Genomic DNA, 144,179 nt, shown 5'->3' with positions numbered 1-144,179 from the left:
ACGATTCTGCGAATCAGGCCATTTGCGACTGGACAAATGCTTTGTACATCTGGCTCTTAATTGCGAGTGTCACCTATGCGACCACCCAAGGGTAATGGGATTTTTCACCAAGGGGTTCTGAGTAACATTAAATAGACAACAAGAGTGAATCTTGAGTTGTTTATGATGCCACTCAGAACACTGAAGTGAAAAACATATCCATTATTAACTTTTCAAACATCTATCATTTAATTTTATTGATGACCCTCAAAATCATCTGCCCTGCTTTCAACTACTAGGCAGAGGTGAAGAGTTATTTGGGAGCCATACATAATGTGGCCTCTCCTCCCTGTCCCAAATGTAACAAACTAAAAATGCTGGTCTCCTGGCACCCACCCCACCCTCTATGCCTCCTGACCTCCCTTTCTGATGCTGTTCTCTTTGCTCTTCGTTGGAGCAGAGAGACACCGCTGCACTGACAGGCTGAAAGAGCCCTGCCAGCACACCCTTAAATTCCTTTATGACATATGGTGCCTGACTTTCAATAGGATGTCTGTAAATCGACCATTATAGCCTTTTTCTGACAGTTTTCATGCAGTAAGGTAATGCACGGAGTCATGTAAGTTTGTTTTTTTACCTCGTTTAGAAGTTTGCCCCCTAAAAACATGGTATAAAGTATGAAGATGGTCTTTGCGCCCTGTTTTACTGTGTGATATGCCCCTTACCAAACTGTTTTCCAGCACAATTTTCTCCAGGCACGATGTAGAGTTAATATGTGTGTGCCACAAATGGGACAGGCACATTTAGCAAAAAATTCATCGTTTTAAATCGGCTGCAAACACCCTTTGCACTGTAGTGTATTCAGTATGTTATTGGCCCTAGGATCATAAATCAAATGGACCCCTTGGCAGCTATTTGAATTTTGAAACACAGCAATAATCAGGGTTCGGTGGGCCCTTGCTTCTGGTTATCGGTGCCACTGCACCTAGTGCACTAATGGAAGCTCTGCCCCTGCCTTTGCACTCAATCTTAAAAGCATCGAGGGTGCCAGAGAGTCCGGCCGCAATTTGTCCGCCACACCGTGAGGCTTTGCCGGCCTGCGGTTTTATCCCGCATTTATCCACCGTTTTAGGAGGCATCGGGTCTGGCACAAAGGCACCTACGAGTCCCCAAACCTGCTGCATTCGTTATATTCAATTTTTAAGGGGTAAAAAGAAGCATGAGGCTGGCATTTCACTGCAGCTGATTGCAGCCTGCTCCATGTGCGGCACCTCACGCAGTGCATGCAGTGTGGCCCTGAGGCTGGTGAGTGTGGCGGTGACCCCATACCAGAGCGTTGGCTTTGCTGGAGCAGAGCCCCTGTATCGCTGTGGAAAGTGGTGAGAGGTGGCTGCTGCCTGCCGAAGGTGGATTTCAACGGATGGCTCACCTGAGCCCCCATAGGTAGGTTGACCAACTGCCATGGGTGCAAATTCAGGACGGTAAGTGTAAAAATTCAGGACAAAGGGTCAAAATAAAGGACAAAACTTCAGGACAAAACTTCGGGACAAAAGGTAAGTTTTACAGACACATCAGAGGAAGTTGTGCGATAGCAAAAAAATAAGTAAATAGACAACAACTTAAGTACAAGTCAAAATAGGTTTATAATAGGTTGAGACAATCGTGCACTTCACGTTTTTTTGGTATGTGCGCAGCTTTGAGCAACTGTGCAGGTCTTTTTGTGGTATTTCATATGATAATAATCTATTTATATGGTTACTGCACTGGGTTGTCCAGTCTGATATTTTGTTTACCACTCATGGTCCTGAGCGGGCATGTTTGGTGAGAGAAGTGGTCAGGAAGATCTGCTCAGATAGACTTTGTTACTAGCATCTCATATCTGAGTGCCATTGTGAGAAAGCTGCACACATAGGTGAACTAAAGGGAGGATTGTTGTGATGAACCCACTATAGGGAACGCATTATGGGTGTTTCAGCAAGTGGAACTTAAAATATGGAATCTGATTTCGATTATGGGAGCTTCACAGAGTTGCACTAGCTGACGGAAGTCACAAAGGTGCTATTCCCTGCAGCTTTCTTAAAGAAGGCACTGTTGATACACTGTTTGGCGTCTTGCTTATTGCTACAAACACAATATACATCTCAAGCACAGCTCATGGCACTATGAGGCTCTCTTTAATACCATACACCTAAAACAAAACATGCAAACATTTACAATTACTAGTGTAACATTCAAGTAGCAGTTGGGTGTCCCTCAAAATGTCATATGCATGATGTATAAATCTCACACATAAGCACACAGCAAATACAGAATAGTAACACATAGTCAAGGGAGTAGCCAGAAAGTTTAATAACCTCCCACTCTGAACTAAAGTTCTTATGGCCCCAAGAAAGCAAAGTAAGTCATCACAACCCTCCCCAGAAGATCTCTCTTATCCAAGGATCTATCCATTCATACTTCCATCAAACCCCGGATATCCACCATTTCAATTTACATTCTGTCATCTATTAATTATTTCATCCATCATTCAGTCTTTCACCATTCATTCTGTCCTTCCATCTGTATGTCCATCCATGTCCATACCTTTTCAACCACTTGCAAGCTATTCATCCTCTATCCTCCCATCCATCATTTCACTCATCCATCCCTCCATCCACCCTTTCACTCATCCATCCATCATCCATCCACTCTTTCACCCAATCCATCCTTTCACTCATCCATCCACTCTTCCACCCATCCATCCATTCACTCATCCATGCAACCATTTACCCTTTCACCGATCCAGCCATCCTTTCACTTACTCATCCATCCACCCAGTCACTCATCCGTCTACCCATTCAACCTTTCACTCATCCATCCGTCCATCCATCCATCCATCCATCCATCCATCCATCCATCCATCCATCCATCCATCCATCCATCCATCCATCCATCCATCCATCCATCCTTTCTTCCAGCTCTCCACCCTCCCTTTCACTCATGTATGCATTCTTTCACTCATCCATCTTTACATTCTTCTTTTCACTCATCCATGCACATAGGCAATCTGAAAACTTGGAAGTCTTGAGTCATGCCTGATGCACAGTGCCAGGACAGAGTTGACTGTGACATGGTGTTGTTTCCGGGGCTTTAAGTGGGATGAAAAAACTGGGGGTCTATCCAAGGGGCGTGTCTGATGTAATTAAGGGCATGGCTTAAAACACCGAACTTAAAAATATGTGCTGAGCATATTGTGCCGCGCGACTGGTATTTTGCTCTTTTTATCATTGCATCCAGTAACATAAGACCTACAACAAGCCATGACTATTGGTTTTGTCAATGGATTTTAGTTGCATAACTAAATAAATAACCAGCAACTATGGCCTCATTGTATATAATATTAAAAATGCTTCAGCTCTGAAATGATGAGACTGTGTAAGAACTATAACATCTTCTTTTTAACTTCTTTCACAATCTTCTTTTCATGCACTGGCACCTAGCAGCATGGGCGTTTTTGTACATCTGTTTTCTACATTTCTTCCATCTAACCCTAACAGGAAGCCCTGCCCTAGACTGCGTCAGGAGGAGGCCACCACATGCTGCAACAGCTCAAACTGGCCCATTATCATTCTGTATGTGACAATCAGCCAGAATACAGAATGACAATGAGCGGGGTGGGGCTGCTCTTGTTCTCCAAAGATGAGTGTGAGGCGGCCCCATCAGGGAGCTAAGGCCTCTTGCAGGGGGACAGCTCAGTTCCCTGCAAGGCCCAAAATGAATGACAAAAGGCATCCATAAAAGGAATCCTCACAGACAACGGACGTAAGGTCCAAATTACGGACGGTCTGTGAGATTTATGGATGGTTGGTCACCCTACGTGTAGGCCTTGTAAGAAGGAAGCTCGGGGGGCCCATGAGGTGAGCCAAGGAGGGACGACTGCAGTGGTGCTGGAAGCGGGGGTGGGAAATACCTGTACCCGCATTAGCTGTTTGTGGCGCACCCACCACCTGAACTATGAGCCACCTCTGTGGACAATACCACCTCCTACTCAGCAAGATAAGTGTGACAGGCAACCTAATGGCAGGCAGACCACCCAGCTGCATTGATCTCCTAATCCGTTGGCTGGGCTCTGGGGTCGCTAGCGTCCTGAAATGACCCTTGCGTTTTTGCAGAGATCTGGAGATTGGCAGGGTAAGCTTGGGCCCGGGCATTGCTTTTGGAGGTGACTTTTACATGGCCCCCGCGAGAGCCACGACACCCGACGACGCTTCCTTCCTCCACAGACTCAACACCGGCCGATCATCAAACTGAGTCCAGGCCACCCCGAAACTCCCCCACGGACCCTTCTCCTGCTGAAACTGCAGCTTCACCAGCCACCAAACACCTGCACGTCCTACCACACTCGTCAGGGCAAGTCGCAACCTCCTCAGATGCATATTACTCAACACCCGCTCTGTCCACAAGCATGCCATCGAACTCTGGGACCTACTTGACTCAGCCTCCCTGGACGTCGCCTTCCTAACAGAGGCCTCCTCAGCACCCGGCATTGCCATAGCCATCCCAGATGGCTACAAGAACACCAGAAGGGACCGCACCAACAGACCAGGAGGAGGAATCGCCATCGTCTACAGGAATACCCTCAGAATCTCGACCAGCACAGCAGACACCTCCTGCACCGCCGAACACCTGCACTTCCAGATCCACATCGACCCCAACACCACCCTCAGAGGAACACTTGTTTACAGACCCCTGGGGCCCCGGCCACAGTTCATCGATGCCATCTCCGACATCATCAGCACGCACGCCCTTGCTTCTACAGACTACATCCTCCTCAGAGACCTGAATTTCCACCTCGAGAAAGCCGACGACAGCAACTCCATCGCTCTGCTCGATAACCTCGCCAACCTCGGACTCAAACAGCTCGTCACGGCCCCCACCCACTCGGCCAGACACACACTCGACCACTTCCTTTCCGCCAGCAACCACATCACCTTCAGCCACACCACAAACTCCACTGGACCGACCACCACAGTGTTCACTTCACCTTCAAGAAACCCACCATACACCACCATCCACAACGGATCCCACACCACAGCTGGAACAAGATTACTGAAGACCAGCTCATCACCACCCTCGCCCGAGACCCACCAACTGACACCACCGACACCGACACAGCCGCCCGCAACCTCAGGCAATGGATCGACGACTGGGCCAACACTCTCACCCGCACAAAAAACCCTCAAACAGATGCACAGACAGAAAGGTCAGCTGGTTCACCACCGACCTCCAGGAGTTCAAGCGGACTTGCTGAAGACTTGAAAAAAAGTGGCACCACGACCAGACACCGGACAACCATACAGCCCTCAAGAACGCCAGCCGCAAGCACCACCAACTCATTCGAGCCACCAAAAGGACCTCCTTCATGGAACGCATCGACAACAACGCACACAACAGCAAAGAGCTCTTCAACATCGTGAAGGAACTCTCCAACCCCAGCTCCAGTTCCAACGACAGCCTGCCGTCGCAAGACCTATGCGACTCCCTAGCCACCTTCTTTCACCGCAAGATCGCAGACATCCACGACAACTTCAACACCCAGACCCTTCTGACAGCAGCCAACACTGCAGACTCACCAACCCCCAGCCTCACCAACCTCCTGGTCTCCTGGACCCACATCAACGACGACGACACCATCAAAACCATGAACACAATCCACTCCGGCTCACCATCCGACCCCTACCCTCACCATATCTTCAACAAAGCTAACCGCATCATCGCACCCCAACTCCGGAAGATCTCCTTCGAGACCGCCACCTTCCCGTAAAGCTGAGAGCATGCCGAGATCAACGCACTACTCAAGAAACCCACAGCGGACCCAAAGGACCTCAAGAACTTCCGGCCCGTCTCCCTGCTCCCGTTCCTGGCAAAAGTCATCGAAAAGATTGTCAACAGGCAACTGACCCAATTCCTCGAGGAGAACAACATCCTGGACCCATCCCAATCAGGATTCCGCAGCAATCATTGCACCAAAAACGCGCTCATCGCTGCCACCGATGACATCAGGACCCTGCTGGACAACAAAGAAACCGTGACCCTCATCCTCCTTGACCTCTCTGCCGCCTTCGACACTCTCTGCCACCACACCCTATGCACACGCCTCCATGATGCAGGAATCAGCGACAAATCCCTGGACTGGATCACCTCCTACCTCACCGACAGAACCTAGAGGGTCCGCCTCCCCCATACCGTTCTGAAGCCACCAAGATCATCTGCGGCGTATCATCTGCGGCGTGCCCCAAGGATCATCCCTCAGCCCTACCCTTTTCAACGTCTACATGGCTCCGCTCGCCCACATAGTCCGCTCGCACAACCTCAACATCGTCTCCTACGCCAACGATACCCAGCTGATCCTCTCACTCACCAAGGACCCCGCCACCGCCAAAACCAACCTCCACGAAGGATTGAAGGCCGTCACCGACTGGATGAAGAACAGTCCCCTGAAACTTAACTCAGACAAGACAGAGGTCTTCATCCTCTGCTCCACCCCCTCCGCCTGGGATGACTGTTGGTAGCCAGCCGCTCTGGGAGCCGCACCAACACCCACCGACCACGCACGCAACCTGGGGTTCATCCTGGACTCATCGCTCTCAATGACCCAGCAAGTCAACGCTGTTTCCTCCTCCTGCTTCAACACCCTCCACATGCTTCGCCAGATCTACAGATGGATCCCCACTGGAACCAGAAGGATGGTCACCCAAGCCCTCGTCAGCAGCAGACTGGACTACGGCAACGCCCTCTACGCAGGAACCACGGCCAAACTCCAGAAAAAACGTAAATGCATACAGAACGCCTCCGCACGCCTCTCCTCGACTTCCCCCGCCACATCCACATCACTGCCCACCTGAAATACCTGCACTGGCTCCCAGTCTACAGGAGGATCACCTTCAAGCTCCTCACCCACGCTCACAAAGCACTCCACAACGCCGGACCAGCATACATCAACAAACGTCTCACCTTCTACACCCCGAATCGCCAGCTTCGCTCCGCCGACCTCGCCCTCGCCACCGTCCCACGCATACACAGAACCACCACCGGCGGCAGATGCTTTTCCTAGCTCACCACAAAGACATGGAACACCCTCCCCACCCATGTACGACAGGCCCAGGACCTGCTGACCTTCAGGAGACGTCTCAAGACCTGGCTGTTCAAGCAGTAGCTGCACCCTCCCCCCCTCAGCGCCTTGAGAACCTCATGGGTGATTAGTGCGCTCTACAAATGATTGATTGATTGAGTGATTGATTGAACATGCGTGGCCACTACACATGCACCATGGTCACAAAGAGATTACTGGTTAGCTATGCGTAATGTAGATGCATGGATGATCCACGTAGCTCACCTGTCAGGGATGTTGTCCGATCATGTGCCATTATTACTAGAGATGACCCCCCTGACTAAAAAACAAGTGCATTTATGTGGCATCTCTGGTCTGGGGCTATGCGTGACCAAGTGTTTTGGATGAGGTTAGAACTGCTATTGTTATTTTGAGCTCAGTGCTGGCATGGTTGCCTCTCCATATACCTCGTGGAAGGCTTTCAAGCTAGTCATTCGCGAAGCAGGCAGGTGTCCTGCGAGTGCTGCGTGAAGACCTCCAATGTATCGAAGGTGCCACCTGGGGCAAACTCACTGAATTCAAAGAGGTGGCGCTAAGCGAAACCCATTACTTAGAGAGGGAGGACCGGGTCCCACGCTGGGCAGCAGGGAAAACACTTGCTATCCTCGACGCAAACCAAGGATGAGTGACTACATCGCTGAACTGCATGATGACTATCATGGTATGCTCATTGGTATTGAGGCCATGCAGTGAAAGATGACTAAGTTCTACTCAATGCTATACACAACTAAAGAGACTGAAACACCACCGGACCTTCCTTCCTATTTTGATTCAGTGCAATTGCTTTGGCTGAATGAGGGACACCCCAGATTTCTAGCTGAGCCTTTTACAGTGTAGGAGGTGACACAAGTTATAAGTGGCCTACTGGGAGACTAGGCCCCCCGGCATGGATGAACTTACTTCTGTCTTTTACAAAGAGTATGCGCAGCTCCTTGCCCCTCATCTCCTTGCCCTGTTTGAGAAGTTCCTTGTGGCTGGGGCCCTTACATTCTCCCTGTGTGAAGTGCTCATGGTCACTATATTGAAGCTGGAGAAGGATCCATACTCATGCGAGTCATATAGACCTCTGTCCATGATCAATACAGACAATGAAATCCTGGCAAAATTAATAGCCTCAAGACTGCTTTTGTCATTAATTATCAGACCTGATTAATAGTGCTCTGTGCAGGGCAGATTTACGGTCCATAATATCTTTAATATCTTTACTTTTTTGCAATCTTACATACTATTGACCCGGCACTGGAGGCAGTTGCAATTTTCCTAGACACGACTAAAGCATTTGACTCACTTGAGTGGCCATATCTATTGACACTATTGTCCCACCTAGGCATGAGCTCCCAGTTTATCTGATTGATTGGCCTCCTCTACACCCATCTGGCTGCCCGACTAAGAGTAAATGGGTTGCTCATCCCAACTCTTCCTAGTGTCACAAAGCACTGGTCAAGGGTGCCCGCTGTCACCCATTCTATTCATTATAGCTATAGAACCCCTGGCAGCCTGGTTCAGGCAGCATCACTCGTATTGTGGCCTGGCTTTCACGCCCCATCCTGTGTTGGTGTCCATGTATATGCATGACGTGATGCTATATGTTAAGAACCCGCAAGATAACCTAGACTCACTGATCAGAGAATTTACTGTGTTTGGTGGTATTGCGGGTATAACTATCAGCTGGGCTAAGTCGATATTGTTCCCACTGACAAATGTGACTGAGGAATTCCCCTTGGAATTCCCCTTGGGTGGGTGGAGGGCCCTGGGCAGTACCTGGGTGTTTTGCTGAGCCAGAATCTGGGTGAGCTGTGGAAAGAGAAATATCGCCGATTGAAGTCCTGGCAGGAGGAGTGAGTGGAGGCCTGGTCAAGACTCCTGCCATCTCTTACTGGCAGATCAGCAATCGCTAAGATGGTGGTGCTGCTAAAATTCCTCTATTTCAAAATCTGCCCTTGCTGTTTCCGTTGTATTTCTGGAGACACCTATAAACTCACTTGGTGGCCCTCGCTTGGGCAAGAAAGCAGCCAAGGATAGCGTGGAAGATTTTGACCCTCTCCTTTGAACAAGGGGGCCTAGGGGTGACGGGCATGGATTTAGATTACGGTAATGCCTAGGTGCTATTTGCACACTACTGACTTTACCCTAAGCAGTTCCAGGAACACACAGTGCCTGAAACCGACCATGTAGCTCCCAGCCCTGTCCGGATGGTGTTATACCTTTATCCTGGGCAACCGAGGAAAACGATTGACACTGTGGCCTGCACAGTGTGTGCGTGGAGCGAAATGAGGCAGAGAGCCTAGTTGAGTAGCCTATTAGAGCCCTCTATCGTGATTATCAAGCACCCCTCCTTACCAATCACATTCGATACAGGCACCCGGTCCAGACTGCATCATCTGCAGCTGACGACGAAGGGAGCCCTCTACCCTGACGGCACCTTTGTTGAGCCACAGCAGGCTCTACAGGTCTCAGACGCCACATGTCTGCTTAAACTTACATACTACCAGCTACAGGCTGCCATACGGACACTGAACAACACTTTTTCAACAGCGCCCACCACTTTTCAGGTACTGGAGGTGACCCTTGCCAGTCCATCCCCACGCAGACTGATTACAACGCTTTACTCCAGAATGTAGGAAACTACGCCAGTTCAAGTCCCTCGAATCTGGAAGGCATGGTATGATGACCTTGAGACTGCTATCACTGAAGGGTAAAGGAATATCTGCTGTGCTCAGCCTTGGCACTCTCCTTTAATTATAATCTGGTTCTAGTCTACTTTAAACACTTGCACAGGCTTTACCACACCCTGGCGCAAATGTATAAGATGAGCCTGACTGAGAGTGCTGGCTGTGCCTGTTGAGGTGTACCTTGTGCTGACTTTCTTCACCTGGCATGGGCCTGGTCCACTGTCTTTCATACCATTGACGAGATCATGTGGCACGCTCCTGAGCGCTCCCCAAGGGTTGCGCTATTGTGGAATGTGAAGGACTTCCCTTCAGAGGTATGAAAGTTGGCCAGGCTTTTATTATTGCTTGTGAAATGGCAGGTGGCAATGAATTGGGGTGAAGGCCTTCGTCGCAGAAAACAGGATGGTTTCGAGATTCGGCCCACTGCCAGGAACAGTTAACTGCCTATTGGAATTGATGCCGATAAAGTCACGTCCCAAAGACATACGTTCCCCGCTGAATACATTCCTTGATGCGCAGAGAGTAGAAAGCAACGAGACTGCCAGCGTAGAGGCAGGGGCTGCTGATGTCTCGGGAAATTGATCTGTTCAGACCTGCACCCATTGAGTGAGACCCAGTATGGCGTGCCTTTGGTCCTGTCCTCCAACGTGTGGTTGGGCTTGTACCTCAGGCCAATCGCAACATGGCCTGTATTGCTGAGCAGCTCCCCTTCCCAACCATTTCTATCTCTTCCCCTCCCTGTTGTATTTGAGGAGAGTGTGGCAGTTATAATACAATTTCTTAACCAAAGTTTATTTAATGCTATACACTGCACTACTCATATCTCTTCCTGCTATTATCTGTATGTTGCCTCTTGGGGTACTAACTTAACATTTTCAATAAAAATTATTTAAAAAATAAATCTTAAAAGCATCACAGCATTCAGAATAAGGCTAAAGGTCTGCATAATGCATAATAACAGTCTTGTATTGGCATATATTAATGCACTTTGTCTATAATACTACTATTGATCAATCAATCAAGCCGCATTTGTAGAGTGCAGCTAATCACCCATGAGAGTATCCAGGCGCTCTGTACATGCTAGGTTCATTCGAAAAGCCAGGTCTTGAGTCCCTTTGTGAATTCTGGGAGAAAGGGTGACATTCGACGGTGCAGGGCAAGGTTGCTCCAGGACTTGGTGGCAAAGTAGGCGAAGGACCAACCTTCACTGTAGCTTTGGTGGATGCGTTGGGTGTGTGCGAGGGTGAGGGAGATGGAGCACATGTGTCTGGAAGGACAGTGGAAGTTCAGTCCGTGAATAACGTATGCTGCTCCCTTGTAATTGAGGGCTCTGTAGGCATGTGTCAGTATTGTGGATTGGCATTTTTTCTAGACGGGGATCCAGTGGAGGTTCCTGAGGTGGGAGAGTGATGTGGATCATTTGAGGAGGATGAGGATGAGTCTGGCTGCTGAGTTCTGTATCTTCTGGAGTCTATTCAGGAGCTGGGTGGTGTTTCCAGCATTGAGAGCATTGCCATAGACCATCCCACTGGTGACTAGAGTTTGAGTGATGGTCTTCCCGGTGCTGATGATCAGCCATCTGAAGATCTTCTGGAGCATGTGGAGGGTGTGGAAGCAGGCAGAGGAGACAGCATCGATCTGGCGTATTTATTTATTTTTATTTATTTTTAGGTTTTTATAGAACGCGTAGTCACCCTCGAGTATCCCAGCGCTGAAACCTCGGACTCCTAAGGAGGGGGCAAAGAGAGGCTGCTGACGAATCAGGGGAAAAGAAGAGTTTTGAGGGACTTTCTGAATCGTAGGAGGTTTGGTTCAGCTCTGAGATTCGGGGGGAGCGCGTTCCATTTCCTAGCTGTGTTGACGGAGAAGCGGCGGCCGCCTATGCGGGCCTTCTTCACCCTGGGGACAATGATAAGGTTTCCCTGTTCTGACCGGAGCGCTCTCGTTGGTCTGTATGGAGTGATCCAATTATTCAGAATAGGGGGGCCGGCGTTGTGCAAAACCTTGTGGGTCAGGCAAAGGGCTTTGAAAACGACTCTTTCCCTCACGGGGAGCCAATGAAGTTTCCTCAGAGCTGGTTTGGCTGATGTTCTAGCTGGGGTGTTCGTGAGTAGGCGCGCTGCGGCATTCTGAGTTTTTTGCAATATTTGGAGAGTGGCTTCCGGTGCTCCGAGGTAAATGGCATTGCTATAGTCCAGTCTGGATAGAACTAAGCCTTGAATCAGCAGAAGACGGGACTGGGATGGTAGTAGCGGGAGCACCTTTCTACAAGATCTAAGTAGGCCATAGCAGATGCCAGCTGTTTTCCTAGCCTGAGTCCTGAAGGTGAGATCTGTCTCCAGCCATACTCCCAGACTCTTAACCTCTGTCTTGGGAGTAGGGGGTTCACCCATACAAGCGGGCCAGAGATTGGAGGGAAGGCTCCTAGTTTTGTGGCCTAGGAGCAAGATCTCTGTTTTTGACCCGTTTAGTTTGAGGTCTGAGTCATTCATCCATTGATGGACGTTGGAGAGGCAGTCTCGAAGATTGGCGGGCTCTAGCTTGGGGTGGGAAAGTGTCACCACCAGCTGAGTGTCGTCAGCATAGCTGACGATAGTGATTCCGAATGGTGAGACCAGCTCCTCCAGTGGGGCCATATACACGTTGAAAAGCGTGGGGCTCAGTGAGGAGCCCTGAGGCACTCCACACCGGAGGGGGATAGAGGGGGAGCGGCTTTCTCCTTCCCAGACTTGGAAGGAGCGTCGGGAGAGGAAGGATGCGAGCCATTTCAGCGCGCTGTCTTTCACGCCGATGTTATCCAGGCGCTGGGCTAGGACCTGGTGGCTGACAGTGTCGAATGCCGCGCTTAGGTCTAGGAGGACCACTGCCACTGATCCTCCGGTGTCGATAATTTCTCTTGCCCTCTCTACGGCAGCCAGGAGGGCGGTGTCAGTGCCCTGGCCTGGTCTAAAGCCTGTCTGGGAGTTTTTAAGGAGGTGGTTTGCTTCTAGGAAGTGAGATAGCTTTTTGTTTACAAGCTTCTCCGCGACCTTACCTATCCAGGGGAGGAGCGAGATGGGTCTGTAGTTGGATAGGTCCGCGGGGTCTAACGAAGGCTTCTTGAGTAGACCTTTGACGACAGCCTCCTTCCAACTTTGTGGGACTTCTCCTTGGACAAGCGAGGTGTTAATGAGGGCAGTAAGTTTAGCTGTGATGGTCCGAGTGATGTCTTTAGCGAACCGTACGGGAACTGAGTCACTGGGGGCACCACTCTTAGTAGATGCTAGGGTTACTGCCACTTCCTCCTCGGTGACTGGTCCGAATGACACTAAATGAGGTGCGTCGGGTTTATCAGGGGCGTTCCCTAACGCAGGGGATGAATCCTTTACTTTGTCTGGGGTAGCGGAGTTGGTAGCAGGAAGGGAGGAGAGAATTTTTTTAATCTTATCGTCGAAAAAATTGGCGAGGTTGGTACATTTTTCTACGGCTGCTTTGGGGTCCATGGGTATCTGCGGGGGGGCTGGAACATGGAGAAGCTCTTTGAGGATAGAAAAAGTCTCTTTGGCTGAGCAAGAGGAGTTCTTTATTTTTTCCTCATAAAAAGAGCTTTTTGCGTTATGGAGGGCTTGTTTATAGGCTTTCATAGCTGTTTGATAGGCGCTTTTTTCCGTCGCCGATTTGTTTTTTCTCCATGTACGCTCTGTCTTTTTGCACTCCTTCCTTAGCATGTTCAAGGGCGGGGTGTACCAAGGAGCATGGTTGATCCTTTTTACATGCTTAAGGGAGCTGGTTAGCGGGACAAGGCTGTCTAGGGGGTTGGAGAGCCAGCTGTTGAATTCTCTATCGGCGGTGTTAGGGTCGGTTGAGAGGGGGCCAGCGGATTCCCGTAGCTTTGCTTCCCATTCTTCTGGTATTAACTTATGCCATCGTCTAGTTTGTATCCTAGTTTTCTGTTTGGGGACAGGGGTGGACTGGAGGGACCAATGCATAGGGACCAGTAAGTGGTCGGTCCATGGGAGGGGAGTGGGATTTTGGGTTTGGAAGTTCCTAATGTTGGTGAAGACAGGATCAAGGAGCTGTCCTTTGTCGTGGGTGGCTTTAGAATTCAGAAGCAGGAGGTCAGCTGACATAAGGTCTGCTAGTAGGTTGGCGGCTGTGTTATCCGCTGGGTCAAGGAAGTGTAGGTTCAGGTCCCTTAAGAGGAGAAAGTTGGGGGTTGATATTGTTTTTAGGAGGATGTGGTCCATCAGGGTACTTGAGAAGTCTCCTAGCGGGCCTGGTGGTCGGTATATCAGTAGTCCCGATATTGAAGTGGTTGGGGAGATCTGGAGGGTGAAATTGCAGTTTTCACAGTCCTTGACCGTGCCGCCGTCGATTCTGCAGCTGAGATGATCTTTATAGAGTATGGCGATCCCGCCACCTCTTCCGACCGGTCTATTCAGACAGCGGATTTGGTAGCCGGGGGGGGTTGCATTGACCAGGTCGGAGTCGTTGTTGGGGGTTAGCCATGTTTCGGTCAGAAACAGGGCATCTAGCGAGAGGGTTTGGGTGAGGAGGTTTATCTCGTGGGAGTGTTTTACCAGAGATCTGCAGTTCAGGAGGCCGAGTCGAAGCGTTTGGCTAAGTTCCGTGGCTTCAGGGGGATTACAGAGGGTGCATCCTGTGAACGGGGTATCCTCCTTAAGGGTGTATTCACACTGCGGATGTTTTTTGGTGTTCCAGTTTCTGAGTGTATCCGAGGTGTAGGATATGCGAATCTGTGAGTTGGGCATAGTGTCTGGGCCTGAGGCCGTTTGGGCCCAGACGGGCGCAGACGGGCTTGACTTTGGCTCGACTTCGGCGCGATGCCGGCGCTCCCGCTGCGCTCGGCCGCTGCGCGTCCGGAAGTGGCACATTGATAGAGGACGGAGAGGCGTGTCCTCGCTAGTGGGCGTGTCAGCAGTAGCGGGCGCGCGAAGGGCTCAGCGCGTTTCCTCACTGCAACAACGCTCGGGATAGCAGAGCGGAGCTTGGCGATTTCCCTAGGCAGCAGGTCAGTGGGTGCTCAGGGTGAAAGTGCACAGTTAAAAGCAAACGAAAACAAAGTTTTTTTAAAAGGTAACAGACAGACCTCCCGGCTTCCGCCTCAGGAGTGCTTACGAGATAATGGCGCGCTTGTCAGTCAGCGCGCTTATGTAGGCGGCAAAAGGGGCGTGGCCTAAGTAGGCGTGTCCTCGCTAGTGGGCGTGTCAGCAGTAGCGGGCGCGCGAAGGGCTCAGCGCGTTTCCTCACTGCAACAACGCTCGGGATAGCAGAGCGGAGCTTGGCGATTTCCCTAGGCAGCAGGTCAGTGGGTGCTCAGGGTGAAAGTGCACAGTTAAAAGCAAACGAAAACAAATTTTTTTTAAAAGGTAACAGACAGACCTCCCGGCTTCCGCCTCAGGAGTGCTTACGAGATAATGGCGCGCTTGTCAGTCAGCGCGCTTATGTAGGCGGCAAAAGGGGCGTGGCCTAAGTAGGCGTGTCCTCGCTAGTGGGCGTGTCAGCAGTAGCGGGCGCGCGAAGGGCTCAGCGCGTTTCCTCACTGCAACAACGCTCGGGATAGCAGAGCGGAGCTTGGCGATTTCCCTAGGCAGCAGGTCAGTGGGTGCTCAGGGTGAAAGTGCACAGTTAAAAGCAAACGAAAACAAAGTTTTTTTAAAAGGTAACAGACAGACCTCCCGGCTTCCGCCTCAGGAGTGCTTACGAGATAATGGCGCGCTTGTCAGTCAGCGCGCTTATGTAGGCGCCAAAAGGGGCGTGGCCTAAGTAGGCGTGTCCTCGCTAGTGGGCGTGTCAGCAGTAGCGGGCGCGCGAAGGGCTCAGCGCGTTTCCTCACTGCAACAACGCTCGGGATAGCAGAGCGGAGCTTGGCGATTTCCCTAGGCAGCAGGTCAGTGGGTGCTCAGGGTGAAAGTGCACAGTTAAAAGCAAACGAAAACAAATTTTTTTTAAAAGGTAACAGACAGACCTCCCGGCTTCCGCCTCAGGAGTGCTTACGAGATAATGGCGCGCTTGTCAGTCAGCGCGCTTATGTAGGCGGCAAAAGGGGCGTGGCCTAAGTAGGCGTGTCCTCGCTAGTGGGCGTGTCAGCAGTAGCGGGCGCGCGAAGGGCTCAGCGCGTTTCCTCACTGCAACAACGCTCGGGATAGCAGAGCGGAGCTTGGCGATTTCCCTAGGCAGCAGGTCAGTGGGTGCTCAGGGTGAAAGTGCACAGTTAAAAGCAAACGAAAACAAAGTTTTTTTAAAAGGTAACAGACAGACCTCCCGGCTTCTGCCTCAGGAGTGCTTACGAGATAATGGCGCGCTTGTCAGTCAGCGCGCTTATGTAGGCGGCAAAAGGGGCGTGGCCTAAGTAGGCGTGTCCTCGCTAGTGGGCGTGTCAGCAGTAGCGGGCGCGCGAAGGGCTCAGCGCGTTTCCTCACTGCAACAACGCTCGAGATAGCAGAGCGGAGCTTGGCGATTTCCCTAGGCAGCAGGTCAGTGGGTGCTCAGGGTGAAAGTGCACAGTTAAAAGCAAACGAAAACAAAGTTTTTTTAAAAGGTAACAGACAGACCTCCCGGCTTCCGCCTCAGGAGTGCTTACGAGATAGTGGCGCGCTTGTCAGTCAGCGCGCTTATGTAGGCGGCAAAAGGGGCGTGGCCTAAGTAGGCGTGTCCTCGCTAGTGGGCGTGTCAGCAGTAGCGGGCGCGCGAAGGGCTCAGCGCGTTTCCTCACTGCAACAACGCTCGGGATAGCAGAGCGGAGCTTGGCGATTTCCCTAGGCAGCAGGTCAGTGGGTGCTCAGGGTGAAAGTGCACAGTTAAAAGAAAACGAAAACAAAGTTTTTTTAAAAGGTAACAGACAGACCTCCCGGCTTCCGCCTCAGGAGTGCTTACGAGATAATGGCGCGCTTGTCAGTCAGCGTGCTTATGTAGGCGGCAAAAGGGGCGTGGCCTAAGTAGGCGTGTCCTCGCTAGTGGGCGTGTCAGCAGTAGCGGGCGCGCGAAGGGCTCAGCGCGTTTCCTCACTGCAACAACGCTCGGGATAGCAGAGCGGAGCTTGGCGATTTCCCTAGGCAGCAGGTCAGTGGGTGCTCAGGGTGAAAGTGCACAGTTAAAAGCAAACGAAAACAAAGTTTTTTTAAAAGGTAACAGACAGACCTCCCGGCTTCTGCCTCAGGAGTGCTTACGAGATAATGGCGCGCTTGTCAGTCAGCGCGCTTATGTAGGCGGCAAAAGGGGCGTGGCCTAAGTAGGCGTGTCCTCGCTAGTGGGCGTGTCAGCAGTAGCGGGCGCGCGAAGGGCTCAGCGCGTTTCCTCACTGCAACAACGCTCGAGATAGCAGAGCGGAGCTTGGCGATTTCCCTAGGCAGCAGGTCAGTGGGTGCTCAGGGTGAAAGTGCACAGTTAAAAGCAAACGAAAACAAAGTTTTTTTAAAAGGTAACAGACAGACCTCCCGGCTTCCGCCTCAGGAGTGCTTACGAGATAGTGGCGCGCTTGTCAGTCAGCGCGCTTATGTAGGCGGCAAAAGGGGCGTGGCCTAAGTAGGCGTGTCCTCGCTAGTGGGCGTGTCAGCAGTAGCGGGCGCGCGAAGGGCTCAGCGCGTTTCCTCACTGCAACAACGCTCGGGATAGCAGAGCGGAGCTTGGCGATTTCCCTAGGCAGCAGGTCAGTGGGTGCTCAGGGTGAAAGTGCACAGTTAAAAGAAAACGAAAACAAAGTTTTTTTAAAAGGTAACAGACAGACCTCCCGGCTTCCGCCTCAGGAGTGCTTACGAGATAATGGCGCGCTTGTCAGTCAGCGCGCTTATGTAGGCGGCAAAAGGGGCGTGGCCTAAGTAGGCGTGTCCTCGCTAGTGGGCGTGTCAGCAGTAGCGGGCGCGCGAAGGGCTCAGCGCGTTTCCTCACTGCAACAACGCTCGGGATAGCAGAGCGGAGCTTGGCGATTTCCCTAGGCAGCAGGTCAGTGGGTGCTCAGGGGGAAAGTGCACAGTTAAAAGCAAACGAAAACAAAATTTTTTTAAAAGGTAACAGACAGACCTCCCGGCTTCCGCCTCAGGAGTGCTTACGAGATAATGGCGCGCTTGTCAGTCAGCGCGCTTATGTAGGCGGCAAAAGGGGCGTGGCCTAAGTAGGCGTGTCCTCGCTAGTGGGCGTGTCAGCAGTAGCGGGCGCGCGAAGGGCTCAGCGCGTTTCCTCACTGCAACAACGCTCGGGATAGCAGAGCGGAGCTTGGCGATTTCCCTAGGCAGCAGGTCAGTGGGTGCTCAGGGTGAAAGTGCACAGTTAAAAGCAAACGAAAACAAAGTTTTTTTAAAAGGTAACAGACAGACCTCCCGGCTTCCGCCTCAGGAGTGCTTACGAGATAATGGCGCGCTTGTCAGTCAGCGCGCTTATGTAGGCGGCAAAAGGGGCGTGGCCTAAGTAGGCGTGTCCTCGCTAGTGGGCGTGTCAGCAGTAGCGGGCGCGCGAAGGGCCCAGCGCGTTTCCTCACTGCAACAACGCTCGGGATAGCAGAGCGGAGCTTGGCGATTTCCCTAGGCAGCAGGTCAGTGGGTGCTCAGGGTGAAAGTGCACAGTTAAAAGCAAACGAAAACAAATTTTTTTTAAAAGGTAACAGGCAGACCTCCCGGCTTCCGCCTCAGGAGTGCTTACGAGATAATGGCGCGCTTGTCAGTCAGCGCGCTTATGTAGGCGGCAAAAGGGGCGTGGCCTAAGGAGGCGTGTCCTCGCTAGTGGGCGTGTCAGCAGTAGCGGGCGCGCGAAGGGCTCAGCGCGTTTCCTCACTGCAACAACGCTCGGGATAGCAGAGCGGAGCTTGGCGATTTCCCTAGGCAGCAGGTCAGTGGGTGCTCAGGGTGAAAGTGCACAGTTAAAAGCAAACGAAAACAAAGTTTTTTTAAAAGGTAACAGACAGACCTCCCGGCTTCCGCCTCAGGAGTGCTTACGAGATAATGGCGCGCTTGTCAGTCAGCGCGCTTATGTAGGCGGCAAAAGGGGCGTGGCCTAAGTAGGCGTGTCCTCGCTAGTGGGCGTGTCGGCAGTAGCGGGCGCGCGAAGGGCTCAGCGCGTTTCCTCACTGCAACAACGCTCGAGATAGCAGAGCGGAGCTTGGCGATTTCCCTAGGCAGCAGGTCAGTGGGTGCTCAGGGTGAAAGTGCACAGTTAAAAGCAAACGAAAACAAAGTTTTTTTAAAAGGTAACAGACAGACCTCCCGGCTTCCGCCTCAGGAGTGCTTACGAGATAATGGCGCGCTTGTCAGTCAGCGCGCTTATGTAGGCTGCAAAAGGGGCGTGGCCTAAGTAGGCGTGTCCTCGCTAGTGGGCGTGTCAGCAGTAGCGGGCGCGCGAAGGGCTCAGCGCGTTTCCTCACTGCAACAACGCTCGGGATAGCAGAGCGGAGCTTGGCGATTTCCCTAGGCAGCAGGTCAGTGGGTGCTCAGGGTGAAAGTGCACAGTTAAAAGCAAACGAAAACAAAATTTTTTTAAAAGGCAACAGACAGACCTCCCGGCTTCCGCCTCAGGAGTGCTTACGAGATAATGGCGCGCTTGTCAGTCAGCGCGCTTATGTAGGCGGCAAAAGGGGCGTGGCCTAAGTAGGCGTGTCCTCGCTAGTGGGCGTGTCAGCAGTAGCGGGCGCGCGAAGGGCTCAGCGCGTTTCCTCACTGCAACAACGCTCGGGATAGCAGAGCGGAGCTTGGCGATTTCCCTAGGCAGCAGGTCAGTGGGTGCTCAGGGTGAAAGTGCACAGTTAAAAGAAAACGAAAACAAAGTTTTTTTAAAAGGTAACAGACAGACCTCCCGGCTTCCGCCTCAGGAGTGCTTACGAGATAATGGCGCGCTTGTCAGTCAGCGCGCTTATGTAGGCGGCAAAAGGGGCGTGGCCTAAGTAGGCGTGTCCTCGCTAGTGGGCGTGTCAGCAGTAGCGGGCGCGCGAAGGGCTCAGCGCGTTTCCTCACTGCAACAACGCTCGGGATAGCAGAGCGGAGCTTGGCGATTTCCCTAGGCAGCAGGTCAGTGGGTGCTCAGGGTGAAAGTGCACAGTTAAAAGCAAACGAAAACAAATTTTTTTTAAAAGGTAACAGACAGACCTCCCGGCTTCCGCCTCAGGAGTGCTTACGAGATAATGGCGCGCTTGTCAGTCAGCGCGCTTATGTAGGCGGCAAAAGGGGCGTGGCCTAAGTTTCATGGTGTTTTGCTGTCTAGGATAAAGCCTGGGTTGCGGGTGTGGTCTGTCAGCATGGGTGTGGGTCAAAGTTCGGTGGGCGACCAAGTGTTGTTCCAGGGGGAGGTGATATTCGCAAAAATCAGCTCTTCCATCTTGTCAGTGCTGAGCTTCAGGCAATTAGTCTTCATCTAATTGGCGACACTCGTCATGCAGTTGTGGAAGTTGCGTCTGGTGGTGGAGGTTTCTTTTGAGAGCAAGAGGTGTCATATGCGTAGGATATGATGTTGAGGCTGTGGGTTCTGACGATGTCGGCTAGGGGCATCATGTTAGTGTAGAACATGGTAGGGCTGAGGGATGAACCTTGAGGGTCGCCGCAGATTATGTCTTTGGGTTCCGAGGTGAAAGGTGGTAGGCGGACTCTCTGGGTGCATGCTGTGAGGAAGGATGCAATCCATTTGAGAGCATCTCCCTGGATCCCGGTGTAGTGGAGTCTCTTGATGAGGGTGTGGTGTTATACGGTATTGAACGCAGCTGAGAGGTTAGGAGGATTTTTTTTATAAAACCATACCATAGCAAAATGTGCTATCATAAGTAATCATTTAGCTAGCAGCACCTACCGTCTACACATCAGTAATCAGACACAGTGGGGTGAAGGGAAAACACAGGACAGGAAATGTGGAAGCAGATTGCCATATATATGTTGTAGGTATTAATTCAGCATATTCTAAACGGATTGGCAAAAAATGAAGGCTTGCAGAACTTGAGCATATGATAGATTAAAACAAATGTTGTTGTGGCCATGGAAACCAAGACCAATCTCAACTTATTAAAATAAGATAGTATAATGGGCATGATAATAAGAACAGTATAATCAATCAATGCGCTGTGACCCTGGCTCCTTTTATAGGCAACATTTAGGTCCCCATTACAAGAAGCACAGACACGCATCCTCCAGGAAGGAGTCCCCTCTGTGACATTCGCAGTTTCCCAGAGTTCCGGGGCAGGAATGATCAGGTCTGCAAACTCCAGACCTGATTTTTCCGGACCTGGAGTCACTGGGCCCGGACTTTACAGAGGAGCTGGTGAGGCTGCCGGCAGCTCTGCTGAGCCCGGCCTACACCTAAAATCATAAAGAAGCACGAACGTAACAGCAAATTCCTTCTCCTCAACTTCTATGTGCCACAGGACACCCCTCTAAGTTGACCCGGCGCACATATTCCACACACTCATAGCAGATAGTAAACATATGCAGGTCTGGGCCTGGTATTTCCTCTGGAAGGGAAAGTAATGCATAGAATTGGACCGGGTGTTTTACGGGTCTGGCTGTTGCTCTCCACTCGAGGGAAACGCCTTGTAATCCGCAGATTAAGGTGCTGGGATCCCATCTGAAACTGGAGATTCTGGCCCTCCGAGATCAACGCACACGAATCCGGGGACCACATAATGGGGTCTTACTCTTTCTTTACCATATTTTTCTGCAGGTGTATTGACATGTTTTATTAGTTAAATAACACGACAAGCAGCTAAACAATATTTTGTCAATTAATCACTAGACTAGGCCAGTACTCGCACAAGTGTAGATATTCTGCCATCGTGTCTGACATCTGAGCATGAACTATTTATGTCTGTATAATTATAAACGAAACCGCAAGAAAAAGGAATCTCTATGCGACATCGCGATGGCAAACAATTCCGGCAGTAATTGATTTTCGCCCAGAATCAAGGTCCAGTTCAGTCAACATCGACCTAATGAACATTAGAACGTATTAAAAAGTGTCATTTTTTCTGCAGATTAATAAACCCAATTTTTTCTTTATGTTTAAGTGGAATGTAATAGGTGGGGTGCTCTTAAAGGGCTGTGGTCATAGAACCCTTCTCCCAGGCATGGAATAAATAATTCAGGGTGTGGCTTATCACATGTGAACCGAAATTCTGTGCTTCAAGCAAGATGCCACCTGACCAGAGTGTGGGTTCCTCTCTGTGAGATTTCTTTCAATGCATTAAGGTGGCCACGTCACCTCCTTTCACTTCATCACTGTCTTTCCATTCTGTGCTTCCGCACTTTACCTTCACCATGCCTTCACACTCTTACACGAGCAAAAAAAAACGCACACACACACAGGCGCTCGCGCGTACACACATCCTCTCACTCAGCCGTTTCCTCACCTTTAAACACAGCTTCTTCTTTTCCTTTGATACTTTCAATGTTTCACAGGTGGGTATACCTCTTTACGCACTTTCCTATGAAATTATAGCTACCATTGGCATATAAGTGCTCTGCAGAGAGGCCTAGGACTACATGAGCATGCGCTCTGAACACCTTCATGAACCACTGGCATGCACTCACAAATTGGCACTGCTTTCAATCTCAACTCCAGAGTTCTCAATCCTACCCACCCACAACCTGGTCAACCAGGCACTTAAAGGGAACTCCGTTCACTCTAAGCACTGTACCAGAGACCTACATCACCAGAAAAAATACAGCACCACAGCATCTAGAAAAAGCAAGTACATTTAGCAAATGCAAAATGAAACAAAAAATTGAAATGGAAACAGGGACTGCATTACGGACAAGAGGTATCTACTTTTGCCTAAAAAGCAGCGGCTAGATTGCCCACTTTGGTGCTGGAAACCAAGGTTCGAGCCTCGGGGTCGCGTCCACACCCTGTGATCCTGGGCAGATCACTTAATCTCCTCGTGACCGAATGTGTCCTTGTGTAACGTAACCGGTGCTCATGTAAAGCGCTCCAATACCTTCGGGTCGAGTTCGCGCTATATAAATCTGCATTATTAAAAAAACATAAAAGCAAGGGACCGGTTTTAAAGTTTGTTTTTAATGATGTCCGGGTCTGAGTGCCATCAGGAAGGAACCGCTCTACTTAACGCTGTGTTGTTTCCATAAGGACAAGGCAGGTAACCACGTTTAGGTTTGCTTTATATTTTGTTGCCTGGACGGGGCACTTTAATAAACAGAATCACGGCTCTGCTTTGTCACCAGAAAGGACTCTGCTTTGAACCGAGACCAGAACGTGTGTCAAAGACATACCTTCAAGTGTTTAAACAATGCCATGCTGTGCTGGTAGAAGGCTGTGGTAACGGAAGAGCCCCAGGTAAAGGTGCAGTCTTTTTCGGACGGGATATTCACACTCGAGAGCCGGTGGAAGGTTCTCGGTGGGCGGCCTCGAGGCTCAAGAGTTCGGACACTGGGGGTCCCCTGCTCTGAAGGATCCCCGTCCTCTTGTTTATTCATGCTGACCCATCTACACTAATGGATGCTTCCTGAAGTGTTGAGTGTTGTACGAAAGAGACAGGCTAAATCCAAGTCTTCTTGGCTTTTCCATTATTAATGCCGTCTTCGGCAGCAGATTGGAGCAGCGTGCGAGCTTCATGAAGTACAAAGCGCGGCGGTGTTTACGTGACAAGCCATTATGCTCATTACTTCGGGCTTCACAAAATATCTCTAGTTACATCAGGTTATTCGGTCGCTTTACAACATTTCCAGTGGGTGCGGTGTTTTCAGAACACACAGGAGAAGGAGCCATCTGATCTAGTTTACAGTAAAGGGGGGAGGCCCCTGCCGCCTTATGGATGACGAAAAGGATATTTACTAGATGGGAGGGGAGGAGGAGGGCTGATAGAGGAGTGAGTTTTGGCAGCTCGGATTTGGAGGAAGTGGTGATGCAATGTCACCATCATTTATTTGTACTTAATGAAAAGTTAATCAGTAACCTGCAAAACCATTGCTCCCGTGTTTTACACATGCTCTACACTAGTTATTCGCTATATTTTATTTTTATTTTTTATATATTTTTTTATTGTGAATGAAACATTCGTCATTTACAGAGCTTAATAGTGTACACTGTATCGTTTAAAAGAGAAAGATGCTGTATAATAAGCAACAATACAATCAGTCATTACATTGTCGTGATTTTCTTTGTGACATTTCAAGTTCTACAGTTGGTGAAATGCAGAAGTTCCCCCGATAGGCATTCCAGGCCCCAAGTTATTCGCTATTTAACAGAATATTTCATACAGTATTCTATATTTTACTTTAAGTTTAGACTTATAAACTAAATGAATCATGTACTTTGATGAACTTTAGTTAGCATATGTGTTTCTTACCATTATGGTGAGTAGGCCTATGTGCCTACTCCATCCTGGAATGAACGTTGTATTTCTGCTTGTTGCGCATAACACTTTTTCTGTTTCACGTACAAGAGTCATCGTGTTCTCATCTAGAAATACTATTCTTTGTTAGCTTACAGCCAGCTGCGGCCCGTGCAGGTAAGAGAGGTGGGTCCAGGTTAGGGGTGTTGGGGGAGGGGATTCCCCCAACCACAAGGGAAAATTAAGTAATTAATTTTTCCCTCGTCCTTGTCTGTTGAAATCCGCCCCCCCCCCTCCCCCACCGCACCCGGCCTCACCGCTCTTGCCTGCACGGGCCGCGGCTGCTTACAGTTTGAGGGTCTTAGAGTAGCAATTGACTAGCACTTCTCAGCACTTGGCGACGAGCCAACATCTGACGCTTTGCCACCTGGCTTAGTGCACTTTTTTCCTGCTTTTACTACAAATAACAATAAATAAAAGACGATTAATGGAATACATCAGTGTCCTATGCTATTAAAATATCAACAACAATTATTTTCTGATAAAATCACTGCCCCAATGGGTTTGTATGAATTGGGACATTCAGTCTAGCTAAACAGCTCAGATTCGTATTTCCCTCCCCCAGATCTACTGTCACCTCCAGCTGGGTAGTTATGGAGGAGGGACATGTTTCTCTATGGTACTCCTCCCACAGACTTCAGCTGCTTGAATCGGGAGAAATCTTTGGGTGAAATACCACTGAGAAGTGGTGTTCCCGCAAAATCTATAGCTACAGGGGGCCTGGTAACTGCTATTACTGGGTTCATCAGAAGTTAGGGACCACTTGTAATGAGGTCCTTTGAGTCTTCTTTTTATTCCTACACCTGCTAGTAGGGGCCTGACTCCATCGGTGCAGGCTAGCAGACCTTATAGAACCCAGAGTCCTCGAGTTTCACTTCAGCAGAGCAGTACTATCTCAATAAAATGCTAATCCACACAACTTAAAAACAGAATCCATAAACTAATCAAGTAGAGTGTCTAGCAATGCAAACATTCTTCTGTAAAATGGATGCGCTGGAGTATAATCTGGCAATGTTGAGTGTTAGGAAAATGGGGGGGCATGGGATGAGAAAGGAGAAAGTTAAAACTGCTCTTGAATGAATACTTCTGAAATTTATTTTAGAAAGGCTATATTAGCAGATTTTATGCTTTGTTAGCTTACAACAGACACAGAAAACAGGGGTACTTGCTGGCACTGATTTATGCTTATAACCCATGTATCAACATATGATTTACTAGTATTATATGCAGTGCGTCAGCTTTAGTATCTATAATACCATACAATGCAGAAAAATCCTGTTATTATCAACTAGAAATTAACAGAAATAAAATGTCAGAAATATGCCTTTTTCAATTAATGTCTGAAGGCAGCACAGAGCAGCCCATAAGGGCAAAAATAGTGTGAGGGCTTAGAAGAGGTTTCAATGTACTGACAGCAAATAAAGGCCATTAGTCATTGATGAAGTAAGGGTTTATGTCTAGTGCGTACCTTTTCATTTGTGGTTCAGTGCATGTCCTTTGATGAATTAGCACATATGCTGCCTGCCCACTGAGCGGCGGAACGGCCATTGCTGAGCAGTCGCAGCCGGCATGACTTGCGTGTGAGGGGGGGTTGCGATGTTGTTCGCTCGGGGTGTAATTAAAAAATAAAAATCAACGTACCTTCCCTGGTCCCGCGCCGTCTCAGCTCCTAGCCGGGTCCCGTGTTTTCCTGGAACAGGAAGCAGACAGCCTCCCTCCCTTCCCCTAAGCCAATCACAGCACTGCAATGGCAGCGTTGTGATTGGTGAGGACGCCGACGAGCCAGATGTCCATGGGGAGGCCATTTTCTCCATGTAGGCTGCATGCAGCCTACATGGAGAAAAGGGATAATGTGCATGACTGGTCTGGCCAGCCCCAGAGGGCCGACCAAACAGTCAGGGCCTGCAGCACTGGGCAAGCCACTTTTTCCCTGCCTACAGCAGATCCACCCACCCGCCAGCCCCAAACCAAACCCTTCTGCTTTCTTGCAGTACGAGAAGCAGAAACATAAAATGGAGGTGCCGCCCCTGTTGCTGAGAGGTGTAGTGTTCAGGATAGCTTTCCAGAGAGTCAATGGCTGTCATCCATCCATTCTCAACAATTCTAAAACACTCCTCTGCCCTGCAGATCCTAGCTAGCATTTAGCTACTAGATTGTGCGTGTCTATGATGGTCATCTGACAAAGTATTTACAAGAACCACCAGCCAACCCATTTGATAGTGCCACAAACGTATTTGTCTTGGGAGCTCCTGCTTTAAACTCTGCCTGGTTGCATCTGCAGGCTCCTATGACCATGCTCTGTGGATGCACAGTGGATGATGTCATTAACCTTTTCATCCTCCTGTCAAGGACTTGCGGCAGTCAACCACACATGAATGGGCATATTGGTGAATCATCACAGACAGCTATGATGGAGGAGAGTCGCCCCCCCCCCCCGCTTGAGTGTCAGGCTGCAGACAAAAATGGGAAAAATAAAATTATAATAAAACCATTTTATTAGCATTTTATTTTTCTTTCAGCTGCAGGCAGCCAAGTCTCGGTGGCGGGGGCAATGAGGAGTTCTGGTGGAGGAGAAGGGCACACTGTAAAGTGGACATGATGGTTTGGAGGCCTGTTTAATGCCGTCCAAACCGTCATAAGCACTTTGATCTCTCTCCACGTGAGCTGTGTTGTACATCTGCGTGGGGTAGAAGCATGGGCTCCTAGGCCCTGAGCGAGCGTTAAAGAAGAGTCACAGAAATTGCCCAGAACTTGCCAACACGTGTTTCGCGCCAATTGCGCTTCTTCAGGGCTCGTCTTCCATTTTATAAATCCTTTCAAGAGCATTGACAATACATCTTCATACTTGATTCAGTGTTCCTACATTTTCATTCTTTCTCATAAGTAAAGATTTGATATTATTTATAGCTATATTCCGCTTCCTTCCGTATTGCTTAAAAGTGATTGTTGCTTTATTAATCTGTTCTTAATATTTGTGTTTACGATCCATGATACGATCACTCCGAAAAGAGTGTCTCGGGTTCAGACCTTCCGTTAGACTTCTCCTCAACTTTTAAATAGCCTGTGAACAAGAAGCCTGCTGGCTTCGAAACGCGTAAGGCAGCAGAAATATTCTCTGGATGCAAGTTGCCGGTTTTTCCAAGAATAAAGGGATTTCAAATCCAACAGCAGACGAGTGCGTTTTCATTTTGAGGACATTGTTGTGAAACATATATATATGTATATATATATATATATATATATATATATATATATATATTTATCTTTAGATATATTCACTGAAAAAACCATAGGTTTCAGGCTCGTTATAGTTATAAATTAGCATTTAAAAAACCTTAGAAATTCACTGAAAAAACCATAGGTTTTAGGGAAAGTTATAGTTAGTTGGACATTTCACTCGTATAAAACCAGAGAAATTCCCCCGTTATAGTTAGGTCAGCTAAGTATAACTCGCGCTCCCGCAATGCACTGCTGAGGACGTCACATATTACATCACTCATGACATGGTCAGTGACATCACTGATGACATCACTGATGACATATCAAATGACACAACTGATGACATCACTGTTGACATCATGCATGTGATAATTTGATGCATCTTCTCACACCCTGATAAAACCTTTGATACACCCACTCTAAATTACAGACTGCCATTCTCAAAACCATAGAAACTCCAACACCAATAACTACATACCCACTCACTGATTCTTAGGTTTACACTCACTAACCCGTACAGTCACTCATACTTATGGTCACTCAGTACAGGACTATATGAACTCATACACCTATATAGACACTCACACACCGCAACTCATCCATAGAGGTACTCACACACCTAGTCAGTCATGCAAATAATTAATCACACTGCCATTTACTCACCTATACAGTTATACACACACCAGCTCACTTACTCAAACAAATACTAGCACATTCTTACGCTCTTATACAATCACTGATACAAGTACACACTCATCCATACAGCCACTCTCACAATCACACACTCTCACTTATAGCCATTTATATACTCCAACACACATATATATACTGCCTTTCACATATGTAGTTACTCACACATGTACCGCTGAGATATACATTCACTCACCCATACACACACTCACCCACCCACCCATACAGTCCATCACAGATGCACTCTTGAAACCATGCACCCAGTGAATCACCCACTCACACATCTATGCACAGAGTCACACACACCCCACCCACACAAACACTCAGGCACCCATAAAGATACTCAGACAACCAATCCATAAACCATATAGACACTCATGTAGCTATTCACAAACCCATGCAGCCGCTTACACACCAACAGAGGGACGGATACAGACATTCACACAGTTTAGTCACTAACCCATGCATTCAGTAAGATACGTTTAATCACTCACTTATAGAGTCAGTCACACACCTACTAAATCATCCATTCAGACACTTATACACCCGCTCATTCTCCAATACGCCTTTCCCTATATATATTAAACATATTTAAACTTTACAGAAGCACACAGTCACTGGATGATGTCATCAGTGATGTCATCAGTGATGTCATTTGAGATCTTTAAATGCTAATTTCTAACTATAAAGAGCCTGAAACCTATGGTTTTTTAAAGTGAATTTCAAAGGTTTTTTAAATGCTAGTTTCTAACTATGCCTACAGAGGTAGGACATGTGAAGAAAGAAGAAAAAATGCACAAAAGAAACAGAAGAAATGCTGAGAGAAGCAACAGAAGTCCACAAAGAGGAAGAAAAGTGCAGGAAGAAGCAAGACATGTGGAGAAAGAACCAACAGAGGAGCATAAAGAGGCCTTGTTGAAAAATCATCGTGTGCCCACAACGTTTTCAGACGGATACTGGTGGTAACTGACTCTGACTAACCAGGCCTAGAGCCAGTGCTATGCTAAAAGACACTTAGAATACAGTGAAAACACCTACATACACTAGGGAACACTATGCGTTGGGGTACCCCTGTGATTAGCATGACCTCCTCTGTAAGGCCGTAGTACATAATAGGGCAGGAGGATTAAAACTACCTCTAAGTCAGAGGTGCAGAAATATGCTACTTTAACTAGTAGTCGCGTTTGCAGAGTGGTGGAGAAAGGGTGCTGGGCGTCCAACCAACGCTCAGGAATTCCGCTGCGTCGGACTTAGAGGAGGTACCAGCAGGGATTCTTGGCCCCCAAACTCCCTCAGGGCTTAATTTTTACTTCATCCCCCATCCCGTAGTCTGCCACGAGGCACGTTTGCAGAGTGGTAGATAAAGGAGGCCATGGTCTCCGAAGACGTCTTAGCAATCCCACTGTGTGGGACTTACTGGAGGTAACAAGAGGGGTAGTTGGCCCCCAAAGACATCCTGGGGGGCCAACTCCCCAAACTATTACCTCCAGTCAGTCCCACACAGCAGCATTGGTAAGTACTCATACCAGTCCATGCTCACTTTGCCCACCACTCTACAAACACTCACCCTGGCACGCTCTTGGCTGGGGAATGAAGTCCCCTTCACTGCTGGGGGTCCTTTAGGGGCCAACTAGCCTTCCTTTTACCTCTTGTGAGCCCCACGCAGTGGTATTGGTGAGAGGTAGACAAAGGCCATACCCCTTTTCTGCACCACTCTGCAAACATGCCCCCTGGCACATTGTAAGTTGGGGTATTAAGTCCCCTTGATTCCTGAGGGCCCTGGGGTCTAACTAGCCCACCAGGCACCTCCAGTAAGCGCCACAGAGCTACGTTGCAGAGAGGTGTACAAAGGTGCGTGGCCTGGACCACCTCTGCAACGCAGCCCTGTGGCGCTTACTGGAGGTACATGGTGGGCTAGTTGGCACCCAGGGGCCCTCAGGATTGAAGGGGAATTAATTCTTGCAGAGAGGTGTAACAAGGGGCTTGGCTTGGACCACCTCTCTGCAACGCAGCCCTGTGGTGCTTATTGGAGGTACCTGGTGGGCTAGTTGGCCCCCAGGGACCCCCAGTATTGAAGGGGAATTAATTCCCCAATTTAAAACGTGCCACAGGGCGCGTTTGCAGAGTGTTGCTGGGAGGGGGCGGGGCCTCTGGCACGATGGCGTCTATTTTTTTTTATAGAAGGGGGCTGTGTGGCCCCCTTCTTTTCCCTTTTTTTGGGCCCTGGGGACCCCATCCCCCAGGGCCTGACCCCTTTTTAAAAAATAAATAAAAATTAACGGGAAGGGGGCCATGTGGGCCCCCCTCCCGTGGCCAATTCTGGCCCCAGGGACCCCATCCCCCGGGGCATAGCCACATTTTGTTTTTTTTTTTATATAGGGGGGCTGCGTGGCCCCCCTCCTGAGGCCTCTATTGGCCCTGGGGACCCCATTGCCCGGGGCCGGCCTTTATTTATTTATATAGTTTTTAAATTTAATTTTTTATTGTGGGGAGAGGGGCCGCGTGGCCCCCCTCACAGGCCACTTCTAGCCCTGGGGACCCCATCCCCTGGGGCAGGCCCTATCCGTTGGGAACCGTGGGGGGATCCCCAGTGCCCCCACAGTCCTGCCGGCTCCCCGCTTCCTGCAGGGGCTAGCATTGCTTTTTCACATGGGGAGCTGCTGACATGCAGCTCCCCTTGTGGAAAAGCAATCTGCTCTGCTTCATTGAAGCAAGAGCAGGTTTCCCTGCTCTCGCTTCAATGAAGCAAAGCAGTTTGCAATGACAGGGTGAGAGCCGCACAGCTCCCGCCCTGTCATTGCAAACAGCAGTGTCCCGGGGAGGGCACCATGGGACACTGCAGGAGCCGGGCCTGGGGGGTGGTGGTCCCCAGGACCATCAAGGGCTCCTGGAGGGGGCCACGTGGCCCCCCTCCCAACATTGGCAAAGCCCCGGGAGGTAGTGGTCCCTGGGGCTCGGGGGTCCGTATCGGACCCCTGAATTTACATAGTTAGTGCCCTGGGGAGTTGGGAACCCTGGGACATGTGGGGGGGGCTCGAGCCCCCCCACACAGGTTCTTAAATAAAATAAACAACCCCCGGGGCTGTGGGGGGCTGAAATGCCCCCCGCAAATATTTAGGAAAAGCCCCGGGGGTGGCTGTCCCCAGGGCTTGGGGGGGCCTTGGAGGCCCCCACCCATTTTAGAAACAAGCCCCGGGGGGTGGCGGTCCCTGGGGCTGCAGGGGCCCTCCCTGGCCCCTGCAATCACAAAATAGCATGCCCCCGAGACTTGGCTGACCCAGGGGCTAATTAATAACAAAGCGCGTGAGCCCGCGCTTCGTTTTTTTTATTTTCGCTGCAGGATCCGTAGATCCCCTGTGACTTTTACTTTAGAAGATATTAAAAAAGAATTTGTTTGGGCCCTGGGTGTCCTTGTGGGACCCCCTAAGCAGGCCTAGGGGGCCAGGGTGTTTCTACACTGCCCCCTTTTCTTGTTTTACGCGTTTGTTTTTCTGTTTTCTTGTGACTTGGTTCTAGCGAGTCACAAGATGGCTGCCAACACTTCCTGGGTTGGAGTGTTGACATCCAATTAAAATAAAGCTCATGATCGGGAGGGTCCGCGGATCCACTCGCCTCTATATATCGAAACTTTTATTTTTTGATTTTCTCAGCAACTACTGAACGGATTTACACCATTTAAAAAAAGGGCGCTTTCTGAACCAAGCACTACCTTTTTGCCAAGTTTGGTGTAATTCTGTTCAGCAGTTCGAGCTGTAGCCGTGTCTAAAGTTTCCTATGGGAAATTCATTTGCCGACCTCTTTTTTTTTATTTCCCAGGAACTACTGAACGGATTTACAGAATTTAACAAAAAGGGCTCTTTCTGAACCAAGGGCTACCTTTTTGGCAAATTTGGTGTAATTCCGTTCAGGCTGTAGCCGTGTCTAAAGTTTCCTATAGAAAATAACATGGAAAAACACGTTTTTGGACCCCCTTTTTTCTCGGCCCCCGCTTGGCGAATCACCCGCAAACTTTCAGGATAGAAGCTGATCGGAGCGGGCCACAAGTTTTGAAAATTTTGCGAAGATTCGTCGTCCGGCGCCATAGTTATTGGGAAAAGAAAAAGCGCTTTTTCTATAGAAACTAGGTCCTAACTATAACTATCTACTGGCGACTGCAAGTATATATATATTCACTGAAAAAACCATAGGTTTCACACATGTTATAGTTAGCTGGACATTTCACTCGTGAAAAACCAATGAAATTCCCCCGTTATAGTTAGTTCAGCTAACTATAACTCGCGCCCCTGCAATGCACTGCTGATGACGTCACATATTACATCACTCATGACATGGTCAGTGACATCACTCATGACATCACTGATATGAAATGTCCAGCTAACTGGACATGTGTGAAACCTATGGTTTTTTCAGTGAATTTGCAAGGTTTTTTAAATGCTAATTCCTAACTATAATGTGTGTGAAACCTTTGGTTTTTTCAGTGAATTTGTACGGTTTTTTAAATGCAAATTTTTGTATTATTTAATTTAATTTTTTTTTTTTTTATTAGAAATAAAAATCCTATGTATTCATTTTTATATTATCTGTATCTTTTAATTTGATTTTGCTTTTTTTTAAAAATTCAATTAGGATAAAGTTGAACAGTTTTTTTAATTTTTGCAATTAATTTTTCTCCACTTTTTAAAAAAATATTTTTAATATAAATTCTTGGGGTGCGCGCTCTGAGCGCGCTCCTAGTACAATTTCGTAAGTTTTTTATGAATACCGTCGTACGTTATTTACGTACGCAGATATATGCACCCAGTACATATGCGTACGTACGTACGCATGCGTGCATGCGTCCTACGCGCTCCACGCGGTTTACTTCCGCATACGCTAAAATTACGCGCAATAACGGTCGCGTATACGCGTGTTCAACGTATGCGCGCTAGGTACGCGCATATGACGTATGCACATGCGCTCCTACGCGTTTGCGCATACGTAATCACGAGGTGCGCGCTCGGAGCTTGCGCAGTGCGCGCACCTCGGGTTTATGCATAATAAAACAGCACTTCTTATTGGTTATCATTACTTTCAGTTTCTAATTGTTTCAACACCACACCCAATCCCCTCATGGCAAGCCATGTGATCAAGAATGATCACTTTTGATTGGTTTGAAGTACTTTCAGTTCCAGATTCTTCCCAAACCACACCTACTCCCCTCATTATTAGTTCTGATTCCTTTGGAGAAGGAGCTATTCTGTTGTTGAGAGACAATGGCTGAACAGCAATCATCTTCAGACAGTGACCAGGACACTCTTGAGAGGCATAGGAACAGGAAGCAGAAAGACAGCTTTATATGGCAGTTTTTCACTTTTCCAGAGGGACAAAAAAAGGTAAATGCACCTAAAGTTACATGTGTACTTTGTCAAAAAGTCTTGTCACGTGGGAATCCTAACAAGAAATATTATTTTAGCATTCACACTATGTTGAGGCATGTTGACAAAATGCATCCAGTAACTTTTCGTCAAGCTTCTGGAGCAAACCCTCCACCTGCTGTACCGACGACATCTGCAGCAGCTCAGCCGAGCACATCTTCGGCAGCTCAGCCGGGCACTTCTTCTGCAGTGGTGCCTTTGCCTTCTTCCACACCTCTTTTTGGACCACCTTGTTTTGCTAGGTTGTCCACACGCTGCACTGATTGCGGTAAACTTATTTCTGTGTGTGAGACCAGTCTTGATCTCATTCAGAGAAAATTTGATGCCCATGAGTGCAGTAGGCCATAGATGTTTTTTCTTTTTTTTCGTTTTTCTCTTCCTGTTTCCCTCCATTAACTCAAGGGCTCTTTTAAGAGCCACTTATAAACTAAACCCCAAAAATTTTTTGGGGGGAATTTTTGTAAAATTTTTTTTTGAGGTGCGTGCACCCTGCGCGCACCCAAGGTTTTTTTTTGTAATTTTTTTTTTTAAATTTAATGTACAAAAAGAGGTGAAGAAATGGAAGCATGAAAAGGGAGGATTGAATAATACTAATATTTTTCACTTATTAACAAAAAAAAAAATTTCTAAAAATTTTTTTTAAAAAGTATTTTGCAAGGGAACAGAATTTTTTTTTTTTTTTCTTTCCAGTTCTGCAAAAAAAGAAAAAAAATATTAATATTCAATCATACATTACAAAAAGCATTACATGTTTTTACATATTTTACAAAGCAATTTTTTGCCCTTTTTTTGCTGTTTTCAGAATTTTTTATTTTTCACTTAAAATAGTGAAAACAATTGTATTCATCATTTAACAGCGGGCAAAAAAAAAACAATCTGAAAGATTGCTTAAAAAAAGCCCTAAATCTTTCCTCACTAAAATATACCTTGTTAGAAATATTACATATATATTACAAGTACTTCTCTAGATGAATAACATTTTTCTAGACAAACCGTCTTTAAACCTTGTCGCAAAAGCACACATGCCAAAATAATTTCTGTCAAAGGAGTCCACAATTGTTTTTATTACTTTTCCTTTAGGCCAAATAGTAATTTCAAAATCCTTTTTAAGTGATATCTTCAATTATAATCCTTTAAAATTACAAAAAATGCTTCCTTCAGATGCAGTTTTTAGTTTTCAAAATTTAGGTTTCAGAAAAATTAAGTAAGAATTGGGTAAATCATAAGGCAAACGTTGCTTGAAAATCAATTGGGAATCATTACACAGTGTCCAGCCTTTTTCACATTTAAGATAAACTGTGTAATGTCCAGAAGTTACAGTAGGTCCTTCATGAAAAATTATTGCAACTGTAACAAAAGTTTTTCCAGAAATTGATAATTGCTGTCTTGTAAACTTCTTTATTAAAGTGTCCAATTTTGAACCATCAGCTCTACAACGTTGCATCATTAAAATTACATACTGACTATATTTCTGTAAAAATAATGTAGAAAACATGTCTGATTTACATTCAGAACATTCCATGTTGTGATTGGCATCTTTAACTAATTTACTAAAAGTCACTGATTTACTTTGTGGTAATGGTAAAAATATGAACCTTTCTGAATCAACATTACTACTACATGTGATCATACAGTTTTCACAGCAATGTTCCCATTTGTAAGAGACACCAAATAAGTTTTCTACTTCTACTCCTTCATCTTCTAGTACACTCAAAATATATATTAAGAATTCCTGAGCATCTTGCTGGACATTTTCTTTAAACTGTGTAGATCCAGAACATACATCTAAAAGATTTCTAACATCAGTAGCACTTTCTATTTCAGTTTTATCATTACTCAGCTTCTCATAAAGGAGACTCAGCAGAGAACACAATCTTTTTCCATGATTTACTATTATCTGTTCTAGCAACTTTTCAAGATAAAATACAACATTCAGCACTACATTTGCATAGCAGTTGACACCAGAGCTATTTTCAAAATGGCAACCAACAACCTCTTCAACACTGTCCTTTTTCTTTTTCCTTGCTATCACATCACTGTCCTTTTTTTTTTGTTCTGTTCATGCACATTACAGATATTCTCAAATCTCCTTTTCCGACAAACAACATGTTTTTCAATCACAGGATACTGACCTAAATGAGGAGCATAGGTTCTTCTTAATCTGTTATACTCCTTTACACAGTTTGTATCAGCACTAACTTTTGAGTCATCAAAGTCTATCATAAATAAACCAGATAATGTTTTCACTCGTGACAAAGCAACATATGCCATACCTTCTTTGAACACAGTAGACCCAATGTTTACAAAAGCACTATCTACAGTCAATCCTTGAGACTTGTGAATAGTTGCAGCATATGCTAGAGAAAATGGAAACTGCTTCCTACGTACATATAAGTCTTTCAGAAGCATGAAACGAACTGAACAACGACAAATGTCTTTAACTTCTTCTATCTGATCAAATTTTATTTTTAAACATTCAATTCCTTCTTTTTTCTGATAATTAATAAAACCCACAACTCTTCCCAAAGCTCCATTCACTAAACCTTTTTCTACATACAAATTTCTCCTTAAAATCACTCGACAATTCATGCAAACATATAGATTTTTTTCTAATCCAGCTGTTTTGGAAATATTCTTCTCTAGTGAATCCAATTTATTTTTCAGTTTGCCTGTTAATGTAAAAGTAATTCTTTCATGCTGAATTTTGTCCTCTGCTTCCATTTTCTTAATCTCTTCCTTTTCCAATTTCAAAAGTTCCTCATTGAATATTGAGCACTCACGTAGTGTTGGCATTAAGCAGATGACAGTATTTTTTTCTGCAATGTTCTGGTATATTTTCTCTGCAACTATTTCTTCATTTGGAAATAAGTTATGTAGCAACCGACTCTGTAATGCTTTTTTGCCAACTTCTGTGAGTAGTCCAATTCGGATATCTTTCAGAATACTTGCATAATCTTCGTCGTTTGCTTGTCTCATATTGGTAGTGAGTTCTTTGTACTCAAAGAACGACCAAATATTCGCATTCTTCGTGTCTTCATGTGTCACAGTATTAAACACTGGCTGTCCTTTAACTGGAGTGAGCTGCAGAAGATCCCCAAAAACTATGACGTGTTTTCCTCCAAATAACACGTCATAGTCTCTCTTAAGAATGTGTTGCATTCTTAAATGCACAAAGGCAAGCATTAAATTTGAAACCATGCTCACCTCATCAATAATGAGAACTTGCATCTTCTTCAACACTCTTGAAACTTCGAGGCATGCTTCTCCAGTTAGCTTGTGGTATTCTATTTTGTTCTCATGCTCCACTGGTAACATTAGCAAGTGATGTAAGGTAATTCCTTTTATGTTATAGGCTGCTAACCCAGTTGGAGCAGTTACCACACAAGACAAATTGGAAGCTGTTTTTTGCTGTAGGTAGCTTCTGATGACTTTTATTAAGAAACTTTTACCAGTTCCAGCTTGTCCACTCACATACATCCTGATTGGTTCAAATGATGTGCATGAGCACTCTTTCTTTTCATGTAGTAATCCATGATCAATTTTTTTGATGACTTCTTCATAAATTTCTTTTTGTTCTTCATTCAGTTGTTGTTCCAGATTTAGTAAGTCGATTGAATCTTCCTGTGCTTGATTCATAGCCGTTTCTGCTTCAGTCATGGCTACTGCAGCTTCATTTTCTATGATCGGCTGTCCTAGGGGATCTTGACTAAGTGTTCCTGAACTTTGGCTGTCTTGAGAACTGTCTCTAGCTACTTCAGCTGCAATGTTTGCTTCCTGTTCATTTTCTTCATTTAACATTTGGACATAAGTTGAGAAAGTACTGCATTCTATACTGTCTTTGCTAGCATTAAAAGAATCTTCATAGCTTTGAAATTCTCCCAGTAGTTCGTCCTCTGAACGCCATGGTTTAAACAGCTGTAAAAGAGCCAAGTAGTAAAATTCCTTTTTGTCAGTAGTTTCGCAACTGAGCTTCCTGTGATTTATCAAACTTCCTTTTGGTTGCTTCACCAAACATCCTTCCTCACCAATGACTTTATATTTTCCATTGTTGATGTCTTCTGTGGCTTTCCGTGAATAAATGTAGTTCTGCAGCACTTCATAGAGACACATGTTCTCAAGATGATGACTTCTCTTTGGGTAATATGTGTCCAACATGTTTGATTTCAAAATAACTGTACTTTCTGGATCATTCTCGGCCAAATATTCAATTTCTCCAACAGATTTCAGTACCCGATTTCTCATTCCTGCAAGGCCTAAGCTTACCCAAATTATTCTTCTGGATTTCGAGTAAAGACTTGCAGATGATAACCTATCTGAGCATTCGTAGGATCCAATTTCTCGATGCGATAACATCTTTAAACTGAAACTGTACAGCTTCTTACTGACAGTCTTCTCGTGAGAAATCTCTTCCCACATTTCCTTCAATTCTGTTTTCTCAGATTTAGTGATGTAAGATGTCACATACCGAGCAACAGCAATAGAATTGTCTGCCAAATACTGAATATCCATGTTAGCATTCCACATGGATAAAATGACTGGGTTGAAGTCATTTATAAATTTTGACTATTCATTTCTTTTTAGGTTGTAGGTATTTTTGGGAGATTTTCTGGTTATAGTATGTCGCACAGCTGACATAAAACTGTTGACTCTTCCTTTTGAAAGAACAGGTCTAGGAAATCCAAATCGACACTTTGTGTAGAATTTATCTTTCGTCTTGTACTTCCGTCGACAGTATTTTCCACACCGATGACTTTGGAAACGTAAAACTTGCTCTTTTAACTTTTTCTCTTCTGTGCTTTTAGATATAGCACATGTTGCATATTCTTCAATGAAAGATAACACTGCTTCATCAGTATCTGTTCCAAACTTTGGGGCATCCTTGATCCACAACAGCATATGAATATGTGGAGCACCTCTTGCCTGGTACTCTTTTCTCCAAAAGAAATCCACTACTTCTCCAAGAGGTGGATTTTTTTTATTGCAGATAAAGGACATCATAGCCTCAAATCTATGATTGAAATATCTGCAAACATTAACTGGATCCAAAGAGCACAATTCTCCAGCTGTCTTGTATTCAATGTTTTTAATGTTTGAATTTGCCTCTCTTAGAAAATCTAGTAAATCATCCCAAGCGTACTCGGCACAGCTTAGGGTAAGGAACCATGTTGGAGTTCCTAAATTCCGTAACATGCATTTTAATTCACCATGGCGTCGGTACCAATATTCATTTGTCCCACGCTGACAAGCCATCAGATTGATCAGTTGTGTTTCCAAATGATCATCTCGGTGCTGCACTTTCTCCATAAAATCCTTAGCAGACACATTTTGTAAATGTACTCCACTTTTTAAAATGTGATTTACTGCATAAGATAATGCAGACAAGTCGCTTTCAAATAAAAGATGGAACAAATAAGGAATACTTTGACAAAATCTTGGATCTTCTGCATATAGTCTTGTAGTCCGATACTCAGAAGCTGGAATCTGTTCTGGACGTTCATCGTATCGTCCTCCTTTTCCTGTAGGAAACAGCTGGGGAAAACATCGAGCTTCCAAGCTCTCCTCCCATACACTCACGGGAGTTCCTTTTGCTTTCTTCATCTGAAACAGATCAATAGTGTCTCCCATAACTTCTTTTGAATGAAGAGGATGTATGCTAAAATGTTCATAAATTTCTTCTTCCTTTGACTTGTCCACTTTTTCAATTTGACCAGTTGGTGTTTCTGTGTCTTCTTGTAAATCTTCTTCTTCTTCTTCTATATAAATGGCTTCATACCATTTATTATTTTTTTTCAAATACAAATTTGCTCTTTGTACTTTTCGTACATCCACCAGCTCTTGCCAAATCTTCTTATTCTTTGTAGGTACACCATTAACCAGAATTACTAATGGTTCACTTTCCAAAGTATCTGCAGCAATAGTTTCCATATTGTTTTTCAAATCCAAGGGCAAATACACCACTCTTCCTTTTAAACCTCTCAGTAAATCAGAAGGAGGTAATTTACCAGTTTTGGGCTCCATACGTACTATGGTCTGGAACTGATGAACACATTGAATGAGTATAGACTCATATGTATTTAATTCAGAAAGTTCGGCAGGAATAGCATCCAATTCTAAATTATTATGTACAGCTCTGGTCGGCATTCTATTTTCTTCTAACTTATTATAACAGTATTTACAAATACGCTGATCTTCACCCAATTCAAAACAATTTTCAAGAAATATATATGTTGCAAAATCCTTCCACTTATAATTATCTTCATTTTCACTTTTTTTATACAGATCAACACTCCTTGTTTGAATTTTATAATGACTTCTGCGGCAACAAATACAAGTAATATTTGGTGTTTCATTAGAGGTGATAGTAAATTTTGTCATTTCATCCTCAAAATTTTTAGTAATAATGAGTTCTACATTCTGTTCCTCATTTTCTTCATTTACTGTGTCCTTTTCTGCACTTTCTTGTTCTGGACCAAAGTAACAAAACTGAATCTCATCAGTAACCTTCACTACATCTGATACAGATCCACGAAACAGAGCATTATTCAACTCATTCAACTTTACTGCTGGACTTTTAGCAAAATACAATGTTCTCACAAACTTTCTCATTTCAGTATGATGAACAGCCAGCATCCTAAAATGATGAAAAACACTTTTACACACTTTTCTAGATAGACAAGCCAGAGAATGTCCCTGCAAATCAGTATTTTCTCTCACTCTGCATGGATCTAGTGTTTGAAGCACCTTCATCTTCTGTTTTACACTCTTTTTACTATATTCTCTTAGAAAGTCACGTAATTTATCAATAGAACGCACAGTACAAATACTACTACAGTTCCAAGTGTACACTGGGGCTTTTGGACGTCTCCCCATAGCCTCAGCAGCCATTACTTCTTCCTCATTTCTTGGGACCATTTTCTCTTTTTGCATCACACAACCATCCTTAACTTCATATGCTCTACCATTGGTGTCAACTGCATGCAACAAACTATTACTTTGAAGATAACTCTCTTCATTAAAAAATGGTTCAGTACTTGAACTGTGTTTCCATTCTCCCAAGAACACTTTACAAAAGTTACTTTTTTTCACTTCTCTTTTCCTTTGTGACTTCATTGCATTCACTATTTTTTCTAATCTACGCATCCTATTCAAAATTAGAATAAAAAGTTTTCTTTTTATTTCCAAAGCCTTACTTACAATATTTTCTATAAAAAAAAAATTCTTAATAAATTTTGATTTTTTCTTATATTTTTTCACATCCTTTAGCAAATGTAACATCACTCTTCTCTGAAACATTTTTCGACAAATGTTTTTAAAATCTAATTTTCGTGTTAAATCTGTTTGACATACTTCTGATTGTACATTAGCTTTTTTTTTTTGCTGTTGACTGTGTTGTTGCTTTGTAGATAAAACTCTCTTTGTTTTACAGTTATTTTTGCCATTTTTTTGTTTTTTGAAAATCTTTTTTAAGAAATCTCTGCTCTGCTTACCAGTAGACTTTTTCTTTTTGCCATCACCAGCTTCTCCTGCTATTTTTTTTTCCCAGTTTTGGCCAGATATACTTGTTGTTGCTTTTCTTTCCTTTTTCTTGTCCTTAAAGGCATTATTTTTTCACTGTTGCTCAGCAATACCTGCAAGGAACTAAAAAAAAATCCATTTTGTAATTATAATTCATTAAAATATTTTTTTTTACTTTTCATTTATTTCAAATGTTTTTCCATTTGTCTCTCATTTGTGATTTACTAATTTGTGCACAGTACTAACCACCACAGTTGAAAAAAAACAAGCTGCCCCTTTCCTGCAAGTGCATTTTTTAACAGAACAACTGCAACACAAATAATATCTGTGGCCACAATTCCTGTGCACACACAGCCTCATGGTGTGCTTCTAAGCAGAAAACAGAATTTGATTTGCAAATTCCAAGCACATTTACTACTCTGGTAGATCAAGTGATAATTGCTGTTACAGCCTTACTCATTTTACCTGGAAAATCACAGAGGCAGAAAAGAGCACATTTCCTAACAGCTACTTCATACCATAAGTATCTGCAACCTGGCTGAGTGTTTAGAGTAGAGCAAAGAAAAAGAGGCCTTGGTGACGTTGAATGTGTTTGCATTACACACAGAGCTGAGTACTACACATGAGAGTGTTGGAGAAGCTGCTGCGTGTGTGCCAAGAGTGTGTTTCTGAACACTGTGTATTGTCTGGTGCAAGACAGATGAGCAAAGAGACTTCCAGAACTGCATGAAGACTGCATGGATGTATGTAACAGTGCATGTGTGCTAAGGGATAATTTGTGTAAACACAACAGGCTGCCCCTTTCCTGGGACTGCATTTCTTACTGAACAACATCTTCACAAATTAAATCTCTGCCCACAATTCCTGTGTGCACACAGACTCATGCCATCTTTTTACGCACATAACACAGGCTGCCCCTTTCCTGGGACTGCATTTCTTACTGAACAACATCTTCACAAATTAAATCTCTGCCCACAATTCCTGTGCGCACACAGACTCATGCTATGTTTTTTGGAACAAAAGAGTGTCCCTGAATAGTACCAAATTACTGTTACAGCCTGATACATTTCCCTTATTATTTACAGAAGCAGAAAACAGCACATGTCCTAACAGCTCCTTAAGACCATGTCCCTGTGTTACAGGGTGAGTAATTACACTAGATCAATTTAAATGAGGCCTTGCTGACGTTGAATGTGTTTGCATTACACAGTGCTATCTGAAACAGCACACAGAGCTGAGTACTACACATGAGAGTGTTGGAGAAGCTGCTGCGTGTGTGCCAAGAGTGTGTTTCTGAACACTGTGTATTGTCTGGTGCAAGACAGATGAGCAAAGAGACTTCCAGAACTGCATGAAGACTGCAGGGATGTATGTAACAGTGCATGTGTGCTAAGGGATAATTTGTGTAAGCACAACAGGCTGCCCCTTTCCTGGGACTGCATTTCTAACTGAACAACATCTTCACAAATTAAATCTCTGCCCACAATTCCTGTGCGCACACACTCATGCTATCATTTTACGCACATAACACAGGCTGCCCCTTTCCTGGGACTGCATTTCTTACTGAACAACAACTTCATAAATTAAATCTCTGCCCACATTTCCTGTGTGCACACAGAGTCATGCCATCATTTTAGGCACATAACACAGGCTGCCCCTTTCCTGGAACTGCATTTCTTACTGAACAACATCTTCACAAATTAAATCTCTGCCCACAATTCCTGTGTGCACACAGACTCATGTCATCATTTTAAGCACATAACACAGGCTGCCCCTTTCCTAGGACTGCATTTCTTACTGAACAACAACTTCACAAATTAAATCTCAGACAACAATTCCTATATACACACAGACTCATGCTGTGTTGGTAGGCACAAAACACAGGCTGCCCCTTTCCTGAGTTATCAATTCTTACAGAACTAATGCTTTTTTCAAATGTGCTGCCATTTTCCTCTATTTTCTTTCAAAGTGATTTCTGCTAAATGCTAACCATCACAATTAAAAAGAAGCTGTCCTTTTCTTTCAACTGCAAGTCTTACTTTTCAACAGCAACACAAATTAAATCTCTGTCAACAATTCTTCTCTGCACACAGACTCATGGTTTGATGGTAGGCACAAAACAGTATTCCTCATTGTTACCAGTACACATTAACTTATAGTGAAAACATACTCCATAATATTTTACATATTCAAAACAGTTAAATATCTCGCAAAACAGAAAATGTAAATCACAACTTTAAACAAATAATCATAATTCTTTTTTTTATATCAAAATTAACCACAAACACCCCCTCTCAAACTCATAACTTACCTTTAAAATTAGTTAGTTGTGAAAGAAATGTGGCAGTCACACAGCAGTTTATCAGACCAGAATATCTGAGCTGAACACCTCTCTCCTCTCAGCAGAACCAGTTAATGGCACAGTTTCCCTCTCTTTTTTCACACATATACATGTTAATTTCAAATCTCAGTGCTTCCCACATTTTTTCAAATGAAATCACACATTTCTATTGGTTGAAAATTTCACTCCCTTTCCAAATGTACCCTTCCCCCAACTTGATTTCTGCCTGCTACCATAGCAACAGGTCATGGAACACAGGTGTGAGCAGAGAGGTCAGAAGTTCAGCAGACAATGTTTCATTTCCAAAGAGCAAGAGTGCTTGACTTTTCAAACCTAACAGCAAATCCAAACTAATGTTCTTTGTTCACACATTTTTCTGAACCAATACAATACATGCTTTTTAAAATTTAAACATACAGCCTAGTTTTTAGTGTATAATGGTTTGAAACAGCCAATGAGTTCTTTTTATAAAAAAAGTATGTGTGCCCCCATTTTTCAACTGTCTTTCATTTCTTTTTGTCTTTCTACTGAAAGACACCTCCTGAGTGCATCCAGATCTCCTTTGAAGATGTTCACAGTGTGGATTGTAGGTCACAGCTATGTCTTCTGGAGTGAAACATTTGCAGAAAAAAGAGGTATGGTGAGAGACCTTGCTTTGCCAAATGTAGACATCAAATGGATTGGTCAGAGAGGGTTAAAGTGGCACCAATTAATGCCCTTGGTGAAAACCTTTCTACATCTCCCACAGCCTCACCTTATTATTGTGCACTGTGGTGGAAATGACCTAGGCACTTTAACTGGGGTAGGTCTGGAAATGCTTGTTAAGGACACCTTTGTGCAATTGATGTCACTTTTTCCACAAACTGCCTCCGTATATTCTAACATATGTCAAAGGCAAAAGTGGAACTGGTCCAACCAATTTTGTCCGCAGATTGACAAAGCAAGGAAGCACATCAACAAATCTATTTCTGCTTTCCTCAGAGACTATGGTATGGGTTCTATATACCACAACAACTTGCGTTACAACATGCAAGACATTTATAGAGGAGATGGTGTACACTTCACTGATGAAGGCAACAGAGTCTTCCTCTTGAACTTTAGACTCTGCATCGGTACTTACTTGTAGTTACCAAAAAACAAACAATAAACACAAGGGCTCTTTTTAGAGCCACCTTATATCTAAACACTTAAATGCGATTTTTTTTTTTTTTTTTTTTTAAAGTTTTTTTTCGGGTGCCCTACAAGGTCCTACTGTGACCCCTTACAATGCCTAGTGGGTCAATATCTCCCCACTCTGCCCCCTTTTCAAGTTCTTCCCCTTTGTTTATCATCCCCTCTTTATGCGAGAGACAAAATGGCGGCCGCCGCTTCCTGATTTCCACCGATTTGAATGTTTACTGACATCTAACAACCAATCAGAAGTGCGCTCGCGCACGGCAGGGTGCGCGCACAGGACTTGCTCAGTGCGCGCACGGTACGTGCGTACAGATATATATATTGATTTAAATGCTAATTTCTCAGGAAATACTGAACAGATTTACAACAAACCTGCAAAAGGCACTTCATGGACCTTATGACTACCTCTCTGCCAAATTTCACATAATTCTGTTCAGCCGTTCGGGCTGTAGCTGCGACTAAAGTCCCTATGGAAAAATGCATGGGGAAAACGCGTTTTGGGACCCCCCTTTTTTCTCAGCCCCCGCTTGACGAATCCCCCCGAAACTTTCAGGGTAGGAGCTGAGCGGAGCGCCCCATTAATTTTGAAAATTTCGCGAGGATTCGTCAACCGGCGCCAAAGTTATTCAAAATAGAATTTTGAGATTTCCTATGGAAACACGGTCCTAACTATAACTACCTACTGGCGACCGCCAGTAGGTAATAAACATATATATATATATATATATATATATATATATATATATATATATATATATATATATATATATACTTGCTCCGCTGCACCTTTCAAACGGATCACTCGCTGGCGGGTGCTGCTCGCACGGTGGTGCCCCGTGTTTGATATCCAGCTAAAAAAATCCCTCTCTCCCGTCTGGGAAGAAGGCAGCGGCACTCGCGGGTTTAGTTTTTTAGCCAGATTATTTCTTAGCGCTTCACAGATGCGCTTCGGGTTCTTCCTTCGTCAGTGTGTTAACAATATGCATAGCGCGGCGCCATTTTTTATATAAAACATCACATTTCCGGGAATTGCGAGCAAGGAAGGACCATCTTGGAGTGTGCAAGAGCCGCGTTGAACATACACCTGATAGGGGAGGCTGGAAGGGGAAGAGGAAGGGGCAATGGGGTAAGAATTACCCGGAGCAAGAGAGGAGCAAGATGGTAAATAGAGAAGATAATCTTACCATTGTAAATTTAACATCGAAACAACTAGCCGAGACGGAAGAATCCGTACTGAAACTGGGATTATCCTTTTGCCCACAAATGAGCTTTGAATTTACCCAAACCAGGATCGATCTTTTCAAATTCGTAAGGAAGCTCAAGCTGCACAAGTACTTCAAAATGAAACCAACAATCAAAGAAGCCAGACAAATTAAGGGTAAAACTAAAGAAACAGATCTATTGACAGTAGATGACCTCACAACATTGGAGTTATTGGAAGAACTGCGACAAGGACAAGAATCGACTCAAGATTACAGTGAAGATTCAATAACACAAAGGACCAGGAACTTAGGGATTGACCAGGAGGCACCATGCAGCAGTTTTAAACCAACTTCACAATTTTTGCCACAGATGCTCCAAGATACAATCGATGTCTTCTCAGAAGTGGTAATCAAGGACCTGGTGCAACTGCGTGAGAAGGGCAGCCGAGGGACAACCAGACGAAATCTATCAAAAACCCAGGAGGAAGCCCTAAGAGAATTGCAGAAGGATCCTACTGTGGTCTATAAACCCTCCGACAAAGGGGGAAACATTGTCCTGATGCCAAGAGAACAATATGTGGGGGAAGCCCTACGTCAATTGACTGATAATCAACACTATGAATTAACAACAAGAAAGAGATACGACGACAGTGTGAACGAATATCATCTATTAATCAAGAAATTGCATGATAAATCTATGCTGACTATGGAGGAATTTCTTTTCTTAAGAACTACTAACCCTATTATTCCTACCTACTACCATCTACCGAAGATACACAAGGACAAAATAAATCCACCCGGCAGACCCATAGTATCATCGTTGGGGAGCCTGACTGAAAACCTGTCTATCTTTGTGGATCATTTTCTATTTCAATCAGTACTACAGTTATCTTCCTATATCAGAGACACTAAGGACTTCATTGCCCGCATTGAGAACTTACAATGGGAGTCATCCTTTGTTTTCATAGTGCTTGATATTACAAGTCTATACACATGCATAGATCACGAGTATGGACTGAGGGCGGTGGAATATTTTTTGAACAAGAGGGCATTAAAATTGGTAGAACACAATAACATGCTGATTTAGCTCATAAAGTTCTGCCTATACAATAATATATTTTTGTTTCAGGGAGACCTCTATAGGCAGGTTTCGGGGACTGCGATGGGCACCTGCTTCGCCCCCAGCTACGCGAATTTATTCGTGGGCTGATGGGAGGAGCAGGTGGCATGGTCCCCCTCCAATGCCGCATGGACAGAAAACATAGTAACCTGGCACAGGTATATTGATGACCTCTTCCTAGTCTGGAAGGGGTCGGTCAATAATGCAAAAGAATATATTAACCATCTGAATAAGAACAATTTCAATCTATACTTCACAGGCGAGATCAGTTCAGTGGCAGTGAACTATCTCGACCTTGAAGTAAAGATACAAGATGAGAAGATAACAACTGCCCTATACCGGAAGCCGACTGCAAGCAATAGTACATTGCACGCCACAAGCAGTCATCCAGTGAAACTGAAAAACAGTATACCGTATGGGAAACTTTTGCGTCTGAAACGCAACTGCTCCAGGGAATGCGACTTTGTAAACACAGCCAAAGAGAGTCTTGAGAGATTCGTAGCCAGAGGATATGATCCAACATTATTACAGAACACATTGAAAAGAGTGAGTAAGATACCTAGAGAAAAACTATTAGGGGTCAATGAAAAAGAATAAAAGAAAGAGGAGGGTAAATTTCGTTTAATCACAACTTACTCTGAGGATGCTGATTCCTTAAGGAACATCTTCCGAAAAAACTGGCACGTCTTGAAAACGGATATAATCATCGGGAAGAATATTCCACCAGTCCCATTAATGACTTTCAAGAAAGCTAGGTCACTTAGAGATAAACTGGTCCATAGCGACCTAAACAACCTTGCAATAAAGCAAGGAACATTGAGTGAGTCGAAGGGATTTTATCCCTGCGGTAAATGTAAGGCCTGTGCATTTAGTAAAAAAGTATTGAGCTATAAAATCAAAGGAATGAAGAAACGTAAAACTATCAATAAATTCATGACATGTCAAACTACACATGTGGTCTACTGCCTGATGTGTCCTTGCAAGTTAAGGTATATCGGCAGTACTATACACAGTGTAAAGACAAGGATTTGAGAGCACATGCGTGCAATCACCAATAGAGACATGAGCTATAGCAACTGGAACCTACTCCAATACTTTGGGTTAGATCACGTACCACTCCACATTAGGGGAGGGGATAGAGTGCTCAGGCTGAGAAGATTGGAGTCAAGGTTCATAATCGAATATACAAACAAAAAATCCGAATGGCATGAACAGTGGGGAGGAGTTAACAGTACATCTGGGGACCTAGGTTATTGGTAAAGTGTAACTCCCAATAAGAAATATGACATTGTAAATCTCTGAAACCTCTTAAATTAATAAAACATAGATGGGTTTTAACTAGCCGATACACAGCTATAATGACGAGCATGACGATGGACAGGGCGGTTCAGCGGAACCGCCAACAGCGGATCCACGGCAAGATTTGTGAAAAATGGGGGACAAGAGCGCATAAACAAGGTTGAACATCAATATAACACATTATTTGTTATTGGAGATCGATAATAATAATGACATATCTATTATGTGTATATTGAATACAATTGTAATAATCAGGTGTATGTTCAATGCGGCTCTTGCACACTCCAAGATGGCGCCCAAAAACCTTTAGAGGCGGGGTGGTCCTTCCTTGCTCGCAATTACCGGAAATGTGATGTTTTATATAAAAAATGGCGCCGTACTATGCATATTGTTAACACACTGACGAAGGGAGAACCCGAAATGCGTCTGTGAAGCGCTAAGAAATAAACTGGCTAAAAAACTAAACCCGCGAGTGCCGCTGCCTTCTTCCCAGACGGGAGAGAGGGATTTTTTGAGCTGGATATATATCTATATATATATATATATTCACTGAAAGAACCATAGGTTTCACACACGTTATAGTTAGCTGGACATTTCTCTCGTAAAAAACCATTGAAATTCCCCCGTTATAGTTAGTTGAGCTAACTATAACTCGCGCAACCGCAATCCACTGCTGATGACGTCACATATTACATCACTCATGACATGGTCAGTGACATCACTGATGACATCTCAAATAACATCACTGATGACATCACTGATGTCATCATCCATTGAGTATGTGTTTCTGAACAATTTTAATATGTGTAATATATATAAGGAAAGGCCTGTTTTAGAATGAGTGGCTGTACAAGTGTGTAAATGGATTATTTTCTTTGGTGCGTAACTGACTCTGTAAGTGAGTCCTTAAATGTATCTTACTACAGACTAGTGACTAATCTGTGTGAATGTCTGTATGTTTCTGTTTGTTGGTGTATAAGTGGCTGCATGGTTTTGTGAATAGCTATATGAGTGTCTATATGGGTTATCGATTGGTTGTCTGAGTATCTGTATGGGTGCCTGAGTGTTAGTGTGGGTAGGCTGTGTGTGACTCTGTGCATAGATGTGTGAGTGGGTGATTCTATGGTTGCATGGTTTTAAGAGTGCATCTGTGATGAACTGTATGGTTGAGTGAGTGTATGTATGGGTGTGTTAGGGATTGAATGTATATCTCAGTGGTACATTTGTGACTAACTACATATGTGAAAGGCAGTATATATGTGTGTAAGAGTATATAAGTGGCTAGATGTGAGAATGCGTGATTGTGACAGTGACTGTATGGATGAGTGTGTGCTTTTGTCAATGATTCTAATAGAGCATAAAAATGTGATACTATTTTTGTGAGCAAGGGAACTTGAGTGTGTATAACTGCATAGGTGAGTAAATGGCAGTGTAATTATTTGTATGAATGACTAGGTGTGAGAGTACCTCTATGGATGATTGGTAGTGTGTGAGTGTCTATATAGGTGTGTGTATAAATTCATATGATACTTTTTTATGGAGTAACTGTAACTATGAGTGACTTTACAGGTGAGTGTGTGGAGGTGTATGAAGACCTAAAAGTTAATATGTGGGTATGCAGTTATTGATATTGCATTATTTATGGATATGAGAATGGAACTCTGTAATTTTGAGTTGGTATATCAAAGGTTTTATAAGGGTGTGAGAAGATGTGGTAATATATCACATTGATGACATCATCAGTGATGTCATCAGTGATGTCATTTGAGATGTCATCAGTGATGTCATGAGTGATGTCACTGACCATGTCATGAGTGATGTAATATGTGACGTCATCAGCAGTGGATTGCGGGTGCGCGAGTTATAGTTAGCTGAACTAACTATAACGGGGGAATTTCAATGGTTTTTTACGAGAGAAATGTCCAGCTAACTATGGGGCATATCAACAACAACCGGCGATAATTATCGCTCAGCGCTCTTAGCGTGAGGATAATTATCGCCGGCTAGCGTGAATTTTTATCGCTGAGATAGCGTGCTATTAGCAACGCTTATCTCAATAGCGATAAAAATCCTCACGCTAACAGGCTAACATGAGATTATCACTGGAAACCCAGCGATAATCTCCCCTTACCTTGTTGATAGGGACAGGCAAACTTAGCCATGATATCCTCCTTCCATAGGATATCATGGCTAAATCTGAAAATTAGCAGACGTAAAAAAGCAGCGTTAACCGCGGTTAGCGCTGCTTTTTTTGTCTCTAACAGGGTTAGCGACATTCTTGATAATAGGAGAAATGTCGCTTAGCGACATTTCTCCTATTATTTTACTCTGGAACGCCCCCTTTGCATCTCATTAGAGATGCAAGGGGAAGCGTAGAGTAAAAGGGTGCTAACATGCAAATTTGCGTGTTAGCACCCTGTTGTTGATAGGGTGCTAGTTTTATCTCTGCTTTTTTGGCTTTTAAAGCCAAAAAAGCAGAGATAAAGCCCTTGTTGATATGCCCCAAAAACGTGTGTGAAACTTATGGTTTTTTCAGTGAATTTGCAAGGTTTTTTAAATGCTAATTCCTAACTATAACGTGTGTGAAACCTATGGTTTTTTCAGTGAATTTGCAAGGTTTTTTAAAAGCAAATTTCTAAATATAACGTGTGTGAAACCTATGTTTTTTTCTGTGTTTTTGCATGGTTTTTTGAATTCTAATTCCTAACTATAATGTGTGTGAAACCTATGGTTTTTTCATTGAATTTGTTTGTTTTTTTACATCTTTTTTTTTCTTTATATTTTTTCCTTTAAACTCTATACTACCTATATATATATTCATGGTTTTAATGCATTCTTCAATTTATAAAGATTCACCTTTTTTAAATAAATGGTTAGATATAGTTGTATTACTTAGTTAATATCTTCAACAAACCTTTACCTTTTTTATTTTTTTTATTTTTTTACCGTGCGCGTACGGTAAGCTTACCGTAAGCGCACGCTTCGCTTTATGTACGTTGAGCGTACGTAATATTTATACTCCGTGTGCGCATGCTTACGCAATTTGCGTACGCGTCTGTACTTCCTACGCGACGCGTAAGCGCATGCATCATACGCGCACGCACGCACGTTACGCGGAAGTGTACGAGCGTGCCTATAATGCGCATGCGCGTGTCTTTCGTACGCGCATGCGTACTTTTACCGTACGCGCTCGGTAAGCTTAACGTGTGCGTACGGTTGGTAATGTGATCAAGAAACAACACTTTTGATTGGTTTAAACTACTTTCAGTTCCAGAATCTTCCTACACCACACCCACTGCCCTCATTACTGCTTGTGATTCCCTAGGAGAAGGAGCTGAATTGTCTTTGGGATACAATGGCAGAGCAGCAGACCTCTTCTGAGAGTGAGCAGGGCAGCAGCATCATCAGACAGAGAAGGAGGAAACAAAAGAATTATTTTGTTTGGGAGTATTTCACTTTTCCAGAGGGGCAGAAAAAGGTAAATGCTCCATTAGTCACCTGCTCACTTTGTGAGCGTGTCTTATCTAGAGGTAACCCAAGGAAGAAGTATTCCTTTGGTAATCACACTATGGTGAGACACATTAGGGATGTACATCCCAGGACTTTTGCTCGACATTCTGAAGCAAACCCTTCAGTAAGTCACCCGAGCACACCCGCAGAAGCTCAGCCGAGTACATCTTCGGAAGCTCAGCCGAGCCCTTCCTCTGCGGTGGGAGCATCACCCTCTTCTGCTCCTCTGGAAACGAACCCTCGATTTCAGAGGGTACAAATGAGGTGCACCAGATGTTATGGTCTAATTGTTCATGGGGAGACCAGTGTTTCCCTAATAAACAATAAGATAGACCAGCACATCTGTGGTACTTGTTAATATTCCCATTCTTTCTTTCCTTTGTCCCTGTATTAACACAACGGCTCTTTTAAGAGCCAACCTTACCTCACAACTTTTTAAAAAATGTTTTAATTAATTTTTTTAATTATTTTTTTTACCGTGCGCATTTTTTTTTTTTTAAAACAAAAATTCTTTTTTTTTACCCTACAAGGTCCTTGAGGGAGTACAACGGAAATGAGAAAAGCAGAGAGAGGAGAAGTGAAAAAAAGGGAGCATGAAAGTAAATGTGTGATAAATACAGAAATTTCACACTTACCTGACCAACAAAATAACGTATTTATTAATACATGGTTTATTTAAATTGCTAGTAAAAAGGTTTATTTTTTCCTAAATTTTCTTTCTCAATCTGAAAAAAAAGAAAAAGTATTAATATTTAATAATACATTTTAGAATACAGTACACATATTTTCATATTTAAAAACAATGTTTTGCCCTTTTTTTGCTGTTTTCAGAATATATTGCATTTCACTATAAATCGTGAAAGCAATTGCATTCATCACTTAACAGCGGGCAAAAAAAAATAACAATCTGAAAGATTGTTTAAAAAAAGCCCAGAATCTCTTCTCACTAAAACATACCTTTATAGAAATGTAACATATTCTTTAACAATATCATCTAAGAAAAATAACTATTTCCACTAAATATCGTCTGAAATTTTTTGTTGCATAAGCTATCTAAAACACCACACAGTGCTGATTAGTAAGCATGAGTGTACAGGAAAAACAGCTAGCTCTCTGCTAAGAGTGCGGTTCTGGAGACTGTCTACTGTCAGGTGCAAGAGAGACTTGAATGGACCCTTACATAACTGCATAAACACTGTAAACATGTATGTAAGACTACATGTGTGGTAAGGGTTAATATGAGTTTTTAGCATGTACCAACTACATGACCCATTGCACGAGTGGGAGAAAAATCTACCATGTTGATTTCAAATATGTTTGCATTTTCCTCTCATTTGAGATACTGATTTGGGCTGAATGTTAACCATCACATTTCCAGAAAACAAGCTTCCCCTTTCCTACGAATGCAATTCTAAAAAAACCAGAGTGACACGAAAGACATCTCTGACAACAATTCCTGTGTGCTCACAGACTCATGGTGTGATTCTAGGCAGAAAACGAAATTTGCTTGCCAATTTGAAAGCACACTTAATACTGTTTTTTTTGCAAGTGATAAGTACTCTAACAGTCTGACACATTTTCATTACAGTTTTCAGAAACAGAAAAGAGCACATGTGCAAACAGCTCTTTGAGACCATGAACATGTGTAACCTGGGTGACTGACTACACTCCAGCCAAGGAAATCAACCTTAGTGATGTTGAATGTATTAGCGTTACTCACTGATACCTGAAACACTACTCACTTGTGAATACTAAGCATGATTCTACAGGATAAACAGCTGGGTGTGTGCTAAGAGTCTGCTTCTGCAGACTGTGTATTTTCAGTTACAAGAGACTTATGCATGCATGCATCCATAACAGCATAAACATTGTATGTAAAATTACATGTTTGGCAAGGGTTAATTGGAGTTTTGTATATGTAGGACCAAGCTCAGCAACTGCATGATTAGAAGCAAAATCTACTATATCAATTTCAAATGTGTTAGCATTTGCCTCCCATTTGTGTGTTACTGATTTATGCTGAATGGAAACCATCATATTTACAAAAAAAAGCTGACCCTTTCCTACAAATGCCATTCTTAGAGAACCGGACCAACACTATTAAAATCTCTGACAACAATTCCTGTGTGCACACAGACTCATGGTTTGATTCTAGGCACAAAACAGTATTCCTCAGTGATACTAGTACACCTTAACTTATGGTGAAAACATACTCCATAATATTTTACAAGTTAAAGACAGTTAAATATCTCCCAAACCACAAAATGTAAAACATAACTTTTAATGAAGAATGACAATTCAAATATTTATATCAGAAATCACCACATACATCCCCTCTCAAACTCATAACTCACCTTTAAAATTAGTTAGTTGAGATACAAATGTGGCACTCAAACAGCAGATTATCAGAGTCAGAATCTCAGTGCTCTACACCTCTCTCCTCTCACCAGAACCAGTAAATGGCAATGTTTCCCTCTCTTTTTTCACACATATACATGTTAATTACAAATCTCAGTGCTTCCCACTTTTTTTCAAATGAAATCACACATTTCTAATGGTTGAAAACTTCAATCCTTTTCCAAATGAACCCTTCCCCCAACTTGACTTCTGCCTGCTACCATAGCAACAGCTCATGGAACACTGGTGTGAGCAGAGAGGTCAGAAGTTCAGCACACAATGTTTCTATTCCAAAGAGCAAGAGTGCTTCACCTGTCAAACCTAACAGCAAATCCAAAATTAATCTTCTGTGGGAACACAATTTTCTGAACCAATACAAAAGATGCTTCTAAAAATGTACACATACAGCCTAGTTTTAACTGTAAAATGATTTGAAACAGCCAATGAGTTCTTTTTATTAAAAAACAATATGTATGCCTCCATTTTACAACTGTCTTTCATTTCATATTGCCATTCTACTGAAAGACACCTCCTGAGTGCATCCACATCTCCTTGAAAGATGTTCACAGTGTGGATTGTAGGTCACAGCTATGTCTTCTGGAGTGAAAAGTATGCAGAAAAAAGAGGTATAGTGAGAGACCTTGCTTTGCCAAATGTAGACATTAAATGGATTGGTCAGAGAGGGTTAAAGTGGCACCAATTAATGCCTTTGGTGAAAACCTTTCTACATCTCCCACAGCCTAACCTTATTATTGTGCACTGTGGTGGAAATGACCTAGGCACTTTAACTGGGGTAGGTCTGGAAATGCTTGTTAAGGACACCTTTGTGCAATTGATGTCGCTTTTTCCTCAATCTGCCTTTGTATATTCTAATATATGCCAAAGGCAAAAGTGGAACTGGTCCAACCAATTTTGTCCACAGATTGACAAAGCAAGAAAGCACGTCAACAAATCTATTTCTGCTTTCCTCAGAGACTATGGTATGGGTTCTATATACCACAACAACTTGCGTTACAACATGCAAGGCATTTATAGAGGAGACGGTGTACATTTCACTGATGAAGGCAACAGAGTCTTCCTCTTGAACTTTAGACTCTGCATCAGTACTTACTTGTAGGTACCACAAAAAAAACACTTCATAAACACAACGGCTCTTTTTAGAGCCCCCTAATATCTAAACACTTAAATTTGATTTTTACTTCTATTTTTCTTATTGTTTTTTTTCTGCCGTGCGCGTACGGTAAGCTTACCGTACGCGCACCCCGCGATTTTTAAAAAAAAAAATTTAAATGTATTTTTCATACTTTTGGGACCTTCTTGGACCCCCTGACAAATGCTAGGGGGTCTGCAACTCTCTTCGTTGCCCCCTTTTCACGTTCTCCACCTTTGGTTATCAGTGTGAGACACACAAAATGGCGGCCGACAATTCCTGATTTCGACCGATTCGAATGTTTACAGTCATGTAACCACCAATCAGAATTAAGCTCGCGCACGGCAGCGTGCGCGTACGGTAAGCTTACCGTACGCGCTCGGAACGCGCTTATAGATATATATATTGATTTAAATGCTATTTTCTCAGCAAATACTGAACAGATTTACACCAGACCTGCAAAAGGCACATCCCTGACCTGAGGACTACCTCTCTGCCAAATTTCAAGTAATTCTGTTCAGCCGTTCGGGCTGTAGCTTGGACTAAAGGTCCTATGGACAAATGCATGGGGAAAACACGTTTTGGGACCCCCCCTTTTTCTCAGCCCCCGCTTGTCAAATCCCCCCGAGACTTTCAGGGTAGGAGCGGAGCGGAGAACCCCACCTATTTTGAAAAATTCGCGAGGATTCGTCAACCGGCGCCAAAGTTATTCAAAATAGAATTTTCAGATTTCCTATGGAAACACGGTCCTAACTATAACTATCTACATTCTCCCCATCCACCACTTACCTGAAGCGGAGCACTGCATCCTGGTTGTTGGAGTTCTCGACCACCTTGGGAACTACTAGCAGGGGGAGCTTCGTTCTAAAGGGCGGAGCCTTCATGATGACCAATAAAAGCGGCAGGAACATTCATCCGATAACGACGGAAGCCACCTGTTAACTTGGGCACTGAGGAAGGCAGTCATTGCCGAAATGCATTCGCCATGTCACCTGTGATTCAATAAAGGCTTCCTTGAACTTCCCTTCTGGGTCCTGCTCTTTGGCAAGGATGAGATTCGTTTTATTTAGTCTGTGTCAGCCAGAGACACATTTCTGAGACCCCCGCTTCACAAAGGACCGGACCGCACTGGCGCTGCTTCGGCTGTTCTGCTTTTTTCACGGTAGTGAAATGGTTCGTGCCCGCCTCGAGGACTGGGAGCTCCGGAGCAGTGGTGCGGTGATTTCATTGTACTTTGGGCGGCGTGTATCTGCATTGCTGCCCCTGCTGATGTAATTCCCGAGACTTGGGGCTGAAGCGGTGAGGGGGCTCAGGGGAGCGCTTCTTTGACACTACAAGCAGGACATTCTGGCTCACATCCACATCGGAATCCTGCATTCCGCCCTACCACATGGTGTAACATTCTCCCCATCCACCACTTACCTGAAGCGGAGCACTGCATTCTGGTTGTTGGAGTTCTCGACCACCTTGGGAACTACTAGCAGGGGGAGCTTCGTTCTAAAGGGCGGAGCCTTCATGATGACCAATAAAAGCGGCAGGAACATTCATCCGATAACGACGGAAGCCACCTGTTAACTTGGGCGCTGAGGAAGGCAGTCATTGCCGAAATGCATTCGCCATGTCACCTGTGATTCAATAAAGGCTTCCTTGAACTTCCCTTCTGGGTCCTGCTCTTTCGCAAGGATGAGATTCGTTTTATTTAGTCTGTGTCAGCCAGAGACACATTTCTGAGACCCCCGCTTCACAAAGGACCGGACCGCACTGGCGCTGCTTCGGCTGTTCTGCTTTTTTCACGGTAGTGAAATGGTTCGTGCCCGCCTCGAGGACTGGGAGCTCCGGAGCAGTGGTGCGGTGATTTCATTGTACTTTGGGCGGCGTGTATCTGCATTGCTGCCCCTGCTGATGTAATTCCCGAGACTTGGGGCTGAAGCGGTGAGGGGGCTCAGGGGAGCGCTTCTTTGACACTACAAGCAGGACATTCTGGCTCACATCCACATCGGAATCCTGCATTCCGCCCTACCACATGGTGTAACATTCTCCCCATCCACCACTTACCTGAAGCGGAGCACTGCATTCTGGTTGTTGGAGTTCTCGACCACCTTGGGAACTACTAGCAGGGGGAGCTTCTATCTAAAGGGCGGAGCCTTCATGATGACCAATAAAAGCGGCAGGAACATTCATCCGATAACGACGGAAGCCACCTGTTAACTTGGGCGCTGAGGAAGGCAGTCATTGCCGAAATGCATTCGCCATGTCACCTGTGATTCAATAAAGGCTTCCTTGAACTTCCCTTCTGGGTCCTGCTCTTTCGCAAGGATGAGATTCGTTTTATTTAGTCTGTGTCAGCCAGAGACACATTTCTGAGACCCCCGCTTCACAAAGGACCGGACCGCACTGGCGCTGCTTCGGCTGTTCTGCTTTTTTCACGGTAGTGAAATGGTTCGTGCCCGCCTCGAGGACTGGGAGCTCCGGAGCAGTGGTGCGGTGATTTCATTGTACTTTGGGCGGCGTGTATCTGCATTGCTGCCCCTGCTGATGTAATTCCCGAGACTTGGGGCTGAAGCGGTGAGGGGGCTCAGGGGAGCGCTTCTTTGACACTACAAGCAGGACATTCTGGCTCACATCCACATCGGAATCCTGCATTCCACCCTACCACATGGTGTAACATTCTCCCCATCCACCACTTACCTGAAGCGGAGCACTGCATTCTGGTTGTTGGAGTTCTCGACCACCTTGGGAACTACTAGCAGGGGGAGCTTCGTTCTAAAGGGCGGAGCCTTCATGATGACCAATAAAAGCGGCAGGAACATTCATCCGATAACGACGGAAGCCACCTGTTAACTTGGGCGTTGAGGAAGGCAGTCATTGCCGAAATGCATTCGCCATGTCACCTGTGATTCAATAAAGGCTTCCTTGAACTTCCCTTCTGGGTCCTGCTCTTTCGCAAGGATGAGATTCGTTTTATTTAGTCTGTGTCAGCCAGAGACACATTTCTGAGACCCCTGCTTCACAAAGGACCGGACCGCACTGGCGCTGCTTCGGCTGTTCTGCTTTTTTCACGGTAGTGAAATGGTTCGTGCCCGCCTCGAGGACTGGGAGCTCCGGAGCAGTGGTGCGGTGATTTCATTGTACTTTGGGCGGCGTGTATCTGCATTGCTGCCCCTGCTGATGTAATTCCCGAGACTTGGGGCTGAAGCGGTGAGGGGGCTCAGGGGAGCGCTTCTTTGACACTACAAGCAGGACATTCTGGCTCACATCCACATCGGAATCCTGCATTCCGCCCTACCACATGGTGTAACATTCTCCCCATCCACCACTTACCTGAAGCGGAGCACTGCATTCTGGTTGTTGGAGTTCTCGACCACCTTGGGAACTACTAGCAGGGGGAGCTTCGTTCTAAAGGGCGGAGCCTTCATGATGACCAATAAAAGCGGCAGGAACATTCATCCGATAACGACGGAAGCCACCTGTTAACTTGGGCGCTGAGGAAGGCAGTCATTGCCGAAATGCATTCGCCATGTCACCTGTGATTCAATAAAGGCTTCCTTGAACTTCCCTTCTGGGTCCTGCTCTTTCGCAAGGATGAGATTCGTTTTATATATATATATATATATATATACATATATATATATATATGTATATATATATATATATGTATATATATATGCACCAAAAGTTCCCACGTTACTGGAGCCCAAGATCCTACAGAGTGGCCTCACAAGGAATGGGCACGGGGCAGCCCATCAATACATCACTATAGCACAAAGTAGTGAAGCCCATTGTTGCAAATGCCGTTTATTTCTCAAGTGCAACAGCGCCTTGTTACATCTTCTATCCCATCTTCTAATGTTTCGGCTAACTGCCTTGCTCACAGAAGGAAATGAATAACTTGCAGGTGTGCTGAGGCGCGCTTTTTCAAAGATGAAACACATGACTGGATTTAAGCTACTACAAGCCCCAAAGTGCATTGTGTTAATATTTCACAGTTCAAACTGGAAGTCCTCCGATAATATTTACCTTGGTGGTACTTTTCTTGTAAACACAAGCACTGATCTTGATACGGGAAATACTGGAGTCAGTCATATATATATATGTATACATGTTCACTGAAGAAAACTATTGTTACAGGGACATTATTGTTAGGTTCAGATTTTACACACACAAAGCTGCAGTTATAGTTACAGTTATCTAAAAAAAAATATAACTCGTGCCCTAAGGTAAATTTAACTTCCCCACCATGCACAGATTTCCTATCAATATTTTCACTGTAAATGTTGCAGTGATATTATCAATGATGTCATAGAAGCTGTCATGAGTGATGTAGTATGTGTGGTAATTAGCAGTGCATAGCGAAGGCGTGAGTTATAATTACCTTAGGGCACGAGTTATAGTTATTCGAGATAACTATAACTGTGATGTCCTATGGTTTTATGTGTATAAAATCTGAACCTAACTATAATGTGACTGTAACCATTGTTTTATTTTGGTGTGAATTTATAATGTTTTTTAAAATGTTATTTCCTAACTATAACGTCTCTGTAACATTTTTTTTTCCAGTGAATTTCTATGGTTGTTTAATACTATTTCCTAACTATGATGTCCCTGCAACCTGGGTGTGTGAGGCAATGGGTGAGTGGTTATGTGGGAATGTTAGTGCATGTGTGATTTGTGAATGGGTGTGGGAGTGGCTGTGTGAGTAGGTGCGTGAGTGGCTGTGTAGGTGTGTTAGTGGTTTTGAGGATCTGTGAGTGGGTGTGTGATTGGCTGCATGGGTGTGTGAGTGGGTGTGTAAGTGTGTGTGTGTGTGGGTGAGTAAATACTGTTTTGGGTCTGTTTGTGGGTATTGTGAATGGTTTTGAGTGTGTGAGTGGCTGCATGTGTGTGTGAGTTGGTTGGATGTGTAAGTGGGTATGTGAGTGAGTGTGTGAGTAGGTGTGTGGATCTGTGAGTGCATATATGTTTTTAAACTGGGGTCTGAGTACGCAGATCCACGTGATTCCATCAAGATCTAGAAGGATCGGGGCGGGTCCATGGATCCTCATGTGGGTTCGAAAAAAAAGGCTATGGGACAATTTCTTGACTGTGGAGGGGTCCCACTCAGACTCCTCCATTAGTTCAATGAGGTCAGGGTACCTCTACACTGAACCCTTCTATCGCTTTTTAACTTTATTTTCCCCACTGGGAATCAAGTCCCGATGGACAAAATGGTGGCATCAAAGGTCCTCTCAGGTTGCAGCCATTCCAATCACAGCATTGCTTTTGGTGTGTGTATATCTGCAAATCCAAGGAGGATCCGATGAGGCTCCGTGTCCCTAGATATACAATTTTGAATTTCAGTTAATATCTCAAAAACTACTGAACAGATTTACACCAAATCACAAAAAGGTCGCTTTCTGGAACGAGTTTTTCCTTTCTACAAAATCTGATTTAATTCCATTCAGCGGTTCGGGTTGCAGCTGTGTCTAAATTCCCTCTAGGAAATTGCATGGGAAAAAATGTTTTGAGACCCCCCTTTATTCTTTTTTCTTGGCCTCTTCTTGATAAATCACCCCGAAACGTTCAAGACAGCAGCTTTCGTGAGTGTCATTCTAATTTGGAAGATTCATCAAACAGCACCAGAGTTATTGACAAAGCAAAAAATGCTTTTACTGTGAAAAATAGGTGCTAACTATAACTACGTACTTGTGACCACCAATAGGTAATGTATATATACACACACATATAAATATATGTTCAAAGACTTCTCCCACCAGCCTTGAAGATCCTCCAACTGCCAAGGAAGTAAGTACACGAGCCTGCATAAAGTGCAAATTTTTTATTCAATGCCCAGAGCGACGGCCATAACGTTTCGGCTCCGTGGAGCCTTGTTCACATGATATATATATATATATATAAACACACATATATATACATATATACACACACATATATATATATGTACACACACATGTATGAATGTGTGTGGTTTTGTGTGTGTTTGATAAGATGCATGCCTGGCTGTTTTAATTTCCAAAAGAGCATTTCCTTTCAGCTAATGAAGGCTTTCAAAATACATCTTTATTGATATATATTTATACTGGAACTGGAAATGGTTATTTAACATAGAACAAATATTTCTTACAAATATGACTCTAAAGGCAAAATATTAATAGGCAGATTCATTTTAATGTAAGCCATTACCAGAATGCTCTAATGAGAAAGCTGACATGCTATTTCCTATTGCTTTAATTTAAAAGATAATAAAATGAAAGATGTAATATGGAGTATACTTTCTACACCATGTGCTTTTCAATGAGCAGCAGCTATTTAATTGCATAACGTACTGGAAGCCTAATGCTGCTCTACACCAATATCTCATTCTATATGCTTTGCATATAAGGTCGGGGTAGCCCCCTTTTATCAATCCCCTGGGGCACCTTTCATCTTAAGAAGGATATGGAGTGCTCTGAAAAGGGGAGCATCTGCTTGCATTTTAAGATAAAATGTAATAGTTGAAAATAAAATATTAAGCAGGGTCTCTGTGTGTGGAAGAAAGCAGCCTTGTTCACTGTTTCCTTAACTGCTAGTAAACTCAATGCCCTTTCCAATATCCCAGGCTATATAGGTTGCATGACGTACAAAACAGTTAGCATATGAGCCATATCCAAAATACCTATTTTCTGAAAATTAATTTGTGTTGTTTGACCTGGCTTCCTTTGTGTGGTGATCAGTGGTGAGGATAGGACTTTCATTTGTGCATTACATACAATAGTTGGTGTGCACTACTATCCTTATCTCAGATCAATTCTAAACTTTTTTAATTCTCCCTGATTGGCATTTTTATTTTTTTCAAAAACATGTCTGTCTGGAGAAGCAGCATCTATCTGCACCTGCAAAGATGGATTTTGAGCTGGCCAAGCTGGAGACCTACACTTTGTCCCAGCTCATGGGTTTCTGCAAAGGGATTGAGCTTGCTACTAAAGGCTTCACCAGGAAGGTAGAGCTGCAAAAGGCACAGAGGGCCTGGATGAAAGCTCATAATGCAGTACCTGTGACCGCAGAGGTGGAGGATGAGGAACTGGATGATGATGAGGAGCTGGACCATGATTCACTGGAGAATCTAGGAATGCTTGTGGGGCAGGGGTCATCATCCTGCCAGGAAAAGTGTTTCCCCAGGACAGGGAACAGGATATCATCCAGAGGGCTGTCCCCTGAGAAGCGAAGGACAGGAGAGAGGAAAGGGAATTAATATTGGAGCTGACTAAGCTCAAAATGGAGGAGAAGATTACTGTGGAGCGTTTGGCTTCTGAGAGGAGCCTGAGCCCAGGACGACTGAAGCTAGCCACAAGGGTGGCGCAATTTCATCTGTGTCCTCTGACAACAGAGTAAACATTCTCAAGGGTCTGGTGACTAATTATGGAGTGGGAGATGACATAGATAGATGATGTGAGGCATATCAGATTGCTTTGCAGATGCACACAATCCCTGAGGGAGATTGGGGGGATTAGTCTGTGGAAGCATCTCCCTACTGAGGGGAGGGACACCCTACTGGCCCTAGTGGGGAGTTGCAGGATGCGTTATCCCTCCAAGATGGAATGCCTAATCAGGAAATATGGTGGGGACCCAGAGAAGTACAGGTAGAAGTTTAGGGATAGTATGAAACTATGTCCACAGACCTGGGTGGATTGTGTTAATCCTTTTTTCACGGGACTGGATGGCTGTGGGAAGGGCACTGATGATAAAGATTATCATGGGCTGTATAACTTGATTGCAAAAGATCTCATGTTTAGTCTCTATTTTATAGATCTTCGCCAGCACTTGATCTGGAGTAAGCTCTCTGACCCCAGGGAGCTTGCTAAGGAGGCAGACCTGGGTCAGCACCAGGGTCCATAAGAAGGTTTCTGGGGGGCATCACCACAAGGGAGGGCAGAGTCCTCCCAAGAAGAAGGAAAGGGAACAAACAAAAGCAAGGAGTTCTCTAAAATGCTCCAAGCTAGTTCCACAGGTCAGAATTCCCACCCTCCTGCTGAGAGGAAAAGAAAGTGGTTACCTGACAGTAAGTCTGCAGGGAAGGCACCCCCTTAATGTTATGAGTGGCAACAGGAAGGACACTACAAAGGGAATGTCAAGTGTCCAAAGCGGGCACAGCTCCCTATAGGTTGGCAGTCCTTGTGGCTGGCTAGTGTAGTGCTTGGGTAGGACTTTGTCTCAGCTAGCGGTGGGGATCGAGTTGAGATTACCCTAGTGTCCCTGGGTGATGGATAGATAGTACAGAGAACCCACATGCCTGATAATACTAGGAAGTACAGTCAGTGGGCCACCATCAATGGGCAGAGGGTGAAGGCTTTGAGAGACACAGGAGTCAGCATGACTACCATTCAGTGTCATCTGATGTCTTCAGAGCAGGTAGCTCTTAAAGTGTTCCATTAGGGACTATCTGCTGCTGACAATTATGAGAGCCACTCTCCCAGTGGCTCTGGTTCCCTTTAAATGGGGGGGGGGTTCACGTTCCTTGAGGGTAGCTGCAGGTCCACTCATGCCTGTGGATTGTCTGCTTGGTAATGACCTGGAGCATACCACCTGGAAGGAGGATGAGCTCCGGTCACACTTGGAGATGTTGGGGTTGCCTGAGTGGGTGTGCTTGACATTTGTGTAATCAACGTTTGAGAGGACAAGCAATGTTGTTGCTTAATCACCATAAAGCACTTCCATACATTGCCTGGGGTAGTAAGTATAATATAAACGCAAATGCAAAGCAACCAATGATAAATGGGAAATAAACATATGGTAACTCCAGATTTAGCAAGCAAGATCTGTGTTTCTCTTTGATTGGTTGACCAAACACTTGGTCTAATACTGCACTATCTGCAATTGAGTGCAGCAAATAGGTAACTAGAGCTGAAGTGAGAGCAACTGGGCATGATTTATCCATAATTCTGGAGAAAGTGCACAAGGTGTGAGTCCAAGTCAGCTTTCACAGCTGTGTACTGTAGTTTGTGGCAGTCTCCCTTCAGTGAGCAGTAGCCACATAAGGATTGAAAAGCACAGGAACACCCAAGGGCCTCTGAAACTAATCCAGGCAGCAAACAAATAAGCAATATTAATGAAGCTACGCTGGGGCCCATGAAAATACATTTGAGGTTTTTAATGTTTCCAGCAGGTGGGGGATTCTTGGGGGTGCCCAGATGAAATTTGGAGAAGGGTAGGAGAAGAGGGAGAAGAGGAAGAAGAGAAAGTGTAACTTCTGAATAACTTCATGGCCACTAATCTCCTGCTACATGGTTGTATCGTCCAAACATAGAGCGCAAATAACAATTCAAAACAATGAGGCACAATGGAAAATTAAAGTATTCTCCTACTCATTTAAACAATTAAATTGGTTAAATCTGACAAATCATTCAGCTTTTTTGCTACTCTGTTGCTGAACCTTCTGTTTTCACCGACCCCCATGGTTTAAACAATTGAAAATCACAGAAATCCTGACACACCCTGTGATCAGTAGCACAATTGCTAATACAATGCCCATGGAAAGGGGTGTAAAGTGACTTTGTTAATCTCCACCATCCCTGTAACTTCAACTTGTGACAGAGGACAATCTCATGAATGCTAGCTGCCAAAACACCATCAACAGTGACTGTTACTTGGCAGACTACCCTGTTTGAGAAACCCAAGGGTAAATAGGCTCCACACACCAGTCCTAACACGCTGAGATAAATAATAAAAAGTAGACATTTGGTCAAAAGCTAAGAAGTGGAGAAACAAAAGGGTCTGCCAAGAAGAAGAATCTGGAATGGATCAGAGGGGAGAGGGAAGAAAAATGGGCAGCAGGAAACCCCTAGTCCAGGAACCAGACATGTTTGCACATACCTGTGAGTAAAGGAAAAAGTAAACTGAGTCCTATTTAGATCAAAGCAAGAGGATGGATGGGGAGAAAAGAGAATGAAGAGGCTGAAGTCATCTATTCCCAGGCACTCCAGTTATGCTAATGTCTGCTCATCCCACTCAACAAATAACCCTGGGTCTGCCTCACTGTTTCATCTATGAAATTAGGAGATTACTTGAAAGATCGACTGTCAGCTTTCCTGAGTGATAGGAAGGCTAGTTCATGCATACGTCTTTCCCATTCCACAAGACATCAACAAAGAGTGAAATGATTTCTGGAGGGTGATCCCAAATACGCTTACATTCCTGACGTTTTAAAATCAACAGCCTTTAAAAAATCTCATCTAAAGAAGAAAATCAGAATCAAGGGAGCACAACAAAAGTATTCATTGTAATAAGTCAACCCAAAAGCCATTCCTTGTAGGTCATTCTACTCAAAGCATCCTTATGCGTTGAATGACATCAAAGGGACCAACGTCAAGTTAGGCAACAGATACAAAGTCATGGCCAAATGCCTTGGCAGGGAATTACGTCACAATTCCTGCAACCTTGACAATCAGATTAAACGTTTCAATAAATCACCGATAATCAAAGTCTCTCAGCTGTCAAGCATTGACCCATGGGACAATCATGTGATTAAATGACCCTTAATTGGTGCATCTCCTGCATTCTATACAACTTCTGTCACAAGCACTAACAAGATCTGAAGAGGAAATGCCAGCAGAGAGTGCAGAAAGTTTGCAGCTTAAATAAAAGATAACTGAACTATCATATTAACCATGCTTTCTAAAACTGCAGACTAAAATATATACAGGATAATGCAAAGTAAGACATTATCCTTGAATAAAAAAAAGAATGGCCCAAACGTCATCTGTCCCTCCTATATGAAAAGATTTAGACCCTAATTAGGAGTTTTTTTAAAATTCCTTTTTATTGATTACTGGGCAAATTTTAAAAACTGAGGTTACAAATTGAATCTTAATATGCACCTTGTGTCTCACAGCACATTGACATAGTCATGACATCAGTATATTGAGTACAGTAATTCTTGCAGAAAGTTGCGAGCAAATATCCCTCACTCATCCACCTCAGTCAGAGTTTGTGTCTGACGCGGACAGAGGTGGAGTACAAATGTTCCCTCTATACTTGTTCCAGGCTCCCCATACTCGCTCCCACATTTTGGGACACCCTCGGTGCACGTACATCGCTTTTTCTGCCACCATGCCACCATCCATGTCCCTGCACCAGTAATGGTGTGTCGGAGAGGATTGTGACCCCCAGTATTTAGCTATATTACACTTGGCGAACATCATTCCCAATGTTCCCCAGTCCTGTGTTGCGTGATTGAGAACAGTGGGCTCCCAAATATTCAGGATGCACCTTTTGGGTTCTGGCAGAACCGAAACTCCACCCACTTGAGTAATAGTTCGCATAACTGTTGCCCAGTAGGACTCTATCTGTGGGCACACCCATAGTGTGGGATAAAAAGTACCCTCTACCCCATATGTCCTCAGACAGAACGCATTTTCTGCCCCTCCTATTCTGTGTGGGGTCACTCTGGTGTAATAAGTACAATGGAGTATTATATCGCTACTTCGCGTGCGGACGAGAGCGATTCCTGTCAGTCTGTTTCGTTGAATTCTCCTCGATCGTTTGACCATTTTTCGCGGAGAGGTTTGGTGGGATCTGGTAGATTGTAAATAAGTTTGCGGTAGGTGAGGAAAATGGCCTTCTTGCCCATGTAGTCTGTCAAAAGCCTATCCTGTAATGGGGAGGCCTCCAGAAGTGTGGTACCAGCAGGTATGGCTGCCATGAGTGCATGTCTGATCTGTGGGTATCTGAATATTTCGGAGGGCGCCATTTTGTACTGTTCTTGGAGGTGAGCGAAGTTAGCCACCTCTCCCTTGACCCACAAACCACCCACTGTCGATATTCCTATAGAGTCTCATTGTTTGAAGCCTTTACTTTTTCTAAGTCTTCCTAGTTGTTTTGTCTCCCAGAGTGGGGTGAGTTGGGTTAGGACACCGTCCCATCCCAGTATTTTGAGTGCTATTTGCCAAATGTGGACTGTGCGTGCCGTTTGCCCCATCAGTGGTGTAATCCGTTTTTTGGTGTATAATGCCCTCATTATTCTTCCCTCCCCCAACCCATGTCTGTCGGATTTAAATGCGGGGTCTGTTTGTGGGGCGTGAATCCATTGATTAAGTACCATCAACTGGGATGCCCAATAATATAGTTGTATATTTGGAAGTGCTATGCCACCATCGTACCAGCTCTTTACCAGTTTATTCATGGCGATACGGGCCTTTTTTTACCCAGAGTAAATTGGACACTCCCGCCATTATTGCTTTGATGTAGCTTGGTGGAACAAGGAACCGGGCATTCTGCAGGGCATAGAGAAACCTGGGGAGCACCATCATCTTAAAAAGTGACGCTTTCCCAAGCATTGTTTATGGCAGGGACTGCCAGTGTTTCACATCTCGTTGAAGTCTTTTCAGAGGTGGCATGAGGTTTTTTTCTGTAAATTCCTCCGGGAGCGGTGTGATGTGGATTCCCAAGTACCTAAAACTTCAGTTCATTATCTGTAGACTACACCCCTTCGGGAGTTGCGGTGGTGGGCCATGAAGGACATATAGGATCGACTTGGTCCAATTTATGGTGTAACCAGAAAATTGACCATATTGTTCACAGATATTCAGGTGCTTGTGGATGGATTGTTTAGGAGATGCCATATACAGCAGCACATCATCAGCATATAATGATATGCGGTCCTCCCAGCCCTCTGCCCAATGGAGCACTCGGATAGTTGGTTCCCACCTAATTCATGCAGTCAGTGGCTCTAGAACAAGGGCAAATAGAAGTGGTGAGAGGGGGCACCCTTTATGCGTTCCACGTCCCAGAGGGAAGTCATCCGATATATGATCATTTGCCGTTACGTGGGCTAGGGGTTTTGTGTATAGCAGCTGTACTCAGGCACAAAGCTTGGGGCCAAAGCCTAGATGCTTAAGGACTGCGAAGAGGAAAGGTAATTCCAACATATCAAAGGCCATACAAGCATCTAATGAGAGGATGACAGCTGCCTCCTGAATTGTAGGTATACGTGCCATTACACCATGTAGACATCTCAGGTTAAGGGCCGTATTTCAACCCGGCATTAAGCCGGATTGGTCTGGAGTTAATCTAGCCGCCAGGAGTTTAGCAAGTATTTTGGCCTCTGCATTAATTAGCGATATGGGCCGGTAGGATGCACATTCCCTGGCAGGCTTCCCGGGTTTATGGATCATCACTATTGTGGCTATTCGCTGATCTCACAGGAGTTCCCCTGTCTCTAGGCTGGCCACATACATATTTAAAAGGTGCGGAGTGATAGTGGTTGCTGTTCTTTTGTAGAGTTCAATGGGTATGCCATTTGGCCCCACCACTTTGGAGAAGTGTGGCTCAATGGTTAGAACAGGCAGACCTTGATGCAGAGCTCTGGCCAGGGACCAGGGTTCGATTCCCGCCTCGGCGGGTCTCGGGCTCATTAATTCCTCTGACCGGATATTCTCGCCTCAGTGCCTATTCTAATCATGGGTCCCACGCTGCAACTCTGGGCAATAGCTTGCTTAGTCTCCACAACGGCCCCCACAACGGGAGGGATGCCTGGTTTCACCATGGGGGTGCCCAGGAGTGGACACTTCACAAGGAAAACCAGGAAGGGTTCCCTTGCGGTATTCGTACAAGCGCCGGGAAACCCACTGCGGGTAGCTGTGCGCTATACAAGTACAAAAACATTTACAAAAAAAACATTACACTTTCCCTGACTGTATGGCTCCTATATCTAATTGCAGTTTGTCTGTTATGAGGTCAACCTCAAGTGTCATGGCTGCCTCCGGCATTAGTGTGGGCATTCTTAGATCTTTGAGGAAAGCTTGTGCTTCCTCGACTGTTGTCGAGGATGTCGGTGTGTACACCTGTTGGTAGTGTTTCACTAATTCGTTCACTATTTCCTGTGTGTCGGTTATGGGTTCATTTTCTTCTGTGCGCAGTTGTGCAATCCACTGACTGGCGCGCTTTCTCTTGTCGAGCCAGGCCAGAAGCCTCCCTGCCTTATCCCCAACCTTGTATATTTTATGCTGCGTAGACTGAAGCTTGGACCTTATGTCTTCCCCTAAGTATCCCTTATTCTCCTGTTGTTTTAAATTAAGAGCTTGGGCTGTTACTCTCGTTTTTGTTTTGGCCATAGAGTCCTTTCGCGTGGGCTAACTCTTGTTCTAAGGTCTCTATTTCTTTCTTCTTTTCTTTTTTGTGACCAGTGATGGATGAGATGGCCTGGCCCCGAGGGCTGTCATATAGGCCTCCCAGAGGGTTACAGGGGAAGTGACTGAATGTTATTTTTTGTGAAAATATTGTTGCTTTATGGTAGTGATATCTTTTAGGATCTTGGAGTTATGCAGACATCCCGGATATATGGGGAAGGTACGGCGTTGAGTCGCAGTCTGGTATGCATATGTCATCACCGCTGGGGAATTATCGGAGATGCCCTAGGTAGGGTAGTGATGTCCAATATTTTCCCCAGGCTATCTCTCGATGTTAGAATGTAGTCTATCCGGGAGAGGTTATTGTGTACCCCAGAATGAAAGGTGAATTGTCGATTCAAAGGATCGCAGAAATGCCAAGTATCTATGAGGTCGAGCGCCTCAATGAACTCTGTGAATCGGGAGGTTTTATCGCTATGGTCTCTAGGGGGTTGGCGATCGAGAGCACTATTTATGGTGATATTGAAATCTCCACCAATCAGGAGTTCTCCCTCTGGAAGGGTGAGCAAGAATGCGCTAAGGGCCGGGAAGGCCACCGATTGAAGTGCTGGGGGGATATACACTGACACTATGTTGTAGGCTCGTCCTTCCTATTGGCATGTGATGGCTGCGAAGCGGCCCTGATCACCTATCCATGTCCATTTAATTACAAGTGGAACTTGTTTCCGTACTAAAATACCAACCCCTCGTAAACCTGAAGTAAACTCGGAGTGCACTACCGTCTGGAAGCCCCATCTGTCCATAGCTTTACAGGAGGAGCCCTCTAGGTGTGTTTCCTGAATCAGGGCTACTGCCGGGGAATGGCATTTTAGTATTGTAAAACTAACCCTCTTAATTTTCTTGCCAAGCCCATTAACATTCCATGTGATAGAGGGGTACTCGATGTGAAGGAAGTCAGTGGTGGATCGGTCTCTTGCTCAATCTGCACTATCGGTTCTACCATGTCCTGTGCGCATTCAGGTATGGATGTAAGGGCAATGTGTCAAAGGTGCAATGCATAAGTAATGGTGCTCCACAGCTGCCAGATTTAAACATGTGAACAATAAAAAACATGAACCAATTAACGTTATCCCCATACCCACCCCCCTCCCTGCCTCCCTGATGGACGGACGAACAATTACCTGCCTCCCCAACTTTGCAGAGTGCTTAATTCCCATACCCAATACCTTGATGGGGGGGAGATAGTACTCCAGAAGCCCCTCCAGTACCCCTACTTCCATGACGTATCTGTTGGCATTTACATTGTTCCTAAGTTGTAGGTGTAAGTTACAAACAATTGAAGTTAAGCAAATCTGGGTCCAAAATGTCTGTACATTTGCCAGCGGGTCCACCTTTCTGACACGTAGGGTCACTGTCGCTGGATCTCTTTGGTTGTGGTCTTCGGAGCTGTCCGCACATAGTGAAATTATGTACAGTTTGTTCATCTTCCTGCTGGACAGTTTGGGCTGTAGCCACAGTACCTGAAGCCCTTGTCGGTATGGAAGCATTCATTCCTTCCCGCAAGTTTACAACGCATTTCCTTGTGTTCTAGTCTTGTCGGATTGCACGGACGTCTCCTCTTGCAAACGTTGTCCGGGTCCTCTACCTGATTGTTCGGGGCCCGTGGCCCTGCGCCATCCTTTCTTCCAGTCCCATGCCTCCTCATGTGTGTTAAAGAACCATGATTTCCCTTTGGCTTCAACCCTAAGTTTTGCCGGGAACAGCATTGGGTATTTGATTTCATGATTCCGGAGCTCTTTCTTCACCTCCAAGAATCCTCGCCACTGCTTTGTCACCGCCGCGGTATAGTCCAGGCAGATTGTGACAGCACTATGTTCGAAGCGTTTTGGGGGAGCAGCGCGAGCCGTCTGTAGTATCACATCTCGATCATGAAACTTGAAGATTCGCTAGTATGGGCCTGGGGGGGCGGGGCATGGCCTGTATCTTCCTCCTGGGACACGGTGAGTTTTTTCCACGGCGAAATAGTTAGAGAGAACTCGTGGCTGTAATTGGTTCTTGATAAGATCTTCAACTAGAAGTTCAAGTGCTGTTTCTCTGGATTGCTCCGGAACGCCAATAAGTCTTACATTGTTGGGAGGCGCTAGGTGGTGCACAGCGGAATGGCTGCCTTCGGGTGAAGCTCCCGCAGCCCAGCGACGAAATCCTTCATAATCCTTCCTGACAGTCGTCTTTAGCTGCCTGCACGGACCTGTGTGTACGGCCCGACATCCCTACCGCAGCCTGAGCGCTGTTTCATCCTTGGTGGCCCGGCGATATCGGACTGGGGAGCCGCTGCGAGCTGCGCCGGCTGTGGCGGCCGTCCCATTGGAGCCGAGACCGGGAGGCTGCCGTAGCGTGAGGCCGGTGCTTCCCACGTGGGCGACAGGCCTCGCCTCCGGATCCGAGGCTGCGGGCGGCGGCCCTGCGGCATGCCTGCGGGGGTCGCTGTGGCCCACACTGGATACCCCTGGCCGGGGGCGAAGGGACGACCTAGGTGGCAGCGGAGTGCCCGGCGGGAGCTGGCGCTGGTGAGGGGCGCGTCCGGCTGAGGTCATGGCCGCGGCGGCCGCCTTCCCGGCCCTCAACTGATCCTTGCTGCGGCGTGGTGCTGCCTCGCTCGCCCCGGTTTGTGCGGATCTCTCGCCCCCCCCGCTGGTGCCTGGCTGCCTGCCCACTGGGGGCGATTGTCTGACCGACGGATCGGCGGATCGGCGGAGGTGCGGGGCCCGGAGGGACTGCCTGCCTGGTGCACTGAATGCTGGCCCTCCTGCGCCGGAGCCTACGTTGTGGAGCCCGCGCTGGGGAGAGACGGGACTGAGCAGGGAGTCATTGGCCTGGGGGCGCTGGACGGCGGTGCGTGCTGTCTCCCCCTGACTGGCGAGTCACGGTTGCGGGACCTACGTGTGGGGCTCGCCTTGGATCCTTCTTCCCCCCGCCTGCCTGGCTCTTCCCTGCTGGCGATCCGCGCAGGGGTCGCCCCCGGACGCTCAGGGGGTGTGCTCCCTGCTGCGGAGGTGAGGAGTACGCTTGGGTGATCGTGATCGGTCCCGGGTGCGGGGGCTGGTCTCCAGTGTAGTCCCACGTAGCAGGTGGAGGGGGTCGAACTGGGTGCTTGTGGTTGATCCTGTGACCCGCTGCACGGTCGGGAGGTTTCCCCCCTCCCCTGCACTGCCGCACTCCCCCTTTGCTTCTTGCCCTCGTGGCCGGACTCGCGGTCCGGACGCGCCCTCGATCCTGCTGTGGGCAGCTTGACAGCGCCGCCATGGGGAAGCCGGACAGTCGTCAGCCTCGCCTCACTTTCGAGCCCAAGAAGCAGACCAGGTCGCAGCCGGAGGCCGCTGCGGGGGGGTCGACGTCGGTGGAGGCCCCACCGGGGGAGGACGTCAAGTCCATACTGCTGGATATGCGGCAAAGTCTAGCGACCATAGTGGACAAAATGGATTCCATGCAATCCCGCATGGACTCGATTGTGCATAAGGTTGACAGCCATGGCGAACGCCTCACAGAGACGGAGAGGCATATCTCAGACACCGAAGATCGCACAACGGAACTGTCTGCCACTGTGGCGCGCATGGACAAAGTCCTCCACGTAATAGCAGCCAAAAATGAGGAATTGGAAGCGCGCAGTCGGAGGAACAATATCCGTTTAATTGGCATTCCAGAATCGACCCACACGGGCAAGATGGAGGACTATGTGGAGGGTCTCCTGCGAGAGGTGGTGGGCACGGACTCCCTATCTCCTCAGTTCATCGTCGAAAGGGCACACAGATCTCTGGCCCTGAGACCGCCGCCGGGGGCTCCCCCCCGCCCTATTATCGCACGCTTGCTGAACTTCCGTGATCGAGATGTCGCGCTTCGGACGGCGAGGGAGAAGAAGACCCTATCCTACGGCGGCACAGCCTTCACTATATTCCCGGACTTCACCCCGGTGGTTCAGGAGGAGCGGAAGAAATTCGTCCAGGTCAAGCACAAACTGCGAGCTGCACAAATCGACTATGCGCTTCTTTACCCGGCCCGCCTGCGCATCACTCATCAAGGGAAACACATTTTTTGCACTAAACCCCAACAGGCGGAGGAGTTCTTGAAGCGACTCAAGAAACGTGACCAGGACTGCCTCTCATCGCCGGCATCAGGATGACGGTGCTGGATCGTTGTCCTGTCGACTCTGAGACTGTTGCTTGTCAGCTGGTAAGGTGTTGCGCGTGTCTGCCATTGTGGGACTTGACATGGAGACCCATGGACCTAGCTGTGTTCACTGTGAGGGGATGTTAGCGGAGTTCAACACTTCTTTAGCTTGCATTAGACTCTCAGGACTCTATCGTTTCGCTGGGCGCCCTTTTGTCCATGGAGAGGGTCCGGCCCTCGGGCTGGGCGCACTCTTCGGGCTCGAGGGGTTACTGTGTATTCACCTAGACTGTCCTCCCAAGGGTATTACTCACTTGACTTTAAGTTTACATGTTGCTCCCATATGGCACTTGCTATAGAGGGGATTTGCTTCGGGGTGGGGGGGAGGGGGACTGTCCAGATAGCATGTTTGGGATGCTGCTGTGGGTGGGGGGTGGGGGGGGAGTTGGGGATTTGGTGTGTATGCTAGTTTTGAATGGTATGTGGCGATGTTGGCATTGTCTTCTTCACATTGTTCGGGGGCGGTGGTTGCATTGTATTGCTGTGTTTGAGTCGTCTTCTTTTCCATGAGTGATCCGCAGACACGTAGGGACTCTACTGGGCAGCTTAACTTTTTGACCTGGAATGTGAGGGGCTTGGGAGACCACAGAAAGCGTAGACACGTCCTGGCATACCTGGATAGGCATCACATAGGGGTAGCCTTTCTTCAGGAGACGCACCTGGACCCCTCCAGGCCTGTGTTGTTTGCGTCGCGTTGGGCTGTGCACCGTACCTTCTCATCTTACTCCACCTATTCGCGTGGGGTGGCCATCCTCATTAGGAAACATACCCCTTTTGTGCACATGGGTGAACGGATTGATCGGGAGGGCAGGTATTCTGTTGTCTGGGGGCGCATGGGCGTGGACACGCTCACTTTGGCGTGCTATTATGGTCCCAACACAGATGATCCGTCTTGCCTTCAAATGCTATGGGGAGAGATTTTACGTATCGGTTCCACTTACCTAGTGTGGGGAGGTGACTTTAACATAGCTGTTGACCCCGAGAGGGATAGGGCGAATCCTGGCCCACACCACTACTCCAGCTCGCAGGCATATGTGCATGACCTCCTTACTGAGCGTCATTTGCTGGACACGTGGCGTTCTAGGCACCCGGCGACAAGGGAGGGCACGCACTGGACTGCCGCGCACTCCACGTGGGCGAGACTGGACTATATCCTAGTTTCCCCGGGGCTTGCTCCCACGATAGGCTGGGTAAAACACCTTGCTCGTACATACTCCGATCATGCCCCGTCCTGCTGAGCGTTGAATTGACTGATCTCGCTGGCTCTCCGATGTCGTGGAGACTGCAGCCAACTGCCCTGCTGGACGACGTCTTCCGGTCCGAAATTGCACAGGAAATTGAGAGCTTCTTCCAGCGCAACGGTGGCACGGTGGATAGTGTTGCAGTGGTGTGGGAGGCTTTTAAAGTCACAATTAGAGGACTGTGCATCTCGAAAGGGGTGGGGGTCCTCAGGGTTCTGCGTAGTACCCTTCGTAAACTTGAGACTGACCTTAAAGACTTGGAGACTGCCCCCATGTTTCACACTGATGCTGGGGCGCAGGCCCGATTCCGCGAACTATTGTCCGACTATAAAGAAACTGCGGACAGAGAGGTTCGGTTCCGGGGAAAATACTTTCAGGCTCGCAGCTACGGGGAGGGGGAGCGCCCGGGTAAGTACCTGGCTTGGGCAATCCGGCCGCCTCGTTTTAACAACCAAGTCCTCGAGATCCAGGGTAGCTCGGGGGAGCTCCACAGGGACACCCGGTCTATCATGCAAGCATTCGTTGCTCATTATACTGATCTATACTCCTCCGTTTACACTAAACCGCCGGAGTTGGGTCCCTATTTGGGTGAGATCACATTGGGATGGCTCTCTGATGCACAGAGGAAGTTCCTCATGGCACCGCTTGGGATTGATGAAATTCGTGAGGCCATCATGCAAATGGCCTCGGGGAAGGCCCCGGGACTCGACGGGCTCCCGATCGAGTTTTATAAATCGTACATAGATATCCTTGCCCCGATTTTGAAAGTGGTGTTTGAAGAAGCCCACACGCTGGGAAAACTTCCCCCTACCATGAGAGAGGCCTTGATTACCTCCCTCTTGAAGCCGGGCAAACCGGCGACCTCCCCTGACTCCTACCGGCCTCTGTCCCTCCTTAACTGTGACGCAAAGATCCTCTCTAAAACTCTGGCTAACCGGTTGACGCTCCTTATGGAGGGACTGGTACTCCCGTATCAGTCGGGCTTCATACCAGGCAGGGCAACGTCGCACAACCTGCGCACGCTGTTTGCGACTTTACAGAATGTGGCCCCCAGCCTCCAGATGGTGGCAGTCTTTTTGGACGCGACGAAAGCGTTCGACTCCCTAGAGTGGGATTACCTGGTAGCGGTGCTGACTAGTATGGGTTTTCCCCTGGTTTTCCTGGGCTGGATAGCTATCCTCTACGGTGGCCCCTGTGCCAGGGTCTTAATCAACGGTAGGACATCGGAGCCCTTTGGAATCGCCCGTGGGACCAGGCAGGGGTGCCCCTTATCCCCTCTCTTGTTTGCGCTGGCGCTGGAGCCCCTCGCCTCGCGGTTGCGACAGCGTCATCAACACAGGGCACTGTTTTGCGAGCAGCGGCAGCTTCTGCTGTCGCTTTACGCAGATGACATTACTTTGTATGTGCGTGACCCCCAAAATAACCTGAACCCGCTACTCCGGGAATTCATAACGTACGGAGAGATGTCGGGCGTACGAATCAATTGGTCAAAGTCTCAGATCCTCCATCTGACGGATGGATGTCGGACGTTCTCACTTGACTATCCCATAGAATGGTGTGAGTCTGACGTAAAATATCTCGGCATTAAGATTTCTCGTGCTAGGGAGGAACTGATGCGATCAAATTATGGTACGGCGTTGACACACGTCTCCTCCTGTGTGGACCGCTGGATTACGCTCCCCCTCTCGATGGCAGGACGTGCCGCCTTGATTAAGATGGCAGTGCTCCCTCGACTTTTATATTTGTTTATGAACATTCCCTTCCCTCCGGGCCGGCATTTTTTCTCTCGCTTACGCTCGGAATTGATTCGGCTTGTGTGGGGTGGGAAGAGACCTAGGCTGAAGTGGGCTGTGATGACCTCTCCCTACTCGCGGGGGGGTTTGGATGTACCGGACCTGGAGTTATATTATTATTGCGCTCAAGCGCACTATGCGTTTTACTGGTTCCACCCCGTTGCATTTATGCCCCAACTCGCTGCGGAGGACTGGCTGGCGGCTCCTCTGCCCCTGCGCGGCCTGCTGCATAGTACTCTCCCTCATAATACCGCGAATTATAACGCCTTGCAGGGAACAGTGAGGGCGTGGCTGGAGATATCTAAGCGAGTGGCGAGCTCGTTCCTGTACTCGCCCCTTCTCCCCATTGCCTACCACCCGCAGCTGCCCCTTCTACAAGAGAGATTGTTCCAAGATTTGATTCGCAAATTGGGGATTCAGAGGTGGGGAGATCTATTCTCTGCTGGGCGCTTCCGCGACCGGGAACACTTCTTCGACGGGTACACGCCTACCCCTCTGGAGCTTTTCACCTACATGAGACTGAGGCATGGAATGCGGTCCATATTGCAGACATTTCCGGCGGAGCCCGAAATCACTGGTCCATTGCATAGAGTCCTACAGGCGTCCTCGCCCTCCCACTTGGTCTCCATACTGTACCACACAGTTCGCTCTGACACTGCACTTGACACTTCACGGGCCCGTGGGGAGTGGGAGCGGGAGTTGGGGCTGGAGCTGGGGGATGACAGGTGGTCGTATTGTTGCATACTGACAGAGCAGATTTCTGCGAGCAGTAGACACCGTGTCATTCACTTTAAGTTCCTGAACCGCCTGTACTGCACACCGGTCACCAAGTACAAATTTCAGCTGCAGAACTCGGATAACTGCGGGAGGTGTCGTGCCCCTCATGCAGACTTTCTACACTTATCCTGGGATTGCCCTGCAATTCAGACCTACTGGACCCAAGTGTACTCTGCCGTTTCGCGGATGGTGGACCTGCCCCTTGAGCCTGAACCGGTGCAGGCGCTATTGGGTTATACCAAACATATTCCGCGAGCGAGCCGCAAGTTTGTCACAACGGCGTTGCTGTTGGCGAAACGGCGTATAGCATGCCGGTGGGGTAGGGGGAGGGCCCCGAAATTTAAGGAATGGCTTAAAGACCTTGTCTACTGCCAAGAGCAGATACTGACATACTCCGACCTGCTCCCTGCTCGATCCCGTCCTGCTGATGTTTGGGGACCATTACAATGTTACCTGCTGCAATACCCGGGAGCCCTGACGGAGGATGCTCCCCCTCCGGCCCATGACGACACTACTTCTGGTGCTCTTGACGCACATCCTGTGCAAGGTGCCGGATGAACTGTTGCAGAACTGTGGGGGTGAGGGTTGTGTTCCCATGTCCCCTGGCTTCCCCTTCTCCCTGGGCAGCCACTCCGATCCCTCTTCCACGATCCCCATGCCAGGTTGATTGGTTTGCAGGCCTGTTACACGTGATATATGGGTAGCGATCACGCCTTGGGTGAGGTATAATGCATGGGGGAGCTCCACCCGCGGGCCCCCCACGTCTACATTGAACGCTTAACTTGTGTATTGCTCTGCTGCCAGCTGTTCATGCCCCCTGTCCCTGCGCCAAGACTCATGCTACTTTATGTGTTGCTGTTCACGTGCCCCCCGGACACGCAATGGATGTGCTGCTGTGATGATTTCGAACTTGAAATGCCACTGAATATCGCTTATGGTTATTGTATGATTGTAATGTTTTGGTAAAAATTCAATTAAAAAAAAAAAAAAAGTCTTACATTGTTGTGTCGCGAGCACCCATCTTAGCTCGTCTCAGCCTCCGAGGAGCTGGGACCTGGGTGGTACTCACCACCGCCTGTCCACGTGTCGTGAAGGTCCACGCGACCTGTCTGATTTCGCACCCTCGGTCAGCTGAGGCGCCGGGGCGTCGTGAACAAATCGAGTAGTCCCTGGGGAGGGGGTCCATGTGTATCGTGCTGCTACGTTTGACGAGGCTGCCCTTCCGCAGCAACTAGCTGGTGGATAGTGGATGTGGCCGGACCTTGGTGACGTGGTGCAAATGAGCGTGCTTGGCTGTGTTGTCTGCAACGCCTGTGACTTCGTTGGTTGCCACCCACAACCGGGTTATGTTGCCTCAATCAGACCCCCCAGGATATAGCGGCATGGATTAGCAAATTTAGCGGCACAAATATGGAAATTTAGCGGCACAAATAGGGAAATTTAGCGGCAATTTTGCGGCATTTTAGTTTGCAGTTTTTCCTACAACAAAGAAAGATATCTTCGTTATTTAAAGTATTTAACAAGCTAAAGCTATGTATATTTGGTGTATTTACAATGTAGACACTTTGTTTGGCTTAAAGGCTACATATATGTGTTTAAAAACAAAATTATGCCCCTGAGGCCCCGCCGCGTGCCCCGTGTGCGGCGGGCCCAAAAAGAATGCCACCTGGGCCCGCCGCCCACCGAGCATGTTGCGGGCCCAACATTTGTTTTAAAAAAAATATATGCTCCTCAGGGCCCGCCGCATGCCCCGTGTGCGGCGGGCCCAAAAAGAATGCCCCCCCTGGGCCCGCCGCACACCGGTCACGCGGCGGGTCCACAACCATTTTAAGAAAAAAAAATGCCAATAGGGGCCTGCCGCGCGCCCAGTGTGCGGCGGGCCCCAAAACATTATGCCTCTGGGCCCACCGCACACTGGGCCCGCGGCGGGCCCACAACCCAAAAAAAAAAATGCCAGGAGGGGCCCGCCGCGTGCCCAGTGTGCGGCGGGCCCCAGAGGCCTAATGTTTTTGGGGTCCACAACCATTAAAACAAAAAAAAAAAAATGCCAGGAAGGGCCCGCCGCATGACCAGTGCGCGGCGGGCCCCAAAAACATTATGCCCTCTGGGCCACCTGCTCGCTGAACAGGCGGCAGGGCCCCCACAACACAGCATCCTTACCTGGGCTGACAGTGAGGTGAGCATCAGCTGCAGTCCTTATGACGGGAACAGCACAGCAGGGCCAGCAGGGCAGGTGAGGAATGTAAATATACACCCCCTCGCCTGCTCTGCTGTGAGGACCCTCCTTCTATTGGTTGGACCCGTGGCGAGAGCCCCCCCGCCAATAGAAGGGGGTCTGGAGATATCGGGGGGGTCAAGGCAATCTCGGGGGAGAGTGAGATATCGCGAATTGGATTTGGAGGGCACTTTTGTAAAAATCGCGCATTTTTTTTTACAAAAGTGCCGATTTCGCGGGCACTTTAGTAAAAATCGCGGCATTTTTGCAAAAGTGCCGATTTCGCGGATTGCCGCGAAATCGCGAAATCGCGATATCCTGGAGGGTCTGCTCAATAGCCGGTCTTGTTATGTACGTTGTTCGCCCAAGCATTGTTTGCTCTGCAGCGGGTCACTGCTCCTGCCCACCCACAGTGTCCTGTACTGATTGTCCATAAAGGGGCCAGTTATCTTTATGTCCTGGGGGCTTGTGTGGTGGTATAGTGTTAGGTGGCCTCACCCCTCAGCTGTGCGAGGACAAGATCCCTGTCGCTGCTCCTCAACTGGTGTACACCGCTGTGAGTTCTGCGCCCTCTTGCCTGATTATATGTATTTAGCCCCCGCCGCGTGGCTTATACTTGGGCTGCTGCGATGCGGCCGTTTGTAGTCTCTGCAGTCAGGGCTCTTGCAGATTTGTCACCGCGCTGCAAGTTCACGCAGTGGGAGTGGGTTCTTCCTGCACTCACTCAAGTTTATTGTCGGGCCCTTTCCCAGCTACAGCCGCACCTTCATCTGCGTCCCGGTAGACTGCTGTGGCTTGGAGGCTCCCGCTGCTAAGCCGTTCTTGGCAATTATCAGGTCTGTTCCGTTGCGGTGGGACATAAGTGGGCGTGAATCTGTGGCGGCGTCACACCGGCTTCTCGCTCGATGTCGAAACTCGCCACCCACATCACAATGGGTCGGAGGGAAATCCAGTGCCCGGTCTCGTCATGAAGCTTAGGCCGTACCTCTTCACGCTGGTGTTTCGATGCCGGTGGTCTGCGTGCAAGCTATTTAGCTACAGCATCGGGTTCTCTGGCGGATCAGTGTATGGATCGTTACGGGAGTGAACTGGACGACGGAGCCTCTTCAGGCAGTTGCAATTTCTTTTGGCTGCTAGCCCCCCCCTAATTAGGAGTTTTGAGGAAATGTGCAAACAGTTTTTGCACCCTATTCAGATATATTCATCTGAGATCTTTCCTAGGGCAGATTTCACCAGTTGATATATGGCATTAATTGCTCTGCTTTGTTATATTTTGCGTGACATAGGCATTCCATGGGTGGTGCATGGGTGTTCTCATGCATCCATCCATGGATTTTGACACAAAAACCCATATCTACAAAGATTTGTAGAGATGGATTTGTGCAGAAATCCTGTGCCTCCCTGCGGCTGTCGTAAAGAGTAGAAATATCTTTATTTCTCCTCATTATCTCTTCTTTGTATGTGTGCTGCATCCTGCAGCACACATACAAAACAGAAATAGCCTTGTGTGAGCAAAACCATACCACAAAATGGAAACACCCCAAAAGCATTAATCGCTTTCCCCCACAATTTACTGGATCAGACATGGTGTTAAACCTCAATTTAATAAAGTAATGTGTCCTCATGTTAAAGCACCTTCTATCACGTCTATTAGCAGACTAAAATAGTTAATTAAATAATGGAGTCCGCTTAATATTTGAGTTCTAGATCAATGGAATAGTTAAAGGGTTTTATTACAACATTTCAAAATAAGTGGTACAGGGTCAATGAGAGAAGGCTTTCAGATGCAAAGATATACAGAGTATAAGTTAGAAAAACTTTCTAAATGTTAATGGGCAGCAAAGTCACGAGAAATCGGTCGGCATCCCTAGTAGAATAGGAATCAAATGATTCTTCTACACAATCACTGCATAAAACATTTGAGACGCTGTAAAATCTTTATGGCATGAGCAAAAGTATAGTTTCTACAGCAAATCAGAACTCAAAAATAGTAAACGTCATAACCTAAACACTTAAGCACCATCCCATTTCTAAAAACTCATTTAACACCCTGTGTGCTAATGTCATCCAGAGATTTTCAAGTAAATATTAACCACTGTGCAATGCAAACATTGAGGGCCCGATTCACAGAATTAACTTAAGACAAAATCCTAAACTTAGTGCCATTTTGGTATTCACAGAATGCACTTACTACTTCTGGTATTCACAGAATGAACTTACTACTTTTGCGATTCACAGAATAAACGTACTACTTTTGCTATTCACAGAATGGATTTACGACTACTAACTTTACGTCCGCACTCGGGCCGGAAATTCCGGCCCGGAGGCGGAGCTTCCGGCCCGGAGGCGGAGATTCTGGCCCGGAGGCGGGGCTTCCGGCCCGGAGGTGGGGATTCCGGCCAGTGGCGGAGATTTAGCCATGGCCAAAATCTCCAACTCTGGGCCGGAAGCTCCGCCTCCGGCCCGGAAGCCCCGCCTCCGGGCCGGAAACTCCGCCTCCGGGCCGGAAGCTCCGCCTCCGGGCCGGAATTTCCGGCCCGAGTGCGGACATAAAGTTAGTAGTCGTAAATCCATTCTGTGAATAGCAAAAGTAGTAAGTTTACTCTGTGAATCGCAAAAGTAGTAAGTTCATTCTGTGAATACCAGAAGTAGTAAGTGCATTCTGTGAATACCAAAATAGTACTAAGTTCAGGATTTTGTCTTAAGTTTGTTCTGTGAATCGGGCCCACTGTGTATGAATAGACTAGTGATCATTGCGGAAAGCAGAGGAAGAGAGCCTGACAAATGTTACAAGTCATAGAGAACAGGGAATATTTCATCAAAGCAATGGAATCATAGTGAAAATAAACTAGTACACAATAGCTAGACTGTACTCTGTGGAGCCGGTGAGGAGAAGATGTGGCAGGGGCATGGGTGGGGGAAGCAGGAGTGAGAGATAGAGATGACATCCCTCATGTTTAACATGGAGATCAATACATACATTTGGTCTAACTAAAACACACTAACTAAACTTCTATATTTTATATAACATTTGTTTCAATTGCAACTATATTAATGTAGTCTGTTTGTACAGGAACATGTGTAATATTGTATAGCACACATTATTATTATAGCACACAAATATGAACTCAAAAATAATCCCTCTGCCTTTCAGAATGGTTCTTCTGCAGGCAAAGATGCCTTCCTGCTCAAAGGCACAACGCAGACACCCGTGCATTATGGCACAAGCGTGCCTGTGTTGGAGTTTGGGAGCACAAAGTCCGCCAGCGCATGGACAGAGTGGAAATGCGGAATTTCTTTGAGGTTATGAAGCACTTCTACTCTCCCCAGTGATGTGCAACACAGTGCAGCAACTTTGCTTGCCGTGCTGCAGTGCTCCACTTTTTAGGGAATCTGGCCCTGTTATCCCGCGAACAAATCTTGGAAACTTAAATTCAGGTGCGAATGTCACCCCTAGTAATGCCATAAAGGAAGGTATTGGCTTTTCTTGGCACCATTATTGCACAGTAAACCCTCAGAACCAAGGAAGATCAGAGTTGTTGAATGGATCTTCAAAAATGTATAAACAGTGCTGTGAAAGAGGCAATCTGCCAGAAACACTGGTGTGTATTGCGGAGTGGGAATGGAAATTCTGTAGCATTAAAAATAAATCAGACCTCTGATTTTTTTAGCTCTTATCACCAAGTAGCAAACTGATATCATAACCTAATGCCCTAAGCCATACATCCTTTTTAAACTGGGTAACCCAAATCTCATGAAGTTCAAACTAAATTCCCAGCAGCTCTACTTTTGCCCTTCCCAGTAGAATCTCATGCTTTTAATATCATTCGTTTTCACGCTTCACTCCAACTCTAGCACTCATTTTTCCAGGGAACTATTCCGCAAAAGTGTAAATGGATTTCTTGTGGGTTTTGCTTCTTTACACTCATTTCTTTTATATTGACGACTTTTTGACATTGTTTGACACAACAAAGGCCAAACAGCAGCCAAAGCATGCTAAAAAGGAAAAATATGAAGTCGTTTCTCAGGAAATTACTTCGAATCCATGAAATTGACATAACATTTTACACCATCACAAATAGGGCAGACGCTTTCAGCCCACTGTCGACCAATATGTTGTTCATGCGGTGATTCTAGATTGTGGCATTGATTGGCATCTATACTTTTTTGTTACATTCGTTGCTGTGTTCGTGTATTAGCTGTCTAGTCCTGTACATCTATACGAAACATTTTACCGATATCAACGTTTTCCCTACAGTTGCTATAATCAACATCCTTGTACTCTGAGATATCAGATTCGTAATGCACTGGGGTATATCACGTAAACTAACTTTTTCAAATGTATGTAAACTCTACCTTGTTATGTTGTTTTGGGAGTAAATTACCTCCATGTAAAAGTTGTTGACAGCAGTGGTATAAAAACATAATTTGAAGCAAGAAGATCGTCAGCAATTGCTGGTAAAAATCACCAAATGTAGAAGAGTTCGAGGCATTTTCAGTAATTGTTGCTGTAAGTGGAGAAATGGGGATTCTTTTCCAGTAATATCACCTGATATAAAAAATACAGATGAACTTCACAGGACTAGAAAAAAACACGATAGTAAGGCGACACGTCCCCACAATGCTCACTCAGAACCCACTGGGGGCCATATTCTCAAGGAGCTATCGCCGAGATAACGGCGTAGTCAAAGCCGCGATAAATTTACCGCCCCATTCACATGCTGGTGCAAACAGCCGTTATCACCAGTTTTCCGGCGATAGCAGCCGCAAAAAACATCGCCACAGATGACCCCGGCAACTATTGCTAATGAGATGCAGAGTAGGCGTTCCCGAGGAAAAAGCCGCAACAACACCACACCGCAACATTCTCAACGACCAGCCTGATTGGCAATTAGATCACAAAACAGGCGATAAGGTGTGTTAGCACCAGGAAACTAACACCTGCTCTGACCTGGTGCAAAGTAGGACTACATCCTGCACCAGAAAAGAGAGCCCAGCCCAGAGCCACACCTGAAGAACAACAGATGCCATGGAGCCACTGAACATGCGTGCCGGATACCCAAGAGGGCCACAACACTCACACCACCCCCAGGACCCCCCCTCCCAGTCACCCCCTCCAGCCAAAGACATGCCACATCAACGACACAGAATCATGTACCAAATAACCTGCATGATGTCACACAATCACATCTGGTGACATGCATGTGTCGTCACAAAAATGAGCATCACACATTCACCTTCGAAGCAATAAATGATAATGTATTAAAATAGCAAAACACACAAGATGATGGACGGAATGTTGCACATTGGCAAAACATTCACCCCAAGTCACAGATCTGGGTTTAATCCATCGTTATTTTGCTCACCACGCCACCCCAGTTTAGACATGGCCATTTGCAAATCAGTCTTGACCCTGTGCCTCATGGGAACAGTCCAGCCCGAACTGCCAAGTCATGTCTTCCCTGGATGCTTGTTTCCAGTCCAGGGAGGACCTGGCTTGGCAGTTCGGGCTGGACTGTTCCCATGAGGCACAGGGTCAAGACTGATTTGCATATGGCTGGGTTCAAACTGGAATGGCATGGTGAGCAAAAAAACGATGAATTTAGGCCCAGATCCCTGTGCTGGGGTGAATGTATGACATTGTTCTGCATTCTGTCCATCAACTGTTGTTTTTGCATTTGTCACCCTGAGTGGGACGGGTATGCTCAGATGTGAGTCCCGTGCTCTCCATGCCACTGGGATCAAGCTATCCTGGCTGAAGAGGGGTGAAACCACGAAACCGTTCCTAGGATGCTTGTTTCCAGTCCAGGGAGGACCTGGCTTGGCAGTTCCGGCTGGACTGTTCCCATGAGGCACAGGGTCAAGACTGATTTGCATATGGCTGGGTTCAAACTGGAATGGCATGGTGAGCAAAAAAACGATGGATTTAGGCCGAGATCTCTGTACTGGGGTGAATGTATGACATTGTTCTGCATTCTGTCCATCAACTGTTGTTTTTGCATTTGTCACCCCGAGTGGGACGGGTATGCTCAGATGTGAGTCCCGTGCTCTCCATGCCACTGGAATCAAGCTATCCTGACTGAAGAGGGGTGAAACCCCGAAACCGGTCCTAGGATGCTTGTTTCCAGTCCAGGGAGGACCTGGCTTGGCAGTTCGGGCTGGACTGTTCCCATGAGGCACAGGGTCAAGACTGATTTGCATATGGCTGGGTTCCAACTGGAATGGCATGGTGAGCAAAAAAACGATGGATTTAGGCCCAGATCTCTGTACTGGGGTGAATGTATGACATTGTTCTGCATTTTGTCCATCAACTGTTGTTTTTGAAAATGTATTAAAATAAACACAGAACAGAAATGAAGACACATGGCGGCTCCCCTCGGGACAATCCACAGGTCACAGCCTGCAAGACAAAAATCATGATGAGAAGGTGTGTCCTGCGCACATCAAGGGATAGAGAGAGAGCGAAGGAGAGAGAGAGAAAGAGAGGGAGAGAGAGATAGATGGACAGAAAGGGGGATAGAGAGATAGACGGACAGAGAGGGAGAGAGAGAGACAGACGGACAGAGGGGAGAGAGAGAGATATACGGACAGAGAGGGGGAGAGAGAGATAGAGAAAAGAAGAGAGGGACAGGGAGAGAAAGAGCCGACACTGCGCACCCAGGCCACACTGCTCACCTGCTGCCACCGGTGTGTATCCAACCACGTGCCAGTATGCAGTGCAGTTCACCAGGTCCCACATTTGAAACAGATCTGTCATCTGAAACAGAGTCCAGATACCTGAATGGCAAAATACATACAATTGCACATGACATCATCGCCTGTCCGCCCCTACGCACCCAGGCAGCTGCACCCTAGCCCCTCCCGCTGCCCAGCGGTGCATGGCCGCCCCTGTGCACCCAGGCAGCTGCACCCCAGCCCCTCCCGCCACCTAGCTGTGCATGCCCACCCCTGCACAAGCAAGCCTCACTGCTCACCTTCCGCCACCAGCGTGTAGAAAAGAGGGCCCACCAAATACTGCTGCAAGCCACAAGCCCGGGGCCTGCAGACATGGCACCCTCCACATCACGCAGCCCTGCTCCGCAGGCCACCAGGTCTCACATTTGGTGCTGGGTCTTGATCACTCCATGGCAGAGGACATACCAGTGCACCCGGCCTCATCGCAGGCTGCACACCCGCTCAGCCTCCTAGGTGCCACTAACTCTGTGATCCAGGAGACGACGCCACGTGGCGGTAGGCCCGTGCTACCCGCTGGCTCAGGCCTACACTGTGGTCCAGCAGGGCACACAAAACCTGAGCCGTCTAGGCCACCTGGATGGGGCATCATCGCAGGCTGCACAGCCGCTCAGCACTTAAGGTGCTCCTACCTCAGTGCACCGAAAGTCACCGTCCCTTGGCGGTGTGCCTGTGCTGGCCACAGTGTATCCGGTGCCACCAAGTCTGGGCCCCCACAGTCATGGACCCTCTATGATTGGGTATCATTGTGCGGATGCCATCATGTCCCCTCCGGGCCTGCGGAATGTGATGTCGCAGGCCCCTGGGCCCCCATGCCTACATGCACACCACACGGATACACCTCGAGAGAGGTTGGAAATGGGTCGTGCACGTGCGCCCGGCCCTTCTTATTGGCAGGGTCACATGTGCTGTTACGCGTGTGCTGGATGGGTGTGGTGAGGGTGTAAACCAGCCATGAGGGAGTGGCTGTGGCATGCTGACAACTAGACCTGTGAGCAGCAGATCACTACATGGGAGTCCTGGCACATGTGGTGTTGTTGTCCCCCCCTGGAGCGTAAGCGTAGTGGGCTGGCCTGGCATATGCAAGTCCAGCGTAAGGGTTTGAACAATGACCCCGGGGCTCTGGGCATAGTTCCGTACGGGCCTGGACAAGGAAGTAACAAATGCGTGTGTCGCTGTTGTTGCGTCGGCGCCTCCTGGACGACAATCGGCAATGTGTCACCCTGTGACTCAAGTCCAATGACATGAGCCACATGGACGTAAGAGGAATTCACTGACCTTACAATCATCCATACTACCACACTAGAAAGACCATAGACACAACACATCTGTGTGATTCGGAATGTTTAATGCACATTCAGCGGAGTGTTGCATCTGGAGCAGTACAGGGCCAAGCAAACCTCAATTTCAAATGTCAGCCCATGGACGGCCAGCCAGAGTCATTCAGGGAATGACTAGTCCAAAGGAAGTGGAAGAGTTCAGTCCACAGTCTGATAGCTGTGTCATTGGCGATCAAACAGAATATGGCAGTCCATTGCAAGGTCCAAGGTGAGTGTCGCAGAGTGTATCGGGGGACAGTTGAAGGTGATGATGCAAAGGGCAGAACCAAGCTGAAACCGGCCATGAGGCGGAGATGAATGCTACTGCTTCCTTCTGACCATGAAGGCAGATTCATCCACATCTTCGTCCTCTGCTGTTTCTTATGCCTCAAGTGTGGGTGGTGCTGGCCTTTCTCCAGCACTGGTGTGGACGTGTTGTGGTTTGTGCCACATTGTTGTCAGTGTTGGTGTGCTCTGCATGTGATGTGTGTGTGCCGCATTTTGGGGGAGTCATCCCTGCAGCTCTGATTTGATGCCCTTTATCCCTTACATGCTGTGCGCCTCTGACTTGTGTGCTTATACAGTGCTGAAATGTTGCATACTTGGGTACATTGTTCTCTTGGTGGAAGTTGGGGTCTGGGGCATGATTTGTCCGCAGCTGTGCTCAGCTCAATTGTGCATGTGTGCCATTGTGCCCATCTCCTCCCGTCCCCCCAGTCCCCAGTCGTTACTCACCCTGTTGCTGTTGTGTCTGGTCCTGTTGAGCAGTGTCAGGTCCCCCTACTCCTGCCACAGTCTCCCCACTGATGACTGTGTACACCATTTCCTCCATGTCGTCCAGCTCCTACTGTGGCGCAGGATTCTCACCTCCAGTCTGCACTGCTGCCTTCCGGTTGTTGGCGAGTTTCAGCTTGGTTTTGCACTTGACGTCATTCCAGCACCTCTTCACCGCTTCCATTGTCCTCTTCAGCACTCCCACTGCATTCACCTTGTCCACGATGGCCTGCCATAGTCCATTTTTTGTTGCCAATGACACAGTGGGGGTGACAAACAGTAGTTGATGGTGTTCGACCACCTCCGTTATCAGGATCTTGTTTTCCTGCGGACTGAAGCGTTTCTTCCTACTCTTCTTCTCCTTGGCCTTCCCTGACCCCGAGGTCCCAGGCAGGTCCTCCGGGGAGCTTGTGGGGTTCTGGTTCTCCTCCGTACTAGCTCCAGCAACATCCATGGTTCTTCGCTGTTGTTTGGCAATTGTTTGTCTGTTTTTTTTCAACTTTTATGGTGATTGTTCCTGCCTGACGCGTGTCGATTGCAGGCCTGTCGCTGGTTTTGGCTGATTTTTGTATTGCGATTGGACTCATCGCAGCTTTTTTGCTTTCCTCTTTCGCATATTTGCGACGTGGCGTTGAATTTTAACGCGCACATTTGACGCGTTGTTTGGTGACTATTGCCTGGTACCACCATGTTGTGAATACTTGGTTAACACGGCGTAAATTTCCCAAGATAGACTGCGATGTTGGGAGTTGCGTTATGTTACTTTTGCGATGGTTATCACACGTTCTTGAGAATATGCCCCTGGATATGTTATGCTGTGTTGTGTTGTGCTATGTTACGTTTTTAACACTGTAAGAAGACAAGGAAAACATAGCACAATTTGTTAAAAAATAAATGGAGTGGGGCAAAATAGTGCAAAATAATGTGTGTGTGTATATATATATATATATATATATATATATATATATATATATATATATATATATATATATATATATATATGTGATCAAGGCTCCCGTGTGAGCTAAAACGCGTCATGCAGATTTCGCACAGGCAACAATAAAGGAATAAGTACGAATATCGGGTCCGTTTCTGTTAATTGGGCACACCTGGGAAACAGCGGATATCGAGGGATATATACATATATATATATATATATCAACCATCAAGTCCTATCTTCCACAAAAGAGAGGACACCGACACCAACGACTTTTGCTGGATTCACAGATTTATTGTTATCACTCCATTGCTAAGCGTTTCGGCATCACCTGCCTTAATCATGCAAATCAATATATATATATATTATCTACTGGCGGTCGCCAGTAGATAGTTATAGTTAGGAACGTGTTTCCATAGGAAATCCGCAACATTCTATTTTGAATAACTTTGGCGCCGATTGACGAATCCTCGCGAAATTTTCAAAATAGGTGGGGCGCTCTGCTCCGCTCCTTCCCTGAAAGTCTCGGGGGGATTTGTCAAGCGGGGGCTGAGAAAAAGGGGGGGTCCCAAAACGCGTTTTCCCCATGCATTTTTCCATAGGACCTTTAGTCCAAGCTGCAGCCCGAACGGCTGAACAGAATTACTTGAAATTTGGCAGAGAGGTAGTCCTCAGGTCAGAGATGTGCCTTTTGAAGGTCTGGTGTAAATCTGTTCAGTATTTCCTGAGAAAATAGCATTTAAATTAATATATATCTATAGGCGCGCTCCGAGCACGTACCGTAAGCTTACCGTACGCGCACGCTGCCGTGCGCGAGCGCGATTCTGATTGGTTGTTAGATCTTAGTAAACATTCGAATCGGTCGAAACCAGGAAGTGTCGGCCGCCATTTTGTCTCTCGCAGTCTGAGGGGGTGAAAAACAAAGGTGGATAACATGAAAAGGGGGCAGGCTGGACAGTTCCTGACCCCCTAGCCTTGGTCAGGGGGTCCCAGAAGGACCCCCAAGAGCAAAAATGTATTTTATTTTTTTTACGAAATATCGCGGAGTGCGTGTAGCGTACGCGCACGGTAGAAACGGAAAAATTCCGCGAACTACGTAACGTGGGCGCGCGGTGCACAAAGCGCACCGCGCGCCCACAGCGCGCGCACGGTACGCGCACGGTGAAAAAACTTTAAATAAATAAATACATAAATTAGCATTTAAAAAACCGTACAAATTCACTGAAAAAAACATAGGTTTCACACACGTTATAGTTAGGAATTAGCATTTAAAAAACCTTACAAATTCACTTAAAAAACCATAGGTTTCACACATGTTATAGTTAGCTGGGCATTTCACTCGTGAAAAACCAATGAAATTCCCCCCGTTATAGTTAGGTCAGATAACTATAACTCGCGCGCCCGCAATCCAGTGCTCATGACGTCACATATTACATCACTCATGACATGGTCAGTGGCATTACTCATGACATCACCGATGACATCATCCTTGTGATAGAGTGGCGGTCGCGCGAGTTATAGTTATCTGACCTAACTATAACGGGGGGAATTTCACTGGTTTTTCATGAGTGAAATGCCCAGCTAACTATAACATGTGTGAAACCTATGGTTTTTTAAGTGAATTTGCACGGTTTTTTAAATGCTAATTCCTAACTATAACGTGTGTGAAACCTATGGTTTTTTCAGTGAATATATATATATATATATATATATATATATATATATATATATAGTGCCGCTCCAAACACCTTCCATGGAGCACTCGCGGGCGGGTGCCTGTCTCGTGGGGGTGTACCCATGTATTCAATATGCACTCCCTTTTCTCTTCTCCTTCAAAATATATTACCTACTGGTGGCCGCCAGTAGGTAGTTATAGTTAGGACCTACTATCCATAGGATATTCGTAAAATTCTTTTCCCAATAACTTTGGCGTCGGATGACGAATCTTAGCAAAATTTTCAAAACTGGTGGGGCGCGCCGGTTAGCTCCTATCCTGAAAGTTTGGGGGTGATTCATCAAGCGGGGGCTGAGAAAAATGGGGGTCCCAAAACGTGTTTTCTCCATGTTATTTCCCATAGGAAATTTTGGAACAGGCTACAGCCCAAACTGCTGAACGGAATGACACCAAATTTTGCAAAAAGGTAGCTATTGGCTCAGAAAGAGACCTTTTTTTAAATAGTGTAAATCCATTCAGTAGTTCCTGAGAAAATCAAAAAATAGAGGTCAAAAAATCAATTTCCCATAGGAAAGTTTAGACACAGTTATATCCAAAACTGCTGAACGGAATTACACCAAATTTGGCAAAAAAAGGTACTGCTTGGCTTAGAAAGCGTCCTTTTCAAAAATGGTGTAAATCTATTCAGTAGATTTTGACAAATTTAAGAAATAAAGATAGTGATATCTATGGCCGCACAGGATCCGCGCACCCTCCCGATCACGAGCTTCATGCTAATTGGCTGTCAACACTCCAAACCAGGAAGTGTTGGCAGCCATCTTGTGCCTCGGTAGAAGGGATCCATTACAAAAATGGGGTAACCCAATAGTCGAGGACCTGGGTGCAATTACGATACAAAAAACAATGGTCCTAGACCTTCATTACCAGAAGGGGCTATAGGCCCTTACTCAGTGATATCATTCACTTAATTGTGAGCTAAAATGAATAGGTTTGGTAGCTCTCGGTATTAAATACAGTATTCAACATAAACAAGGAGTGCAACAAAACAAAATCTAAATCACCATACATTTATTTTCTTATAATCTTTACTTTTGACAATTATTGTCATCAGGGTTGCTCCAGAGGGAACGTGCATGTAGCAAGGGTGCTTAAGGGTGAATGAGTGAAGGAACAGAGAAATCAGAGGGTAGTGACATAGGGACATTTGACATAATTAAATACTGGACTGGTTATCAATCACAGTCCTACAGGGCCTGGCCACGTTACAAAGTATGCAAACTGAATTACACATTCACAAATTAAACTAGAAAACAATTCTAGTATAGCACGTGGGGGAGTGACGTGTCCCAGGCTAATAAACGGGGGGCGTCGACGTTTCGACCCGTCTTTATGGCCTTAAGGGTGGTTTACACCTTGGCCGTGCGGATCTTCATCAGGACAGATGGGGCAATCTGGATAGGTGCTGTACCTTTTTGTGTGCCTAGAAATGATAGAAATGATAAAAAGTGGTGATAAGGATGTTGCACTAGACTACTAGTTCCAATTGAGGGCCTGCAAGTAGGCTTACCCGCTGTCACTCGTGGGGCGTGACTCATCAATATAGGGCATAAGGGATAAGGATCATAGTTCCTGTGTCCAAGCGTGGTAATCCGCTTATGGATACATATTGGATCAGTGGCTGAAAACTAAAGAAGGAAATCACAGTCAATTCCATTGAGTACATATGTATGCGTGCCAAAATCATTTGTGAATGGGAGGGGGGGGGAAGGAGACAATTTACCTTAAGGTGGAAGAATACAGAATAAACTTAAGGACGTGTAAGTGTCTCTATCAGCTGGATGTCAAGCCAAGCTGGAATTAAATAAAGGGAGGCATAATTAAGTCTAAGGTCTAACTCGGCATCAAGGGATGCAAAAGCGTGAGGGTGTAAGGGGGGGGTATTTACCTGGGACCACTCTATTTCGGCATCCGTGTTGCATCTCGATTCGCTGGTAGCTGAAATGCCACTCACCGCGAGGACGCTGAAATTTGAGTGAAACGTCAACATAAGGTTGACGGCTCCGGTACGTTTAGGAGACAGAGTTAAAAGACTCAACCGGGCATCTATTATGAATCGAAGACAGGTTGCTCGGGAACCCCTGATGGGAATGACTGTATGCTTAAGGGCTAGGCGGTCTACGAAGTATTGTTACACCACAATTCAATATATTATGCGGGCAATACAATAAATGAAGGATGGTCAAAGGGTTAAAAGCAGTGACAAACATTTACAGAGCAACATGTATAAACGATTCCGAGCCAAAAGGTTAACGAAGCATTGCTAAACTACAATTACAATAGGTGCCTTGTACTGTGCGAGCAAATCGGTTATTACAGAATGGTAAAAAAAAAGAAGTTAAAAGCAGTGATAGACAATACGATGCAGTATGTATTAACAGTTGCGAGCAAAAAGGTCCATATGATGAGCTTGGACAGAAGGTCTCATATAGGAAAAGCCAAGCCCAATTAATATGCAGGTGCAGGGCACTAAGGCCATAATATTGGTAGTCTGTGAACTATATCAACTCGTTCACTGCTGTGGTAAGTAATGCTGAACCGCAGACTAAAATAGTTTACTGTAACAAGCGGGCAGTTCGGTTATGAAAAGGGACTAAAAAGGGGGGGGAAGGGGGGCCAGGCCATGCCCCTTTTTACACCTCTCTGCAACACAGCTCTTTGGCACTTACTGGAGGAACCTGGTGGGCTAGTTGGCCCACAGGGGCCCTCAGGATAGAAGGGGAATTAATTCCACAACTTAAAACACGCCAACTGGCGTGTTTGCACACGTCACCTCAGGCACCGCCCCCTCCCTTCACCACTGTGCAAACGCGCCCCGTGGCGGGTTTTAAGAGGTAGTTTTAATCCCCCTGCCCTATTATGTACTAGGGCCTTACAGAGGAGGTCATGCTAATCACAGAGGTACCACAAAACATAGTGTTCACTAGTGTATGTAGGTGTTTTCACTGTATTCTAAGTGTCTTTTAGCATAGCACTGGCTCTAGGCCTGGTTAGTCAGAGTCAGTTACCACCTGTACCCATCTGAGAAAGTTGTGGGCACAGGATGATTTTGCAACAAGGCCTCTTTCTTTTCCTCTGTTGGTTCTTTCTGCACATCTTGCTTCTTCCTGCAATTTTCTTCATCTTTGTGGACTTCTGTTGCCTCTTTCTGCATTTCCTTAGCTTCTTTCTGTGCATTTTTTCTTCTTTCTTCACATGTCCTATCTCTGTAGGCATAGTTAGAAATAAGCATTTAAAAAACCTTTGAAATTCACTTAAAAAACCATAGGTTTCAGATACGTTATAGTTAGAAATTAGCATTTAAAAAACCTTTAAAATTCACTGAAAAAAACATAGGTTTCAGGCACGTTATAGTTAGAGATTAGCATTTAAAAAAACCTTAGAAATTCACTGAAAAACCCATAGGTTTTAGGGACGTTATAGTTAGTTGGACATTTCACTCGTACAAAACCATAAAAATTCCCCCGTTATAGTTAGTTCAGCTAACTATAACTCACGCCCCCGCAATGCAATGCTGATGACGTCACATATTACATTACTCATGACACTCGTGAGAGGCACCGCCGTGCGATGTGGTTCCGCTGCTGTTGGAGACGATAGCGGCATATGGAGCAGGAGGAGGGGGAAGACTTCATGTGCGGGAACTGTGTTTTTAAGAACTGTGTAAGAACGAGTCACCAGCAGCCCACATGGGTTATACGTAAGGACGTCCAGTCCCATAATGCTTCTAGTTACTCACCTGAGTCTGGAAATAAAAGAAGGGGAAATACTGGAAATCGAGTGTTTGGTGCTGCGTGCAACACATACCTTTGAGGAAGGGCGTAGCCCGAAACGCATCAGGTGGCGCAGTGACCGCAAGATCTTCCCTGTGCTGTGTGTGCCTCCTGCGAGTGCCTCTCAAGCGGGGGCAACGCTTTCTTCTCATAATTGACGGCCAGCCCAGGTCGTGAGAGGCACCGCCGTGCAATGTGGTTCCGCTGCTGTTGGAGACGATAGCGGCATATGGAGCAGGAGGAGGGGGAAGACTTCATGTGCGGGAACTGTGTTTTTAAGAACTGTTTAAGAACGAGTCACCAGCAGCCCACATGGGTTATACGCAGTAGCGGTCCGTGGTGGGAGTGCTGCTGGGCGCTGACGTGAGGCGGGGGAGGGGCAGTGTGGGGGGTAGTAAACTACGGATTATGGCTGATTAGAGGTAAGTAAACATTTAAATAAATAAAACAAATTTCGTTGCGCGCACTGCATCGCCAAATGCGATGCGGCGCACACAACAAAATTCGTTTTATGTATTTCAATGTTTACTTACCTCTAATCAGCCATAATCCGTAGTTTACTACCCCCCACCCTGCCCCTCCCCAGCCCCACATCAGCGCCCAGCAGCACTCCCACCACGGACCGCTACTGGTTATACGTAAAGACTTCCAGTCCCATAATGCTTTGAGTTATTCACCTGAGTCTGGAAATAAAAGAATGGGAAATACTGGAAATCGAGTGTTTGGTGATTCGTGCACAACATACCTTTGAGGAAGGGCGTAGCCCAAAAAGCATCATGTGGCGCGGTGACCGCAAGATCTTCCCTGTGCTGTGTGTGCCTCCTGTGAGTGCCTCTCAAGCGGGGGCAACTCTTTCTTCTCATAATTGACGACCAGCCCAGGTCGTGAGAGGCACCGCCGTGCGATGTGGTTCCTCTGCTGTTGGAGACGATAGCGGCATATGGAGCAGGATGAGGGGGAAGACTTCATGTGCGGGAACTGTGTTTTTAAGAACTGTGTAAGAACGAGTCACTAGCAGCCCACATGGGTTATACGTAAGGACTTCCAGTCCCATAATGCTTGAAGTTACTCACCTGAGTCTGGAAATAAAAGGGGAAAAACTGGAAATCAAGTGTTTGGTGATTCGTGCACAACATCCATTTGAGGAAGGGCGTAACCCGAAACGCGTCAGGTGGCGCGGTGACCGCAAGATCTTCCCTGTGCTGTGTGTGCCTCCTGCGAGTGTCTCTCAAGCGGGGGCAACTCTTTCTTCTCATAATTGACGGCCAGCCCAGGTCGTGAGAGGCACCGCCATGCGATGTGGTTCCTCTGCTGTTGGAGACGATAGCGGCATATGGAGCAGGATGAGGGGGAAGACTTCATGTGCGGGAACTGTGTTTTTAAGAACTGTGTAAGAACGAGTCACTAGCAGCCCACATGGGTTATACGTAAGGACTTCCAGTCCCATAATGCTTTGAGTTACTCACCTGAGTCTGGAAATAAAAGGGGAAAAACTGGAAATCAAGTGTTTGGTGATTCGTGCACAACATACCTTTGAGGAAGGGCGTAACCCAAAACGCGTCAGGTGGCGCGGTGACCGCAAGATCTTCCCTGTGCTGTGTGTGCCTCCTGCGAGTGTCTCTCAAGCGGGGGCAACTCTTTCTTCTCATAATTGACGGCCAGCCCAGGTCGTGAGAGGCACCGCCGTGCGATGTGGTTCCACTGCTGTTGGAGACAATAGCGTCATATGGAGGAGGGGGAAGACTTCATGTGCGGGAACTGTGTTTTTAAGAAGTGTGTAAGAACGAGTCACCAGCAGCCCACATGGGTTATATGTAAGGACTTCCAGTCCCATAATGCTTTGAGTTACTCACCTGAGTCTGGAAATATAAGAAGGGGAAATACTGGAAATCGAGTGTTTGGTGATTCATGCACAATATACCTTTGAGGAAGGGCGTAGCCCAAAACGCGCCAGGTGGCGCGGTGACCGCAAGATCTTCCCTGTGTTGTGTGTGCCTCCTGCGAGTGCCTCTCAAGCGGGGGTAACTCTTTCTTCTCATAATTGACGGCCAGCCCAGGTCATGAGAGGCGCCGCCGTGCGATGTGGTTCCGCTGCTGTTGGACATAATAGCGGCATATGGAGCAGGAGGAGGGGGAAGACTTCATGTGCGGGGACTGTGTTTTTAAGAAATGTGTAAGAACGAGTCACCAGCAGCCCACATGTGTTATACGTAAGGACTTCCAGTCCCATAATGCTTTGAGTTACTCACCTGAGTCTGGAAATAAAAGAAGGGGAAATACTGTAAATCGAGTGTTTGGTGTTTCGTGCACAACATACATTTGAGGAAGGGCATAGCCCGAAACGCGTCAGGTGGCGTGGTGACCGCAAGATCTTCCCTGTGCTGTGTGTGCCTCCTGCGAGTGCCTCTCAAGTGGGGTCAACTCTTTCTTCTCACACAAACATATATATACATATCTATATATATCTATATATATATATCTATATATATATATATATATATATATATATATATATATATATATATATATATTACCTACTGGCGGTCGCCAGTAGGTAGTTATAGTTAGGACCACGTTTCCATAGGAAAACCTCAACATTCTATTTTGAATAACTTTGGCGCCGGTCGACGAATCCTCGCGAATTTCTCAAAATAGGTGGGGCGCTACGCTCCGCTCCTACCCTGAAAGTCTCGGGTTGATTCGTCAAGCGGGGGCTGAGATAAAAGGGGGGTCCCAAAACGCGTTTTTCCCATGCATTTTTCCATAGGACCTTTAGAACGAGCTACAGCCCGAACGGCTGAACAGAATTACTTGAAATTTGGCAGAGAGGTAGTCCTCAGGTCAAGGAAGTGCCTTTTGTAGGTTTGGTGTAAATCTGTTCAGTAGATTCTGAGAAAATAGCCTTTAAATCAATATATATATCTGAGCCCGCTTACGGTACGCTTACCGTACGCTTACGGTAAGCGTACGGCGGCGTGCGCGAGCGCGATTCTGATTGGCTCTTAGATCTTAGTAAACATTCGAATCGGTCGAAACCAGGAAGCGGCGGCCGCCATTTTGTGTATTTCACTCTGAAAAAAAAGAGTGAAAACAAGGAAAGGGGGCAATGAGGAGAGTTACAGACCCCCTAACATTTGTAAGGGGGTCAAAGAAGGACAGAAAAGTACAAAAAAAACATTTATTGATTTAAAAAAAAATCACGGGGTACGCGTACGGTAAGCTTACGGTAAGCGTACGGTAAAAAAAAAAAATAAAAGATAAATGAAAAGCAGATTTAAGAGTTTAGAAATTAGGGAGCTCTAAAAAGAGCTGTTGTGTTTATGAAGTCATTTTTTTAGTGGTACCTACAAGTAAGTACCGATGCAGAGTCTAAGGTTCAAGAGGAAGACTCTGTTCCCTTCATCATTGAAGTGCACACCATCTCCTCTATAAATGTCTTGCATGTCATAACGCAAGTTGTTGTGGTAAATGGCACCCATACCATAGTCACGGAGGAAAGCAGAAACAGATTTGTTGACGTGCTTTCTTGCTTTGTCAATCTGTGGACAGAAATGATTGGACCAGTTCCATTTTTGCCTTTGGCATATGTTGGAAAACACAAAGGCAGTTTTAGGGAAAAGTGTAAACAGTTGTGCAAAGGTGTCCTTCATAAGCATTTCCAGACCTACCCCAGTCAAAGTGCCTAGGTCATTGCCACCACAGTGCACTATTATGAGGTCAGGGTGTTGGATTTGAATGAAGGATTTCACCAATGGCATCAATTGGTGCCACTTTAACCCTCTCTGACCAATCCATTTAATGTCTACATTTGGCAAAGCAAGGTCTCTCACCATATCTGTTTTCTCTGCAAACTTTTCACTCCAGAAGACATAGCTGTGCCCTACAATCCACACTGTGAACATCTTCAAAGGAGAACTGGATGCACTCAGGAGGTGTCTTTCAGTAGAATGGCAATAAGAAAAGAAAGACAGTTTGGAAATGGAGGCATACATATTTTTTTAAAACAAAAAGAACTGATTGGCTGTTTCATACCATTCTAGAATAAAAACTAGGCTGTATGTGAAAATTAATAGAAGCATGTTTTGTATTGGTACAAAAAAATGTGTAACCAAAGAACAGTACTATGGATTTGCTGTAAGGTTTGAAAAGTCAAGCACTCTTGCTCTGTGGAATTGAAACATTGTGTGTCGAACTTCTGACCTAACTGCACACAGCAGTGTTCCATGAGCTGTTGCTATGGTAGCAGGCAGAAGTCAAGTTGGGGGAAGGGTACTAGGCAGAAGTCAAGTTGGGGGCAGGGTACTTTTGGAAAAGGGTTGGTTTTCAACCAATAGAAATGTGTGAATACATGTGAAAAAAAGGGGGAAGCACTGAGATTTGAAACTTACATGTATATGTGTGGAAAAATAGAGGGAAAGTTTGCCATTATCTGGTTCTGCTGAGAGGAGAGAGGTGAACAGAACAGAGATCCTGGCTCTGATAATCTGCTGTTTGAGTGTCACATTTCTTTCACAACTAACTAATTTTAAAGGTGAGTTTACAGTTTGAGAGGGGATGTATGTGGTAACTTAAGAAATGAATAATAGAAATGGGAATTGTTTTTGTTGTAGTTACACATGGTGGTTTCATAATGTGTCAGTGTGTAAAAGTGATTTACACTTGCCCCGAAAAAAAAAAGAGCAGTAAGTGTGCTTTCAAATTGGCAAAGAAATTTCGTTTTGGCACTAATGTGAAAACATGACTCTGTGTGCATAGAAGAATTATAGGCAGAGATTTATTGCGTCTTGCTCTGGTGATTTCACAGTTGCATTAGATGGAAAGGGGGAGCGAATTTTTGGGGGAAGAAGCAGAGGCTTAGCACACACCCATGTCCTTGCCGTGTATAGTCATGCACAGTATTTACAAGCGAGTGGGGTTTTCAGGTTTCAGTCTGTAATGCAAATACATTCAGCATCACTAAGGCTGGTTGCCCTTGGTGGAGTGTAGGCAGTCACAGAGAATGCACATGGTGGTGGTCTGAAAAAAAAACAGCTTGGACACGTGCAATTAAATAAATCAAAAATAGTGGTTTCATAATGTGTCAGTCTGTAAAAGTGATTTCAAATTGTAAAAAGAGATTTTCACTTGGCCCGAAAAAAAAAGAGCAGTAAGTGTGCTTTCAAATTGGCAAAGAAATTTCGTTTTGGCACTAATGTGAAAACATGACTCTGTGTGCATAGAAGAATTATAGGCAGAGATTTATTGCGTCTTGCTCTGGTGATTTCACAGTTGCATTAGATGGAAAGGGGGAGCGAATTTTTGGGGGAAGAAGCAGAGTCTTAGCACACACCCATGTGCTTGCCGTGTATAGTCATGCACAGTATTTAGAAGCCAGTGGGGTTTTCAGGTTTAAGTCTGTAATGCAAATACATTCAGCATCACTAAGGCTGGTTGCCCTTGCTGGAGTGTAGGCAGTCACAGAGAATGCACATGGTGTTGGTCTGAAAAAAAAACAGCTTGGACACGTCCAATTAAATAAATCAAAAATAGTGGTTTCATAATGTGTCAGTCTGTAAAAGTGATTTCCAATTGTAAAAAGTGATTTTCACTTGCCCCGAAAAAAAAAAGAGCAGTAAGTGTGCTTTAAAAATGGCAAAGAAATTTCGTTTTGGCACTAATGTGAAAACATGACTCTGTGTGCATAGAAGAATTATAGGCAGAGATTTATTGCGTCTTGCTCTGGTGATTTCACAGTTGCATTAGATGGAAAGGGGGAGCGAATTTTTGGGGGAAGAAGCAGAGGCTTAGCACACACCCATGTCCTTGCCGTGTATAGTCATGCACAGTATTTACAAGCCAGTGGGGTTTTCAGGTTTAAGTCTGTAATGCAAATACATTCAGCATCACTAAGGCTGGTTGCCCTTGGTGGAGTGTAGGCAGTCACAGAGAATGCACATGGTGGTGGTCTGAAAAAAAAACAGCTTGGACACGTGCAATTAAATAAATCAAAAATAGTGGTTTCATAATGTGTCAGTCTGTAAAAGTGATTTCAAATTGTAAAAAGAGATTTTCACTTGGCCCGAAAAAAAAAAGAGCAGTAAGTGTGCTTTCAAATTGGCAAAGAAATTTCGTTGTGGGACTAATGTGAAAACATGACTCTGTGTGCATAGAAGAATTATAGGCAGAGATTTATTGCGTCTTGCTCTGGTGATTTCACAGTTGCATTAGATGGAAAGGGGGAGCGAATTATTGGGGGAAGAAGCAGAGGCTTAGCACACACCCATGTCCTTGCCGTGTATAGTCATGCACAGTATTTACAAGCCAGTGGGGTTTTCAGGTTTAAGTCTGTAATGCAAATACATTCAGCATCACTAAGGCTGGTTGCCCTTGCTGGAGTGTAGGCAGTCACAGAGAATGCACATGGTGGTGGTCTGAAAAAAAAACAGCTTGGACACGTGCAATTAAATAAATCAAAAATAGTGGTTTCATAATGTGTCAGTCTGTAAAAGTGATTTCAAATTGTAAAAAGAGATTTTCACTTGGCCCGAAAAAAAAAGAGCAGTAAGTGTGCTTTGAAATTGGCAAAGAAATTTCGTTTTGGCACTAATGTGAAAACATGACTCTGTGTGCATAGAAGAATTATAGGCAGAGATTTATTGCGTCTTGCTCTGGTGATTTCACAGTTGCATTAGATGGAAAGGGGGAGCGAATTATTGGGGGAAGAAGCAGAGGCTTAGCACACACCCATGTCCTTGCCGTGTATAGTCATGCACAGTATTTACAAGCCAGTGGGGTTTTCAGGTTTAAGTCTGTAATGCAAATACATTCAGCATCACTAAGGCTGGTTGCCCTTGCTGGAGTGTAGGCAGTCACAGAGAATGCACATGGTGGTGGTCTGAAAAAAAAACAGCTTGGACACGTGCAATTAAATAAATCAAAAATAGTGGTTTCATAATGTGTCAGTCTGTAAAAGTGATTTCAAATTGTAAAAAGAGATTTTCACTTGGCCCGAAAAAAAAAGAGCAGTAAGTGTGCTTTCAAATTGGCAAAGAAATTTCGTTTTGGCACTAATGTGAAAATATGACTCTGTGTGCATAGAAGAATTATAGGCAGAGATTTATTGCGTCTTGCTCTGGTGATTTCACAGTTGCATTAGATGGAAAGGGGGAGCGAATTTTTGGGGGAAGAAGCAGAGGCTTAGCACACACCCATGTCCTTGCCGTGTATAGTCATGCACAGTATTTACAAGCCAGTGGGGTTTTCAGGTTTAAGTCTGTAATGCAAATACATTCAGCATCACTAAGGCTGGTTGCCCTTGGTGGAGTGTAGGCAGTCACAGAGAATGCACATGGTGGTGGTCTGAAAAAAAAACAGCTTGGACACGTGCAATTAAATAAATCAAAAATAGTGGTTTCATAATGTGTCAGTCTGTAAAAGTGATTTCAAATTGTAAAAAGAGATTTTCACTTGGCCCGAAAAAAAAAGAGCAGTAAGTGTGCTTTCAAATTGGCAAAGAAATTTCGTTTTGGCACTAATGTGAAAACATGACTCTGTGTGCATAGAAGAATTATAGGCAGAGATTTATTGCGTCTTGCTCTGGTGATTTCACAGTTGCATTAGATGGAAAGGGGGAGCGAATTTTTGGGGGAAGAAGCAGAGTCTTAGCACACACCCATGTGCTTGCCGTGTATAGTCATGCACAGTATTTAGAAGCCAGTGGGGTTTTCAGGTTTAAGTCTGTAATGCAAATACATTCAGCATCACTAAGGCTGGTTGCCCTTGCTGGAGTGTAGGCAGTCACAGAGAATGCACATGGTGGTGGTCTGAAAAAAAAACAGCTTGGACACGTGCAATTAAATAAATCAAAAATAGTGGTTTCATAATGTGTCAGTCTGTAAAAGTGATTTCAAATTGTAAAAAGAGATTTTCACTTGGCCCGAAAAAAAAAGAGCAGTAAGTGTGCTTTGAAATTGGCAAAGAAATTTCGTTTTGGCACTAATGTGAAAACATGACTCTGTGTGCATAGAAGAATTATAGGCAGAGATTTATTGCGTCTTGCTCTGGTGATTTCACAGTTGCATTAGATGGAAAGGGGGAGCGAATTATTGGGGGAAGAAGCAGAGGCTTAGCACACACCCATGTCCTTGCCGTGTATAGTCATGCACAGTATTTACAAGCCAGTGGGGTTTTCAGGTTTAAGTCTGTAATGCAAATACATTAAGCATCACTAAGGCTGGTTGCCCTTGGTGGAGTGTAGGCAGTCACAGAGAATGCACATGGTGGTGGTCTGAAAAAAAAACAGCTTGGACACGTGCAATTAAATAAATCAAAAATAGTGGTTTCATAATGTGTCAGTCTGTAAAAGTGATTTCAAATTGTAAAAAGATATTTTCACTTGGCCCGAAAAAAAAAGAGCAGTAAGTGTGCTTTCAAATTGGCAAAGAAATTTCGTTTTGGCACTAATGTGAAAACATGACTCTGTGTGCATAGAAGAATTATAGGCAGAGATTTATTGCGTCTTGCTCTGGTGATTTCACAGTTGCATTAGATGGAAAGGGGGAGCGAATTTTTGGGGGAAGAAGCAGAGGCTTAGCACACACCCATGTCCTTGCCGTGTATAGTCATGCACAGTATTTACAAGCCAGTGGGGTTTTCAGGTTTAAGTCTGTAATGCAAATACATTCAGCATCACTAAGGCTGGTTGCCCTTGGTGGAGTGTAGGCAGTCACAGAGAATGCACATGGTGGTGGTCTGAAAAAAAAACAGCTTGGACACGTGCAATTAAATAAATCAAAAATAGTGGTTTCATAATGTGTCAGTCTGTAAAAGTGATTTCAAATTGTAAAAAGAGATTTTCACTTGGCCCGAAAAAAAAAGAGCAGTAAGTGTGCTTTCAAATTGGCAAAGAAATTTCGTTTTGGCACTAATGTGAAAACATGACTCTGTGTGCATAGAAGAATTATAGGCAGAGATTTATTGCGTCTTGCTCTGGTGATTTCACAGTTGCATTAGATGGAAAGGGGGAGCGAATTTTTGGGGGAAGAAGCAGAGGCTTAGCACACACCCATGTCCTTGCCGTGTATAGTCATGCACAGTATTTACAAGCCAGTGGGGTTTTCAGGTTTAAGTCTGTAATGCAAATACATTCAGCATCACTAAGGCTGGTTGCCCTTGGTGGAGTGTAGGCAGTCACAGAGAATGCACATGGTGTTGGTCTGAAAAAAAAACAGCTTGGACACGTCCAATTAAATAAATCAAAAATAGTGGTTTCATAATGTGTCAGTCTGTAAAAGTGATTTCAAATTGTAAAAAGAGATTTTCACTTGGCCCGAAAAAAAAAGAGCAGTAAGTGTGCTTTGAAATTGGCAAAGAAATTTCGTTTTGGCACTAATGTGAAAACATGACTCTGTGTGCATAGAAGAATTATAGGCAGAGATTTATTGCGTCTTGCTCTGGTGATTTCACAGTTGCATTAGATGGAAAGGGGGAGCGAATTTTTGGGGGAAGAAGCAGAGGCTTAGCACACACCCATGTCCTTGCCGTGTATAGTCATGCACAGTATTTACAAGCCAGTGGGGTTTTCAGGTTTAAGTCTGTAATGCAAATACATTCAGCATCACTAAGGCTGGTTGCCCTTGCTGGAGTGTAGGCAGTCACAGAGAATACACATGGTGGTGGTCTGAAAAAACAGCTTGGACACGTGCAATTAAATAAATCAAAAATAGTGGTTTCATAATGTGTCAATCTGTAAAAGTGATTTCAAATTGTAAAAAGAGATTTTCACTTGGCCCGAAAAAAAAAGAGCAGTAAGTGTGCTTTCAAATTGGCAAAGAAATTTCGTTTTGGGACTAATGTGAAAACATGACTCTGTGTGCATAGAAGAATTATAGGCAGAGATTTATTGCGTCTTGCTCTGGTGATTTCACAGTTGCATTAGATGGAAAGGGGGAGCGAATTTTTGGGGGAAGAAGCAGAGGCTTAGCACACACCCATGTCCTTGCCGTGTATAGTCATGCACAGTATTTACAAGCCAGTGGGGTTTTCAGGTTTAAGTCTGTAATGCAAATACATTCAGCATCACTAAGGCTGGTTGCCCTTGGTGGAGTGTAGCACTGTGGACATGGGCTTTTTATAAAATCTGAAAAGTGGTTTCATAATGTGACAGTTTGTAAAAGAGATTTTCACTTGCCCAAAAAAAAGAGCAGTTTGTGTGCATTCAAATTGGCAAAGAAATTTCGTTTTGTGACTATTGTGAAAAGAAATGTAGTAATATATTTAAATACAATAACAGATTTTTTTTTTAGTTTTTTTCAGGTATTGCTGAAGAACAGTGAACAAAATTTAAGATGCCTACAAAATCTCGAGTTCAAAAAACGCTAAAAAAAAAACTATATTTGAAGACAACTGGAGGACCAAAGTTAGTAGAAGATGCTGATGTTGGGAAAAAGAAAAAATCTTCTGGTAAGCAAAAAAAACAATTCCTAAACAAAATATTTAAAAGAAAGAAAAATGTACAAAATGTCTGTTCTCGGAAAAATGTAACAAAACATAGAGAACAGCAAAAAATTGAGAATTTAGTTAATGCAAATATACCTTCTGCAATTGAAAAGTTTAACATAAACAGAAAAACAGCATTTAAAGAGATACGTAGAAAAATGTTTCAGAGAAGAGTTATGTCCAATTTGATAAAGGATATAAAGAAATATAAGCAAAAGGCTAAATATTACAAGAGAAAAAAAGAAATTGAAGCCATTGCAGCAAAAGCATTAGAATTAAAAAGGAAACTATTCATATTAATTTTGAATAGGATGCGTACATTAGATAAAATGGTTAATGTACTGAAATCACAAAGCAAAAGCAAAAGAGTAGTGAACAGAACAAACTTTTGTAAAGTGTTTTTAGGAAAGTGGATGCATAGTTCAAGTAGTGAACCTTTTTTTAATGAAGAGAGCTATTTTCAAAGTAATAGTTTGCTGCATGCAGTTGACATCAGAGGTCGTTCATACGAAGTAAAAAATGGTTGCATAATGGAGAAGGAGATAATGGTTCCAAGAGATGAGGTACAAGTGATGGCAGATGAGGCAATGGGGAGACGTCCTAAAGCCCCAGTGTACACTTGGAATTGTAGTAGTATTTGCACTGTGCGTCAGGAATCTATTGACAGATTTCGAGAGTTTCTAAGAGAATATAGTAAAAAAAGTGTAAAACAAAAGATTAAGGTGCTTCAAAGTCTGGATCCATGCAGAGTGAGAGAGAATACTGGTTTGCAGGGTCATTCTCTTGCTTGTCTATCTAGAAAAGTGTGCAATAGTGTTTTCCATCATTTTAGGATGCTGGCTGTTCATCATACTGAAATGAGAAAGTTTGTGAGACGGTTGTATTTTGCCAAAAGTCCAGCAATAAAGTTAAATGAATTGAATAGGGCTCTGTTCCGAGGAACGGTATCAGATGTAGAGAAGGTTGTTGATGAAATTCAGTTTTGTTACTTTGGTCCTGAACAAAACAGTGCAGAGAAGGACACAGTAAATGAGGAAGAAGTGGAAGAGAATGTAGAACCCTCTGTAAGTAACACATTTAATGATCACATAACAAAATTTGCAATAGTCTCTAATGAAAGACCAAATTTTACTTGTATTTGTTGCCGCAGAACTCATTATAGAAAACAAACTAGGAATGTTGATCTCTACAGAAAGAGTGAAAATGAAGATAATTATAAGTGGAAGGATTTTGCCACATATATATTTCTAGAAAATTGTTTTGAATTGGGTGAAGATCAGCGTATTTGTAAATACTGTTATAACAAGTTAGAGGAAAATAGAATGCCGACCAGAGCTGTACATAATAATTTAGAATTGGATGCTATTCCTGCTGAACTTTCTGAATTAAATACATATGAGTCTATACTCATTCAATGTGTTCATTCGTTCCAGACCATAGTACGTATGGAGCCCAAAACTGGTAAATTACCTCCTTCAGATTTACTGAGAGGTTTAAAAGGTAGAGTGGTGTATTTGCCCTTGGATTTGAAAAAAAATATGGAAACTATTGATGCGGATACTTTGGAAACTGAACCATTAATTATTCTGGTTAATGGTGTACCTACAAAGAATAAGAAGATTTGGCAGGAGCTGGTAGATGTGCGGAAAGTACAAAGAGCAAATTTGTATTTGAAAAAAAATAACAAATGGTATGAATCAATTTATATAGAAGAAGAAGAAGAAGAAGAAGATTTACAAGGAGACACAGAAACACCAACTGGACAAATTGAAAAAGTGGACAAGTCAAAGGAAGAAGAAATTTATGAACATTTTAGCATACATCCTCTCCATTCGAAAGAAGTTATGGGAGACAATATTGATCTCTTTCAGATGAAGAAAGCAAAAGGAAATCCCGTGAGTGTATGGGAGGAGAGCTTGGAAGCTCGATGTTTTCCCCAGCTGTTTCCTAAAGGAAAAGGAGGACGATACGATGAACGTCCAGAACAGATTCCAGCTTCAGAGTATCGAACTACAAGACTATATGCTGAAGATCCCAGATTTCGACAAAGTATTCCTTATTTGTTCCATCTTTTATTTGAAAGCGACTTGTCTGCACTGTCTTATGCAGTAAATCACATTTTAAAAAGTGGAGTACATTTACAAAATGTGTCTGCTAAGGATTTTATGGAGAAAGTGCAGCACCGAGATGATCATTTGGAAACACAACTGATCAATCTGATGGCTTGTCAGCGTGGGACAAATGAATATTGGTACCGACGCCATGGTGAACTAAAATGCATGTTACGCAATTTAGGAACACCAACATGGTTCCTTACCCTAAGCTGTGCCGAGTACGCTTGAGATGATTTACTGGATTTTCTACGAGAGGACAATTCAAACATTAAAAACATCGAATACAAGACAGCAGGAGAACTGTGCTCATTGGATCCGGTTAATGTTTGCAGATATTTCAATCATAGATTTGAGGCTATGATGTCCTTCATCTGCAATAAAAAAAATCCACCCCTTGGAGAAGTAGTGGATTTCTTTTGGAGAAAAGAGTACCAGGCAAGAGGTGCTCCTCATATTCATATGCTGCTGTGGATCAAGGATGCCCCAAAGTTTGGAACAGATACTGATGAAGCAGTGTTATCTTACATTGAAGAATATGCAACATGTGCTATACCAAAAAGCACAGAAGAGAACAAGTTAAAGGAGCAAGTTCTACGTTTCCAAAGTCATCGGTGTGGAAAATACTGTCGACGGAAATACAAGAGCAAAGAAAAATACTACACTAAATGTCGATTTGGATTTCCTAGACCTGTTCTTTCAAATGGAAGAGTCAACAGTTTTATGTCAGCTGTGAGACATACTATCACAAGAAAATCACCTAAGAATACCTACAACCTTAAAAGAAAAGAAGAATCTAAAAATATAAATGACTACAACCCAGTCATTTTATCCATGTGGAACGCTAACATGGATATACAGTATGTTGCTGACAATTCCATTGCTGTTGCTCGATATGTAACGTCTTACATTACGAAATCAGAAAAAACAGAATTGAAGGAAATGTGGGAAGAGATTTCTCACGAGAAGACTGTCAGTAAGAAGCTGTACAGTTTCAGTTTGAAGATGTTATCGCATCGAGAAATTGGATCCTACGAATGTTCAGATAGGTTATCTTCTGCAAGTCTCTACTCGAAGTCAAGAAGAATAATTTGGGCAAGTTTAGGCCTTGCAGCAATGAGAAATCGGGTACTGAAATCTGTTGGAGAAATTGAATATTTGGCTGAGAATGACCCAGAAAGTACAGATATATTGAAAACAAACATGTTGGACACATATTATCCCAAGAGAAGTCATCATCTGGAGAACATGTGTCTCTATGAAGTGTTACAGAACTACATTTATTCACGGAAAGCTGCAGAAGACATCAACAGTGGAAAATATAAAGTTGTTGGTGAAGAAGGATGTTTGGTGAAGCAAACCAAAGGAAGTTTGATAAATCACCGGAAGCTGAGTTGCGACACTACCGACAAGAAAGAATTTTACTACTTGGCTCTTTTACAGTTGTTTAAACCATGGCGTACAGAGGATGAACTACTGGGAGAATTCCAGAGCTATGAAGATTCTTTTAATGCTTGTAAAGACAGCATACAATGCAGTACAGTCTCAACTTATCTGCAAATGTTAAATGAAGAAATTGAACAGGAAACTACAATTGCAGCAGAAATAGCTAGAGACAGTTCTCAGGACAGCCAAAGTTCAGGAACATACAGTCAAGATCCCCTAGGACAACCAATCGTTGAAAATGAAGCATCAATAGCCATGAATGAAGTGGAAACGGCTATGAATCAAGGTCAAGAAGAATTTATAGACTTAGAAAATTTGGAAAGACAACTGAATCAAGAGCAGCAACAAATTTATGAAGAGATCAAAAACAAAATTGATCACGGATTTCTACATATCAAAAAAGAGTGCTCATGCACATCATTTCATCCAATCAGGATGTATGTAAGCGGACAAGCTGGCACTGGAAAAAGTTTCCTAATTAAAGTCATCAGAAGCTACCTAAAGCAAAAAACGGATTCTACTTTGTCTTGTGTGGTTACTGCTCCAACTGGGTTAGCAGCATATAACATAAAAGGAATCACCTTACATCGTTTGCTAATGTTACCAGTGGAGCATGAGAACAAAATACAATTCAACAAGCTAACTGGAGAAGCATCCTTGGAAGTTTCAAGAGTATTGAAGAAGATGCAAGTTCTCATTATTGATGAGGTGAGCATGGTATCGAACTCAATGCTTGCCTTTGTGCATTTAAGAATGCAGCAAATTTTGAAGACAGACTATGACGTGTTATTTGGTGGAAAACACGTCATAGTTTTTGGGGATCTTTTGCAACTTACTCCAGTTAAAGGACAACCAGTGTTTAATACTGTGACACATGAAGACACGAAGAAGTCATTGGGAAGCATTGGAAATACAAATATTTGGTCCTTCTTTGAGTACAAGGAACTTACAACTAATATGAGGCAAGCAAACGATGAAGAATATGGAAGTATTCTGAAAGATATCAGGATTGGAATACTCACAGAAGTTGGGAAAAAAGCATTACAGAGTCGGCTGCTACATAATTTATTTCCAAAGGAAGAAATAGTTGCAGAGAAAATATACAAGAATATTGCAGAAAACAAAAGTGTCATCTGCTTAATGCCAACTCTACGTGAATGCTCAATATTTAATGAGGAGCTTTTGAAATTGGAAAAGGAAGACATCAGGAAATTGGAAGCAGTGGACAAAATTGAGGATGGAAGAATTACTGTCACAGTAACAGGCAAACTGAAAAATAAATTGGACTCACTAGAGAAGAACATCTCCAAAACAGCAGGATTAGAAAAAAATCTATATGTTTGCATGAACTGTAGAGTGTTTTTAAGGAGAAATTTGGATGTTGAGAAAGGCTTAGTGAATGGAGCAATGGGAAGAGTTGTGGGTTTTATTAATTATCAGAAAAAAGAAGGAATTGAATGTTTAAAAATAAAATTTGATCAGATAGAAGAAGTTAAAGATATTTGTCATTGTACAGTTCGTTTTATGCTTGTGAAAGACTTATATGTACGTAGGAAGCAGTTTCCGTTTTCTCTAGCATATGCTGTAACTATTCACAAGTCTCAAGGATTGACTGTAGATTGTGCATTTGTGAACATTGGTTCAACTGTGTTCAAAGAAGGTATGGCATATGTAGCTTTGTCACGAGTCAAAACATTATCAGGTTTATTCATGATAGACTTTGATGACTCAAAAGTTAGTGCTGATACAAACTGTGTAAAGGAGTATAATAGATTAAGAAGAAGCTATGCTCCTCATTTAGGTCAGTATCCTGTGTTGGAGAAACGTGTAGTTTCTCGTAAAAGGAGAAATGAGAATATCTGTAATGAAGATATAGAGAAGAGGAAAAAAAAGAGGAGTGATGTAATTGCAAGCAAAAAGAAAAAGGAAAATGAAGAACAGGTTGTAGGATGTCATTTTGAAAATAGCTCTGGTGTCAACTGCTATGCAAATGTAGTGCTGAATGTTGCATTTTATCTGGAAAGTTTGCAAGAGCAGATAATAGTAAATCAGGGAAAAAGATTCTGTTCAGAGCTGAGTCTCCTTTTTCAAAAGCTGAGTAAAGATAAAACTCAAATAGAAAGTGCTACTGACATTAGAAAACTTTTAGATGTATGTTCAGGACGAACACAGTTTTCTCAAAATGAACAGCAAGATGCACACGAATTTTTGATGTATTTTCTTCAGGTAGTGGAAGAAGAAGGAGTTCCCATTGACATTTTTTTTGGTCTCTCTTATAAATGGGAACATAGTTGTGATAATTGTTATAATATATGTGGCTCTATTGTTGATAATGAAAGGTTTATTTATTTGACATTGCCAGAGAGTAAAACAGTCACTTTTGCAAAATTAGTTAAAGATGCTAATCATAGCATGAAATGTGGTGAGTGTAATTCTGACATGTTATCAACATTAATTTTAAGGGAATACGGACAGTATGTAATTTTAATGATGCAACGATGTAGAGCTGATGGATCAAAATTGGATACTTTAATAAAGAAGTTTACAGGACAGCAATTATCAATTTCAGGAAAAACTTTTGTAACTGTTGCAATAATTTTCCATGATGGACCTACTGTTACTTCTGGACATTACACAGTTTATCTAAAATGTGAAAAAGGCTGGACACTGTGTAATGATTCCCAATTGATTTTCAAACAACGTTTGCCTTTTGATTTAGCAAATTCCTATCTAATCTTCCTGAAACCTAAATTTTAGAGAGACTTGGCAAGATCTGGACAAAATAATTTTACCATTTTACTGGATTACCATTGCAATTTTGTAGAAAAAATATTTTTAAAATTATCATTTGGCCTAAAGGAAAGATAACCAATTGTAATGTGGACTTTTTTAATTTTTAATGCAATTTTGAAAAACCAATAATTTAGAGATAATCGGTAACTTCTGCACATTTTAAATTTTGGAATGCTATTGAACTGCCATTGGAAATTTTTTTCAAAAATGATTTAAAAAATTACTATTTGGCCATGTGGAAAAGTAAGCAATTCTATTGTGGACTAAATAAATTATTCAAAAAATTTTCGTGAACCAAAATGTTACAGAGAATCGGTGAGATCTGGACAGATTAAACTTTAGAATTTTAATGGATTTCCCTTGGAAATTTATTCCAGGAAAAAAAAAAAAATACTATTTGGCCTAAAGGAAATAAAATCAGATGTATTTTGGAGTTATTTGAGATATAATATTGTGATTATACTTCTCAAACAAACATATCAGACGGTATTTTAAAGAAAAAAGTATTGTTTTTAGATGATATTTTTTTAGAATAATATGCATTTCTGTAATGATAAGTTTAAGTGAGAAGAGATTCTGGGCTTTTTTAATACAATCTTTGTGATTGTTAATTTTTTTTGCCCGCTGTAAAATGATGAATGCAATTGCTTTCACAATTAATAGTGAAATGCAATTTATTCTGAAAACAGCAAAAATAAGGCAAAAATATTTTTTGGTAAAAAATGTAAATATGTGTACTGTATTATTAAATGGTTTAAAAATATTAATACTTTTTTCTTTATTTTCAGATCGATATAGAAAATTTTCGGAAACTACAACCATTTTAAAAACTATTTTTAAAAAAAACAAATGAATAAATATTTTTTTGAGTGAGTATGGTAAGTCAATAATAAAAATTGTAGTCTCTCAAGGACTTTATAATGTGATAAATGATTTTTAGTGTTTTTTTTTAAAAAATAAAAAAAAGGTACGCTTACCGTACGCGTACGGTAAAAAAAAAAAAAAAAAATTTTAAAAAACAAGTAAAAAAAAGATGGAAGATAAGGTTGGCTCTTAAAAGAACCGTTGAGTTCATGCAGGGACAGAGGAAAGGAAGCATGGGAAAATCATTCAAAGCTACAAATGTGCTGATCTATTTTGTTGTTCACTAGGGAAACACTGGTCTCCCTATGACAAATTAGACCTTTACAAAATGTGCAATGAATATCAACCTTCCGAAATCGAAGGTTCATTTCCAGAGGGCCAGCAAAAGGAGATTCTCCCCCCACAGATGAAGGGCTCACCTGACCTGCAGAAGAAGGAGTAAGCCCTGCAGGTGATGGTCCAGGCTGAGCTGCTGTGGATGTACTGGCTCGTCTTTCTGAAGAGTTACCTCCAAAAAGATGACCATGTGTCCTTCTGTGTACATCCTGGAGGTGTCTCTTCATGGTGTGATTCCCAAAGGAATACTTCCTGTTAGGATTACCTCTAGAAAGTACACGCTTACACAGCTTGCAAGTAACTAAGGGTGCATTCACCTTTTGCTGGCCTTCTGGAAAAGTAAAATAATCCCAAACATAAGAAGGCTTTACTTTCCTCGCTCTCTGCCTCAAGACAGTGCTGCTGGTGCTAGCCTCACTCTCAGAAGAGCTCTGCTGTTCTGCCATCGTATCCCAAAGACAAACCAGCTCCTTCTCCCAAGGGATCACAAGCAGAAATGAGGGGAATGGGTGTGGTGTAGGAGAGTTCTAGAACTGAAAGTACTTTCAACCAATCAAAAGTTGTGTTTCATGATCACATGACCTACCGTACGCTTACGGTACGCTTACGGTGCGCTTACGGCAAAAAGTACGCATGCGCGTAAAAAAGACACGCGCTTGCGCGCATGCGCATAACAGTCACTCCCCGGCACTTCCGCGTAACTTGCGCGTGTGGCGTAAGCGCGCACGCGACCCACGCGCAGTACGCGCGGCTACGCAAAGTACGTAACTATACGCAAGCAGCGTAGATAGATTACGGGCGTTGCGTAAACCGTACGCTTACCGTGAGCTTACGGTACGCGTACTATAAAAAAAAAAAAAAAAAAAAAAAAAAAAAACTGGAAATAAATTTTACATGTTTATTTTAAAAAATTTATATAAAATAAATATTTAATGATTTTAAAAATTTAAGCATAGTCTTTATAAAAGGTAAGAAAATTAAATTAAAAATATGTTTGAAAAAAATGAAGAATAAAAAAAAAAAATAGCATTTAAAAAACCTTGCAAATTCACTGAAAAAACCATGGGTTTCACACACGTTATAGTTAGGAATTAGCATTTAAAAAACCTTAGAAATTCACTGAAAAAACCATAGGTTTCACACACGTTATAGTTAGGAATTAGCATTTAAAAAACCTTAGAAATTCAGTGAAAAAACCATAGGTTTCACACATGTTATAGTTAGCTGGACATTTTACTCGTAAAAAACCAATGAAATTGCCCCGTTATAGTTAGTTCAGCTAACTATAACTCGCGCGCCCGCAATGCACTGCTGATGACGTCACATATTACATCACTCATGACATGGTCAGTGACATCACTCATGACATCACTGATGACATCTCAAATGACATCACTGATGACATCACTGATGACATCATCCTTGTGATAGAGTGGCAGACCTCCTCTCACCTTAATATAAGCTTTGATACACACATTCAAAAATAGAGACTAAAATTTTCAAAACAATGGACATACCAATACCAGTTACAACAACCTCTTCAGTAATTCTAAGATCAACATACACATCCACTCATTCACCAACAGTCCTATACAGTCACTCATACATGTACTCACTCATCATATGTACTCATACACCTATACATCCTGTTACATAATGCCACTCATCCATAGAGTTACTCACACACATAGTCACTCATGCTAGTAAAGAATCAAACATACATTCACCTGCATATACAGTTATACACACACCACCACACTTACTTCTACGGAAACTTACACATACTTAGTCTTTTAAACAATCACTTATAGAAACACATACTTATTCATACAGGAACTCTTTCAATCTCTCCCTCTCACATATACTCACATATATACACCAATAGTCACATATACTAGTTTAAAACATATGTAGTTACTCATAAAGACACTATTGAGACAGTCATTCACTCACTAACACACCAATACACACACGCATCCACCCATGCAGTCCTGCACACATGCTCTGTTCAACACATACAAACAGTGAGTCACTCATTCATGCACCTATGCACTACGTCATACCCCCCACCGAACCATGCAGACACTCAGACTAATACTCAAAAAAACCAACTAATAACCTATATAGACACCCATGTAGCTACTCACCAACCCATGCAGCCACTTATACACAAAGTGAAAAAATGATACAGATATTTACATATTTAAATATTACTCACTAAGCCATGTATTCACTATGATACACTTAATCAGTCAGTTACACAATCAATTTTTCAAAAAGAAATCATCCATTTAGACAGTAATATACCCATTTATTCTTCTATCAACCTTGAGATATACATATATAAAACATATTTAATTTTCAGAAAAACACACATTCACTGGATGATGTCATCAGTGATGTCATCAGTGATGTCATTTGAGATGTCATCAGTGATGTCATGAGTGATGTCACTGACCATGTCATGAGTGATGTAATATGTGACGTCATCAGCAGTGCATTGCGGGCGCGCGAGTTATAGTTAGCTGAACTAACTATAACGGGGCAATTTCATTGGTTTTTTACGAGTAAAATGTCCAGCTAACTATAACATGTGTGAAACCTATGGTTTTTTCACTGAATTTCTAATGTTTTTTAAATGCTAATTCCTAACTATAACGTGTGTGAAACCTATGGTTTTTTCAGTGAATATATATATATATATATATATATATATATATAGATATATATATAGATATATATATATTCACAGAAAAAACTATAGGTTTCAGGGGTGTTATAGTTAGCTGGCCATTTCACTCGTACAAACCCATAGAAATTCCTCCGTTATAGTTAGTTCTGCTAACTATAACTTGCGCACCCGCAATGCACTGCTGATGATGTCACATATTGCATCATTCATGACATGGTCAGTGACATCACTGATGACATCACTGATGACATCTCAAATGACATCACTGATGACATCACTGATGACATCATCAGTTTGAAATTGAAATATGTATTATATATATACCAATCTGTATTGAAGATTGAGTGGATATATAACTGTCTGGATGGAGGATTTAGTAGCTGTCTGACTGTCTGTCTAAGTGAGTAATTAAAAGTGTCTCACTTAATACATGGATTAGTAACTAAACTATGTGAATGTGTGCATCACTGTCTCTGTTGTTGTATAACATGCTACATCAGTTGGTCACTAACTACATGAGTGTGTATATTAGTTATTGATTAGTTGGGTGAGTATTTGTATGGGACACTGAGTTTGTGTGTTGTTGGATGGGGTGTGTGTAACTCTATGCATAGATTGTGAATGGTTGATTGACTAGGTGTATAGGTTTAGGAGTGCATGTGGAAACAGTTGTTTGGGTGACTGAGTGTATTTATTTGTGTGTTAGTGAGCGAATATGTTTTAGTTGTACATCTTCAACAAAGTAAAAAAATAAGAGGCATTGTATGTGAGAGTTGGTGTATATAAATAAGTATGTGTAAGAGTCAGTGATTGTGAGAGTAACTATATGAATGAGTGTATAATTGTAATGGTGATTTTTTAACATATTAACTATGAGTTACTATGTGTTTGAATAAATGAGGTGTTGTTGGATAATTGTGTAAGTGAGTAAATGTAAGTGTGATTAATTTTTTTCATGAGTGAGAAGGATGACTGCATAACCGACTAAGATGACTGCTGATGTGTCAATGTCTATATATGTGTATAAGTGCATTTGATAGTGTTCTATTAATTAGTGACTGCATGTATAAATGATTCTGTTGTTGAATGGGTAGTTGTGTGTGTAGACTTAGGAATCAGTGAGTGGGAATGTAGTAACTGGTATTGGTGTGTCAATGGTTTCAAATATGACACTCTGTATTTTAAAGTGAGTGATGAAAGGTTATACTAGTGTATGATGAGGTGTATCAGATTGTCACGTGGATTATGTCATCAGTGATGTCATTTGAGATGTCATCAGTGATGTCATCAGTGATGTCACTGACCATGTCATGAATGATGCAATATGTGACATCATCAGCAGTGCATTGCGGGCGCGCGAGTTATAGTTAGCAGAACTAACTGTAACGGAGGAATTTCTATGGTTTTGTACGAGTGAAATGGCCAGCTAACTATAACACCCCTGAAACCTATAGCTTTTTCTGTGAATTGCTAAGGTTTTTTAAATACTAATTTCTAACTATAACGTCTCTGAAACCTATGGTTTTTTCAGGGAATTTCAAAGCTTTTTATATGCTAATTTCTAAGTATAACGTCTCTGAAACCTATGGTTTTTTTCAGTGAATTTCAAAGGTTTTTTTAATGCAAATTTTTAAGTTTGATAGTTGTGATACCTATTTTTTCGTACTGATTATCTACAGTTTTTTAACAGTTTATTTATAAATATCTTGTTTATTAAATAACATTATATATTTTTCTGAAAATTGCAAAAACAATTGGGAAAAGTCGTGAAGGATCCGCGTACGGTGTGCGACGGCTGAGTGTTTTTCAGTTACATCATATGCATTTAATATTATGTGATGTGCGCGATTGGTATGCGACTAGTCCGCGACTCCTGCTCACGCATATTCGCAACACATGCGCATTATGGAACGAGATGCTTGCGCGGTGGCGGGTCCCGCGTGATGTCATATACGTGCTGGGGCGCTGGGTGCGCGACTCCCGCAAATACAAATTATGTTCCAAAATGATATGTAGGTGTCTTTAATATACATATTAGGGCTAAGATAGTCATAAAAATAACATATTTTTACTTATAATAAACTTATATTATTTTTAAATATATTTTCGCGAAGTCGGGTGCGTGCATCGTGAGTGCAGAGATCCAGGTCAGCAGAGCTGCTCTAGAGCCTAAGAAGCAGGTCAGCAGAGCTGCTCTAGAACCAGAGACCCAGGTCAGCAGAGCTGCTCTAGAGCCAGAGACCCAGGTCAGCAGAGCTGCTCTAGAGGCCACAGAACCAAGTCAGCAGAGCTGCTGTAGAGCCAGAGAAACCAGGTCAGCAGAGCTGCTTTAGAGGGAGAGAACCAGGTCAGCAGAACTGCTTTTGAGCCAGAGAACCAGGTCAGCAGAGCTGCTTTAGAGCCATAGAACCAGGTCAGCAGAGCTGCCAGAGAACCAGGTCAGCAGAGCTCATTAGAGAGAGAGAACCAGGTCAGCAGAGCTGCTTTAGAGCCAGAGAAGCAGGTCAGCAGAGCTGCTCTAGAGCCAGAGAAGCAGGTCAGCAGAGCTGCTTTAGAGCCATCGAACCAAGTCAGCAGAGCTGCTGTAGAGCCAGAGAACCAGGTCAGCAGAGCTGCTCTAAAGCCAATGAATCAGGTCAGCAGAGCTGCTTTAGAGCCATAGAACCAGGCCAGCAGAGCTGCCGGAGAACCAGGTCAGCAGAGCTCATTAGAGAGAGAGAACCAGGTCAGCAGAGCTGTTTTAGAGCCAGAGAAGCAGGTCAGCACAGCTGCTCTAGAGCCAGAGAACCAGGTCAGCAGAGCTGCTTTAGAGCCATAGAACCAAGTCAGCAGAGCTGCTTTAGAGCCAGAGAACCAGGTCAGCAGAGCTGCTCTAAAGCCAATGAACCAGGTCAGCAGAGCTGCTTTAGAGCCATAGAACCAGGGCAGCAGAGCTGCTCTACAGGCAGAGAACCAGGTCAGCAGAGCTGCTCTAGAGCCAGAGAACCAGGCCAGCAGAGCTGCTTTAGAGCCATAGAACCAGGTCAGCAGAGCTGCTCTAGAGGCAGAGAACCAGGTCAGCAGAGCTGATTTAGAGGGAGAGAACCAGGTCAGCAGAGCTGCTTTAGAGCCAGAGAACCAGGTCAGCAGAGCTGCTTTAGAGCCATAAAACCAGGTCAGCAGAGCTACTTTAGAGTCAGAGAACCAGGTCAGCAGAACTGCTCTAGAGGCAGAGAACCAGGTCAGCAGAGATGCTTTAGAGGCAGAGAACCAGGTCAGCAGAGCCCTCTAGAGCCAGAGAACCAGGTTAGCAGAGCTGCTTTAGAGCCATAGAACCAGGTCAGCATAGCTACTTTAGAGCCAGAGAACCAGGTCAGGAGAACTGCTTTAGAGCCACAGAACCGGGTCAGCAGAGCTGCTTTAGAGCCAGAGAACCAGGTCAGCAGAGCTGTTGTAGAACCAGAGAACCGGGTCAGCAGAGCTGCTCTAGAGCCTAAGAACTAGGGGGCATATTATCAAGAATCGGCGTTAGAATTATCGCCGCGTTGGCGGCAGAAAACTGCCGCTAAAGGGGCGATAATGGGCTTGACAATATGGCCTTGAGAATTCCCATAGAAGCCCATGTTCTGGTGTCAACATGGGCTTCTATTGGAATTCTCTGCGGCATATTATCAAGCCCATTATCGACGCTTTAGCGGCGGTTTTCTACCGCTAAAGCGGCAATAATTTTAACGCCGTGCTCGATAATATGCCCCGGAGTCAGCAGAGCAGCTCTAGAGCCAGAGAACCAGGTCAGAAGTGCTGCTGTAGAGCCAGAGAACCCAGGTCAGCAGAGCTGCTTTAGAGTGAGAGAACCAGGTCAGCAGAGCTGCTTTAGAGCCAGAGAACCAGGTCAGCAGAGTTACTTTGGAGCCAGAGAACCAGGTCAGAGGAACTGCTCTAGAGCCAGAGAACCAGGTCAGCAGAGCTGCTTTAGATCCAGAGAACCAGGTCAGCAGAGCTGCTCTAGAGCCAGAGAACCAAGTCAGCAGAGCTGCTTTAGAGCCAGAGAACCAGGTCAGCAGAGCTGCTCTAGAGCCTTAGAACCAGGTCAGCAGAGCTGCTCTAGAGCCAGAGAACCAGGTCAGCAGAGCTGCTGTAGAGCCAGCGAAACCAGGTCAGTGGCGCTTCTTTAGAGGGAGAGAACCAGGTCAGCAGAGCTGCTCTAGAGGGAGAGAACCAGGTCAGCAGAGCTGCTCTAGAGCCAGACAACCATGTCAGCAAAACTGCTTTAGAGCCATAGAACTGGGTCAGCAGAGCTGCTTTAGAGCCAGAGAACCAGATCAGCAGAGCTGTTGTAGAGCCAGAGAACCAGATCAGCAGAGCTGCTCTGTAGCCTAAAAACTAGGTCAGCAGAGCTGCTCTAGAGCCAGAGAGCCAGGTCAGCAGACCTGCTATAGAGCCAGAGAAACCAGGTCAGCAGAGCTGCTTTAGAGGGAGAGAACCAGGTCGGCAAAACTGCTTTAGAGCCAGAGAACCAGATCAGCAGAGCTGCTCTAGCAGACACTGACTGACTGACACTGACTGACGGACACTGACAGATTGACACTGACAGACACTGACTGACTGACACTGATTGACTGACACTGATTGACTAACTGACACTGACTGACTGACACTGACTGACTCTCTACTAGTCACTCTCTACTACTCTCTCTCTACTACTCACTCTGTACTACTAACTCTACTACTCTACTACTCTCTACTACTCACTCTCCACTACTCACTCTCTACTACTCTCTACCACTCACTCTCTACTACTCACTCTCACTCACTACTACTCACTCTCTACTACTCACTCTCTACTACTCTCTACTACTCTCTCTCCACTACTCACTCTCTACTACTCACTCGCTACTGCTCTCTACTACTCACTCTCTATTACTCACTCTCTACTACTCTCTACTCCTGCTCTCTACTACTCACACTCTACTACACACTCTCTACTACTCTCTACTACTCACTCTACTACTCTCTACTACTCACTCTCTACTACTCTCTACTACTCACTCTACTACTCTCTACTACTCACTCTCTACTAGTCTCTACTACTCACTCTACTACTCTCTACTACCCACTCTACTACTCTCTACTACTCTATACCACTCACTCTCTACTACTCTACTACTCACTCTCTACTACTCTCTCTCTACTACTCACTCTCTACTACTCACTCTACTACTCTCTAATACTCACTCTCTACTACTCACTCTCTACTATTCACTCTCTACTACTCATTCTCTACTACTCACTTTCTACTACTCGCTCTCTACTACTCTCTACTACGCTCTCTCTACTACTCACTCTTTACTACTCACTCTACTACTCTCTACTCCTCACTCTCTACTACTCACTCTCTGCTATTCACTCTCTACTACTCACTCTCTACTACTCTCTACGACTCACTCTCCACTTCTCACTCTCTACTACTTGCTCTCTACTACTCTCTACTACACACTCTCTACTACTCACTCTGTACTACTCTCTCTACTACTCACTCTCTACTACTCTCTACTACTCACTCTACTACTCTCTACCGCTCACTCTCTACTACTCACTCTCTACTACTCTACTACTCTCTACTACTCACTCTCCACTACTCACTCTCTACTACTCTCTACTACTCACTCTCTACTGCTCACTCTCACACACTACTACTCACTCTCTACTACTCACTCTCTACTACTCTCTACTACTCTCTCTCCACTACTCACTCTCTACTACTCACTCGCTACTGCTCTCTACTACTCACTCTCTATTACTCACTCTCTACTACTCTCTACTCCTGCTCTCTACTACTCACACTCTACTACTCACTCTCTTCTACTCTCTACTACTCACTCTACTACTCTCTACTACTCACTCTCTACTAGTCTCTACTACTCACTTGACTACTCTCTACTACCCACTCTACTACTCTCTACTACTCTCTACCACTCACTCTCTACTACTCTACTACTCACTCTCTACTACTCTCTCTCTACTACTCACTCTCTACTACTCACTCTACTACTCTCTACTACTCACTCTCTACTACTCACTCTCTACTTTTCACTCTCTACTACTCACTCTCTACTACTCACTTTCTGCTACTCACTCTCTACTACTCTCTACTACGCTCTCTCTACTACTCACTCTTTACTACTCACTCTACTACTCTCTACTCCTCACTCTCTACTACTCACTCTCTGCTATTCACTCTCTACTACTCACTCTCTACTACTCTCTACTACTCACTCTCCACTTCACACTCTCTACTACTCGCTCTCTACTACTCACTCTCTACTACTCACTCTCTACTACTCTCTCTACTACTCACTCTCTACTACTGTACTACTCTCTACTACTCTACTACTCTCTACTACTCTCTCTACTACTCACTCTCTACTACTCTCTACTACTCACTCTACTACTCTCTACCACTCACTCTCTACTACTCTACTACTCACTCTCTACTACTCTCTCTCTACTACTCACTTTCTACTACTCACTCTACTACTCTCTACTACTCACTCTCTACTGCTCTTTCTCTACTACTCACTCTCTACTACTCTCTACTACTCACTCTCTACTACTCACTCTCTACTACTCTCTACTGCTCACTCTCCACTACTCACTCTCTACTACTCGCTCTCAACTACTCTCTACTACTCACTCTATTACTCACTCTCTACTACTCTCTCTACTACTCACACTATACTACACACTCTCTACTACTTGCTCTATACTACTCGCTCTCTCCTACTCTTTACTACTCACTCTACTACTCACTCTCTACTACTCTCTAGTACTCTCTCTCTACTACTGTCTCTCTGCTACTCATTCTCTACTACTCTCTCTCTACTGCTTGCTCTCTACTACTCGCTCTCTCCTACTCTCTACTACTCACTCTACTACTCACTCTCTACTACTCACTCTCTACTACTCTCTCTCTACTACTCTCTACTACTCACTCTACTACTCACTCTCTACTACTCTCTACTACTCTCTCTCTACTACTGTCTCTCTGCTACTCATTCTCTACTACTCTCTCTCTACTTCTCTATACTACTCACTCTCTACTACTCTCTACTACTCACTTTACTGCTCACTCTCTACTACTCACTGCCTACTACTCACTCTCTACTACTCTCTACTACTCACTCTCTACTACTCACTCTCTACTACTCTCTCTACTACTCACTCTCTACTACTCACTCTACTACTCTCTACTACTCACTCTCTACTACTCACTCTCTACTATTCACTCTCTACTACTCACTCTCTACTACTCACTCTACTACTCTCTACTCCTCACTCTCTACTACTCACTCTCTGCTATTCACTCTCTACTACTCACTCTCTACTACTCTCTACTAGTCACTCTCCACTTCTCACTCTCTACTACTCGCTCTCTACTACTCTCTACTACTCACTCTCTACTACTCACTCTGTACTACTCTCTCTACTACTCACTCTCTACTACTGTACTACTCTCTACTACTCTACTACTCTCTACTACTCTCTCTACTACTCACTCTCTACTACTCTCTACTACTCACTCTACTACTCTCTACCACTCACTCTCTACTACTCTACTACTCACTCTCTACTACTCTCTCTCTACTACTCACTCTCTACTACTTACTCTCTACTACTCACTCTACTACTCTCTACTACTCACTCTCTACTGCTCTTTCTCTACTACTCACTCTCTACTACTCTCTACTACTCACTCTCTACTACTCACTCTCTACTACTCTCTACTGCTCACTCTCCACTACTCACTCTCTACTACTCGCTCTCAACTACTCTCTACTACTCACTCTATTACTCACTCTCTACTACTCTCTCTACTACTCACACTCTACTACACACTCTCTACTACTTGCTCTCTACTACTCGCTCTCTCCTACTCTCTACTACTCAGTCTACTACTCAATCTCTACTACTCGCTACTACTCACTCTACTACTCACTCTCTACTACTCTCTACTACTCACTCTCTACTACTCCACTACTCCCTACTACTCACTCTCTACTACTCACTCTCTAATACTCTCTACTACTCTCTCTCTACTACTCACTCTCTACTACTCACTCTTTACTACTCACGCTACTCTCTACTCCTCACTCTCTACTACTCTCTACTACTCACTCTCTACTACTCACTCTCTACTACTCTCGCTACTACTACTCTCTACTTCTCACTCTCTACTACTCACTCTACTACTCACTCTCTACTACTCTCTCTCTACTACTCTCTACTACTCACTATACTACTCACTCTCTACTACTCTCTACTACTCTCTCTCTACTACTGTCTCTCTGCTACTCATTCTCTACTACTCTCTCTCTACTACTCTATACTACTCACTCTCTACTACTCTCTACTACTCACTTTACTGCTCACTCTCTACTACTCACTGTCTACTACTCACTCTCTACTACTCTCTACTACTCTCTCTCTACTACTTTCTCTCTACTACTCACTCTACTACTCTCTCTACTACTCTCTACTACTCACTCTACTACTCTCTACTACTCACTCTCTGCTACTCTCTCTACTACTCTCTACTACTCACTCTCTACCTCTCTACCTCACTCTACCTCTCTCTCTAATACTCTCTACCTCTCTAACTCTCTACCTCTACCTCTCTACCTCTACCTCTCTACCGCTACACCTCTACCTCTACACCTCTACCTTTCTACCTCTCTCTACACATACACATATTCACACATATATATATATATATATATATATTCACTCCAAACAATCTCACGTATCTTTGAGAAATACTCGGACTCCCAAGTTGAATGCAAAGGATTTATTTACAAGTGCAGAACGACGCGTTTCGCCATTACGGCTTGTTCACGCTCGAACTCGCAGTAAAACACATCAAATTTAAATTACATAAATTAGAAGATGGACAAGTCACAACAACATGAGAATTTCATGTTACTCTCGCGGCCATCTTTGAACGGTGTGTCGATCTCAACAACGAATGAGGTATTGACTCAAAATTAAGTCGTCATATATTACACACTGTAATACCATATAGAATATATACATATCTTGTTGTAATGAAGCAGAATATGCAATATACATTGTCATATATGTAAAAACTGCAAAACCTCATGTCGAATTGTGTTTGTGCGAAATTCAATAAAGTTACCGACTTTCATGTAGTCCAAGTGGGCATTAATCCAACTCATATCCTAAAATAGAAGGTATGTTGCAACACATCGTAAATCGAATCGTGTTTATACAAAATTCAATAAAGTTGCCGACTTCAATGTAGCCCAAGTGGGCATTAATCCATCACAGATCCTAAGATAGAAGGTATGTTGCAACACATCATGAGTCGTGCCATAAATATTTGAAATCTAGACCGTATCGATAAACATATTCTGCATAGGTATAAAGGCCAATAAATAACCTTGTGTGTACAAATAAATCGGCTAAAATAGCCCCAATGTCTCATTGGTTATTCCGATAAATCAAGGCGATGTTGTCGACAACTAGTCAAAACACATTTGCTAACACCAGGTTTAACAGTAGCAGTGTAACGTTGCTTCAATGATCAGTAACATCTTCCTTCATAGATAATATTCTTGTTGTACAAGTTGTGACTCCATCTGGAATAAATACAAATTTTAAAATAAGAAACTACTTAAACAACACTGCTGAAAAGCTATATTTACATATTCATTGCAGGTGTACTGCAAGTTCCTCGCTCATATTTAACCCTTTAGGGACCATACTTTCAAAGTCCACTATATATCGGGATTCTAGTTTTCTCAGGGATAGTTCTCTATTACCCCCTCTTAGTCCCAAGTCAACTGAGTCAATCACCACCATTCGAGCCTTAGTTTCATCTTGGAGATGTTGATCAAAGAAATGTCTAGCAATGGGGTATGTTCTGTTATTATTCTTAATGGCCCGTAGATGCTCAAGCACCCTTTTCTTTGCTGTGTGTTTGGTACTGCCTATGTACCATTTTGCACAGGGGCAGATAAGGACATACACACAGTATGTGGTATTACAAGTAAGTTTTTTTCTTATGGTAAATTCTCTTTTTGAATTGGGTACTTGCAGCTTATCACAATCTGTGCTGTATCTACAGGCTTTACATTTGCGGCAACACCTATACCCCCCATTGCCAGAATTGGTGTTTAGACCCATTTCTGAGATGTAATTGTGGCTCAGTTCATCCTTCAGGGAGCGCCCTTTTCGGAATGTAATTTGGGGATTCTTACCGAGAGCATTGTTAAGATGCTCATCGGTAAGTAACACATGCCAGTGTTTTTTGAATATTTTTCGTACCTCCTGAGCTTGTTCTGAGAAGGTGGTAATGAATCTGATGTTTTCTTCTTTGATTTCTTTGGGTTGGGATAAATCAGGTCGTTGCGGGATTTGATCTCTACTCTAGACTTGGCTTCCTTCACAATTTTAGCACTATAGCCTCTCTCTTTGAACCTCTCACACATAGTTATCTCCTCACTTTTGTACGCCTCTACTGTGCTACAGTTCCTTTTAGCGCGCAGCAGCTCGCCATACGGGATGCTGCGCACTAAATTCCGTGGATGACTACTATTGGCGTTTAGGATGCTGTTACCCGCAGTTTCCTTGCGGAATAGTTTGGAAGTTAGTTGGTTATTCTTGACTTCCACATGAACATCCAAGAAGTCGATTGTATTTTTACTTATTTTCTCTGTAAACTGTAGATTGTGTGTGTTAATGTTCAGTTTATCAATGAAGATTCTTGCTGATTCTTCATTACCACACCAAATGAAAAAAATATCATCAATATACCTCAGCCACAGGGCAACGTTGGTAAATTCAGACATGTTGGCGACCACCTGCTCCTCCCACCAGCCCATGAACAAGTTCGCGTAGCTGGGGGCGAAGCAGGTTCCCATAGCAGTTCCCTGTGACTGTCGGTATATGATGTCATTGAAAATAAAAAAATTGTTCTTGAGGCAGATCTCAATCATCTCAAAAATCATTTGAGAATGGTGTAAGAGTGAGATGGATCTACTCTTGAAGAAGTGTAAAACACTTTGGAGACCCAAGTCATGTTGGAGACTGGTATATAAGCTGCTTACGTCCAGGGAGACTAGAACATAATTAGCTTCCCAATGTATGCCATCGATGATGGTTAGAAAGTGGGTGGTGTCTCTCAGATATGAGGGTAAGGCCACAACATAGGGCCTAAGAAAGTAATCTATGAATCTAGATGTATTCTCATACAATGACCCTATCGATGATACTATTGGTCGTCCCGGAGGATTCTGCATGTCTTTGTGTAGCTTTGGAAGCTGATATAAAATCGGTAATCTAGGGTGTGCACAGTATAGATAGTTAAATTCTTCTTGTTCAAGCAATCCTTTGTCTTTCCACCCTACTAGTCTTTCTCTATACATGATTTTAGAGTTAGATACCTCCGCCATATCTGTCTTCACATAGCACTCCTGGTCACTAAGCTGTCTTAGACCTTCTAACAGATATTTTTGTTTATCTAGAACGACCACATTACCGCCTTTGTCTGATTGGCGTATGACGATATTCTGGTCTGCTTTTAAATTGTCAATGGCCATAATCTGTTTCACTGTAAGATTCTTTCTATCACAAGATATCTTCTTGTGTCTCATTTTCTGTAAATCATATAAGACACCTTTTTCGAAAATTTCAATAGCTTCACATTGAACATTTGGGAGGAACACGGATTTGGGTTTAAACTTACTCCCGGGGTTAACATCCACCTCTTCACCCCACATTTCCCATTCAGGTACAGACAGACTAGTATCAACATTATCTGTACTACTGTGCAGAGCATGCAACATTTCAATGTCCGTCAAAGTTAAATTACTTTCTTTCGGCTTAACACTTACTTTGTCTTGATATGATGGTTTGGTATTAAACCATTTCTTCAGTTTCAATTTCCTTGAAAACAGGAATAAATCAATGCGTGTTTGCGCAAAATTCATATTGGATGACGGGCAGAAGGTAAGTCCAAGAGAGAGGGTCTCAATCTCCTCAGTTGAGAGAGGACGTTGGGATAAATTGACAACCGTCATATTTTCTGTTGTCTTTTTCCCCTTGTCTCCATTCCCACTAGGATTTTGTCTACGTTGCTTGCTCCTCTTCTTGGCTTGTTGGTTCCTCTTGTTCTTCCTCTGTTTCCGCGTCCACGTCCTCTTTGGACCCCACTCTCCTGTTGGTATTCTGTCCTGTTTTGGTTTAGTAGTTGAAACTGTAACAAAAAATTACTTGCTCTTTTTTGGGTGTCATTCATTATTTCTTGATTCAAGCCGGATGTGGATGCATCCGAGAGGTTTCCATCAGAGACGTCACTTTCACTTATATCCCCCGTAGTACCGGCATTCTCAGACGTAATTATCATGATTCCTGTCTTCTTTTCAAAAAGATGGTCGTATTTTTTTATGAAAAGTCAATGTTCTTCCTGATTGGTAATCCTTATAGTCTCGGAGGAACTTCCTCTGTTTCTTTGCCGTGATTTCTTCCTCTAATTTATCCATTTTCTTCGATAAATTATTCATGTGTGCTTCCAATGCTTCCTTAGGCATAAGTTGACTGATCTCCAATAGTAATTTCTCAATTTCCTGTAATAGTTTGGCGCGATCCTTGAATGCATATTTGACCAGGATACGCATCATGGTCATGGAGCAGTCTGTCGAGTTACCAGACCACTCCTCTAGCATCTCAATATCCGGATCTTCGTAGGTAGGGATTGTAAAAATTCTAAGACCCCTAGGTACTCGTTTGACATCAATGTACCGTTGCAGGGATTCTGCCTCCCACCACTTAGCCAACTCTTTTCTATGTAACTTCTCCAAGGTATTCAATAATGTTTGTAAATTCATTTCTTCCGCAATGTTCGTAGAAGGGTTAGAGATCTTGTCTCCCGACCCGGTCTGAGTAAAAAATAGCTTGTCAGCAGTTAGTTTCCGTCGAGCATCTAAAGCACTTGCCATGATGTGATGATGACTTGTTGCATTCAACTAGTGCGTGTAACAGGACGACAAGATTTGTGGCCCCAACACGCTCCTTAGCCCCTCAGTCTGTGCTGTTACGGTAAAAAGCAATGTTCATCAAGAAAGGAAAAGCCGCTGTGATCGCAAGGAGTACGTCGTCCTGCTCCCAGTACGCGCTCCCTACCACACTCCGCGGAGTCAAATCAAGATGGTAACAGTATATTCACCGTTTTATGCACTTCGTAGCTCTCTCCGTGCTGTCTTGCCTCCTGTATTTCTTCGGCAGTTGATCACCAAAGTTTCGCACGGAGGGAGAGCTCGTCGAGGGGGTCAGACCATCTCCATTAATCAAGTAATCCACCAATTCCGGTTTAAAGATAGCGGTCTGTCGCCGGCGGTCCGAGTTTGGAAACCGAATTTCCAAAGTTATTCACTCCAAACAATCTCACGTATCTTTGAGAAATACTCGGACTCCCAAGTTGAATGCAAAGGATTTATTTACAAGTGCAGAACGACGCGTTTCGCCATTACGGCTTGTTCACGCTCGAACTCGCAGTAAAACACATCAAATTTAAATTACATAAATTAGAAGATGGACAAGTCACAACAACGTGAGAATTTCATGTTACTCTCGCGGCCATCTTTGAACGGTGTGTCGATCTCAACAACGAATGAGGTATTGACTCAAAATTAAGTCGTCATATATTACACACTGTAATACCATATAGAATATATACATATCTTGTTGTAATGAAGCAGAATATGCAATATACATTGTCATATATGTAAAAACTGCAAAACCTCATGTCGAATTGTGTTTGTGCGAAATTCAATAAAGTTACCGACTTTCATGTAGCCCAAGTGGGCATTAATCCAACTCATATCCTAAAATAGAAGGTATGTTGCAACACATCGTAAATCGAATCGTGTTTATACAAAATTCAATAAAGTTGCCGACTTCAATGTAGCCCAAGTGGGCATTAATCCATCACAGATCCTAAGATAGAAGGTATGTTGCAACACATCATGAGTCGTGCCATAAATATTTGAAATCTAGACCGTATCGATAAACATATTCTGCATAGGTATAAAGGCCAATAAATAACCTTGTGTGTACAAATAAATCGGCTAAAATAGCCCCAATGTCCCATTGGTTATTCCGATAAATCAAGGCGATGTTGTCGACAACTAGTCAAAACACATTTGCTAACACCAGGTTTAATAGTAGCAGTGTAACGTTGCTTCAATGATCAGTAACATCTTCCTTCATAGATAATATTCTTGTTGTACAAGTTGTGACTCCATCTGGAATAAATACAAATTTTAAAATAAGAAACTACTTAAACAACACTGCTGAAAAGCTATATTTACATATTCATTGCAGGTGTACTGCAAGTTCCTCGCTCATATTTAACCCTTTAGGGACCATACTTTCAAAGTCCACTATATATCGGGATTCTAGTTTTCTCAGGGATAGTTCTCTATTACCCCCTCTTAGTCCCAAGTCAACTGAGTCAATCACCACCATTCGAGCCTTAGTTTCATCTTGGAGATGTTGATCAAAGAAATGTCTAGCAATGGGGTATGTCCTGTTATTATTCTTAATGGCCCGTAGATGCTCAAGCACCCTTTTCTTTGCTGTGTGTTTGGTACTGCCTATGTACCATTTTGCACAGGGGCAGATAAGGACATACACACAGTATGTGGTATTACAAGTAAGTTTTTTTCTTATGGTAAATTCTCTTTTTGAATTGGGTACTTGCAGCTTATCACAATCTGTGCTGTATCTACAGGCTTTACATTTGCGGCAACACCTATACCCCCCATTGCCAGAATTGGTGTTTAGACCCATTTCTGAGATGTAATTGTGGCTCAGTTCATCCTTCAGGGAGCGCCCTTTTCGGAATGTAATTTGGGGATTCTTACCGAGAGCATTGTTAAGATGCTCATCGGTAAGTAACACATGCCAGTGTTTTTTGAATATTTTTCGTACCTCCTGAGCTTGTTCTGAGAAGGTGGTAATGAATCTGATGTTTTCTTCTTTGATTTCTTTGGGTTGGGATAAATCAGGTCGTTGCGGGATTTGATCTCTACTCTAGACTTGGCTTCCTTCACAATTTTAGCACTATAGCCTCTCTCTTTGAACCTCTCACACATAGTTAACTCCTCACTTTTGTACGCCTCTACTGTGCTACAGTTCCTTTTAGCGCGCAGCAGCTCGCCATACGGGATGCTGCGCACTAAATTCCGTGGATGACTACTATTGGCGTTTAGGATGCTGTTACCCGCAGTTTCCTTGCGGAATAGTTTGGAAGTTAGTTGGTTATTCTTGACTTCCACATGAACATCCAAGAAGTCGATTGTATTTTTACTTATTTTCTCTGTAAACTGTAGATTGTGTGTGTTAATGTTCAGTTTATCAATGAAGATTCTTGCTGATTCTTCATTACCACACCAAATGAAAAAAATATCATCAATATACCTCAGCCACAGGGCAACGTTGGTAAATTCAGACATGTTGGCCACCACCTGCTCCTCCCACCAGCCCATGAACAAGTTCGCGTAGCTGGGGGCGAAGCAGGTTCCCATAGCAGTTCCCTGTGACTGTCGGTATATGATGTCATTGAAAATAAAAAAATTGTTCTTGAGGCAGATCTCAATCATCTCAAAAATCATTTGAGAATGGTGTAAGAGTGAGATGGATCTACTCTTGAAGAAGTGTAAAACACTTTGGAGACCCAAGTCATGTTGGATACTGGTATATAAGCTGCTTACGTCCAGGGAGACTAGAACATAATTAGCTTCCCAATGTATGCCATCGATGATGGTTAGAAAGTGGGTGGTGTCTCTCAGATATGAGGGTAAGGCCACAACATAGGGCCTAAGAAAGTAATCTATGAATCTAGATGTATTCTCATACAATGACCCTATCGATGATACTATTGGTCGTCCCGGAGGATTCTGCATGTCTTTGTGTAGCTTTGGAAGCAGATATAAAATCGGTAATCTAGGGTGTGCACAGTATAGATAGTTAAATTCTTCTTGTTCAAGCAATCCTTTGTCTTTCCACCCTACTAGTCTTTCTCTATACATGATTTTAGAGTTAGATACCTCCGCCATATCTGTCTTCACATAGCACTCCTGGTCACTAAGCTGTCTTAGACCTTCTAACAGATATTTTTGTTTATCTAGAACGACCACATTACCGCCTTTGTCTGATTGGCGTATGACGATATTCTGGTCTGCTTTTAAATTGTCAATGGCCATAATCTGTTTCACTGTAAGATTCTTTCTATCACAAGATATCTTCTTGTGTCTCATTTTCTGTAAATCATATAAGACACCTTTTTCGAAAATTTCAATAGCTTCACATTGAACATTTGGGAGGAACACGGATTTGGGTTTAAACTTACTCCCGGGGTTAACATCCACCTCTTCACCCCACATTTCCCATTCAGGTACAGACAGACTAGTATCAACATTATCTGTACTACTGTGCAGAGCATGCAACATTTCAATGTCCGTCAAAGTTAAATTACTTTCTTTCGGCTTAACACTTACTTTGTCTTGATATGATGGTTTGGTATTAAACCATTTCTTCAGTTTCAATTTCCTTGAAAACAGGAATAAATCAATGCGTGTTTGCGCAAAATTCATATTGGATGACGGGCAGAAGGTAAGTCCAAGAGAGAGGGTCTCAATCTCCTCAGTTGAGAGAGGACGTTGGGATAAATTGACAACCGTCATATTTTCTGTTGTCTTTTTCCCCTTGTCTCCATTCCCACTAGGATTTTGTCTACGTTGCTTGCTCCTCTTCTTGGCTTGTTGGTTCCTCTTGTTCTTCCTCTGTTTCCGCGTCCACGTCCTCTTTGGACCCCACTCTCCTGTTGGTATTCTGTCCTGTTTTGGTTTAGTAGTTGAAACTGTAACAAAAAATTACTTGCTCTTTTTTGGGTGTCATTCATTATTTCTTGATTCAAGCCGGATGTGGATGCATCCGAGAGGTTTCCATCAGAGACGTCACTTTCACTTATATCCCCCGTAGTACCGGCATTCTCGGACGGAATTATCATGATTCCTGTCTTCTTTTCAAAAAGATGGTCGTATTTTTTTATGAAAAGTCAATGTTCTTCCTGATTGGTAATCCTTATAGTCTCGGAGGAACTTCCTCTGTTTCTTTGCCGTGATTTCTTCCTCTAATTTATCCATTTTCTTCGATAAATTATTCATGTGTGCTTCCAATGCTTCCTTAGGCATAAGTTGACTGATCTCCAATAGTAATTTCTCAATTTCCTGTAATAGTTTGGCACGATCCTTGAATGCATATTTGACCAGGATACGCATCATGGTCATGGAGCAGTCTGTCGAGTTACCAGACCACTCCTCTAGCATCTCAATATCCGGATCTTCGTAGGTAGGGATTGTAAAAATTCTAAGACCCCTAGGTACTCGTTTGACATCAATGTACCGTTGCAGGGATTCTGCCTCCCACCACTTAGCCAACTCTTTTCTATGTAACTTCTCCAAGGTATTCAATAATGTTTGTAAATTCATTTCTTCCGCAATGTTCGTAGAAGGGTTAGAGATCTTGTCTCCCGACCCGGTCTGAGTAAAAAATAGCTTGTCAGCAGTTAGTTTCCGTCGAGCATCTAAAGCACTTGCCATGATGTGATGATGACTTGTTGCATTCAACTAGTGCGTGTAACAGGACGACAAGATTTGTGGCCCCAACACGCTCCTTAGCCCCTCAGTCTGTGCTGTTACGGTAAAAAGCAATGTTCATCAAGAAAGGAAAAGCCGCTGTGATCGCAAGGAGTACGTCGTCCTGCTCCCAGTACGCGCTCCCTACCACACTCCGCGGAGTCAAATCAAGATGGTAACAGTATATTCACCGTTTTATGCACTTCGTAGCTCTCTCCGTGCTGTCTTGCCTCCTGTATTTCTTCGGCAGTTGATCACCAAAGTTTCGCACGGAGGGAGAGCTCGTCGAGGGGGTCAGACCATCTCCATTAATCAAGTAATCCACCAATTCCGGTTTAAAGATAGCGGTCTGTCGCCGGCGGTCCGAGTTTGGAAACCGAATTTCCAAAGTTATTCACTCCAAACAATCTCACGTATCTTTGAGAAATACTCGGACTCCCAAGTTGAATGCAAAGGATTTATTTACAAGTGCAGAACGACGCGTTTCGCCATTACGGCTTGTTCACGCTCGAACTCGCAGTAAAACACATCAAATTTAAATTACATAAATTAGAAGATGGACAAGTCACAACAACGTGAGAATTTCATGTTACTCTCGCGGCCATCTTTGAACGGTGTGTCGATCTCAACAACGAATGAGGTATTGACTCAAAATTAAGTCGTCATATATTACACACTGTAATACCATATAGAATATATACATATCTTGTTGTAATGAAGCAGAATATGCAATATACATTGTCATATATGTAAAAACTGCAAAACCTCATGTCGAATTGTGTTTGTGCGAAATTCAATAAAGTTACCGACTTTCATGTAGCCCAAGTGGGCATTAATCCAACTCATATCCTAAAATAGAAGGTATGTTGCAACACATCGTAAATCGAATCGTGTTTATACAAAATTCAATAAAGTTGCCGACTTCAATGTAGCCCAAGTGGGCATTAATCCATCACAGATCCTAAGATAGAAGGTATGTTGCAACACATCATGAGTCGTGCCATAAATATTTGAAATCTAGACCGTATCGATAAACATATTCTGCATAGGTATAAAGGCCAATAAATAACCTTGTGTGTACAAATAAATCGGCTAAAATAGCCCCAATGTCCCATTGGTTATTCCGATAAATCAAGGCGATGTTGTCGACAACTAGTCAAAACACATTTGCTAACACCAGGTTTAATAGTAGCAGTGTAACGTTGCTTCAATGATCAGTAACATCTTCCTTCATAGATAATATTCTTGTTGTACAAGTTGTGACTCCATCTGGAATAAATACAAATTTTAAAATAAGAAACTACTTAAACAACACTGCTGAAAAGCTATATTTACATATTCATTGCAGGTGTACTGCAAGTTCCTCGCTCATATTTAACCCTTTAGGGACCATACTTTCAAAGTCCACTATATATCGGGATTCTAGTTTTCTCAGGGATAGTTCTCTATTACCCCCTCTTAGTCCCAAGTCAACTGAGTCAATCACCACCATTCGAGCCTTAGTTTCATCTTGGAGATGTTGATCAAAGAAATGTCTAGCAATGGGGTATGTCCTGTTATTATTCTTAATGGCCCGTAGATGCTCAAGCACCCTTTTCTTTGCTGTGTGTTTGGTACTGCCTATGTACCATTTTGCACAGGGGCAGATAAGGACATACACACAGTATGTGGTATTACAAGTAAGTTTTTTTCTTATGGTAAATTCTCTTTTTGAATTGGGTACTTGCAGCTTATCACAATCTGTGCTGTATCTACAGGCTTTACATTTGCGGCAACACCTATACCCCCCATTGCCAGAATTGGTGTTTAGACCCATTTCTGAGATGTAATTGTGGCTCAGTTCATCCTTCAGGGAGCGCCCTTTTCGGAATGTAATTTGGGGATTCTTACCGAGAGCATTGTTAAGATGCTCATCGGTAAGTAACACATGCGAGTGTTTTTTGAATATTTTTCGTACCTCCTAAGCTTGTTCTGAGAAGGTGGTAATGAATCTGATGTTTTCTTCTTTGATTTCTTTGGGTTGGGATAAATCAGGTCGTTGCGAGATTTGATCTCTACTCTAGACTTGGCTTCCTTCACAATTTTAGCACTATAGCCTCTCTCTTTGAACCTCTCACACATAGTTAACTCCTCACTTTTGTAAGCCTCTACTGTGCTACAGTTCCTTTTAGCGCGCAGCAGCTCGCCATACGGGATGCTGCGCACTAAATTCCGTGGATGACTACTATTGGCGTTTAGGATGCTGTAACCCGCAGTTTCCTCGCGGAATAGTTTGGAAGTTAGTTGGTTATTCTTGACTTCCACATGAACATCCAAGAAGTCGATTGTAATTTTACTTATTTTCTCTGTAAACTGTAGATTGTGTGTGTTAATGTTCAGTTTATCAATGAAGATTCTTGCTGATTCTTCATTACCACACCAAATGAAAAAAATATCATCAATATACCTCAGCCACAGGGCAACGTTGGTAAATTCAGACATGTTGGCGACCACCTGCTCCTCCCACCAGCCCATGAACAAGTTCGCGTAGCTGGGGGCGAAGCAGGTTCCCATAGCAGTTCCCTGTGACTGTCGGTATATGATGTCATTGAAAATAAAAAAATTGTTCTTGAGGCAGATCTCAATCATCTCAAAAATCATTTGAGAATGGTGTAAGAGTGAGATGGATCTACTCTTGAAGAAGTGTAAAACACTTTGGAGACCCAAGTCATGTTGGATACTGGTATATAAGCTGCTTACGTCCAGGGAGACTAGAACATAATTAGCTTCCCAATATATGCCATCGATGATGGTTAGAAAGTGGGTGGTGTCTCTCAGATATGAGGGTAAGGCAACAACATAGGGCCTAAGAAAGTAATCTATGAATCTAGATGTATTCTCATACAATGACCCTATCGATGATACTATTGGTCGTCCCGGAGGATTCTGCATGTCTTTGTGTAGCTTTGGAAGCAGATATAAAATCGGTAATCTAGGGTGTGCACAGTATAGATAGTTAAATTCTTCTTGTTCAAGCAATCCTTTGTCTTTCCACCCTACTAGTCTTTCTCTATACATGATTTTAGAGTTAGATACCTCCGCCATATCTGTCTTCACATAGCACTCCTGGTCACTAAGCTGTCTTAGACCTTCTAACAGATATTTTTGTTTATCTAGAACGACCACATTACCGCCTTTGTCTGATTGGCGTATGACGATATTCTGGTCTGCTTTTAAATTGTCAATGGCCATAATCTGTTTCACTGTAAGATTCTTTCTATCACAAGATATCTTCTTGTGTCTCATTTTCTGTAAATCATATAAGACACCTTTTTCGAAAATTTCAATAGCTTCACATTGAACATTTGGGAGGAACACGGATTTGGGTTTAAACTTACTCCCGGGGTTAACATCCACCTCTTCACCCCACATTTCCCATTCAGGTACAGACAGACTAGTATCAACATTATCTGTACTACTGTGCAGAGCATGTAACATTTCAATGTCCGTCAAAGTTAAATTACTTTCTTTCGGCTTAACACTTACTTTGTCTTGATATGATGGTTTGGTATTAAACCATTTCTTCAGTTTCAATTTCCTTGAAAACAGGAATAAATCAATGCGTGTTTGCGCAAAATTCATATTGGATGACGGGCAGAAGGTAAGTCCAAGAGAGAGGGTCTCAATCTCCTCAGTTGAGAGAGGACGTTGGGATAAATTGACAACCGTCATATTTTCTGTTGCCTTTTTCCCCTTGTCTCCATTCCCACTAGGATTTTGTCTACGTTGCTTGCTCCTCTTCTTGGCTTGTTGGTTCCTCTTGTTCTTCCTCTGTTTCCGCGTCCACGTCCTCTTTGGACCCCACTCTCCTGTTGGTATTCTGTCCTGTTTTGGTTTAGTAGTTGAAACTGTAACAAAAAATTACTTGCTCTTTTTTGGGTGTCATTCATTATTTCTTGATTCAAGCCGGATGTGGATGCATCCGAGAGGTTTCCATCAGAGACGTCACTTTCACTTATATCCCCCGTAGTACCGGCATTCTCGGACGGAATTATCATGATTCCTGTCTTCTTTTCAAAAAGATGGTCGTATTTTTTTATGAAAAGTCAATGTTCTTCCTGATTGGTAATCCTTATAGTCTCGGAGGAACTTCCTCTGTTTCTTTGCCGTGATTTCTTCCTCTAATTTATCCATTTTCTTCGATAAATTATTCATGTGTGCTTCCAATGCTTCCTTAGGCATAAGTTGACTGATCTCCAATAGTAATTTCTCAATTTCCTGTAATAGTTTGGCGCGATCCTTGAATGCATATTTGACCAGGATACGCATCATGGTCATGGAGCAGTCTGTCGAGTTACCAGACCACTCCTCTAGCATCTCAATATCCGGATCTTCGTAGGTAGGGATTGTAAAAATTCTAAGACCCCTATGTACTCGTTTGACATCAATGTACCGTTGCAGGGATTCTGCCTCCCACCACTTAGCCAACTCTTTTCTATGTAACTTCTCCAAGGTATTCACTAATGTTTGTAAATTCATTTCTTCCGCAATGTTCGTAGAAGGGTTAGAGATCTTGTCTCCCGACCCGGTCTGAGTAAAAAATAGCTTGTCAGCAGTTAGTTTCCGTCGAGCATCTAAAGCACTTGCCATGATGTGATAATGACTTGTTGCATTCAACTAGTGCGTGTAACAGGACGACAAGATTTGTGGCCCCAACACGCTCCTTAGCCCCTCAGTCTGTGCTGTTACGGTAAAAAGCAATGTTCATCAAGAAAGGAAAAGCCGCTGTGATCGCAAGGAGTACGTCGTCCTGCTCCCAGTACGCGCTCCCTACCACACTCCACGGAGTCAAATCAAGATGGTAACAGTATATTCACCGTTTTATGCACTTCGTAGCTCTCTCCGTGCTGTCTTGCCTCCTGTATTTCTTCGGCAGTTGATCACCAAAGTTTCGCACGGAGGGAGAGCTCGTCGAGGGGGTCAGACCATCTCCATTAATCAAGTAATCCACCAATTCCGGTTTAAAGATAGCGGTCTGTCGCCGGCGGTCCGAGTTTGGAAACCGGATTTCCAAAGTTATTCACTCCAAACAATCTCACGTATCTTTGAGAAATACTCGGACTCCCAAGTTGAATGCAAAGGATTTATTTACAAGTGCAGAACGACGCGTTTCGCCATTACGGCTTGTTCACGCTCGAACTCGCAGTAAAACACATCAAATTTATATATGCATATGCATTTATATATATGTATGTGTATAGAAATATATATAATCTGCATATCTATATAAATACAAATATAAATGCACTCATACATACACATATACATATATACATACATATGCATGTTATGTACATGAATGTTTGAAAAACACTAATACAAGCAAAGCTAAAAAGCCACCTAATTACAAACAGAATTGCTTTAACTTAAACGAGTGCGAGACCTATTGCATTTTCAATGCTTGTTTACTTTGGTTTCATCAAGAAGGCATTCAGATGTATCACATATTTGTCATAAATTCTGAATGGTAGCACTCTAGTTGCTCATGAGATCACTGTAGTAAAGCTACTGCTCACCAGGGACGTCTGCTGCTGGTATTCAAAGTGCATGTTTCAGTCTGCATGTCAGAATGTTTTAATGAAATAGAAGAGGATTTGAGAAGTGAAAGTGTGCCCTAATTTTTCTTTCTGCAGCACTAATCATAATTTGTATGGCAAAATGAACCCCCTCATTTTGTTCCTTTGCAAATTAAATGTTTTAAGTGTTACCACTTTATTCCAATCAAGATGGCTTCAGGTGTGCCATACTTTTGTAATAAGTAAGACTGTTAGCACTCTAGTTGTTCTTTAGAACACTCTGGGACATTCTGTCATTAGGCTATACTTGGGCTACATCTGGGTGATATTTGTGCTACATTTGGGCTCTTTTGTCTCCGGTGGGCATCTTGGGAGACTTATTTGTTATGAAGTTTCCTAATTTCCTCATTTACTACAGTATCCTCAGTAGGAATACTTTCAGTTTTTTACTTTGATTCCATCAAGAAGGCATTCAGATGTGTCACACATTTGCCATAAATTCAGAATGTTAGCACTCGAGTTGCTCATTAGGTCACTGTAGTAAAGCTACTGCTCACCAGGAAAGTCTGCTGCTGGTATTGAAAGTGCATGCTTCAGTCTGCATGTCAGAAGTTTTTAATGAAATAGAAGAGGATTGGAGAAGTCACTCAAAATGTGCCCTAATTTTTCTTTCTGCAGCACTAATCATACTTTCTATGGCAAGATGAACCCCCTCATTTTGTTCCTTTTTAAATAAAATGTTTTAAGAGTTACCACTTTATTCCAATCAAGATGGCTTCAGGTGTGCCATGCGTTTGTCACAAGTAGGACTGTTAGCGCTCTAGTTGTTATTTAGAACACTCTGGGAAGCTGCAGTAGAACACAAAGGAATCAACTGACAGTCTCTGCCCTTGTTGGATGTACATGTTTTACTGAGAATGTCAGACTTCATTCTCACATGACTGAGAAAGATAATGTGAATTTACAGAAAATATGCTCTCAGTTTAGCTTATAGATCACCTTCCAAACCTCTGTGGGAAAAGCATGAGAAAATAGTTTTCTCTCAAATATGATTCATGATATCCCAGCAGAAGGCTTTTTCACATGGTAAAATCACGTTAGAACACACCACAATTCCTAAAATGAGTATGGTACCATCAACAAATGATTTATAATGTAACTAAAGTCTTAAAATCTTCTATTAACTGCAATGCTTTTTAATGAGGTGCTATCATGTATATTGGTCCCAAGATGGCTGCCAACACTTCTTGGATTAAGTGCTGACAGCCAATCAGATCTCACGATGAGATGTGTGGTTAGGCTCCGCCCAGATATATATGTTATTTTGATTTTCTCAGGAACTACAGAACGGTTTTACACCATTTAAGCAAAAGGCACGACTCTGAACCAAGGTCTACATTTCAGCCAAATTTGGTGTAATTCTGTTCAGCAGTTCGGGCTGCAGCTACGACGAAAAGTCCCTATGGAAAATTGCATGGGGATAACACGTTTTGGGACCCCCCTTTCTTCTCGGACCCCGCTTGATGAATCACCCCGAGACTTTCAGAATCGGAGTGGACCGGAGCGGGCCACGTGTTTTGAAAATTTCACGAAGATCTGTCAACCGGCGCCAAAGTTATTCCAGATAGAATGTTGCGGATTTCCTATGGCTAATAGGTCCTAACTATAACTACCTACTGGCAATCACCAGAAGGTAATATATTTATATATATATATATATATATATATATATATATATATATATATATATATATATATATATATATATATATATATATATATATATATATATATATATATATATATATATATATATATATATATATATATATATATAATTCACTGAAAAAACCATAGGTTTCACACACGTTATAGTTAGGAATTAGCATTTAAAAAACCTTGCAAATTCACTTAAAAAACCATAGGTTTCACACAAGTTATAGTTAGCTGTACATTTCACTCGTAAAAAACCAATGAAATTCCACGTTATAGTTAGATGAGGTAACTATAACTTGCGCCCCCGCAATGCACTGCTGATGACGTCACATATTACATCACTCATGACATCAATGATGACATCTGAAATGACACATTGTGCATTGCGGTCGCGCAAGTTATAGTTACCTGATCTAACTATAACGTGGAATTTCATTGGTTTTTTACGAGTGAAATGTACAGCTAACTATAACTTGTGTGAAACCTATGGTTTGTTAAGTGAATTTGCAAGGTTTTTTAAATGCTAATTCCTAACTATAACGTGTGTGAAACCTATGGTTTTTTCAGTGAATTTGTACAGTTTTTTAAATGCTAAGTGATGTATTTATTTTAAATTTTTGCGCGCATGGTGCGCTTCGTGCACCGTGCGCGCACTGTGGGCACTCGGTGTGCTTTGCGCACCGAGCACCCACGTTGCGCATTTCGTACCGTGCACGCCTCGCCATTTTTTACAAAATATCTATTGTTTTTTTCTCCCTTGGGGGTCCTTAGATTTCTATATTAAATGTGATTGTTAATTCTTTTTTTCTTTTTTCTTTTTTTTACCGTACGCGTACGGTAAGCTTACCGTACGCGTACTCCGCGATTTTTTTTAAAAATTATTACATTTATTTTTCATACTTTTTGGTCCTTCGTGAACCCCCTGACGAACGCTAGGGGGTCTGCAACTCTCTTCGTTGCCCCCTTTTCATGTTATCAACCTTTGTTTTTCAGTGCGAGAGACAGAAAATGGCGGCCGATTTCGACCGATTCGAATGTTTACAGTCATGTAACCACCAATCAGAATTGAGCTCGCGCACGGCACCGTACGCGTACGGTAAGCTTACCGTAAGCGCACGGAGCGCGCTTACAGATATATATATTGATTTAAATGCTATTTTCTCAGGACCTACTGAACAGATTTACACCAGACCTGCAAAAGGCACACCCCTGGCCTGAGGACTACCTCTCTGCCCAATTTCAAGTAATTCTGTTCAGCCGTTCGGGCTGTAGCTCGGACTAAAGGTCCTATGGGAAAATGCATGGGGAAAACGTGTTTTGGGACCCCCCTTTTTTCTCAGCCCCCGCTTGACGAATCCCCCCGAGACTTTCAGGGTAGGAGCGGAGCGTAGCGCCCCATTAGTTTTGAAAAATTTGCGAGGATTCGTCAACCGGCGCCAAAGTTATTCCAAATAGAATGTTGCGGATCTCCTATGGAAACACGGTCCTAACTATAACTATCTACTGGCGACCGCCAGTAGATAATATATATATATATATATATATATATATATATATATATATATATATATAGATATATATATATGTATGTATATATACACACACACACATATACAGAGTAAAAAGACTGGAAGAATACAGGGATGTAATAGTTTGGAAATAGCCTTAGAAAACCATACAAATTCACTGAAAAATCCTAAGGTTACTGGAACTTTATAGTTAGGAAATAGAGTTAAAAAACCTCCGACATTCACTGAGAAAAGCAAAGGTTACAGGGACATTATAGTATTATAGTTAGGGTCAAATTTTATACACACACAAAATCATTTTACTAGTGATCTGTGACGAAGTGGTCTCTATTCTAAGACCACTTTACTGATTCTATGTTGTAGTGGTTTGTGTAAATCTGACAATTGCACTAAAGCCTCTTTCCAGGTTCACAAATGATATTGTTGTGGTTTGCAATAGACTAGCCTATACGGTTATTACAGTATTGGATCAGAAGAGACAGGACTACTCATGGAGAACTGTCCCTTAGGTAATAAGTGAGTGTAATAGTTGATAAGGTTACAGTGAGCTCTGTGCTGCACGTCTCTCACCTTTGTCTTCGTATTATTTTAATTAAAATGTAAATGGTATTTTATGAAGTTTACTTTGTTGGATGATGTCATCAGTAATGTCATTAGTGATTTCATCAATGATGTCACTGACCATGTCATGGGTGAAGTAATATGTGAGGTCATAAGCAGTGCATTCGGGTGTGTAGGTTATAGTTAGCTTAGGTGACTATAATTGCTAAATTTCTACTGTTTTGTCTGTGTAAAATCTGAGCCTAACGATAATGTCCTTGTAACCTTTAATTTTTTTGTGAATTTCACCATTTGTTTTTAATATAAATTGTACTACAATTTCACATTTAAACACAATTTAGTATTGTGTATTTTTAGAAGTTAATAAATATATTGTATTCACACAGTTACTCTTTTTGAATATATTTTAAAAGTAAAAATTAACAAATCAAGGTAAGGTAACTTATGTAGCCTCTCACACAATGCAACACACCAAGTATTTATCTTTTTCCGCCTATCCATCGCAATGCCACCGCAAATCCGCTGCAATTCCAGGCACATATCTAAACCTCAACTTCTCAATTGATAAAATAAGTCTCCATCCATGCACATTGCAAAACAAACCCTAAATCAGTTATTTGAGTTTCACACCTCCCTTAATAAAGACTGAAAACCACAGCTTCATCCTGTTTTTTAACTTTTCTTCAAAAGTACATAGTCAATCAGTCAGTCAATAATATTTATTTCGGCCACTAGGGCCATAAAAGCACATAAGATAAAAACACTTTGTGTACAAAATATAGCAGCATCATGTGAAGTATAAATCTTGAGTGCAACATTTTGCATACATTCGCATCTGAGGTCTTGTAAAACAAATCCATCTCTTCTGAATACCCTCAGGTCGAGGGTGGTACACTGTCTATACAAAACTTGTCAATTATATTAACCACACAAAAAGGAGCAATGAGTGCATGTGTGAAAAGGAGAATTTCATTCAAGTATTTGCAAGTGCGCATAAATAATACATTTTATTATAGCCAAAAGTACATAGTTTTAAAGTCAGGGATTCTTCAGCTGAAGACAAAAGAGAAAGGGAAGAACAGGAAGAAGAAAAAGAAGACTTGTCACCTCCAAAGAAGTCCTCCAACATTTGAAAACATTTCTAAATCCCTTTAGGAGAAAAGGAAGTATTTAAAAAAATTGTCCAATGCCACATATGCAGCAAGTAACTATCGAGAGGTACGGGTAGTAGTCACATGGTACATCCTCTATATTAGGAAACGCCTGCAAAACAAACATACAAGGACATATCACAGTATGATGAGAGAGAGAGGGAAGGTAGTGAATCCTCATCAGTAGCTGGACCATTTTTGGGACCCTTACCACCTGACCAGATGGTTAGTGTCCCAGCTGCTTCACTAAAACTGCAAGACATGGTGATTCATTGGGGCAAATGCCACATGCCAGGGGAACTAAAAATGTAATCTGTTGCCCAGTTTATGCAGGCTGTCAACACATAATTGCACACTTTTTTTTACTTCACTGTTCCACATTCCATTCCTTTTTAATCACAAGCAGGTATCTGAGAAACACATATAGAATATGTTTAACTTTACATTACAAACTATTATATTACATACTAAAAGCAGGTGAGTGGCTAC

Source organism: Triturus cristatus, chromosome 2_2, assembly GCF_964204655.1.
Source record: "Triturus cristatus chromosome 2_2, aTriCri1.1, whole genome shotgun sequence".
Classification (NCBI taxonomy): Eukaryota; Metazoa; Chordata; class Amphibia; order Caudata; family Salamandridae; genus Triturus; species Triturus cristatus.
The sequence above is the reverse complement of the archived record's forward strand: the minus strand, read 5'-3'. Positions refer to the sequence as shown.